The 139,691-nt window shown below is 59.7% G+C and overlaps 3 protein-coding genes across 5 annotated transcripts; 2 read left to right on the forward strand and 1 right to left on the reverse strand.

Moving 5' to 3' along the window:
* Positions 1 to 14,559: 14,559 nt before the first annotated feature.
* Positions 14,560 to 61,531, forward strand: LOC309835699 (maestro heat-like repeat family member 5; the record flags this gene model as incomplete). Its single annotated transcript, XM_082675310.1, is given in 23 exon segments — positions 14,560 to 14,617; positions 14,742 to 14,877; positions 28,762 to 28,943; positions 30,058 to 30,120; positions 30,123 to 30,170; positions 30,173 to 30,201; positions 31,378 to 31,645; positions 33,162 to 33,214; positions 37,448 to 37,483; positions 37,486 to 37,590; positions 38,209 to 38,331; positions 39,106 to 39,185; positions 54,062 to 54,143; positions 54,149 to 54,198; positions 54,668 to 54,782; positions 55,455 to 55,562; positions 55,566 to 55,598; positions 59,201 to 59,239; positions 59,241 to 59,378; positions 59,939 to 60,144; positions 60,623 to 60,999; positions 61,207 to 61,247; positions 61,400 to 61,531. Coding segments are annotated over 23 exon segments (2,502 nt in total).
* A 2,570-nt stretch (positions 61,532 to 64,101) lies between these two features.
* PTP4A3 (protein tyrosine phosphatase 4A3) lies at positions 64,102 to 98,771 on the reverse strand. Of its 3 annotated transcripts, none has more exons than XM_082675095.1 (6): positions 98,731 to 98,771; positions 70,611 to 71,544; positions 68,501 to 68,593; positions 67,155 to 67,285; positions 66,459 to 66,533; positions 64,102 to 64,747 (listed from the first exon to the last, which is right to left on the reverse strand). In XM_082675095.1, exons 2-6 carry the CDS (start codon positions 70,713 to 70,715, stop codon positions 64,630 to 64,632), a joined length of 522 nt encoding a protein of 173 aa, XP_082531221.1. In that variant the 5' UTR covers positions 70,716 to 71,544; positions 98,731 to 98,771; the 3' UTR covers positions 64,102 to 64,629. The 3 variants fall into 3 exon arrangements, with proteins under 3 accessions (XP_082531221.1, XP_082531220.1, XP_082531219.1); XM_082675094.1 differs by lacking the exon at positions 98,731 to 98,771 and adding an exon at positions 85,103 to 85,170; XM_082675093.1 differs by lacking the exon at positions 98,731 to 98,771 and adding an exon at positions 74,173 to 74,292.
* Positions 98,772 to 131,681: 32,910 nt separating this feature from the next.
* GPR20 (G protein-coupled receptor 20) lies at positions 131,682 to 132,764 on the forward strand (the record flags this gene model as incomplete). Its single annotated transcript, XM_082674694.1, has 1 exon — positions 131,682 to 132,764. One exon carries the CDS (start codon positions 131,682 to 131,684, stop codon positions 132,762 to 132,764), a length of 1,083 nt encoding a protein of 360 aa, XP_082530820.1.
* Between the last annotated feature and the right edge of the window lie 6,927 nt (positions 132,765 to 139,691).

The raw sequence follows: 139,691 nt of genomic DNA on the forward strand, positions 1-139,691 counted from the left end.
GCACCTGCACCTCACCTTTGAGCTTTTGTGGGCTTAGAGGTGCTCGCCCGGGAGCACAGACCCGGAGGTGGGAAGACCGACGCGGTGCTGGCACAGGGGGCGGAGGTGCGGGAGTGGTGCAGTAGCCACGAGAAGGCTTAAAGGGAGGACAAGGCCAGGCCCCACTGGGCAGGGTGGGGCTGGTGAGAGGGCAGAGACCAGCCAGGAGGGAAGGGAGAGGCGGAAGGAGGCAGGAGGGGCTGCAGAACGCTGTCCTGCCCCCCCACCCTCCAGCCCCTCCGAGCAGCGACTTCTGCGCCTTTGAGGGGGCCTTGTGGACACATGTCCCAGCTGGGCTGGTTCTCAGCTTGGGGGCCTCAGGAGAGTCCCTAAGCCCTCTCAGACTCAGTGTCCTCATCAGTAAAATGGGCCTAAAATCACAGAGCTCAGAGAGTTGGGGGGACGGAGCGGGGCGAGGGGGGCGGGGCTTCAGGAACTGTGAAGGCCTCTGTGTTATCTGTGAGCACAGACACACACACACATGCACACGCCTGCACACATACACAGATGCATGTGCACATGCATACACACGAGCACGCACACGGGCTCACATCTGCACACCCACCCACGTGCACAGACCCTCATGCACACTCGCGCTCGGGGCTCTGCACACCTGTTCTCACGCCCCAGTCTTCACAGGTGTGGCCTCAGGCAGGATGAACACACCAGACACATTCCAGTTAATAAACTGATTTCAGACCCGATAAAAAGGAAAACACAGAAACAACGTTCAACACTTGAAACGTGCAGAAAGCCCTCTGAGCGGCCTCTGGGTCCTGGGAGGTGAGCCCACCCCTTCCCTCCGACATCCCGCCCAGCTTGACCTCCCAGCAGCGAACCTGGGACAGACCCGTCCTGGTGTGCAAGGTTGGGGCTGGCCTGGGGGCTCGGCGAGCGGGGGCCCCCCTTGCTCCCTTCCCAAGCAAGGAGCGGCAGTTTTTAGAAAGTGTCAACTTATTCCCAGCTGTTGTTGCCAAAAAAGGAAAAAGAGAAAAAACTCTCCTCGGTTTCAAGGAAACCCACAACAACTTCAGAGAACCGCGTGAGCATGATGGAGGTGTTCATTTCCCTGAATATTCAGCAGAGGCCAGAGGCCCCACGTTTGTCACACGCAGTTTGGAGCCGTGGGGAGTGGGCCGGGCAGGCCAGGCTGGGGACCCCTTCAGGGTCTGGCATGGTTCCTCCCCTGGCAACAGGCAACGCCAGGCTTCCTGAAAGGCAGCCTCTTTTCTCTTTACTCCCAGGAATAATGGCTCTTGACATAAACGACTCCCGCTAGCAATCAGCTGTGATTAATGTAGAACCGGGCTGCAGAAGGGCAAGAAGTTTGCCTGGAGGGGGTGGGCGAAGATGGCATATTCACGCATGTGGAACAAACACGAATTGAACAAGAGGGAGGGAGCTCCTGGGGAATTTTCCCAGCACTCTCGGTCTGGGAACCGGCTGAGGCCAGTGTGGCCGGTGACTGATGGCAAGGTGGGGGTCAGAGGACTAAGGCCCACCCCAGGGACACTCGCCCGTCACAGACACAGGTGCCTGAGGCTCCAGGCCCAAGACCTCGATGGCTAGGGGAGATGCCGGCAGTCCTGCAGCTGGGGCCAGGCTGAGCGCGGACACCTCCCTCCTCTCCTCCAATTAGCACGACAGTTAACCCCGCAACGTGCACCCCTCGCTCTGTCCGGCAGATGAGGAGGTCAGGGATCGGAGAGGTCAGGGAGCTTGGCCAGGGCTCAGGGCCATCACAGGAAGCATGGACTTTGGAAGCAGAAACCTGCTGGTCACCCTGCCCGGCCATGGTTGCATACCTTAATCTCCCCCACTGGGAAAGTGGGGAACGATGGGACCAGCCTGGTCTGGGGCTGGGATGCTCTGGGGCCCACAGGAGCCCAGCAGATCCTTGAATGTCAGGATACCCTGTAAACCTCCAGCCCGCACCCTCCTGGGTGAAACCTGCCGTACCACACCCTCTCTCTGCCCCCCAGACCCCCCCCACCCCCGTCCCCAGGATTCCCAATAACCCTGTGGTGGTGGGAGAGAAGGGATGCCGGGGTGTCAGCTCCTCTTCTTAATTTAATTTCAGGGCTCGTTAGCATTCAGTAATTAAAGGCCATGGGAACACTCATCGCCCCGGCAACAGCCCAGAACTGGGGCCTCAAATGGGCCTCAGCAGCTCCTGCTGGTGACAGTCCCCACCCCACAGAAAACAACCAGCCTCGGGGGCGAGTGTCAGCGCTCCCATTTCACAGATGAGAAGCCTGAGGGCCTGCCAAGACGAGGGGCTCCAAGCGCACCGTTCCCAGGCTGTTCGAGCATCTCTGCCAGCGCCGGACAGGTCCTCCTTCCGTGCTGAGCCTGTGTCCCACGCGCCTATCTGCCTGCAGGCCTCCACCGTGCTGAGCCTGTCGCCTCCTCGGGGTCCCCCAGGCTCCCCAGATGGCCTCCTCCGCAGCCTCCCCATCCCAGGGGACGGAAACTCCAACCTTCCTCCTGCTCCAGCCCAAACCTTGGGCCTACCTGACTTCTCTCCCTCTCTCTGTTCACATTAACCTTCAGGAAACCCCACTGGCGCTACCCCCATTCCGCTCGGGAGATGCCTGGCTCAGCGGGAGTATTGCAACAGACCCTAGCTCTCCCCTCCTCCAGGGAGCCTGCCCCCGAACCTATTTCAACCCCTGGCAGCAAAGCGATCCTTCTAGACTGGTGTTTCTCAGCCTTTCTTTTGTTATCTCCCCCCAACACCTAAGGAGTCTTTTTAGACGTTTTCCTGATTTGCCCCCCATGAAATTTTCATGCCACAGATGAGCTGTGCACCTCTGCAGGTACTGTATGCATATGTGTGCTTCAAGCATAAAGAGTAAAATTTCTTCACTCCCCCCTCCACCCCATCAAGAACCAGGTTTTCCCCTTGGGGGCAAAATCACCAACCCCCCTTATGAGCGCATGTTTTAAAGTATTAATGAGATGGTGTCATTTCTCTGCTCCAAACCCACCCATGGGACAAGCCAAAGTCCCGTTAATCAGCTCCTGACCCCACAGGAGAAGCCAGCACCCTCCACTTCCGCCCACCTGGGCTCCCCTCCCCCAGTCTGCCTCCCCCCTCGCCTTCCCTGGGGCCTCTGATCAAATCTCCCTTCTCTGATGGCCTCCACCCCCGCCTGCCCGTCGATGCCCCTCGAGCCTCTCAGCACCCCTGGACGGCAGCATTCCCGTGGGCCTGCGCCGCCCACCCCGCAGGGCAGGGGCTCCTGGCCTCACTCCCTGCCAGGTCCCGGAGCAGAGAGCCCGTCAAGTGCTCGGTGACGCCATGGAAAGAGGTAGAAGGTGCCTCGGGGCAGGATGAGCATGGTTTAACGCTCTGCTGTCGCCCTCCTGCAATTTAACCAATTTTGAACAAGGGCACCCCCGCCCCCGACCCCGTCTCATTTTGCACTGAGCCTGCACGCTCTGCAGCTGCTCCTGCCTGGGTCAGTGGGAGAGGCTAGCTTACGCTGCCGGAGGAAACAGCCCCCCAAATCTCAGGGGCTGGGGCAACAATGGGTTATTTCTCACCCACGCTGCAGGTGCTTCCGGGACTCAGGGTGGTGGAGGAGGCACTGTCCCCAGCGCCACTGGTCACGTGGCAGAGGGAAAAAGGACTCCAGGGGGTCTCGCCCTGGCAGGAAGCGCTCTGGCCCAGAAGGGACAGATGGCATGGTTACCGCGACTCGCTGGCCAACACTGGTCAGCGACCCCACCCAACCGCAGGGGCCTGGCAGAGCAGCCGCCACCCGGGGAAGCGCCAGAGGCAGGACAGGAGGCATTTGGTGAAGTGCACTAGTGGCCGCAGGGAGCCGCTCTGGCCCTGGCCCCACAGCCCTACTCCTGAGCCAGAGCCGAGGGGGAGGGACACGAAGTGGTCCTCGCAGCAACTCAATTAATCCTCCATCGGAAATTCTAACACTATCAATTTGGGGAACCGGCCGACATCATAACACAGTAAAATTAGGAACAACTTTCAACTCCCGGCTTCCTTTGAAGATTGTAATTGCAATTAATTAAACATCCTCACTGCTTCTCAGAGTCTGTTCCCAGGAAACTGGAGCAGAGGCGAGGCGGGGGGGGCAGGGGGGCGGCGGTGCCTGACCCCTGTTCCCAGCAGCCCAGGGATCAAAGGGAGCCGCCTCCTTTGGATAGGAAGGCCGTGAAGCCTCCTGCCTCCCTGGGAACACCACGGTGGCTGGGAGGTAGAGGGAACCTACCCTCTACCCTGACTCCTGCCCTCCTCCTGGGGACCCCCAAGATGCCCAGCCCCTCTGCTCAGCAAGGTTATAGCCCCGGGTCACATTCGCACACTCAGAGCTCCCACTGCTGCCAAGCAGGTTCTAGGAGCAGAGGTCCCAAGTGAATGCTTACAGGTCACATCCCTGCCCCACGTGATGCTGCACCAGCGGTGATGCGAATGACCTGGCGAGGCTGCCAGTGCCCTGAGCAGGCGGGGTGGAGAGGAGGTGTGTTCTGGGCTCCAGGGTGGAGAAACAGGACCCTGGACAGAGGAGGGGCGGCCACCCTGGGTGAAGACAAGGGAACAAGTGCTAGCCGCTGGCAGAGTGGACGATCCCGGTGGAACCATCTGCCTCTCTGTGGGCTCTCACCGTGTGCCAGGCCGACCCAGGGGCCAGACCAACGGGATCGCCCGCCTCCACCCCCAGCAACCCGCCCGGAGCCACCGTATGCTCCTACCTACTGCTGAAGCCCCAGGCTGGTGGGTGGAGGACCCAGTATCCTAGCAGAGGTCCGTCGTCCCCCCGAGCCTGGACTGCAGCCGCTGCCCACCCCAGGGAGTAGCAGGGCCCAACATCACAGCAGTCGGCCCCTGACACAGCAGCCACAATCCTCAGTGCAGACCACCAGGCGTGGTTCCGAGAAGACAGCAGAACCGTCTGGCAAGTCAATGGGAGGACGGTGTGGATGAAAGGTTGCCACCCAGATCCAGGGTCTGCAACTTTCAAAAGAAAGTGTTTCCCTCCAAATCCGGGGTCTGCAACTTTCAAAAGAAAGTGTTTCCCTCCAATTTCCAAAAATAATTGGAAGCATCATTCTTAAAATTCTAACTCCTCAGCCTAAGACTTGAAAGCCAGCCCAGGATAAGACAGTGAAGCCAGAGGGAGAGGCACACTGCCTGGGAGATCATGCCTGAGGAAGGTTAGAGCAGCGGGGCACACATGTGGTTTGAGCATCCCCCCAGCCAGAGCAAAAAGGGCAAGGTGAGGGCTCCATGGCTCTCCCTGTGGTGGAGGGCAGCAAGAGACCCTGTGTCCCAGAAGGGACTGCCCAGACACGCGTCTAAGGGGCAACGAGCAGATGTCCTGATGTCTCCCAACCCCCAGCCCAGGGGCTTCTTGATGCAAGGAAGTCTTCCCTCTCCAAATGCTCTGCCCTAGCACTGGACCCGGCACTGAGTGGGTGGTCAGCAAACAAATTATATGATCAACGCTGGTTCACATGAAACAGCAGAGGACCTGCTGTGGCCATTTGTGACCAAGCTTCTCCCTGGGAACAGCATATTTAATTGGAAGAGGAAATGTGTGATTTGGCAGAAAAAGTCAGGCCTGGGGCCAGATCCCAGTGCTCACATCTCCTGGCTATGATGGACACGGCGGTCATCTCCCCACCATCCCTTCCGTCCACCTCAAGCTGGTCCACCGTAGTGTTCCTGGCCTTGTTCTTAGAATCCATTCAAGGTAATCCCACCCTCTGGTCACAGGGATTGGTTCAGGAAGCACATGCCTAGGCCAATCAATACAGGGTACTCTCTGGTTCAGAAGTGGGCACATGACCTTACTGGACCAACAGGCCATTCAGGGAGGCTTCTTGGGGCTTGAGGCAGGTTCATTCTTCCATGAGAGCTCTGGGAAATCAGTGGCCTCTCTCCTTCTCAGCGGCCAGGGAGACTGAAAAGGCAGGAGGTGCATCAGCCATGCTGCCACCATTGAGGCAGCTACTCTGAGGGCTAGATCAAACCTTGAGCCCCTGGATCAAACCTTACCTGAAGCTCAATTTATTTCTGGACCTTCCAGTTACATGAACCATTTTTGAATTTTTCGTGGTCTAAGCCTGTTGAAGCCAGGCCTTCTGTGGCTATCACGTGGAGTTCTAATAACAGCTGGTTTATAGTCTTGGGCACGTCCCTTCCCCTCTCTAGGCCCCAGGGTCCTCTTCCATCCACTGACCTCACGGAACTACAGGGAGGATGAAATGATGCAGTGAATGTGAAAGGGCTTTGGGATTCGAGAGCCTTGTGCCCCCGTAAGGGGGAGGCCGTTCACCGAATAGTGAGCCTCCCTCTTGCTCAGCGAGCTCTGGCCTCACAGCCCCGTCCAGTCCTGTGACCCTTGAAGCTTTTTTTAATTTTTTATTTATTTATTTATTTATTTTGCAGTACGCGGGCCTCTCACTGTTGTGGCCTCTCCCGATGCGGAGCACAGGGTCCGGACGCGCAGGCTCAGCGTCCATGGCTCACGGGCGCAGCCGCTCCGCGGCATGTGGGATCTTCCCGGACCGGGGCACGAACCCGTGTCCCCTGCATCGGCAGGCAGACTCTCAACCACTGCGCCACCAGGGACGCCCTGAAGTTTTTTTTATTGCCCAGCCTTTGCCCAGGCTGTCCCCTCTGCCTGGAGTGCCCTCCCCCAAAGTTCACATGACTGGCTCCTCACTCTTCCAACCTCAAGCGCCACCTCCTCCGAGAGGCCCTCATGACCAGCCTGTTTGAAATGGGGTTGTGTCCTTATTCATTTTCTTCATAGTACTTACGGCTGTTTTGCTTTTGTTTTAAAATCCCATTTGTTCCTTTACTAGGTTACTTACGTGGGGTCTTTCTCCCCTAGGTCAGTGCTTCTCAAACTAGTGGTGATAAAGGACCGTCCAATCTGTCACAGACCAATACTTTCATAAACTACATTTCTAGAAAAATTTCTACTTAAAGAATATACAAGGGCTTCCCTGGTGGCGCAGTGGTTGAGAGTCCACCTGCCGATGCAGGGGACACGGGTTCGTGCCCCGGTCCAGGAAGATCCCACATGCTGAAGAGCGGCTGGGCCCGTGAGCCATGGCCGCTGAGCCTGCGCGTCCGGAGCCTGTGCTCCGCAACGGGAGAGGCCACAGCAGTGAGAGGCCCACGTACCGCAACAAAAAATAAAAGAATATACTAAATATAAACCGCAAATTCTTATTATTACACTTTACAGTCATAAAACTACTCTGACAACTTGTTGTAAAAGTTTCTAAATGGTTACTCCCCATTTCTGCTGCTTTCAGGCGAGGTGCGTGCTTGGTCCCCACAGGACAAGGGAGGTGATTAAACACTGGCTTCCCGGGGCTTCCCTGGTGGCACCGTGGTTACGAATCCGCCTGCCAATGCAGGGGACACGGGCTCGAGCCCTGGTCCAGGAAGATCCCACATGCCGCGGAGCAACTAAGCCCGTGCGCCACAACTACTGAGCCTGGGCACCATAATTACTGAAGCCCACGCCTAGAGCCTATGCTCTGCAACGAGAAGCCACCGCAATGAGAAGCCCACGCACCACAACAAAGAGTAGCCCCCACTCGTCACAATTAGAAAAAGCCCACGCACAGCAACGAAGACCCAACGCAGCCAAAAATAAATTAAAAAAACAAACAAAAAAAAAAAACACTAGCTTCCCTGTCCCCGGGGTGGGATGGCAGTGAGGCATGCCCCACGCCGTCTCCCAGGGTCTCCAGAGGGACCTCCAGTCGCCCACAGGCCTAACCATCTGTACGTCACGCCCTTTATTGGCTTCTTTCCTTTCTCTGTCTCACTTCCTCCGTCCCCTACCTGTGTTTCCAGGTGTCACCTCCCAGATAAACCACTGCACTCAAATCTACGTTTCGGGACTGCTTCTGGGGCAACCCAAACAATTAATACACACCGTAGGATACATGATCCCTACTGTTGCTATTGCCGCTGCCCCATCAGGATTCGCACGCGTAAGGATTACAGCGTAACCGTCGCGCGTCTCTATAAAATTGGAGAGACGAGTCCACAGGAGGAAAGGAATCTGCAGCAGGGCTGGGGCTCTTATGGGGCCACCGGCAGAGGAGAGGGAAGCTGGGGACCCTCTCGGGCAGCCTGAGCCCCCCTCCTCCAGAGCTACACATCCCCTGCCACCGGTTCTCCTGCAAACCAAGCAAGACTTTGGAGAAACCGTCTCTGCCCACCGCCAGCAAGCTATAAATAACTCCTGGATCAGAAGAAAGGAAGAAAAGCTCTGATTCCATCCGCACTCCAGTGAGAATGCGTCCTCCCAGCCCGCCCCACCTCACCTGCACACCTGGAATCCAAACCCCCAACAAGAGGAAGCCCGGGCCTTTGGTCTACAGGTCAGAGGAGGAAGCCACTGGGGTCCCCCATGCGGCGGCTCTGCCTGGCCGCTGGCCTCCCGCAGCAGACAGGACCCTGCCAGGGCTTGTCACCTACAGAGGGAGATGCACCCAGGAGGGAAGCCAGGTCACTGAAGGCCGTTCTGGCCCAGCCAATTCTCTCAGCCCCACAAGGGGAGGCGGGGCAGGAGGCACGCCCTTCTCCACAGAGCCGGCATGGATGGCCAGCAGGAAAGCAGCAGTCTGGGGACTGTGCCTGTGGTGTTCCCACCCCGGCATCCCTTTCCCTGTCACATCCCCTCCCCCACCCACCCTGTGCGCCAACTCCTGGTGCCCCTTCCCCTCTGCTCTGCTACCCGTTGCCCTTCCCTCTGCCTCTCCACCTATCCCCCACCCCAGATCCCGATGCCCCTCTGTCATGGAAAACAGGAAGCCTGCTGAACTTGGAATCAGACACACGGGAACGAAATCCCAGCTGCATCCCGGAGGAGCCGGGACCTGGGGTCCTGACCTGCAGGATGGGAGCGCTAATGCCCACCACAGGGTAGTGGCCGGGCCCCAGAGGGCCACCACCCCCGCCATCCCGGGTCCTTTCCCTCCCACATCCAGGTGGCCGCCTTTCCCTCCCACATCCGGGTGGCCGCCCCCGCGGCCTTTCCCACTTACCCCCCTTCACTCATTATTCCCTTGGGACAAAGTGGACCTCCCGCACCACCGCTGACGCGTCTGGTCCCCCCGGGCGGCCCCGGGGGTCTAGCTGGCACCAGATGCCCGTCCAGGTGTGGCCGGCAAAGAGCCTCGGGGCGGGAGAAGCAGAGGCACTCTTTATTCATTTTCTCGGGGACCGTGCTAACCCAGCCTGGGGGCGCCCCCGCCGGGGGAGGCGGCCTTAGGCCCCACGGGCCCCGGCAAGGCGCTGCCGGCGGTGGGCGCGGGCAGGAGCGGCGCGAAGCCCGGCCGGGGGCCGCCACCCGCGCGCGCATAGCTCAGCGCCAGCTGCTCCAGGCGCCGCTTGCGCACCGCTGCCTGCGCCGTGTTGTGCAGGGGCCGCAGCAGCTCCGGGGGCGGCGCGTCGGGGCCCCCCAGCAGGAAGTCAAAGCCCGTGCGGTCGTGCGGGTCGTAGAAGAGCGGCCCGCGGGCCGGGTCGGGCCCCGGTGGCCAGGCGAAAGGAAAAGGCAGCGTGAAGTCCTCCGTGAGCACGCGGATGGCGAAGTCGTCCTCCTTGCCCAGCGCACAGTAGGCGCGCCCGATGCCGCGGAAGTGTGCCTCCCAGAGCTGTGCATCCCCGCAGTAGATGTCCGGGAACGGGGGCTCCGGGGTCGCGGCGGGACCTGCGGGAAGGGGTCACGGAGCGGCTGGGATACGCGACCACCTGAAACTGTCAGGGTGGCGAGGAAAGAGAAGAAGGGAGAACCCGCCACCTGGCTGAACCCGCCACCTGGCTGAACCATGAAGACCAAGAGAGGCCACGTGGAGGCTGAGAGGGGCAGGGGAGGCGCATCCCCAGGGACAGCACCAAGGAGCTAGGAGGGGCAGAAAGGCCGTAAGGGTGTAGAGTATGGCTACTAAATACTATTTGGGTGGAAAGTTCCGAAGGAGAGGAGTCCGGATAGTTTGGCGGGACCACACAGGGCCTGCTGTGGACATGGGTTCATCCCCAGACAGTGGACTGGGGCAGGGGTGACCTGGTGGCTCTTGGTTGAAAGTCGATCCTGGGCCCCTGCAGAGGATGGACCGTGGCGGCCCAGCTGGAGGTCGGGGCAGATCCAGGATGAACTAGGACAAGGACAGGATGAGCACTCAGCAGGGCGGACACTGCGGGGCCAATGCAGGGCCTTGTGCATGGAGGTGGGGAGGAGCCCTGCCTGGGTGCAGCGACCCTGGGACGCAGCGGGCAGAGCACCTTCACCCGGGAGAGGGGTCAGGTTGGAAGCTGGGCTGGTCTGTGCCTGCTGGACAGCACCCACCCCCACCCCAGGAGCACGTCCCAAGAGAAATGGGGACATCTCTGATCTCTGTGACTCACACAAAGATTCCCAGGCTGCGGGGGTCTGGTGAAATCTCGGGGTCCGCTCTCAGAGAATCACGTGTGTATAGACACAGCACTGTGCCCTGGTTTGGGGTCCCTGCACCCCTGAAGCCCATCCGTGGCCCCAGGCAGCAGCCCAGGCTGCTGTCCAACACCCACACCTTGTCTGGGCTGCTGAGCCAGCTCTGGGCCCCTCGTCCAGGAGACCTTTCCTTCCTTCCTTCCTCCCGTCAGCAAAGCCTTGGCTCTGGGTGTACTGAACTGAACGAAGCAGCCATGGGCCCTCTCTGGGTGTAGACAAGCCTCAGGGGACACAGGACAGACCGAGCAGCTCCCCAGGGACAGGCAGGACTGGGGGGCCTTGGAGGAGGCGATGAAAGAACCTCTGGCCATGAATTCTCAGGTCCTCCTCCCAGCACCCCAGCGAGGGGGTGACAGTACTCAGGCCGTTTTACTGGTGAGGATGCAGACCCAGAGGAGACACACACTGAACGGACTCGCAGCCCCGGAGCGTGACGTGACCACCCACCTGGCTCAGCAGCCTCTGGACAGCGATTCTCCTCCCTTCACACAAGTACCCTGGGACACCTACTGTGTGCCAGGCGCCACCGTAGCTGCGAACAACACACACTCAGCTTCTCCCGCGCCAGGGCCAGGAGCCGGCAGACCTGGGTCAGAGGTCCTACCTTCCACCTGGGAGAGCCTGGACTAGGTTTTTAACTTCCTTGAGCCTCAGTTTCCCCTTCTGAAAAATGGAAACAACAAGCCTGATCTGCCGCCCTCGCAGGTGAGGCCATGACGAACCTCTGTGTCACTGGAAAGTGCTTTCGTGGCTCAGTCCCACAGGCAACACCAAAGCAGCTGCTCCCAGAGCCGCAGACACAGGTGGGAGAGGTGGTGGACTGGCTCTGAGCAGGGTGTGAGGCCAGAGGGGCCGGCTTGGGGCCCATAGCACTCAGCACCTTGGACAGATCCAGGGCAGCCCTGCAGGAGCCTCAGATTCTGATGAGCAGAATGGCGGAGCCGCCATCCCAGGCAGCCTGCCCTGTGCACCAGGACACCTCCTCCCTGAAGACCTCCAGGGTGAGCAACTGGAGGCACAGCACTGCCCTGGTGCCCAAAGCGCTGGCCTGGCCGCACACTCAGTACCAGCAGGTGGGTGGACTGTCGGGAGGGGCTCTGGGGCGCTGCTGTGGGCTGGAGGTGAGAAAAGCTGTGAAGAAAAGGGGAACTGTGGGTGGGCCTCCAGGAGAGGAGAGGAGTGGGCCCCGGGCCACAGGAGAGGAGTGGCACCCTCTGACTTGCACTTAGCCAGGTGAGTCTGGTGGCTGTGGTGCAGACAGGTGAGGGGTAAGGGCAGCAGCACAGAGACCGTGAGGCAGCCAGGACAGTGATCCAGGGCAGAGGGGCTGGGGGCCCAGCCAGGGTGGCGGAGAGAAGTGATCAGATTCTGACCGTGTCTTGAAGGTGGAACCCACAGGATCTGCTGATGGAGGGGCTGGTGCTGGGCGGGGAGTGGAGGAAAGGGAAGACACCGAGGTTTCTGGCCTGAGCAACTGGAGGAGGGAAGCCCCATTTACTGAGAGGGGAGCAGCCTGGGGATGGGGTCAACAGGTGATACCTGCAGACAGGCTGGGGAAGAGGTGCAGAGGACAGTTAGCTAGAGTCTGGAGCTGAGGCAGGGTGGGGCTCCAGGCTGGAGATAGACAGACCCCGGGGAGATGGTATTGAAAGGCACAGGGAATTCCCTGGCGGTCCAGTGGTTAGGACTCTGCGCTCTCACTGCCAAGGGCCCGGGTTCAGTCCCTGGTCAGGGAACTAAGATCCCACAAGCTGCGCAAAAAAAAAAAAAAAAAAGCCACAGAATTGGATGAGATCGTGAGAAGAAAGAGAAGAGGCCTGAGAAGTCAGCCTGGGCCCTACCCTCACCAGGTCAGGGAGAAGAGGTAGAGCCGGCAGTGATGCTGGGAGCGCGAGGGGTTCTGGGAGCCAAGCGAGGAGGAGGGAAGGTCCTAAGCCATGCGCCGCCCATGCGTCACGTCCAGCGGAACCAGAGAACTGACCTCGGGTTCAGCAGTGTGGAGGTCATCCCTGACCCCAACCAGAGCTGCTGTAGCAAAGTGCTGGAGCTGAGGGACTGGGTCCAGTGGGTTCCAGAGCAAATGGGAGGGAAAGACTGGGAGACAGCGAGTATAAATAATCTTTTCCAGGAGTTTTGCTAAAAATGGGGAGCAGGGAAATAGGGCGGTAGCTAAAAGGGAAGTGGGGTCAGGAGACAGGATATATAACCGCATGATTTTATGTCGATGGGAAAGACCTCATGAAGAGAGAAAATGTCAGGATGCAGAAGAGGAGGGTGGAGAGTTGCCGGGGTCATGGCCGTGGACAGGAGGCAAGGCTGGGACGGGCGGAAAGCTGGCCTTGGCTGGGAGAGGGGTGGGTGGTGCAGGAAGCAGCCGAGGGCACAGGTGCGGTTGGGTGCGCCCGAGGTGCCGGGAACCTGTGGGAATCTTCTTTCTCTGTGAAAGAGTGAGAGCAAGGCCAGCAACTGAACGTGAGGAGGGAGAGAGGGATGGGGGCTGTGGAGGGAGGTGCAAGGTGGTTGCTAGGAGAGAGGAGGGATGGACGGGAGGAGGGAAGCAGTGGGACCCGCAGCTCTTCACGGAGGTCCCCCTGCAGCTTGCAGTCAGGAATTTAAAGCGAGCGTTAGCGTGGCTGAGTTCATCCGCAGCTCGGCGGCTCAGCTATACGGGTGCAGGCGAGGAGTAGGCGGAGAGCTGGGGGGCGGGGGGTGGGGCTGGGACCATCAAACGAGAGAGGGCCCAGGGGAGGAGGGTGTGTGTGAGGGTGTGATGATCACGGCAGAGCTGGGGGAGCAGGGGGGGGGGAGCAGGACAGGCGGGAGGAGGCGGGAAACAGGCTAGAAACAGTGGACTGCGGTTCCGCCCACAGAGCGCTGAGGTCCTGGTCCTGAGATCGGGGTCAGGACCCGGCTGCAGTCTGGATGCTGACAAGGCCAAGGACATGACTGGGGTGTAGGTGGCTGGGTGGGGGGACTGAAGGGCCAGGAGAAGGAGGAGACCACCAATGTGATGACAGCAGAGATGGAGAGAGGGTCAGTGGCCAGAGTCCAAGCTTCAAGGGGGGGAGGAGGATGACCCTCGGTGGGCGTGGATGGCTGCCCTCCCCAGCGCGTAGTGGGTGTGCGCCTCTGAGCACCTGGGACCATCACGGGGATTTTAGGGAGGGGGTGGAGGAGGGGGGCCAGAGAATGAACAGGAAGGGACCCTGAGGAGTGAGGAGGACCCTGGCCCACCTCCAGGCTCGGGGTCCAAGGGCTGCAGGACAGCAGGAAGAACCATCAGGGGATGAGGTCTCTGCCCCCACCCTGGCCCTGCCCTGGTCAGCGACCCTGGAGGAGCCGCCCCCCAGGAAGAGGGGGCGGAGCCACTGCCGCCTCTCCCACCTTCTCAGAGCCCCGGCTGCCGTTGGCACCCCCTTCTCCTCCATCCCTCCCCCCACCACGCGTCTCACCTGGAGTGGCTACAGGACGAGGGGGCAGACCTGCCAGGCTGGGGTCCCCGGAACCGGGGGAAGCCATGTCAGCAGCCTGGGCACCGGGGGAAGCCATGTCGGCAGCCTGGGGTCGGGCTTGTTTACCCGTGGCTGCCCGGGAGACTGGGGGCGGGCCGTCTGGGGAGGCAGAGAACCCCGCATTTAAAGGAGCCCCACCTGGAAGTGGGCTGGGTCTGGGAGGGGGAGGGTCAGCAGGCACAGGGCCCCCTCCCCCACACTCCCACAGCTTAGCCGACCCTGCTCAGGAGTCGGGACCCCACCCCGGCAGTCAGAGACCTCCGGCCCCACCCCACCGACCCGCCAAGGTTAATCGGCCCCAGGAATCCCTCCCTGCTTGTTCTGAACCTCAGAGCCCCAGAGGGACCGGACGATCTCCAGCTCTCCTCCGAAAGCCCTTGTGAGTACGTTCTACGTTCACTAACAAACCGACAGAGGCAGCACAGGGAATGAAGAGAATGCCCCTGTATGCCCCAAGCTGGCAAGAGAGGACGGCACAGTGCCCACCCGTTCACCCTCCTGTGTGGGCCCGCGGCACGATGGCCAGGGTGCTCCCCGGCATGAGCACGAGCCCCGAGGACCGGTTCTGGGTCCCACGTCCACCAGGGAGGCCCGGGTCCTGAGTGCCATTGGGGGTCCTGAGAAGCAACGACCCGGAGCCCCATCAGCCCCCATACAGGGCTGATACCCTGCCCGGCACTCGCTGCCGCCCACCCACCAGCACCTCCGGAGCCCCTGCCCAGCCAGGCCCTAGGCTGGGACTCAGAGCAGGCCCAGGAGGCTGAGGACCCGGCCCTCAAGGCGCTGGTGGGCGGGAGCACAGCCAGCCCTCGGGCCTCAAAGGCAGCCGTGGGCCAGTGATGCCTGTGTTTCACAGCACCGGCCGTGCTGTCCACGGTTCCGTGCTCCAGTGACGTGGGCCACCAAGCACCGGCCCTGGGGGCAAGCATCGTACCAGCTCAGCTCAGCCTGGTGAGCCCCTGGTGGTGGCTCGCTATCCATTCGGTGGGGCCGATGCAGGAGAAAAACCCGATACTGACATTCTCATCCTACACGTGGTCACTGAGCACCGTAGACAGGGCAGGCCTGTTAGTGCCGCTCAACCCCAGTGTAGCAGGGTGATCGCTCAGCTGTGCCAGCAAACAGCCCCCAGTACAGCAGCTTCAATGAGGTGGCGCCTTGGTCTCCCTCCTGCCCCTGTCCAGCCGCCCAGGTGTCCAGGCGTCCAGTCCGAGGCAGCCCTGCTCCCCAGGGCATCCAGGGCCCAGGCCCCTTCCAGCTGTGGCTCCGCCCCTCAAGGGTGTGGTCTTATCCACTGATGCCCCCATCGCATTCTCACCGGGGTGGGGTTGGGGGGTGGTGGGGGGCAGTCACAGGCCAGCAGTTTCCTTTAAGAATGTGAGGGGGGGCTTCCCTGGTAGCGCAGTGGTTGAGAGTCCGCCTGCCGATGCAGGGGACGCGGGTTCGTGCCCCGGTCCGGGAGGATCCCACATGCCGCGGAGCGGCTGGGCCCGTGAGCCATGGCCGCTGAGCCTGCGCGTCCAGCGCCTGTGCTCCACAAGGGGAGAGGCCACAGCAGTGAGAGGCCCGCGTACCGCAAAAAAAAAAAAAAAAACTGTGCCCTTCACTTCTCAAATCAAATGCCAGGGTGAGAATTAAGTCACGTGGTCGCTCTTGGCTGTAGGGAGGCTGGGGGATGTAGTCCACACCTAGGCGGCCAGGTGCTCAGCATACGGAGGGACAACTGCCAGCCTGTCACCGTAATTAAGACAGACCCAGTGCGCGTTAGTCTGGGCTCCCCCTGAAGCCCATGGTATTGTTTCCCAGGGCTGCTGTGACAATCACCGCGCCCCTGGTGGTTCAGAACAGTATCGCTGGGATGCAGGCAAGGGCCGTGCTCCCCCCAAGGCTCCCAGGAGAATCTGCTCTTCCCTCTCCTGGCTTCTGGTGGCTGCCAGCATCCCTCGGCATCCCCACCTCTGTGGTCACACGGCCCCCTCCTCTTCCGTCTGTGTCAAAACTCCCCCTTCCTCCCTCCCTAAGGATGCATGTGATTGCTTTAAGGGGCCACCCAGATAATCCAGATAATCTCCCCATCTGAAGATTCTTAACTTAATCACAGCCACAAAGCCCTTTTTTGCCATATAAGGTAACAATTACAGGTTCCAGGGATTGGAACATAGATCTCTTTGGTAGGTCATTATTCAGCCTAGCTCCAGGCCCTAAGGAATGATTTGAGGACAGGAGGTCATGTGGGAAGTGATCCCAGCGCACGTGGTAGGGACAGAAGGAGGCCAGTGATCAAGGGTGTTATCAACTAAGTGGTTACCTCTGGGAGCCACTGGGGCTCAGTCTCATTGGGCCGTCCTGTCTGAGGGGTGAGGGGCTTGTCACCCACCCACCCCATCAGTCATGAGTTAAGTGCTGCTCCCAGGAGAGTTGATTGCCTGGCATCTTCCCCCAGCAGCCAGAGAGCACTTCAGACAAAGAAACACAGGGGCTGGCCCTGAACTACAGAAATAGGAAGAGCCCAGGGGATGGGGGTGGGAGAGACCTATATCATTTGCTCCTCAGCCCCCACCCCAAGGGGCTCACAGCGGGAGAGAGAAGTAAGAGTCAAGTCAATAAATAAACCCCAATGATGATGAGGATGTGGGAGGAGACTGTCAGGGAACCGTGAGGTCGGCAGTGACGGGGGAACACGCATAGACCATCCTGTAGTCAAGGTCAGCCTCTCAGGAAAATGACATTGAAGCTGAGGGCAAAGATGGGATGTCGCATGAAGGGAGGGAAAGAGAGTTTGAGGACGTGCACGTGCAATGGCCCTGTGGCAGCAAGGAGCACAGTGCCCCAAGGAACGAGAAACAGCCCAGGAGGCCAGGTGGCTGCTGAGCAGTGCGCCAAGGGAGAGTGGGGGGGCCAGTGGGGACCTGGGGTCCCAGCCCAAGCATTCCTTCCTCCTCCACCTCGGTCACCTCCCTTCTCAGCAGCTCCCCCGCTGCGGTCTTCCCTCCCACCTCCCCCATCAGGAGAGGGAGGGGCAGAGTGGGAGGTCCAGGCTGAGGCGCACCCAGGAGGAGGGGCAGGCAGGCCCGCGCCATCCCCGCTCCCCACATAATCCCCTCCTGGCAATGCCACCGCCTCCTGGTTATTTTTAAAATCTCATTTTCAGAAAGTGGAGGAGAAAACCTCTTACTTTGGCCTTTTTCCCCCTCTTACTTTGGCGTGGAGGGAGGAGGGAGCCTGGAAGCTGAGCAGGCGCCCCCCCGGCAGTGCGCCTGCATGGGGGCCCAGGGGCCCTGCTGACTCTGTCCCCCCATTCCACGGGCCCCAGAGACACGAGGCAGGACCCCTCCCTGGGCAGCCTCTTCAAAGGGGCATGTCTGCTGCTTTCACCCAGCAGGCATTCTGTGCGTGCCTACTACATGCTAGAGCACGGCAGGGAGGGGCCTCCGGGTCTCCACCTTCGTGGGGCACAGGGTCTAGTGGGGAGAAAGGGACAACGGGGGATCCCCAAGACTGGGAGACTGGGGGAGGGGCAAAGGCTGCCTAGAGCAGGGCCAGGCAGGGTCAGGGAGGGTTCTGGCAGGTGAGGACGGCATGCATGGGCAGAACCAAGTGGGCCTGGGTGGACTGGCAGGACACGGACTGCCCCCGCGCCCCAGGGACCACGTGGGCCTGTGAGGCGGGGGCCCTGACCACCATCCCACAGGAGACGCAGCGGGGCAGGACCTCCCTGAGCCGGGAAGTCCTAGAGCCCAGGATTGGAATCCCAGCTCTGCTCCTTGAGGCTGGGCTGAGCGCGCTCCGTGGCCTTAAACATCGCGGGAGGATGCCAGGTGGTCTGATGGAGCCTTTGTGCTCCCGGGAACCATCCAGGAGGGAGAGTCTGTCTGCCTGGCCCCTCCTGTAGGTGCCCCAGCCTCCACCACCCTGTGTCCCAGAGCTCAGAGTTCACGTTGAACCAACCTCCGCAGCGACAGTAAATGCTATGGGAGCCCAGAGAAATCAGGGGTGGCGTCACAGAGGAGGTGACCTGAGCTGGGGTTCTCCAAGGGTGAATAGGAAAGGGCGAGGAGTTTCTTTAGGAAAGCAGGGGTGTGGGGGGGCGGGGCTGACACTGGTTGAAGATGGTATGGCAGACTTATTCAAGGGTGGTTATCACTACAGGTGCAGGGACCACAGTGATGGGGGTGTATGGGGGAGAGACCGGGCTCAGCTCTCAATACGGCAGGGGCAGTGGGGATTTACGGCCAAGGAGCAGGATGGGGTGTGGGCGGGGCGGGGGTGGGGCGGTCAATAGATGGAAAATTACTAAGAGGAAATATCAGGAGAAGGGGGATTCTAGCTAAATCGATGCACCAGGATTCTCCCTGAAGGCAGGCCAGGTGCTCACACCTCACCTGGGGGAGGGTGGAGGATGAGGAACCTGATCAGATGCAGGGGGGAGGGCAGGGGACGGGGGGGGGGCGGGGGGTTCTTGCTGGAACAGTATTTTATGAGGAAGTGCACAGATGGGCCCAGGAGAAGGTTCTGGAACCCAAGAATCTTTGTCAAGGGCATTCCAGGAGGAAGGCACTGCACAAGCCTCAGAGGGCCGACCTGGCCGCAGCTGGGAACTGAGTTGCGGTGGAGGGGAGAGGGGCAGAGAGTCAGGGGCTGGGTAGCCGGGCAGGGTCTGGTCTGCTGGACCCTGGGTCAGGCCCCCTCCTCTCTGGGGTTAGTAACTGCAGCCTCCCGTCAGGTTCCCGGCAGGAGCCGGAGCTGGAGGGAGCCCAGGAGGGGGAGGGGCCTGTGCAAAGGCTCGGAGGTGGGAGTGAGCCGACACTCTACCCATAGCTGCCGTCTCCCAGGGGGTAGCGGGGTCACACCCCCAGGTGTGCCAAGTGCCTGGGCGGTGGGATGCCAGGGCCCCCTCCCCACGACCTGCTGTCTGGGCTCGGGAGGGCTGCGGGGAGGGGGAGAGCCCATCACTGCAGGAACGTCTCTTCCGCCTCCCCTCGTGTCCCTCCGCCTCGGGTCCTGCCTGGGCCCGCAGCGCCATCTGCCGGCGGAACAGGGAGGCGCGGGCGAGAGCAGCCTCGAGGCCCCTGTGAGCTCTGCTCTGGGGAGGGCCTGGTACCCTGGGGAGGTGGGTGTGACATGGTCTGTGGGCACCATGCTCACCCTGAACTGAGGTTTGAGGGCCTGAATTTGAACCTGGCTCTACCACCGACCGCTGTGTGACCTCCAGTCAGTTCCCGACCCTCTCTTAGCATCATCCCAATCCCAGGGTGGTGAGCAATCTGGCTCCCAGGTTGCTGTGAAAAGTGGCCACCAGGCTGGGAGCCCACACCCAGCAGAGGTGGTTCCCCCAGTGCTGAAGGTGCTCCCCAATTCCTGAGAAGTTCGTGGGGAAAGCAGGCATGCGGCATGACCCAGCCAGGGACCTGCAACCCTGACAACTACCATTTTCAAACGTGGTGAGGGGTAGTGGGAGATGGACACGGGTCAGATCCCAGGTCTCAACAGGTGTCCCTCCCCGTGTCCCCTGGGGCTGATGTCTGTCCACAGAGGAGACTTATCCACTCCCACTCCCACCCGCACCCGCTATGTGATGCTCAAATCCCCCCACCCCCCAACATCCAGCGTCCCTGGAACCCTACAGGGATACGAGTATACTCCCTCTAAGGCAGCTCATTCATTACCCATCCAGGGCTTGCTGGAAAGTTCTCCTGTGGAAACGAGATTGCAGAAAACCTGCCTCACCGTAATCCAGGTACATTCCGAGAGCCCAGAAGGCCCAAGGGGAAGGTCTGGGGCCAGGACCCACGAAATCCCCTGAGCTCGTCCCTCGAGCTCATCCCCCTCAGGGCCCAGCCTCTCTCTGTACTCCACTTTCTCCTCCCTTCTGCCTGGAACCCTGAGGAGGGGGGGGCAGCCATAGAGGACCCCAACCTCAACGCCTCACTCTTGGCCCCAATTCCAAATTCCTAAGGGGGGGAACTGGTTGGCCCACCTTGCCCAGTCAGCCTTGTCGATGTCCAATAATGACTTGCCAAAAAGAAAAAAGAAAGAAGAAAGAAATCAAAGGCCCTGACTGGCAGTGCTGCCCATGGCCCTGGTGTAAATGCTCCCACCACGGCTGATCTCCCTCTGCCAATGTGATGGCACAGCACGTGGAGTCTGGCAGAGATGCACGGAACCTCACCATATATAGGCACAGACACAGCTAGAAGTTATCTCTAGGACATAGGTGACAGTGAAATATAGTCCAATAAGCAGGAAGTGATGAGTTTGGGGTACTTGCTACCTCTGTTTCTAACAGAGTCCATTGAATTGTAAGCTTCTACAGCAGTATTTAACAACCAGCTCTCAAAATCGCTGAGAATTTAAGCCCCAGTCACACAAGCCTGTTGGCCACCAGGCAGAGAGGCTGCGGGCGGCACACCCTGGAGGCGTGAGGGCACAGCTCTCAGAGAAGGGGCACCACCAAATGCCTGTTCTGGGCCCTGCAAGGGATCGGGCCTCCCAGGGACCCTCCTTCATGGGTGGATTTGTGGACCCAGTTTTCCACAGTCCCCTGCATGGTGCCGGATGGATGGGAGAGCGCAAACTGGGCTACGTGCAGGGACCACCCCACCCCCAGTTAGAGTGACCTGAGCAAACAGCTTGGAGAAAGTCCCAGCTCCCAGCTCCCGGGTGCGCGGTGAGGTGAAGACTCCAGGGGCCTTGGCGAGGCCTCCAGAAACCTGCCCTCCTGCTTACTTTGCCCTCGCCCCTCCCAGCCTCGGTCTCCTCCCCACCACGGTGCGAATCCACGATGCGCATCTCACGGAAGCTCGTGAAGTTCAGTCGCATTTAGACCTGGTGAGGCCGCCCACTCCGGCAGCTCTGCTGCACCGGGCGTCTGTCTCGTGCCAAGCACCTCTCAGGGAAAAGTGATTTAAGTCTCAGAACAAGCTGCGGAGGGAGCATTGCCAGCCCTGTTTCTTTCTTTTTTTTTTTTTTTTAATAAATTTATTTATTTCTTTTTGGCTGCGTTCGGTCTTCGTTGCTGCGCAAGGGCTGTCTCTAGTTGCAGCGAGCGGGCCCCACTCTTCATCGTGGTGCGCGGGCCTCTCACTGTCACGGCCTTTCTTTTGCGGAGCACAGGCTCCAGACACGCAGGCTCAGCAGTGTGGCTCACGGGCCTAGTTGCTCCACAGCATGTGGGATCTTCCCAGACCAGGGCTCAAACCTGTGTCTCCTGCAGCGGCAGGCGGATTCTCAACCACTGCGCCACCAGGGAAGCCCCAACCCCTGTTTCTAAAGGGGTCATGGCCTCCGAAAGGTCATCTGGCCAGCAGAACCACAACTGGGGTCTGAACCCTGGGCCAGCTCCAGAGCCCCCAAGGCCTCGGCGGTGGGCGGTGGCCACCCGTTTTCTCTGTGGTTTCCCCCATGGTGGCCCGGGTCCCCTCATGACTATCTCCAGGATGCAGGGGCTGCGGGCACAGCGTGGCTACAAGGACTCCTCGAGATCAGGGTTGGCTGGGCAGAGGGAGATGCCCATGGCCCCAGAGCAAGCTGGCCCAGCAGCAGGTCCAGGCACCAGCAGCCCACGGGCCCTGGGGCCTCCTCAATGGTAGGGCCTCCAATAGCCAAGTGTGGCGACAGAGGTCCATGCTGGGAGTCCCGGTCTGCCTCCTGGACCCAGCTTCCCCTGCAGCCATGGAACTGGACCAGGGGCCACAAGCGGGAACTCCGCTCCAGAACCGCCCAGAGACAGCTTCTGCTGGGAGGCCACACAGAGTCCCAGCTCTGCCGCTTCTTCCCTGGCACGGGGCACGCATTACTATGTATCGCTATGGAACAAATGACCCCAAACTTAGGGACTTCAGACCACACACATCTACTGCCTCACAATTGCTTGGGCTGGGAATCCAGGCAGGGATCAGCCGGGCTTCTGCCTTGGGGCGTCTCAAAGGTGCACCAAGGTGTCAGCTGGGGCCAGATCCACGGGTGTCCAGAAGGAGATAACTGAGAACCAGAGGTGGAGAGGCCGGGCCCGAGGCCACACTGGGGACATAGGTGTACACACACATGCACACACACACGCGCACATGCTGTGCCCAGAACACGGTGTTCGATTCCACAGCACTGTTCCTGCAAAGGTGTGCTGGGTGCTGGAACATTTGTGACCTCAGGGGTGAGGTCAGAGCTGGCTGGGGTGGCGGAGGGCGTGCCCAGAGATAGGACTGCTCTGCCGGGCACGAGGACAGAGCTGGCAGCACCTCCAACCGCACCCCAACAGGGACGGGCCGCGTTCAGAAAAGCCACACAGCCACACCATGGCCGACAGGACCTCTTTAGCCAGGTTCCAGAGCCCCAGGTCAGCCCAGCGCCAGGCAGGGGCACGTGGGAGCCCAGGAGGGGACCCCCATGTGGTCTTCCAGGAGAGCACCCCCTGCAGGGCAGCAGGGAGCTGACCCCCAGGCCCTGAGCCGAGAGAGGGGCCCGGCAGCTGACGTCCCCTTGACTTGGTGGAGAGGAGGCTGGGGGGTGATGTGGAAAGGGGTACTCGAATCCCAACACAGCCTTTGCCATCGCGCCACCTGTGGCTGCTGACTGCTTGTGGGAACCAAAGGTATGAGAACGAGTGGACGGATGGATAGACGACAGACAGACTGTCCACTGCTTCCCTGAACCTCGACTTCATCGAGAGGATACAGCAGCCCATGACCTAACAGACTCAAGGAACGTACACCAAGGAAGGCTCCTCTGGGGACTTTGGTCTCGTGTCCCCAGCGCCCCAGGCAGGCAAGAGGGCAGTTCCACCTCCCGTGTCCAGTCGCAGGTCGGAGTCTGGCCTGAAGGCTCCCTCCCCGGCCTCCTCGGCCCCCAGCCCAGGGTGCGCTCTGTGGGGACTCAGGCATGGCTCTCCAGGCCGTCCCTCGGGGTGGGGGTGGGGGATTCCAGGGCGGGATTCCCGCCTGTGTTCCCATCCCTGTGGCTGTCCCCAGGGCAGCAGTCCGTACCCGCCTCTGAACGCAGCTCCTCTGTTCTGCACTGTTGCTTCTGCCTGCGTCGTCAGGCCTGTCTCCCCCCTCACCCCGGCACATCCTGCATCACATCTATGGCGAGAAAACGCTCCCCCTGCAGCTGTTTGCTAACTGCGTTCCTACTGTTTTTCTGTCTTTAAAAATACATCCAGTCCTGGTCGCCGTGGGGCTGGGATGCGTGTTTGTGGTGAGACAGGGGTCTCGCTTGTGGCTGTGGCCATCACTGACCCGCCCGAGGCCCCTCCTGGGCGCAGAGGGAGACCAGGCTCTGCGTGAATGGCTGAGCCCACCAGGAGCGGCAGGGGAGTGAGTGCTTTTCTGAGAGGCCGTAGGAGGAAGGGCCTTCCAGCAGGGCTCGTGTACTGAGCCCCGGTGGCCACGTTCCCAGGATGCAGTCTTTAGAGCTGGGCAGATCTGAACGTGCACTGTCCTGCAGAGGTTGTGTGTCCTGGGACGGGTCACTGAACCTCTCTGTGTCTCAGCACCCCGCAGGGTTGGTGTGAGGACAGTGTGGACATGATCAAGTCCCCAACACATGGCCATCCTCGTTGGTGCCGGTGGAGGCGCTGGTGAGGTGGGTGGCGGGGCAGAGGTGACGGGAAGGGACGCGCCCATCCTTCCCGGGCAGGGGCGAGCTGCCCCGTTCCCAGAATGCCTTCATTCATTCACCACTGAATTATCCAGTCATCCAGCACCCACTCTGGGTGCCTACTTTACCAGCCAAGCCTCCCTGACCTGCTTAAAATAACCTCCACAGCTTACCCACTCCCTGGCCGGCTTGACCTTCGTCCTTCTCACTGTCCCCGGGACATAAGTGCCACGAGGGAAGGAGTTTCTGGGTGTTTCTGTCCCCTGAAGAACCCCCAGGTCCTGGAGTGGTGCCCGGCACACTGTCAGCATTTGCTAAATACTCGCTGAGTGAGTGGAGGCGGCAGGAAGGATGCCACTCAGGGCATTGTGCAGGCTCGGGGACTACAGAGCCCGTCAGCCACCCCCAAGCCAAGTGCCCCCCCGACCCAGTCTCTGTTCCCTGCACTTTATAAACGCTTTCATCCCAGCAAGTTCCCTGGTCAGGGCTGAGTCCTCTGTGTCACCAGCTCAGACATGCAGGAAAGCAACATCTCAGGCAACCCCGGGAGTGTCCCCTGCCTGGCCACAGGGTCACTGGTCCCCAAAGAGGCAGATGGCGGGGGGGGAGGGTCCTCAGGCTGGGCATGGCCAAGGGATGGGGAAGGGGCCCCCACTCCAAGCAGGGACACCACGTGGGAAGGGAGCTGAAGGAGGCAGGGCTGCTGATAGCAGCTCCAGGTGGACGGGAGGAGGACAGTCCCGCTGTTCAAGGAAGGTCCTCCCAGGAGCACGCTCTCAGCAGTATCCACTCATTCACTCGCTCAGTCAGCCTTTACTCAGGGCCTGCCCTGGGACACGTTGGGGACCCAGAGACAGCCAGCACATCCCCAGGGAAACTTGGGAAGGCAAAGGACCAGGGGTTAGTCAGTGGTGCCACCAGGTTTCCAAGGAGCTCAGGGAGAGCCAAGGAGGGCCATCAGTCAGCCAGGGAGCCAGGAGACACACCTTAGGATGCTCTTACCGAGGCAGGAAGGCTGAAGGCTGACTTCACATCAGCCTCACAAAGGGACAAGGAGGAAGGACACATGCTCTGGGCAGAGGGGAGAGCAAAGTCCCATGGTCAGCTGGAGAGGGCTCGGGCAGCTAATCCTGGTGTGGAGGCTGCAGGGGACAGACCACCAGGAAACGAGCGAGCTGGGAGGGCTGTCCCAGGGCTGTCCCCAGAAGATCCAGGCAGGGCTGATGGCTGCTTTGGACACATCGCTCTACCATGCGTTCCACAAACATTTGCTGAGCCCCTGCTAAGCATACCAGGCACTATTCCAGGCATTGGGGACACAGCTGGAAACAAGACATGAAGAGCCCTGCCCCTGGTTTACATTCCAGTGGGGGAGACAGCCAATAAACCAGACATGGTACAGTGAGTTATATGACGTTACAAGGTGAAAAGGGATATGGAAAGAAATTGACAAGTTTAGGGGGTAGAGAGTGCAGGGTGAGGGTCAGATTTTAAAGAAGTTCATCAAGAAAGAAACAATCGAGCAAAGTCTTGAAGGAGGTGTTAGACTGAGCCGAGCAGCTCTCTGAAGGAAGGACGTTCCCCAGGCCAAAGGAACAGCCAGTGCAAAGGTCCTGAGACAGAAGTGTGCCTGGTGGGTTGCAGAGCCTCAGGAGCTCACTGTACCTGGGGTGGACGGGGTTAGCAAGAAAGAGCAGAAGGAAGTGAGGTGGAGGGGATCCTTTCTGTTCTTATTTCTTTGGCTCTTGTTTTTTTTTTTTTTTTACTTACAGTATTTCTTTTTTATTTACATACATTCATTTCTTGCTATTGCTAAGTAGTATTTCTGTGAATGTAACACAGTTTGTTTATGCATTCACCGGTCGAAGGACACTGGGATTTTTTCTGTTTGGGGTTATTATAAAGCCACTCTAAACATTCGTGTACAGATTTTTGTGTGAAGTCGTCATTTCACTTGAGTCAACGCCTAGGAGTGGAATAGCTGATTTGGATGGTAAATGTAGGCATCACTTTCTGAGAGAGTACCAAACTGCTTTCCACACTGGCCGTACCATTTGGCATTTTCACTGGCGATGATGGAGACTCCAGTCACTCTGCATCCTCACCAGCACTTGGTATTTTCTGATTTTTCTTATTTTATCCATTCTAGTAGATGCGTATTGATATCCCACTGTGGTTTTGATTGGTTTCCCTCATGGGGAATGATGTTGAGCTGTTTTATGGGCTTATTTGCCATTTGCTTTTTTCCTTTAGTGGAATGTCTATTTGAATGTTTTGCCTGTATTTTCTAGGTTGTTTGTGTTTTGTTTTGTTTTGTTTTGTGAGTTATTTGTATATATCAGATATAGTCTTTTATCAGATATGTGACGTGCAAATACTTCCTCCAAGTCTGAAGCTTGTCATTTCATTTTTTTATAGCTGCCTTTTGAAAAGCAGACATTCTTAATTTTGATGAATTTATTTACCAATTTTTTATTTCATGGATAGTGCTTTTGGTGTCATATACAACATATCTTTGTCCAACTCAAGGTCACAAAGTTTTCCTCCTATATTTTCTTCTAGAAGTTTTAGAATGGTACGTTTTACTTTAAGGTCTATGATCCATTTTGAGTTAATTTATGTATGTAGTGAAGTATAAATTGGGATTTTTTTTTACATGTGTATATCCAATTATTGCAACACCATTTGTTGTATAGACTATCCTTTCTTAATAGAATTGCTTTTGTGCCTTTATCAAAATACGTGTGGCCTGCATACCAGAAAAAAAAAAATGTTTTCATCATTTCAAAGAATCAGCTTTTGGTTTCGTTGATTTTCTCTATTGTTTTCCTGTTTTCTATTTCATTAATATCTGTTCTACTTTTTATTTTCTTGTATTAGCTTTAATATGCCCTTCTATTCCTAGTTTTTAAGATGGAAGCTTAGGTCATTGATTTCAAACCTTTATTCCTTTCTAGTACTATAAATTTTAATGTTATAAATTTCCCTCTAAGCACTGCTTTAGCTGCACCCCATGCATTTTGATATGTTGTGTTTTTATTTTCCTTCAGTTCAAAATCCTTTTTACTTTCTCTTTTGATTTCTTCTTGGCCTGTGCCTTATTTTAAAATATGTTATTTAGTTTCCAAATGCTTGGGGATTTCCCACCTCTCTTTCTATTATTGGTTTCTATTTTACCAACTTGCAATTTGTTTTCTCTTTGTCCCATCTCTTCTTTGTTCTATTTTTCTTTTCTATTTTAAAATATTGCTCCACTGTCACTTGGTTTGCGCTGTTTCTGACAAGAACTAATTCTTAATCTTATGGCTCTCATTCTTTATACCTTTGTATAAAATGTATCTTGTTTTCCTCTGGCTGTTTTTAAGATTTCCTCTTTATTTCAATGTAACTTAGTGTAGTTTTCTTCATGTTTCTTTTCCTTGTGGTTCATTGAGTTTCCTGGATCTGTGGGTTTATGGTTTTCATTAACTTGAAAACTTCAGATATTATTTCTTCAAATATTTCTCTGTCCTCTTTTCTTCCCCTGTGAGGACTCATATAGGCCCTTTGTAGTTGTCCCACAACTCACTGATGCTCTGTTCCTTCTTTTTTTTTTTCCAATCTTTTTTCTATTAGTGTTACATTTTTGTATAGTTTCTGTTGTGTCTTCAAGTTCACTAATTTTTGCATCTATGGTGTCTAATCTGCTGTTAAACTCATTCTGTGTATTCTTAATCTTAAGCATTGTGTTTTTCAGCTTTTTTATATTTTCCATGTCTTTCCTTAGTGTGCTTATGTTTTAATCTACCATGTTGAAAATATGGAATATAATTATAATAATATTTCAAGTCCTTGCCTACTAATTCTCTCATTTGTGTCATTTATGTGTTGTTTTTGATCTGCTGATTTTTCTCCTCATAATGGGTCATATTTTCTTGCTGCTTCTGCATGCCTGGTAATGTTCCATTCAATGCTAGGCATTGTGAATTTTACCTTTTCGGGTACTGGATATTCCTGTACTTTATAAATATTCTTGAGCTTTGTTCTGGCATATAACTAAATTATTGAAAAACAATTTGGTCCTTTCGAGGCATTCCTTTAAGCTTTATAAGGGCAGGCCAAAGCATTCTTGTCTAGGGCTGAAATTTTTCCCCACTATTGAGATAATACCATTCATAGTACTCTGACCAATGCCCTATGAATTACAAGGTTTTCCACTCTGGCTGATGAAAACAGGAACTACTCTCAGACTATGTAAACTCCAAGAATTGTTTCCTCTGCTCCTTCGGGTGCTTTCTTTTCACACGTGTACTGATCAGCATGCAGAGAAAGACTTGGGGGGCAGGGGGTGCTCTGAAAATGTCCAGAGCTCACAGTCCCTCCCTAGGCAGCTCTCTGCTATTATTCTTCCCTGCAAACTCTGGCCACGTTGGCCTCCCCAAACTTCCACCTCTATTTCCTCAACTCAAGTAGACCACTAGGTTTTCTTGGGCTCCGCCCCCTGCACTGCAAATTAGAAGTTTTTCAGGCAGCAAAAGCTGCAGCAGTTTGGAGCCAGCCTCGCTGGTTTTCCATCCATCAGGAATCATTGTCCTGCCCTGCTTTCTGCCTAATATCTGTTATTCATGGTTTTGTATATTTTTTCCAGTTTTCCAGTTATGTAAGGCAGGAGGGTGAATTTTGTCCTTGTGACTCCATTTGGATGGAAGCACCAGTGTCATCTTCATCATTTTTAGGACTTTGGGTTTTTCTCTGAGTGCAGTGGGAAACCATGGGAGGATTCTGAGTGACTTTATCTGACACACATTTCATAGTTCAATATTAAGAGGGCTTGGCCCTCTTAATATTAGTATTAAGAGGGGTTGCCATATCCTGAGTCCTCTAATTCCTGCCAGCCATGTCTGTCCCACCAACACTTGCTGGGAAACAAGGCCCCCCCAGGCCCACTCAACCGTGTCCCTTGGGCCTCCAGACCCCTGCCCTCCTCCCAGGATTCAGTCAGTCTATTAAACAGAAGGGTGGGTGCATAGAAAACTGTTGCCAAGCCTGATCCAGACCAAGGTGGCTCTCAGCATCTACTGCACCTGCATCCATGAACACACACAAGGGCACCCAGGCGCACACACCCAGGAGCCCCTTTTCCATTTCAGAATCTCCTCCCACATCTCTGAATCCACGAAGAACCAGTCTTACGTAAATGTGCCTCAGGATTCTGCCCCCAGGGACAGATGGATGCCCCCCACCACCATCCTGCTCTGCAAGTCACAGAGCAGCCAGGCCGCCCTGGTGCCCAAGGAACACAAGACATTCATGGAGGAAGCCTACAGCGCAGGTGACCACTGGCCCCGGGGCTCAGGCAGGGCAGTCAGGTTCCAGCAGACCCCCTCAGTCCCTCCACCCAAAGAAGTCCTGGGGACGAGGGCCAGAGGAAGTCCACTCTCTGGGACCTTGGGGTGGCAAGAGGTGTGGACATAGTGCAGCTTTCAGCAGAGCCTCCTGCCCATCCTCCTTGGCCTTTTCATGTCTCCTGAGGCACCGTCCAAAACGCCTTCTCCCACCCGCCACCCCCCACTCTCCATCAGCACCTTGCACACCTTAGAACCTCAGCTTACCCCGGCTCTCTCACTGGAACGCTTTTCCCCTCATTCAAAGGATGACTTGCCCTCATCCTTCTAGGCCAACTTAAAGTGCCTCCTCCTCTGAGAAGACAGTCCCGACTCTCCACCTGAGTCAGGATTTATCACCCCTCCCCCTCTGTGTGCCCAGGGCCTTTTATACAACTCCCCAGTAATAACTCCCTGAAGTCCACCAATACTGGGTAGGGCTCCCTTGGACTGGAGGCTCCTTCAGAACAGAGCTGGGCCTTGACTCCCCTTTAAGCCGCACACACAGCCCTATGACCACACAGTGAATGAACATCATTGAATGTTGGGTGACTGGATGGAGGATGAAAGAATGAAGGAATGAATAGATGGAGGGACAGAGGGATGGGTGGATGGATGGATAAATGGATGGATGGGTAGATGAAATTTTAAATGGATGAAGAGTGGGTAGATGGATGAATAGATGAATTTATGAGTGGATGGGTAGGTAGATGGATACGTTTATTAATGGATGGATTGATGGATAGGTGGGTGATAGATGAATGGGTAAATGGATGCATGAAAAGGAGGATGAATCAGTGAATGGATGGAAATACGCATGGGTGGACAAGGATGCATTCCCTGCTTGCTTTCTTGCTTCTCATCTTACCTTGAACCCTGGAAGGACTGACAGAACAGTCAGGAGGCCCAGGATTTCCCAGTGTGTTCAGTTCCCAGCCCTCCCTTTCAGATCACTGTTTCCCATTCCCAGCCCTACCCCTTCGCTGCCCACCCAGCCCTGTTAGCACAACGTGACATTCCTACAGCACACCGATCCTCACACTTTCTTGCCATCTGCTTTAACCATCTGCTTCAAGACGCTCCGGGACCTGAATAGTTCAGACCCCCTCCACCTGAAGTACGTCATCGAAAAATCAAGAACGTGGCTCACGGGGACCCCAATCTGGTTCTGGAAACCATCATGACTACTTTGTAGACAACCTGGATGTGGGAACTGCTCAGGCCACTCAGGGCAGGCGTGGGGAGCAGAGGAAAGGCCTGGACCCCAAAGGGGGATCAAACCTTGGTTCCTCCAGACAGCAGCGCCATGATTTGGGGCAAGTCAATCTCATGTGTCCAATGAGCCAAGGGGGAAGGGAGGAAAGTGGACGGACATGTGTGCACCATCCTCTGAACAGTCTCTCGATAAGATTATTATGATCCCCAGAGATGAGGAAACTGAGGCTTAGGGAAGGGAAATGATTTGCCTAAAGTCACAGGGGATGGATGGTTGGGTAGATGATTGGGGGAAAGCTCTGTCTGGCTTTTTAATGAATGAGTGAATAAAAGAATGAATGGAGGGGCTTCCCTGGTGGCTCAGTGGTTAAGAATCCGCCTGCCATGCAGGAGACACGGGTTCAAGCCCTGGTCCGGGAAGATCCCACATGCCGCAGAGCAACTAAGCCCGTGAGCCATGGCCGCTGAGCCTGCGCGTCCAGAGCCTGTGCTCTGCAACGGGAGAGGCCACAACAGTGAGAAGCCCGCGTACCACAAAAAAAAAAAAGAATCCACCTGCCAATGCAGGGGACACAGGTTTGAGCCCTGGTCCGGGAAGATATTGCCGTGGAGCAACTAAGCCCTTGCTCCACAAGTACTGAGCCTGCGCTCTAGAGCCCGCGAGCCACAACTACTGCGCCCACGTGGCACAACTACTGAAGCCCGCGTACCCTAGAGCCCGTGCTCCACAACAAGAGGAGTCACCGCAATGAGAAGCCCGCGCACCACAACGAAGAGTAGCCCCCGCTCACCTCAACTAGAGAAAGCCCACGCGCAGCAACAAACACCCAACGCAGACAAAAATAAATAAATAAAACAAATAAATAAATTTAAAAAAATTTATAAATGATATAACAATTTCATGGGATGATCAAACAGCATCACAGGGACCAGCATCACGTGGGGAGAGACCAGAGACCCCCTCACTTTCAGATGCCACCAAATGCAGGGCTAGGGTTTGCATAGACAGGGCAAGTGGGAACCGTAAGGCAGGCAGGAGGTACAGCACGAGCAAAGGCTCAGAAGCAAGAAGAATGATGACAGGTCTTGGACCAGTCAGCGGACCGGGGATGCTGACAGGCACGTGCAGCTCTGAGCCTGAGATTGGACCCGATCTTCACCTGCCAGCTATGCATGTCGGCCTTCCTCGGTCTCAGTTTTCTATCGAAAAACCGGGTGGATGGTAGCCGTCCTGCCCACCAAACCAGACCACTCTTCCTTTCTGCCCGCACCCGGGAGCTGGAGGAGGGCTACCGGGACGCGGCCAGCAACGTGCTGGTGACCACCTGCAGGCACTGCTGGCGGCTGGTGGCCCAGCACCTGGAGACCGAGGTCCTGTCGGGCGTCCTCCCGCACCGCAGCCTCCTCTACGTGATGGGCGTCCTGACCTCTAACGGTATGTCCCGTGCTCAGGGCCTGGGCTGGGCCACCCTCTGTCCCCAGGCCAGCAGGGGGAGGGGGAGGTCATGAGGAGAGAGCAGGAGGGGGCGTGCAGGGCTGCTGATCCGCGGGACACACACAGGCTGTGCAACAGTGAAGCATCCCCGTGCCAGAGGGCCATGGGCTATGGCCCGAGCACTCCCGCAGCCCATCTCCCCTCGGCCAGCCTGGGCCACTTCGGGACTCCCAGGGTAGGGCACCAGCGGCTAGCCGAGCTGCCCATCCCCACTAGCCCGTGCTCCCGCTGTCAGCATTTCGACAACAGGCCTGGACAGAATCGGGACGGAGCGAGGAAGCCCAGGAGGCAGGCCTGCCCTGCCACGTGGTCCTCTCCCCGGATCACTGGCAGGCGGGGAGGCCAAGCTCACAGAGGCTGTGCGACGGGCCTAGGTCACCCAGCCTCACGTCCTGGGCCTGTGGGGTCCAGGTCTCTGTGTTTCCTCAGCAGCCGCTGCCTCTGAGCCACTGGAAGGACCGCCTGGATAGTGGGGGTCTCTGAGAACCCCCAGAGAGGACTTACAGGGAAGGGTCTTGCCAGCATGAGGCTCAGCTAATGCAAGACAGCAAACACTGAGCGCCTGTCACGTGCCCGGCTCTGCCCTCAGGAGCTCACAGCCTCCCAGGCAGGCACGCGCCAGCTCTCATCTCTCGCTCATTCATCCGTTCACAAGCATGAGCTGAGCTCCCTTCTGCCCAGCGGGGGAGGTACCGGGCGGCCCTGGTGGCCACAAGGGAGGGCTTCCCGGAGGAGGCAGCCAAGTCTGAGCCATGCCTTGAGGGATGAGTAGGAGTTTGAGGAGGGAATGGTGTGAGTACACCTCAGGGCCTTGGGGAGGAGCTGGTCAGCAGCCTCGGCGAGGGGCTGAGGTCAGGGGGAGGAAAGGGGCGTGGCAGGCCCTGCTCTCTACAAGGAAGCCTGGCGGGGAGGCCTCAGAGGCCGTGCTTGGGAGTGTGGACTCTTAGCTCAGCTTTGCACCCCGTGCCTGGGGCTGGCAGGCTGGGTGGAGGTCCCTCTTTGCCTTGGGTGACCTCCGAAACCCCCAGGGCCATCCCTGAAGCAGCCGCTCCCCCTGAGGTTGGGTTTCCAAAGTTCCGTAAAAGCTTGCAGCCTCCCAGTGTGCCCCTCTCTGAGCCTTGTTTCCCCACCCTTGAGGGGACCCAAGTACATCCCAAGCAACCATGCCCAGAGGGAACCCTCCATTTACCATTGGTGAGCCTGAGGTCCAGAGAGGGAACGTGACCTACCTGAGGTCACACAGCAAGTGTGGCAGGGCCACAACTCCAGACCAGCTTTCTGGACCCTGAGCCCAATTCTGGCTCGCCATCCTCTGAGCTCACCTCCCCAATGGAGCCAGAATAGGCAGAGGCAGGACATCAGTCGTCTCCAAGGGATGGGGGAGATGGAGCCCAAGACCCGGTCCTGGCCATGGACATCAGGTCTGGCCTCCAGGGACCCGTCCTCCGCCCCACAGAGGAGATCTTCAAGGAGAGAGAGAAGGCTTGCTGGGAAGAGCAGCTGGCCCAAGTAGGGAGGGAGCTCTGCCACAAGCCCTTCTGCCGGGATGATGGGGGATGGGAGGCACCCGCTCAGCCCTGGGAGGAGGGAGGAGATCAGGGAGGGAGGGGAGGGAGGGGACAGAGGGGGAGGCAGGGCGAGGCTGTTACAGATGAGTAACAGGTTTGGAGGGGAGGGGACTTGACCATAGTCATGGGACTGGTCTCTGTGGAGTTGGGATTTGAACCTTGGTCTCTAGGCACCTGGCACAGGGTAAGTGTCCTTCCCACCCACCCTGGGGGCTGGATCTGTGACTGAGGGGCCCAGAGAGGATGCAGAGGCCAGATCTGAGACCAAGGGAGGAAAGAAGAGGTCGGCGTGGACTGAAGTTGCCACAGCCGAGGATGGTGTCGTGCTGGTCCATCTCCGGCCACACACCACGTGAAGGTTTTGTGTGGTCGGGAAAAGGGACATGGCGCCCTGGCAGACCTGGGTTTAAGTCCAGATTCAACCAATCACAGCTGCGTGTCGGATGACCTACTTTGCCTCTCCGTACCTTAGTTTCCTCGTCTGTCAAATGGGGGTAAAAGTACCAACCTCAAATGTTCGTTGTGAGATGACAGGAAATAATCCACGTAGTGTTTGGCACTGTGCCTGACAGACAGGAAGCCCTCACTCCCTACATTAGTTATTATTATCATATAGTAGCAGCAGAATAGTAGTAATTAAATGGCATTTAGTGGAAATAACACCAGCAGCAGCAGCAATACAAGTAATTAATAGAAAAATGAGACAGAAAATCACAAGGACACAGAAGACTTGAACAACGTAATTAACCAAATTGATCTAATTGACGTTCCTTTCAAATGTAAATAGAACATTCACCAAGATAGATCATTTGCTGGGCCATATATCAAGTTCCAATAAATTTAAAAGGACTGAAATCAAACAGAGTACATTCTCTGCCCAGAACATCAATTACAGAACGATAGCAAACATACATCTGGAAAAATTCCAAATATTTGGAAGTTAGACAACACTCTTTTAAATACTCCATAGGTCAAAGAAGAAATCACAAAGGAAATTAGAAAATACTTTGAACTGAATGATAAGTAAAACACAATATGAAATTTTGAAAATCTGTGGGGTTCAACAAAAAACAATGCTTAGAAGAAATTTATATTTTTAATGCCTATATTAGAAAAGAAAAAAGTGTATAAAATCTATTTCCTAAACCTCCATTTTAAGAAACTATCCCCGAAAGTGCAAATTAAGTCCAAAGTAAGTAGAGGGAAGAAAATAATAAAAAGTAGAGTAAAAATCAAAGAAATTTTTTAAACGGACAAGCAGTAGAGAGTGAATAAAACCAAAAGCAGGTTATTCAAAAAGATTGATACAATGATAAGCTCCTTGATAGGCTGATCAAGAAAATAAAAAATATTCAATAACAGCAAAGAAAGAATATTACTGCACATCCTTTAATATGGAATGGTAATAAAATATGATTCCAATAAATTAGGCAATTTCGATTGAATAGACTAACTCCTTAGAAAACACAAATTACCAAACTGACGCGAGAAGAAACAGAAAGTCTGAGAAGTCCTGTATTAAAGAAACTGGAGTCATATTTTATAAACCTTCCCACAAAGAAAACTCCAGGCCCAGATACTTTGCTGGTTAATTTTCTATCACAAGTTAAGGCAGAAGTAATACCAATTCTATCCAAATTCTCTCAGAAAATAGAGGAAGAAGAAACACTTCCAAAACGTTTTCATAAGACCAGCACAACTCTGACACCAAAGCCAGACAAAGACATTACAACAAAACTACAGACCAATATCCTTCATGAAGATGGACTCAAAAGTCTTTAACAAAATATTAGCAAAATAAATCCGGCAATATACAAAAAAGTCCACACGCGGTTCAGCAGCATGGAATTTCTCAGATCCCAGTCCTTTGGGGCTTTTAACGGAGGCTTTGTTAATAGACACGATTAATGAAATCACTGGCCACTGGTGATTAAAGTCAATCTCTAGCCCCTCTCCCCTCTCTGAAAGTTGAGGAGTGAATGAAAGTTCCAACCCTCTAACCATGACTGGATTCCCTGACAACTTGCCCCCATCCTGTGGTTACCTAAGGGCTTTCCAAAAGCGGAACCGGGCTTGTTATGAACAACAAAAGACACCTTTACTGCTCCAATCACTTAGGAAAGGGTTTTAGAAGTTCTGTGCCAGATGAAAATAGAGATGAAGACCAAATATATATTTTTATTATAAATCACAACATCACAAAGAGAAAGGCTCTCAACAAAGTAGGAATAGGAGGAAATTGACATCTATGAAAACCCTACAACTAACATACCTAGTCACAAATAAATGAACACCTTCCCGCTAAGATCAGAATAAGGCAAAGATGTCCACCCTCTCCACTTCTGGTCAACATTGCACTGAAGTCCTAACCAGCGCAGTAAGGTAAGAGGAACGGGAACTCAGACACAGATTGCAATGGAAAATGTAAAGCCAGCTTTCTTTGCAGACAACATAATTGCATACACAGAAAATCTCACAAAAGTTTGTTTTTTAATGCTAGAACTATTAATTACTAATAATTGAATTTAGCTAGATCTCAGGATACAAAATCAGCATGCAAATGTCAATTGAATTTCTATATACTAACAACAAACAATTGGAAAGTAAGGTTTAAAAACACAATGACACAGCCACATGAAAAACATAAAAGACTCAGATAAATTTAACAAAATATGTTCAAGATCTTTACCAACATTGCAAAGAGAAATTAAAGAAAACCTAAATAAATGGAGCTATATGATCATGGATAACAGGAGTCAATAATGTTTAGATGTCAGTTCTCCCAAAATTGATTTATAGATTCAGTGCAATGCCAATCAAAATCCCAACTAACTTTATTATAGAATTAAACATAATCTATAAGTTAAAAGTTTATATGGAAATTTCAAAGGACCTAGAATAGCCAAAACAATCTTGAAAAAGAACAAAGTTAGAAGAATTACACTACCTGATTTCAAGATTTCCTATATAGCTATAGTCCACAAGACAGTGAGAACTGACAGAGATTAAACAAATAAATCGATGGAACAGAATAGAAACTCCAATATAAAACCACACTCATATGGTCGATTAATTTCTTTTACAATGGTACCAAAGCAATTCAATGGGGAGTCTTTTGAACAAGTGGTTCTACAACAATTGCGTATCTAGGGGGAAAAAAGAACTTAACGAAAACACTTCTAGAAGAAAACACAGGAGACAATCTCGCCAACCTTGGGGTAGGTAAATATTTCTTAGGACCCAGAAAGCACTTATCATAAAAAGAAAAAAAAATAGATTAATTAGATTTCATCTAAATTAAAGCTTCTGCTCATCAAACAATACTATGAGGAAAGTGAAAAAAGGGAAACCACAGACATGGAGAAAATATTCACAAGACATATATCTGACAAGGGACTGTATTCAGAATAAATGAAGAACTCTTACAAAATCAGGGAGAAAAAGACAAACAGACCAATTGCAAAAGTGAATCAAAGATTTAAATAGGTATGTCACAAAGGAAGGCATATGAATGACCAAAAGCCAAAGGAACAACAGTCAATATCTTGAATCCTCAGTGAAATGTCAATTAAAACCCGGGGAGCTGCCACTACCCACCCAGGACAGAGCTCAAAGGAAAGAGAAAGACTCGACCAGATGCTGGCGGGGAAACTCACACTGCTGGTGGGATGGTGAAACCTCCTTGGAAAATCGACATTGTCTTATACAGTTATGACTCACCAGTTCCACTTTTAGGTATTAACCCCAGAGGCATGAAACATTCATACACAAAATTACACATACAGGCATGTTCCCGGCAGCCTTACTCATAAGAGCCTCAAACTGGAAACAACCTGTACTAGGCAGACTCATTCCCTCCCAAAGATCCACCTGAGGAAACTAGAGAAAGAAGAGCGAGTTAAACCGAAACCAAGAGTGAGTTAAACTGAACTGGGAGATTGGGATTGACATATATACACATATGTATGAAATAGCTAACTAATAAGCACCTGCTGTATAAAAAATAAATTAATTAAATTAAATTTTTAAAAAAACTGAAACCAAGCAGCAGAAATGAAATAATAAAATTCAGAGCAGAAATAGAGAAGTGAACTTGAGAATGCATGCAAACATGTGGACGAGGACTTCCCTGGCGGCACAGTGGTTAAGAATCTGCCTGCTGTTCTGTGCCCAGAACTCGGAGGACATGCGGTGGAGGTGGGCGAGCATCACCTCCTGGCCTGTGGCCAGAGGGCGGACAAGGCCAAGACCCGCATCCTCCCGTGGGTGGACAACGTCTTGTCACGGATGGTTTTCTTCTTCCACTACAACCCCTGGGTGTGACCCCCCGCAGCCCCTGGAGCCCGCCAGAACCGGGGTCTGAGAATTCCAGAACTTCCAGGGCCTTGAAGCCCACCTCCCCACTCCCCCACCACCCTGGGCTCCTACTCCATCGTTCCCACCTAAGGCTTCATGGGCTTCCGTGAGGACTCCCTCCCTCCACCGCCCCCCTTAAAGAAAACCCTGGGCTCTCACTCGGGGGAATTGGAAGTCCGGGTGACTGCCCGTCACAGCCTGTGATGACGGTCCCCTGACTCTACACCCCGCACCAGGGGCTTCCACCCTGGTAACTGAGGGGCTATGCAGCCTGTGAGACCACCGCACACTTGAGGCCTTTGGGCCTGGGGTGGCCACACAGCACGAGAAGCTGAACACTGAGCTTCCTACAGGCACCTCCTGATGCTTAAGCCTCATCGACGTATTCGCATTGCTAAACAAAATCACCGGTTCCCGCGTCAAAAAAACACCCAGCTACGTGGCCCCAGAGCTGGAGGCCTCTGCTGAGCCCCCTTGAGCGGAGGCCCCGCTGCCACATGTGACTGCGGCTCTCCTGCCCCTCTGGTGTTCCCACTCCCTGACCCCGCCCCCTTGCCCCACCACCTGAGCCCTTGCCAGGACGAAACCCTGAAGCAGAGCTTCCTCATGGCCATCCTCATGCTGGTGGGGGCTGTCAGCCGCAACGAGGGCGCCCAAAGCTACACGCTCTCCCAGGTCTCTGAGCTCTTCGAGTGTCTGATGGTGAGTGCAAGGTCCTGGGGCAGAGGAAGGGCTTCCCGGGACAGAGGGGGCACCTCCCTCAGAGCAGCAACATTCATGAGAGGCACCCACTGGAAAAGGTTGGGCCGATTGGATTTCTAGAGCGTGTACAAGCCCCTTACAGGCTTTCACACCTGGAAGCACATCCATGGCCCCCACATGACTTGGTTCCTACAGGGACCCTGAGCTGGCCAGTTACATCCGCTGCACAGCTGATGTGGCTGAGACCCAGAAAGGCCAGCACCGTCCATTCTGCTAATACTGACCTAGCTCACACCACTAGTTACTAGAGATTCTGGCCTCACAGAACCCCTGGGGTAGTGGAGGAAACACACAGTGATGGACGATTATATAGTGATAATAAAAATAATAACGGCTCTCATTTACTGAGCCCCTGCTGGGACTCAGACACTCTGCTTCTCATTCCTAGCTTCACGTGTAACACAAGGGCAACAACATCATGTTTTCTGTGAATAAAAGAAGCTCAGAGCAGTTTGGAGACTTGCCCAAGGTCATGCAACTCGTATGGGGGTAGCCAGGATTCAGACATGACTTGTCTATTCTGAAGTCTATGCTCTAGTTGTCTAAGCGGGGGCCAGGCCACAGAGACCCGCCTGGGTAGGCGAGGGTCTAGAGCATAATCCTGTGGGTTACAGTGGTGCGGGGCACCAAGGTCTTTAGGCAGGGTTGAGACTTGGTGGCGGAAGTGACATAGGCCCAGGTGTGAGTGACTCAGCCTTCACCTGGGATATCCAGCTTCTGATGGAGAAGGAGCCCCAGGACACGCTGTGCGCGTCGACTCGCCACCAGGCCATCCACATCACCTCTAGCCTCTGGTAGGCTCCCCAACCCCACACGGGACCTTGCTCAGCATCAAACAGCACCTCACAGCTCAGGCTTGGTACCAGCAGGCCAGTGAGCGGGGAGAGATCAGACAGCAACACCCTACTGGGCAGGGCTAGGGACCTGAGCCAGTGCAGGCCACAGGAGGTGGGAGGTGGGCAGCTTATGGAGGCCAGAGCCACTGGGGCACAGCCACTCCCCAGAGTGAGCGGACCCACCCAGACACGCAAGGTCAGAGCAGTCATTCATGGTGAGACCCCAGATTCTATGGGCACTTGAAAAGGTGTTTTTTCCTGTTATCAGGTGTAGGACGTGCTATGTACCTGTAAGGTTTACTTTACTGATTGTGGTGTTTAGGTCTTCTGCCTCCTCGCTTAATTTGTGTCCATCTGATCCGCCTTGTCCTGAGAATGGTGTGTTAAAGTCTCCTATTGTTAATGTGTTTCTATCTATGTATCCTTCCATCTCCTGTAGTTTTTACTTCAAAAGGTTTTTACTTCATAAGGTTCATAATGTTATTTGGTGCCCATATTCATAAGTGTTATATCTTCTTTATGAATTGTGACTTTCAGCGTTAAAAAGTGCCCTGCCTTGTCACAGTTAATGCTTTGAGGGCTTGAATTTTCTTAGCAGCATCACTGCCTCTGCTCTCCTATTTTTTCCCGTTTGCCCAGTATGGATTTGCCCATGCTTTTATTTTAACCTTTCAGAATCCATTTGCTTTAGGTATCATCCTATATATAGCACAAAGTTTGGTCTTGATCTGTAATCCAAATTGAAACTCTTTTTATTTTAATAGGTGAGTTAAGTCCATTCACATTTATTGACATGACGGCTATGCTGAATCTCAACTCTGTCATCATATTTTGTAATTGCACGTGTTTTATTTGCTGTTTTTTTTTTCTATGAGATGTGTATTCTTTGAGCTTTAGTAGTCTTTTTAATTTAGGAAGGGTTGTATTTTTGTTCTAGTTGCTATGTTTGTACTCCTAACCTATTTTAATGCCCTTAGTCCCTTGTTTTCTTATTTAACCTTTTAATATCTGGTTTACCCATTTTTATTGATATCCTTAAACTCCCATCCACTGCCCATATAACAACCAGTGAGATTATTCGTCCCTTCTCCTTCTGTTTTCATTTGCACACTTCAAAATTCGCAGTGTAGTCATCCACCTTCCTCCTTCCATTTGTTTTGAGTGAGTACACACACTCACCCTAGGTCCCTTTGCCAACGATTTCTAGTCATCTCTTAGCTTGACAAAGCTCGTCCTCTGAGATTCCTCAAGAAGGTTCATGGATTCAGAACACCCTAGGTTCTTTTATGAAGGGCAGCTAGGCTGGATATAAAGTCCTTGGTTCACACTTTCTTTTATTAAGTTTTTTTATTGTTTGTCTTTTGTTTTGTTTTTGGCCATGCCATGCTCCGTGTGGGATCCTACTTCCCAGACCAGGGATTAAACCCGCGTCCCCTGCATTGGGAGCACAGAGTGTTAACCACTGGACTGCCAGGGAAGTCTCTAAGTATTTTTTTAATGCTGCTCAATTGTTGCCTTGCTTTGTTTTTGAAAAGTCTGATGAAAAAAAAAAATTTTTTTTTTTTGCCTTTGTAAGTTATTTGATCTTTTTGTCTGGAGACCTTGGAACTTTTATCTTTATCTTTGAAATATAACAATTTTACTAAGAAATGTCTCAGAATTGATCATTCTGTGTTAATTTTCCCAGGTACCCGGTGAGTCTTTTGAATATGTAGATTTAAGTCTTTTGTTGTTATTGTTTCTGGAAAGTTCTCTAGGTTGTAATTTTTTTCTTCCAGTTTTATTGAGACATAATTGGACACACAACACTGGATAAGTCTAAGGTGTACAGCATAATGATTTGACTTACATAGATCATGAAATGATGACCACAGTAAGTTCAGTGAGCATTCACCATGGCATTAGATACAAAAGAAAAGAAAAAGAAATTTTTTTCCTTGTGATGAGAACTCAGGATTCACTCTCTTAACAAGTTTCATATATAACACGCAGCAGTGTTCATTCTATTAATCATGGTGTACATTACATCCCTAGTACTTCTTTATCTTATGACTGAAAGTTTATACCTTTTGACCACCTCCATCTAATTCCCCCTCCCCCAACCCCTACCTCTGGTAGCCACAAATCTGGTCTCTCTTTCTATGAGTTTGTTTGTTTTGAAGTATAATTGACCTGCAACACTGTGTTAGTTCCTGGTACACAACATAATGATTCTATATTTCTATACATTTCAAAATGATCACCATGATAAGTCTAGTTACCATCTGTCGCCACACAAAAATATTACATTATTATTGACTATATTCCCAACACTGTATGTTTCATCCCTGTGATTTATTTATCTTGTAACTGGACGTTTGTATCTCTTTATCTCCCTCACCTATTTCTCTCTTGGTTATAGTTTTAAATAGTAGTTCTGTTCCATTGTTGTTTTTCTTCTTCAGAGACTCCAGTAATTCAAATGCTAGTCTTTCCTTGCCTGTCTTCCATTTCTCCTACTTTCTCTGTGACCCTTTTTACTTCTCTTAAATTCATCTTTATTCTCTTGGTGGTCTTTCTACTTTTCCTCAATGCCCCTTTCTAATTTTCATTTGAGTCTTCTCTCTCTTGAGCACCTTGAATTCTTTTTTTCACTTCTGAATTCAATCAACTCTCTTTTCCTTTCTTATTAGAGGCTTTTTTTTTTGGTCCTTTTTGAATTTATAATTCAAGGTGGTTTTTCACATCTTTAAAGGCTTGCTTGAGTATATTGGCCTGCATGTGGGGTGTTGTCTTACACTTTTATCTGAATCATGGTTGTTTTTCAGGGGAGGAATTTTCTCATTGGATGTGTGCCTTTTTTTGTGGTACGCGGCCCTCTCACTGTTGTGGCCTCTCCCGTTGTGGAGCACAGGCTCCAGACGCGCAGGCTCAGCGGCCATGGCTCACGGGCCCAGCAGCTCCATGGCATGTGGGATCTTCCCAGACTGGGGCATGAACCCGTGTCCACTGCATCGGCAGGCGGACTCTCAACCACTGAGCCATCAGGGAAGCCCTGGATGTGTGCTTTTGTTTTCCAGGGGTTTTTGCAGTAACTCTATGGGTCTATTAATTTTTCTCCTGTTTATATGCAACACTTAGACTGTTTTGTAGAATTTCAAGTTCAATGGCACCCTCTTCTGTCAGTATACCAAAGTCCAGGTAACTTAGCAGATTTTTAGTTTTGGTGGTAGGTGAAAGGATTATGTATCCTCCAGTATGGGGTGTCCTTTTTCTCTTGTAGGACCTTAAATTTTTCCTTTTTGTGCCATTACCTTTCACCAACCAATTTCAAAGGGTACTTCTTTCTTTTTTGCCCTTTTTTTCTCCCCAAAGCTGTGTGTGTTGAATGCCGCCCTTCAAATGAACATTCTTTTCAGTCCCTTTCTTGTGGTCAGTGCTCTGGTTTAGCTGGTGTCTTTCTTCTTTATTGTTTCATATTTTCAGACTTAAGATGGACTTTGTCTTCCTGAAGGTGATTTAGATCAATTCTGAGCCCTGTTGCCAGGTCCTGTCTCCTCCCCTCTCCATAGTTTCTCTCATCCTCCTTTTATCTGCCACAGAGCCTCATGGTGGAACAGGGGTGGGGTGGGAGTGTGAGAGACTGCAGGCCGGGGCTGGCAGAGCTCTCTTCTGCTTGTACTGTATTGAAGTCTGGGTGTTCTCTGAGGTCACATTGTGTGGTTTAATTTTCTCTTCTTCCTGCTGTGTTGTTTTTCAAGGAAATTTTGAGAGGTGGGGGGGGGGGGGGACCCAGGCAGCCACCGTTGTCCTCAGCTGCCCAGGTCTATAGTTCAGTTTTATCTGTATTGGAATTTATACCTTATTTCCTCAGTTCTAAGAAGCACATTTTTCACACATCAAGTGGGAGCACATTTTATATTGATGGTGCCTCACACCTGGAATGATGTAGGGTTCTCAGTCCCCTGGGGGCACTCTCATCCTGAGACCGTTTCAAGTTTAAAAGTCTCTGCTGGAGGGTGTTTGGTGGGGGGCACAAGGGTGGTGCGATTCAGACCCCAAAGTGGGTTTTGTGGTTTGTATTCTCAGGAGCGCCATCCTCCTCCCCCACAGTGTGCTCAGTGACACCGGTTTTCTCGCTGTTCTTTCTGCAAGCCAGGGGTTTTATTTCCTTTTGTTTTGCTTTATCACACTTACACTGTACACACAGCCCTTGGGGTCCAACCTTTTTGGTGGGGCCCCTATTAGACTCCCATCTTGGATACCTTTTCCTTCTTAGTAGTGCGTGAAATAATGGTGGCGTGTCCTAAAATATAAACAGAATTGTGCGATATGAGCCCTTCCAGTATTCCTTCATTATCTGGCTTTTTCCCTCAACATCTTGTGCTTAAGCCTCCTCCCGATATGCTCCATATAGCTGGAGTTCATTCATTTGGGTGGCTGTGTAGGATCCCGTCCTATGAACACCAGGTACCCTTCTTACTATGGATGGACATTTGGGTTTAGGTCTGTGGTTCACGCTGCTGTGAATTTGGTCATACATGTGCTCTGAGGCACATCTGCATTCAATTTCCATAGTGTAGGCGTGGCGCCAACACTAACATACGATGCAAAATGTTTCTAAAGTGCTTAAACCATCTCTCATTCCCACAGTATTTTTTGAAGAGTTCCTGTTGCTCTACCTCTTCACGAACACTTAACATCAACTTTCTAGTCAACCATCAAAATTTTAGCCAATCTTGTGGGTAGTATTAATCATATTTCCATGTTAATTTTCACTTTGCTGATTAAATAAGGAGGTTGTACATCTTTCCATGCCCTTTTTGGCCATTGGAACGGCGTCTTTGGTGATGCCTGTTCAGGTATCCTGCACATTTTTCTGTTGGGTCGTCCCTCTTTTTCTTATCGATTTCTAGGAATTCTTTATGTACAGTAATCTGGATACAAGGTCTCAGCTGATTCTATGTTAAATATCTTCTTCCACTTTGCAGCTTTCCTTTCGCTCCCTTACTAGGTCCTTTGATGAAAAGGAGTTCCAAGTTCCATCATTCATTCTCAGACATTACCTTATGAAAATCCTAGAGTTTGCCTATCTCATTCAGCCCTCCAACCACCCACATCATGGAGGTGCTAATTGGGCTCCAGTTTCTTCTAAACGTCCAGCATCCTTTCTCGAGTTCCCCACCCTGTTCCTGCAGCTCTGGGTGCTTGCTCCCTGCAGTCAAGTGTTGTGTGCTGAGGGACTTCCCTGGTGGCGCAGTGGTTAAGAAGTCGCCTGCCAATGCAGGAGACATGGGTTCGAGCCCTGGTCCAGGAAGATCCCACATGCTGCAGAGCAACTAAGCCCACATGCCACAACTACTGAGCCCACGAGCCACAACTAGAGAAAGCCCGCACGCAGCAACAAAGACCCAATGCAACCAGAGATAAATATAAAATGATAAATACATTTTTTTTAAAAAAAGAGCTGTGTGCTAGGGAGCTGCCTTTGGGCTCTCCCTGCTCGGCACTGCTCTGCTTGTCTGTGCTTAGGCCAACACCCAAGGTTCTCATTCCTACAACTTTATATTAATTCACCTCCCCTGATCCAGAAAGGCCTCCCCCTCCTCCTTCCGCAAGACTGTCTTGGCCATTCTTGGCCCTTTGCATTTCTACATAACTTTTAGAATCATTGCCCAGCTTCCTCGTTTTCTCTTTTTCCTCTTTCACCCTTGGGCAACTGCTTTTACTGCCCTGGCCCTCAAAGCTGGACTAGGAATAATCCTGGCTTTGTCACACTCGTCCATCACGGCTCTATGCATGGCCTGCTTTAATTTAGTTCTTTACTTAGAGCAAGGATTCTCCTCAGTAATTGAATGCACACTTGTGAAGCTGTCACCCGTACAAAAGCCAGGGCCCTAGTTATGAACTACATCTAAGGACAGGGCTGCCCACCGTCACTGCTTCCATCCCCCCGGCTCAGCCACTCTCATTTTTTTGCTTTCTTTTTATATAGTGAGATTGCATCTAAACATATTCTTAAAAACATTTTATTTGTAGTTTCAATAATTTTATATAAAGAGTATCATGCTGCCTGTAGTCTTTGGAGAACTTTTTCCACCACCCTGATATTAATGTAGATTTTTCCATCTTGATTGTCTATTCTAATCTAAATCTAGTAACACCCGTTTTCCTTCCTTTAGTATTGCATTGTATGTCTCTTTCCATTTTTTTAAATAGACTTTTCTTTTTTTGGAGCTGTTTTAGGTTTGCAGAAAAATTGAGCAGAAAGTGCAAAGTTCCACGTACTTCCCTCCCCTGCCAGGCTCCTTTCTTGGTAACATCTTGCCTTAGTGTGGTATGTTTGCTACAATTGATGAGCCAATATTGATATATTATTATTAACTAAAGTCTATAGTTTACATTACAGTTTGCTCTTGGGGGTGTACATGCTAGGGATTTGGACACATGTACAGTGAGTGACAAGCATTCACTATTACAGCATCATACAGGTTAGTTTCACTGCCCCCCAACCCCCTGTGTGCTGCCTATTCATCCCTCCCTCCCACTAAACCCCTGGCAACCACTGATCTTTTGACTGTCTACATGGTTTTCCCTTTTTCAGAATGTCACAGAGCTGGAATCATACCATACGTAGCCTTTTCAGGTTGGCTTCTGTCACTTTCTGACATGCTTTCAGGTTCCTCTGTGTCTTCATGGCAACCACTCTCACTCCTAGGAACTCTTTCTCTGTCTTATTTCTTTTTTGGGGGGAGGGGTGGTGGGGTGAAATGATCACCACAGTAAGTTTAGTTAACCATCATCATCATTCGTAGTTACAGATATTTTGTCCTTGTGGTGAGCTATTCTCTTAGCAAGTTGCAAATACACGATACAGCGTTAACAGCTACGGTCGCGGTGCGTACGTGGCGTCCCCGGGACTTAACTTATTTTATACCTGGAAGTCTGTGCCTTTTGGCCCTCTTCACCATTTCGCTTACCTCTGCCTGCTCACCTCTAGCAACCACCAGCATGTTCTCCGTAGATATGAGCTGAGTCTTTGTTTGTTTGCTTTGGGTTTTGTTTTCATTTTGGATTCCACATGTAAGCACGATCATGTGGTATTTATCTTCCTCTGTCTGACCTATTCCACTAAACCTAATGCCCTCAAGGTCCATCGATGTTGTCTCAAATGGCAGGATTTCCTTCTTTCTTATGGCTGGATAATATTTCATTATATATATATGCTACGTCTTCTTTATGCATTCATGTGCTGATGGGCAATGAGGTTGTTTCCATATCTTGGCAATTGTAAATAATGTTGCTATGAATGTGGGGGTGCATATATCTCCTCAAGTTAGTGTTTTCGCATTTTTCAGATAAATTCCCAGAAGAGGGATTGCTGGATCACGTGGTGGTTCACTTTTTAGTATTTTGATGAATCTTCATACCGTTCTCCATACTGGCTGCACCAATTTACATTCCCGCCAACAGTGTACAAGGGTTCCCTTTTCTCCACATCCTTCTCAACACTTGTTAGTTCTTGTCGTTTTGACAATAGGTGTGAGATGATGCCTCATTGTGGTTTTGACTTGCATTTTCCTCATGGTGAGTGATGTTGAGCATCTTTTCACGTACCTGTGTGTCTTCCTCAGAAAAATGTCTATTCAGATCCTCTGCCCATTTCTTAATCGGATTGTGTGGGGAGTTTTTGTTTGTTTGTTTTTGCTATTGAGTTGTGTGTGCTTCAAGTATTTTGAATATTAACCCGTTTTCATAAATATGATGTGCAAATCTTCTCTCCCATTCACTTGGTCGCCTTTTCATTTTGTAGATGGTTTCCTTTGCTGTGCAGAAGCGTTTTAGTTTGATGTTGTCTCGCTTTGTTGATTTTTGCTTTTGCTGCCTTTGCTTTCGGCGTCAGATCCAAAAGAATGATTGCCAAGACTGACGTCAAGGAGCTACCGCCTAGGTTTTCTTCTAGGAGTTTTATGGTTTCAGGTCTTATATTCAAGTCTTTAATCCATTTCGAGTTAATTTTTGTGTGTGCTGTAAGATAGAGGTCCAGTTGCATTCTTTCGTACGTGGCTGCCCAGTTTTCCCAGCACCATTTGTTGAAGAGACTGTCCTTTCCCCATTGCATGTTCTTGGCTCCTTTGTTGTAAATCAATTGACCAGGTCTGCGTGGGCTTATTCCTGGGCTGGGAACACTTTCCTGACTTGGCTCCCGGAGCCCACCCTCACCTGGCTCCTCCCCCACAAGCCCAGCCGCTCCTGCACAGCCTCCTGGCTGCTTCCTCCTGTGCCCCTGGCTTCTTAACGCAGGGGCCACAGGGCTGAGCCTCAGGCCCCATCTTCACTTACACTCCCTGCCCTGGTGGCCACTTCCAGCCCCCTGGTTTAAATATCACCTAAGCCCAGGCGCCTCCCGAATGTTCGCCCTGGCCGGATGCACGGGGATGTCTAATGGGCGTCCACTTGCCACGTCCAGGCCACCCCCTGACCCTGCCCTGCACCTGTTCGTCTTGCCAGCTCCTGTGTCAGACGTGGCGATTCATCCTCCAGCTTCAGGCCAAAGCTCTCAGTGTCGCCTTGGCTCTCTTCTCCACCCCTCAGCCCATCCCCTGGGAAGTCCTGCGGTCCACCTGCCTCCATCTCCCCCAGCCGCCGACACCACCACCCTAGTTAGGACATAACGAGCTCTCACTGCGCGTCCTGGCCCGTTTCCAGCCCCTCCGTCCCAGCAGCCAGAGTGGCCCTTTAAAACTAGGTCGGATCACGTCTCTTCTCCACTCCAAACATTCCAGTGGTCCCCATGTCAAAACCTTTACGGCACCCAACAAGTCGTGACGCTGCCCCACGACCTCACTGTCCTCGTGCCCTCCGCTGCTCAGGCCACGCCGCCCACACTGGCCCTGAACACACCACGCAGGCCACCATCTCAGAGCTGCAGCCTCTCCCATTGCTCTCAGGTCTCCGCAGGCACCCCCCTTCTTAGCGGAGGCCTCCCGACTGCCCTGCTTACAGTCGAGGACACCCAGATACATCCTCCTGCCGTTCCCCCTCCTGCCGTGCCCCCTCCCGCCCTGCTTTACGCACGTGGGGTAGTGTCTCACGCACCATTGTTTGCTGCCCAAGTCAAACCCTAGGGGGGTCACGCCCAGGATTCTTACTGGTTCTGTCTCTGCCCAGTACCCTGGGACGTTGCCTGACCGTGACGGTGCCCAGTACAGAGGTGCCAACTGAGTGACAGACACCCACAGGGAGTAGAATAGAAGCCTTGGCCCTCTGTGCACCCTCGCTCCTGGGGAGCCGTCTCACCTAAGCCCCTCGAGGCAGCTTTGCCCTCGAGAGGTGAAGTGACTTGGCCAAGGTCACCCAGCCAGCACGGGGCAGAGCAGGGATTTGAGTCCAGGCCCTTCTCACTGCAAAGATGCCACTTCTAGGTGGGTGGTGACCTCACTCTGGAATCTCCCAGAGTCCTCTGAGCCCACTCAGCCAGGGTCAGATGGGACTGGTGTGGCCTCCCCAATGCTCAAGGGCAGCCCCCCTGGGGTGTCTCTGAAAGCTGGGGGTTGCAGCTCATCAAACCCCCCAACTATGCCCTCCCCGCCCACACCCCATCATTCCAGGGTCCCTCCTGCCCCTCCAGCCCCTTCCACCCAGCACTCAGGCCCAAAGACACCTAGCAAAGAAAACAAGAGGGCCGTCATGGTCACTGACACTGGAGAGCCCCGGTGCCCCCTGCCTCCCCCAGTCTTGCAGGGCCATGCTTCCCCTCGACCAGGCTTAGGAGGAAGCAGCCACGGCAGGCTTCCAGGAGGAAGCGGCTGTAGGGCGAGCCCTAAAGGCTGAGCGGGAAAAGGCCAGGTGAGGAGGCCAGAGGCCGGAGAGGAGGCTTCCTCTGAGCCACACAGAATGTCTGTGCGTTGCTGAGCTAGAGCCCACAGAACGGCAGGGATGCCTGCCCAGCCACCACTCGGCCCCGCAGGCAGACGCCCTCCGGGTTCCCTTGCACAGGGCGCCGGACCCTGGCACGTTTTCGCTCTGATGCGCTGGACCGTTGCCAGCCTCCCCCCACCCTGCTCCTGACCGGTGTGGACTGGCCCCCTGTGGGAGGGTCATGGCCCGGGCCGGCGGGCTTGCCTTCCTCTGCACTGCGGCGTATCTGGAGAAATCCATTAAGCGAGCCTTTAAACGCCGCAGGGCGACCTCTTTTCATTTGTTGGTATTATGATGAGCTTCACACAAGCTGTCAGCTTTAACAGCTCTCCCCAAGACACTCACTGAAAAAAACTGTCACTTCTCTCATATTGCTTCTGAATTGGAATGTGCACCAAGTTCCTTTTTTATTCAAATCAACCATGCAAAATGCATGAATCTTCCCTAATAAGCTGTTAAAGAGTTCTCCTTCCAGAAACAGGAGGGTTAGGAGAAAGCTATGATGAACTGCCTGGTCCATCAGCTTCCCTCCCCCGCCCCATGAGGTCCAGCCTCCCCTTCTCCCCCTTACCACCCCCCCACTGCCCTCCACCCCTAAGTCAGGTCAGACCTCGCCTGTGCTCAGAACCCTCCCTGCTTCCTCCCCCTTTAACTTTGAGAAGGGCCCAACCCTTCCAGTGGCCCACTGGTCCTTCCTCATCTGGGTGCCTGTCTCCTCCAGGACCTCAGTTCCTGCCACAAGCCCCTACCATCCATGCACACCCTCTGCTCCAGCCTCAGCATCTTCCTGCCGTTTCTCAAACCCAGCACACTCCTGCCTCAGGACCTTTGCAGCTGCTGCGCCCTCTTCCTGGGGTGCTCTTCCCCCAGTAGCCTCACCTCCTGTGGTCTCTCAACCATCTTCTCTAAAACAGCAGCCCTCCTCCCTCCCTGCTGTGTTCTCCCCCAGCCCATCCCAGCTACAGCTGTCATCTGTGCCCCATATAATGGGGGCTCCGGGGAGCAGGGACATATGTCTGTCTCACACAGGGCTCCCCCAGAGAACAGGATGGCTGTCACCTCGCGGGGAGCACCAGGGGGCCTTCTGCTCAGGCTCAGCTGTGTCAAGATGCTCCAGCAGCCTCAGCCCTCCCCCCTCCCACCTCGCAGGTCCTGGCTTTTCTCTGGGCGGGTCCTCCCGGAAGAGAAGGGCGAGGCCCCAGCAACCACAGGACAGACTCCCATCCTGGGCATGTCTATTGGCTCTAATTGGCCCAGCTTAGTTCACAGGCCCACCCCTGAAACAACTGCCTTGGCCAGGGGCATGTGGGGCTCTGACTGACCAGGTCTGTCTCCCACACCTTCCCTGGAGCTGGGATGGGACTGGGCCCCTTGCCCAGAGGACAACGGCAATGCGGATACCACCCCAAGGGGCCCGAGAGCACAGCAGGCCAATCGGCAGTGATGTCCGCCAGCCATCAAGGACAGCGACGAGGTCAGCAGCCGCTCCCGGGCCTCAGAGGGCAGCACCGCCCAGGCGCGTCACTGTGGCCCCAGGTCTGACACTAGGTGGATGTGGTGGTACCGACAAGGGGGACGGGGGCCAAAGAGGAATCTGGGCACTCACTACCGAGAGGCCCACTGTCTTGTGGGTGCCCCCGGCAGCATGAGGGTGGCACGGGACACCTGTGGCAGCCACGCAAGTCTCAAGGCAGAGTCAGACCAGTCCTGGGCCTCTGAGGTTCCTGACGTCCTGCTAAGCTGTGCCGGCCCCTGGAAGCAACAGGTGAGGGTCTGGCAGGGCTTCCTGCCAGGCAAGGAGCAAGCGTGGACGGCCCTGCCTTGGGACTCTCCCTTTCCTTTGCATCTCTGATGAAAAAACCCCTTCTTTTAGAGACGTTTCCTGCTTTGGTTGGTTCTCAGCAAGGTCCTGCTCCAGGCAATGTCCACCCTGCCCCACAACGGACTTCTCATTCCTCTTGTTTCATCCATTATGGGCTGAATCTCTTTAACTCTAATGGGACATCTCATTTCTCTTCATTTCAAAGACACTCCCTTCATCCACTTATAGGTATAATCCAACATATTTTCCTTCTTGCCCTGGCTGCCAGGAAGCTCACATAAAATTAATGTTCAGTCATCTCTCACTGTGGCACGGGGGTGCTTCCTTTTGTTTCTCACTTCCTGATTAGTCCTCTTTTCGACTTAAAGCTTTAAGTTTAATTTAAAGCTCTTTTATTTAAAACACTGTTCGTAGTCCTGGGTTTTGGCAGTCGACAAGGAACAAATAAGCAGTTAATAATGATATGCTGTTTGGGGCCTGGATCTGAGATCTAAGATCTCCTCCTAACCCCACTGTGAGCACTCTGAGCTGGTCTCTCCATCTCATGGTCTTGGTTTCTTCTTCTGTGCGATGGGGTTGGTCCCTCCCCAGGTGTTGTGCGGGTCAGGCGCCGCAGAGGACTGGGTAGCCTCTATGCTAGGGTGACCCTATGCAAGTGACCAACACTTGGGGCCTCAGTTAAGGGTTAGATCATGACCCCAGCCCAAACGTCTTCTGTTCGATTTGCCCAGTTGGGGTGCCGTGGTCTCAGGCCCAAGGACCTCCTGATTCCTTGGACCCATGGGGGTTGTGACTTCCCAGGGGTTGAGCAGGGATTCCTGAGCAGGAAGGGACAGACGGGAAGGTTGGTGCTCTGCCCCGGTCTGGAGTCCCCACGGCCCTGCTCGGACCTGCCTCCTTCCCTGGCCCCTGGCCTCAGCCTCGGTCCCCCTCCCACTCTGTGCTCCCCACAGCTCTTGGTCGAAAAGAGGAGAGAAAGGACTAACGGCTTATGTATTATTTGGCCCACACTTGCTAAGCGTCCTGTGTGTCCTGCTCTCGTTATTTAATGAATACGGATGGCGTTTGCCATGTCACAGACCGTGCTCAGTCACCAGAGAGCCATGCCTGCACTCAGGAGCTCAGCCCCATGGAAATGCAGGTGGGGTCAAGTGACAGCCCCGTGATGCATGACACACCCTGGAGAGTGCCCTGAAGGAGAGGCACAGCCTCTGCAAAGGATGACTTTGGGGGGCGCCCCCTGCATGTGGCTCCCTGAGGACCCAGCCTCTGAGGACAGACCTGAATGATGGTTAGAGCTCGCTGGGTGGGGAAAGGAGGGCAGAGAGCCTTCCAGGCAGGGGTACCCCAAAGAGGAAGGGACAGGAAGGAGGTGACCCCACGGCTCAGCCCCAGAGCAGTGGGGAGCCACAGGGGGCTCCGTGCTGCAGAAATGACAGTATCCGGTCGGCACTGGGGCGACGTACAAAGATGAGAAGACAGAGCCGCCTCCTGCAGCTCACGTCAGATGGGGGGACACCAGGAGGGAAGGAAAGGGCCACGCTCCATCTCCTCATCCCCCCGGGACAACAGCGGTCCGTGTCCCGTGGCACTGGTGCACAGGAAGTCCTAGCCCTGTGTGAACCCCGCAGGCTCCCTGCACCCCTGCAGCCCGCCCTCCCTCACCTTCAGAGTCGCTCTGCGCCAGGCATCCCTGGGGCGAGGCTGAAGGAGAGCACGACTTCACCCCAGGAGGAAGGGAGGGGAGTCCTGCATGGCCGGGCTCGGACCCGAGCGCCTCCGTCTTCTGTCGGTCAAGGAGCTGCATGGATTTCAGGCAACAAGAGTCCCTGTGCATTGCCCGGGGTCCTGGGCTGGGGATGGCCTTAGGCTTTAGGGCCCCACAAGTGATGCTATTCACCCCGAGAGTCAGCAAGGGAGTCCCAAGAATGCCCAAATCAGCCAAACGCCATCTTTCCAGAAGCCCTGCTGTGGTGCAGGGACACAGCGACCGTGAGAGGAGATGCCCAACGTGCCCCAGGACCAGAAGCTTCCGAGAGTCATCACAGAGCAGACGAAATGCCAGTGTGCCCGGAGTCGCCTTCTCCTGCAACCGGCATCACTCTGGATGAGGCCAGTGACCCGGAAAATGCAGCCTCTTTTTAGCGGCACGGCTTGGGGGCAAGATGACAGGCCAGTTGACATTTGAGTCGGCCCCACTGGGGACTTTCACGGAGGGCATTTCATCCCTTCACATCTGGATTTGCAAATCTGATCAGAGCTGTGCCTGGTCCAAGCTGACAGCCTCGCTCTGGGGGCACTTACACGTCCAGGTGACACCACCAGGCGCGGGGTGGCTAGGCAGGGAGACGGGCCACCGAGCTATTCCCGGGCCCTCCGCCCGTGCACTGCCTGCAGGGCCCGGGGCAGCCCAGAGCCCATGGCTCGACACCACTGTGCAGGTCTGGAGCCCGCGGCCCCTGGCCAGGCTGTGCGACCCAGACGGGGCACGGGCAGCACAGTCCCTGACCCGCACCCCGTCCCGCCGTGCTCCGGGTCCAGCTCTTTCTTGAGTCCACGCAAGCATGCGGCCAGTGGACCTGGTTTCCCCGCATCCTCGGGAGCTGCAGGTGGACCCTCCTCCGGGCCCCCGTGACACACCCCCCCACTGTCCTCCTCCCGTGCCGGGACCCCTCTGCATTCTCAGCTCCACTTTTAAACGGCAGTGTCCATCGAGGCTCTGCTGGGGCCCCCTCCACCCTGCAACTGGGGAAACCACCTGTCCCCGGTGTCCCCTAGCTCTCTCTCTGCAGCCCTGTCCCCTCAGCCCCAGCCCTGGAAAGCCAGCTGTGGGCACCTCACACTGACCATGTGCCAAACCTGTCTCGAGCTTCCCCCTGGACCCGCCCCTCCCAGGAGGCCCCCTCCAGTCTCCGGCTCCACCACCGGGCGCACACCATCCCATGCCCCGACATCTCTGTTGAAGGAGGCCGGGAACGAGCTGCCCCCGGGAGGCCCCAGTGCTGCCGGGCCCTGAGTGCAGACGGGAACCACAAGGCACCTTTCCACCTGCGACGGCTGGGCACCCTCCCCAAGGGCGAGGCTGGCTGGGGACCCCTCTGCGCTGCCGCAGCACGTCGCTGGAGGCGCTGAAGAGCCTGCTGCCCGCCACCGGGCACTGGCAGGACTTCGCCCACCTGGAGCTGCAGGGAGCCTGGGACTCTTCGCCACCACCCACACCGACCCGCAGGGCATGGGCCTCCTCTCCAGGTAGGGGCGGGGTGGGGCCAGGGGAAGGGGAGTGCCCGGGTCACCCCTGCCCAGAAGGCTAGGCTGTGGACTTCCGTACCTCCAGGGCCTGCCTGCGAGCACAGCCCCACGGACTCACGCGTGCGCACGCAGGGCACGGAAAGCACGGGCGCCCCGCCCCCGTCTCACGCGCACACGCTGGAAACCTAGGATGCAGGCGTCTTCCCCCAGCCCCTTCCGCGGCCTGAGGCCTCCTAGGGGACAAGGGCCAAATCTGCTCCCCTGTCCATCCCATGCTCAGCCCAGGCCTGGCAGCCAGTGGGCGGCCAGTGGGTGCAAAGGGAGCAGGAAACGGTCGAAGAGAGATGTGCCCACCCACGCTCAGCAACACCTCTGGCCGCCTGGCCCCTGGGTTGGGGTGTGTGGGGAGGGGGACACGGGGCTGTGTCCGCAAGCCCAAGCCCTGCCCCTGCCCTTCGCCTGTGCCCAGGGCCATGGTGCAGAGCCGCTGCAAGCAAGTCGCGGCGCTGATCACCCAGCTGCTACCCAGCCTGCAGAGCCAGGAGCAGCGGGGGAGGAAGGCAGCCATCGTCCTCCTCACGGGGACCTGCGTGCGGCGAGGGGAGCCCCTCAGAGACAGCCTGAGCCCCTTGTCCGGCTGCCTCAGCCGCCGCCAGAACCACACCAGGACCTCACCTACCCGACAAACCCCTCACACCCCTCCTTCCCGCTTCCAGCTCCTTGGGGCCCGCGGTCGGGGGCTTCTGGCTGGGTCCGCACCTCCCAGCGCCCCCTCAGCCTGCAGCCTGGGGGGACTGTCTTTCCACGCACCCTGCTCCCTGACGACTCGAGGTCCCACCCCTGGGACCGTGAAGCCAAAAGGGCAGTGAAAGAGCAGAAGGAGACCCCAATCAAAGCCTGTGCTTCTCCCACCCCACCCCGCTCGAGGAAGGTCTGGGCCTCCCTCCACGGGGCTTTGTCCCCAAGGGCCCCACGAGCCAGGCTGCTGATGTACGCTGCTCCCAGCCTCACTGTGTGACCTCAGACAAGGACCTTTCCCCCTCTGGGCTTCAGTCTCCCCAGCTATACATTGAAGAATCGAACCAGCTTCGAGGTGGGTTTCAAATACCCATTAACCAAGATACCCGGAAGGAGCAGGTCAGCGCCCCTCTCGAAACCGCCTGCCAGGCCCTGGTCCTACAGCCCTGCTCCCAGACACAGATGAGGCCCCTAGGAGAGGGTGCCAGGACTGACCCGCCTGCCCCGGGGCCACCCAGCTCCTCTACAGCCCTGCCCTGCTGGAGGTGCTCCCCAAACAGGCCGCCCTGACCATGCTGGCCCAAAGCCTCAGGGACCCCAGCCCTGAGGTCTGCGTGCGGAGCCTGTAGGTCCTGGGAAACATCCTCTTCCACCCAGAGAAGGTAAGAGGGTGAGGGGAGCCGTGGCTGGAGCAACCCCCAGAGCGGCCAGGTGTGCGGGGTGCAGACAAGGTCCCCTGGGTTGGAATCCCGGCTCTAGGGACACAAAATCACCTTTCTGGGGCTCGGTTTCCTCACTTGCAGAATGGCGCTGGTGACGGCCTCTTGGCGGGGCCGCGGGAGGGGTGCAGCGTCTACTCCCGAAGGACGCTGCCTCCACCACACCCGTGAATAGGCGGACACTCCTGCAGACCTCCAAGCACCTAGGAGGAGCCCCCCAGGTGGCACCCCAAGGCTGGCCCGCAGACAGGAGCCTCCCCTGAGAATCGTATGGGCGGGTACCCTCGGTCATTGCAGACTCAGCCTCACTCCCTCCCGATTGCCCCCATCACCGTGCAACCCACATCCCATAATGAATGAACAGCTGGAACATCGCCGAAGAGGCGGAAGGGAAGGCCCGCAATGCTGCCTTAGGGGGTCTGGCCGTTCCACCTACAGCCCCCCAGCTCATCCACCTACCTACCCACTCATCCATTCATAAAGTCAGCCATTCATCCCTCCATCCCTCCATCCATCCATCCATCCACCCACTCATCCATCCACCCATCCACTTGTTCCTTGGGTCCTTCGTTTATGAGTCATTCTTTTATTATTTCTTTCATTCATTCATTTCACTCAATCAGTTATTCACCTTTGCTTTGTCACTCATTCATTCATTCTGTCAGTGGTCAGCCATCCAGACACCTGTCCCCAGGTGTTCTCCCAGACAGGCAATCAGTAGGAAGTGTCCATGTGCTTCCTCTCTACCCCGCACTGAGTGTGGACCTGCAGGAACAGAGAAGACAGAGCAGAGGGGGCTACCAGACCAGGACGGCCAGGGCTAGGGAGGGCGGATGGTTCCAGAGGGGGCGTGCAGCCACAGCAGGGCTGGGGGAGACAACACACCCTGAGCCCCTCGGCCAAGGAGACCTGCTTCTGTGGGGACACGTTGAACGGGGCAGGGATGGAGTGGGCCCCAGGGCTGAGGGAGGGGCTGCAGTCGCTGCCCTAGACGCCAGAGAGGCCCCCTCCGCTGGGGCCCATGAGAACAAATGGCCCCGCAGGACTGTCCACTTCTGTCTACCGTCAAACACAAATCGCACTAACTGGGTGCCGGTGTGTGCACTGGGAGACCGGAGAGTAGCTACACGCAAAAGACACAAACCGGCCGCTTACACACGGTAGAAGTGCATTTCTCTCCCGCCGCTGTGGCTGTCCTGCTCTGCACTCCCCAGGGGAGCAGGCTCCTCGTTTGCTGTGCTCCATTCTGGGTGCTGCCCTCCTCTGCAGGGCCTGGGCGGCCACCACCATGCCCACTCCAGCCAGCAGGCACACCCTGCCCCTTGAGGCGCGACCTGCAAGTTGATCACTCACTCCTGCTCCAGTGGTCACGCGAGGAGGCCAGGGAAGTCCACCCCTGCCACAAAGGGGTCCTCTTACCAGGGAACAAGGGGCCAGCTCGGCAGGCGGAAGGAGGGCCCCCTCCACCAATCCCACTGCTCCCCTCGGGGGAGGGGATCCAGACAACTAGGTTAAAAACTACTCGACAGTCACAGGACAATCACATGGAAAATCTGCGTGCTGCTTTCAGGACCGGCGCCCAGCCATGTTCGTCCTTGTTAGAAATTCTATTTTGCTTTTAGAAGATGCTACCAATGTCATGCCTACATATTAATGAAATAATTCAACTGAAAACGCTGCAAATGTGGCCATCGAAGGAAGGCAGACACGCTCCAGTTAGCATGCCTCCCACCCACAGCCGACCTGAAACCATTCCCGTTCAGGTCACCTGTGACCTCCCCACAGTGGACCCGTCAGCACACGTGACTGGGTGACCTTCCGTCCGCTTGGCCCCAGGACCCCTCCCTCACTTGGTTTTCCTCCCACGTCGAAGGTGGTGTCTTGTCATCTTCACCGGTTCTTCCTCCTGTTCTTGGACCCCTTCCCGCCGTTCTCCTTGGTCTACAATTGCTCCCTTGGTGGTATCCTCCAATCTTTATGTACCGCCTATAGGCCAATTGCTCCCAAACCTGTATCCCAAACGCGGACCTGAACTCCAGCCTCGACCCTCAAACTGCTTGGATTCTAGCAGCATCTCAAACTCAACCTGTGCACAACGGACCCCTCACCCTAAACAGGCTCCTCCTGCAGCCCCCATCTCAGGTGATGGGGGCTCCACCCGTCCAGTTGCTCCAGCCCCAAACAGTAAGGTCGTTCAGCCAATCAACAAACCCCACAAACACCCAGGCGTGCTCCTGCCTCAGGGCCTTTGCACTTGCTGCTCCTTCTGCTGGAAAGCTCTTCCAGCACCTCTTTGTAAGAATTTGCTCAGCTGTCACCTTCTCAGTAACAAATGCTCTGATCCTACTTAAAATTAAAACTTTAGGGACTTCCCTGGTGGTCCATTGGTTAAGAATCCGCTTTTCAATACGATCTCTGGTCGGGGATCTAAGATCCCACATGCTGTGCAGCACAGCCAAAAAATAAACAAACAAACAAACAAATACATAATTAATTAAATAATTTTTTAAAAATCTTCATAACCACCACCTCTGCTGGTACCTCCACCCCAGTCGGTCCCACCCCTGCCCTACTGTATCATACCACTCGTCATTGACTGACACACGCCATGTTGTGTGTTTAACTTTGGGTCCTTCCCGTTAGAATCCATTCTGCCCGTCCAGTCCACTGCCAGACCTGGGTCCCAGCACCCTGGCTGCACCCAGTTGGTGCTCAGAAAGTGTTTGTCACTGAAATGAATTTAATACTGTAAAACTAAACACAGCTGAGGAAGCCAATGAAGTTGCCTAAAACTTGCTTAAAGGTGGTAAAATCAGCCTAGTTTGCACAAGTCATCGATAAGGGGCTTGATGGCGGGAAACATCCATTTGCTGACATGTCCCTTTCTGACATGTCCATCCAGACAATTCATGAGCACCCTGCACACAAGAGGAGCAGAAAGAATTGGCTGAAAATGAACTTAGCTTTTTCTTTTGAAGTAACGTAAACATGGGAAATGGTCATTGCAACATAGAAGCCACCACTGGTGCACCCAGCTCCCCAGGATGTGAGTCGCCAGCGACCTCAGTGTGTGCCCACCTGACCAAATTTGTCTCCTCCAGCCCCCCAGGCCCTCTCTGACCCATGGGGAGACCAGGAATGGGGGTAAAGGCAGGGTGGGACGGAGGAAGGGAAGGGTGGTCTCCAGGACTTGGTGGGGGCCCTCTGGCCAGCACGGGGCCAGACAGGAAGGACCTGGGAGCCAACTAGCCCGGGGCTAATGCTCCCCTAACCCCAGGAGGACCCCCAGTGGCTCAGAGAGGAGAAGCCTGTCCGCAGTCTGTCCACAGCTCCCAGAGGACAGACCAGGGCTCGGAGCTCATTTCCCTCATGGGCAGAGCCAGGGCGGGATCCAGCAGGGTGCAGGGAACTGCAGGTGCCCAGGCCTGGATGGGGGTCTGGGAAGGGCAGAGTCTGTGTTGGCTCTGGGTCTACCCGGCAGGGCTGGGGTGCGGGGTGTGTGCAGAGGCAGGGGTCCCACTGCCCACTGTCCCCACCTCCCCGAGGGACGCCTGCTCCGTGGACTGCTGCCGCCCTTCCTCGACGGGCTTCTTCCACAGCAGCGAGCCGGTGGTGGTGCGCGTCATGGGCACCGTGACGGACGTGCTGCACCGCCTGGGCGCACACAGCACAAAGGCCCAGAGCCTCGGCATCGCCATCAACGCCCACTCCTTCTCCAACGACGTGAGTGTGCCCAGGGAGGGGCGAGTGCCCCCATCTCATGCCCTTCCTGTGCCTCCCCCGCTCCCTTCCTCGAAGGCGGGGAGGACCCCAGGCCACGGTCCAGCTGGGGCAGGGAGGTGGAGGTCCAGGGCAGCTCCCTGGGTGTGCACCGGCGCAGGTGGACCAGCCGGGAAGCCACCAGGTGGCGCTCGCCCCTCTCCATGGGGCTGAACTAGCACCGACATCCAGTCTCTCCAACCCCACCTGTCTTCACCTTCCTGACCTGTCAGCACGTTTGCAATGGCAGATTTTCCTTCACTGGGAAATTAGAGGGATAAGCCCCGCCCCCCCAGCTGCATTCATGACACTCGGGTTGTCAGGATGTGATTGTGAGCGTGAGAGAGAAACGATTTCAGGTCCCTGAGGATGGCCTGTGACCCTCCCCAGGAGCCCTGTCCCTGAGAGCCCTGAGCCCAGGTGAAAGGGTCCCACTGAGGGGACTGAGCCCCGTCCCCACCACGGAGCGGAGGGTCAGGAGCCCCAGGCAGGTCTGGCTCTGGCCCTGAGCCTCTGCCTTGCAGGAGCGGGATGGAGTCCAGGCAGCGGCCATGGCACTGTTCGGGGAGCTGGTGGCGTCAATGACAGGCAGAAAGCTAAGGGGCCTGAGAACCCAGGTGCACCAGAGCATGGTGGCCCTGCTCCTGCACCTGAAGGACAGCTGCCGGGCCGTCGTCACAGTCAGTGCCTCCCGATGGGCCTTCGCCTTGGCGGGGCTGGGGACCCACGGGTAGCAGGGGGCAGGGGACTGGGGGTCTGTAGATGGCAGGGGGTGCTCCCTGGGACAACAGGTTTGGCCCCCTCCTTGGTTTCCCTGCCCCTCCCCATGTGCACACACGTGCACTCACACACACGTGCAAACACGTGGCCGTGCCGTCTGTGGTCAGGACGCTGTCTGTCCTGCTCACTGCTGTGTCCCCAGCGCCTGGCCTGCAGTCGGGGCTCAGGTTGTTCGTTGAACTTGCTGAGATATGGGCTGAGCCCTACTGTGTGCCAGCCCGTGCCCCACGCCAGGCCACTAAGACGCAGCTTGGCCTTCCTGGAGCTCCCAGAGGCCAGGGAGATGGACAATAGCGGCCAGTGTCCCAGCCAATAGGGGCTGAGCGGGGCCTGGTGCCACGGCCAGGGAGGTGGGCGGGCTGAGCGCAGCCTCACAGGCAGCGGGAAGGAGCCCAGGAGGGGCCGCGCCCACGCTGCGGCTTCCTCAGACCCTACCCCAGCCCGGGCCCTCCCCTGCGGTCCCCCCAGCAGGCCAAGCTCGCCTTCCAAAGCGGTGCGGCTGCGGCACGCCCTCTCCTGCATGCTGGCCTGGGGGGCGAGCCTCGGCGCCAGCCACTTCCTCTGGAGCTGCCTGGTTCAGGGCCGCAGCGGGGGATGGGAGGGGAGGGGGGCCAGGAGCCGGGCTCCCCGGGGCTGGGGCTCCGGTCCATGCTCTGCGGGCCCAGCCCTCTGGCCCCAGCGAGTGGCAGGCGTGCTCCCCAGATGAGCCACAGCCAGGAGGGGCTCAGCACCCCCTTGGCACAGGCCCTCGGCTGCCTGCACAGCCACCGTCGGCACATCGAGACCTGGGCAGCGCTCTTTGTGGGTGAGCGGGGCCGGGCTCGCGGACCCCCGGGCCTGCCCCGCCTGAGCGCCCTGAGCTCACCCGCCCGCCCGGCGCCTGCCTCGCCACTGCAGCTGGAGCTCGAGGGCCACTGGCAAGAGGAAAGGCGGCGAGGGGGCGAGGCCTCAGAGGGTCAGGAGCGGGTCCGAGCCCCTTCCACCGGCCAGCGTGCTCCTGGCTGTCACACAGGTTATACCATCTGCCACCACCCCCAGGCCGTGTCCCAGATGGTCACGCGGGGCTGAGAGGGGGTGGGGAAGGGGAGCACCCAGGCCCGGAAGGCCCAGGAGGTGGGGTCTGGGTGCCAACCTGCCCCCCGCACCCCAGGTGGGAACGAGGGCGCTGCCCTGTCAGGGCGGGGCTGTGGGCAGACGGACCGCAGGGGGCACCTCTGACTTCTCCCTCCTCTCCTGGAGCTTTTGAGGATCTTAAGAATGACCCAGAGCCCAGCATCCAAGAACCTGCCACCAGGCAGTCCTCCTTCCTTCAGCAGGTGGCAGCCGGAGCGCGCTGACGTCCAGCCGTCCTCCCTCACCTTCCTGCTCACCCACCCCCAGCCCCGGGCCCACCGTGTCAGGCAGCCCTGCTCTGTCCACACAGCGCTTGGCTGCATAACATTTTTCCATTTGAAAGAAAGATCTAGATTCAACAAAGATGTGTCACACCTGTACGCTGCCTGCCCACCATTCCGTGGGTCCCCAGGGGAACCAGGCAAGCCCCAGGGGACACTGGCAGGCCTGGGTGAGGCCGGGGAGACCGTGTCCCCCAGAGACAAACTGGGAAGTCTGTGCAGCGCCCTGCAAATGACAACCCCTCCCCTCATGGAGATCAGGTGGGCTCCCCTTGGCCAGAGCCCAAGCCATGGCCTGCCAGTGTCCTGGGCGCTGGGAGGGCACTCCCAGGGCGGCCTTGGCCCTCGGGGCTCACTGCTGAGTGCAGCCATTCACCGAGGCACTCCAACGGCATTCAGCTTGTCTCTGGTTTAGAGCTCCGTAGTCACGGGCAGTGCTGACGGTGGGCAAGAGGCCCCGTGGCTGGTCTCCCTCAGCTCCTGCGACTCAAGGTCTCTCTCCACCCCCATCTCTAGCCTCCTGAATCCAGTCAGGGCTGGCACCCGGGGTTGGCAGCGGAACCAGCCTGGCCCAGAGGCAGACCTTCCTGGTGGGCCTGGCCCATCCTGGATGAGCTGTATGGCCTTAGGCGAGGGTCTCAGCTCTCTGAGTCTCAGCTGTCCCATCTGTAAAATGGGTAGTAAGACCTTCCTCCAAGACCCCTTGGAGGGCCGAGTCTAGAAAGGGTCCCCCGACTCCCAGGGAGCCCCTGGAGACCCACCTGTCCTTCCCCTCCCAGTCTTGGTCTTTCCACTTGTGCAATGGGCAGGTGGGCCCTTTCCCTGCCTGTGAGACCCTCCCTCGCCAGAGTCCTCCCTAGGGCCTCCCCCCAGGGTGTCTCTCTCGGGACCCCAGCCGGCCGCCCTCCAACAGGAGGTCCAGCCCAGCCCAGCCTGCCCCCTGCTTTCCCCCACCACCACCCCCCGTGCCCTTCCTGACCCTCCCCACTCCGCCCAGACAGAGCTTCCACCTGGAGCGCCTTGGCCACATCCCCAGCCTCGACACCTCCACAAGCCCCATCCCTCGAGGGCCTGCCAAACAAGGCCCCCTGCCCCTCGTCAGCCCCTCCTGAGGCCGGGCACCCCCCTAGCCGGCTCACCACCCCCCTTAGACTGTGAGCCCCTCGGGGCAGGGATGGGGCTGCACACGGCTGGCACCCAGGAGACCCCAAAACCTGGATGGTGGGTTGAAAAAATACAGCAACTTCATGGACACGCCCCAGATTCACTTGTGTTCTTGGGTGCGTTTGGGGAAAGGAGGAAATAACTCTTGGTAGAGCTGGCGGCCCCTCTCCACCTGGAAGCCCCGTCTCCCCGTCTGTGCATCTCTGAACAGGGCACCTGAGGAGGAGCTCTGGGTGGGTTTGCCTTTTCACGACTCTCCATCTTGTCCACGGACCTCCGCGGGTGCCCCCCCATCTCTCCTCCGCTGCAACCCCCTGCCTGGGGGGGAGGGGTGCACTCCTTCAGGACCAAGAGGCCTGAGGGGGAGGGTCCCCTCGGTCCAGCTGGTGGGTAGGAGTGCCATCTCTCCTGAAACGGGGGGACTTCCCTGGTTTCACCCAGCACTTGCCCCCTGGCCACCTCCGGGCAGTGGGCAGGCAGGCCTCCCGCACATCCCTCCACCCGGCCACAGTTCACCCTCCCTCTGGGAAGTCTGGTTTAGTAAAAGCTTAGAGCTGGGTGGGCCTGGACCCAACAGGTTCCTGGAGCCAATGGTGACCGGGCAAGCCCCCAGGGGAACTGAGACAGGAGAAGTCTGAAGTGGTGGGAGCCCAGTCCTGGCCAGCAGGGCGGGGGGCTCTAGACCCGGGCTCACGGGAGGTGCCCCATTAACCGTACCAGCAGCAACAGTTCACCGTCAGGCTGGCCAAGGCAGACCAGGGGCGGGGAGACAGGGCCTGTGACCTGGTGGGTGGGCCACCCTCCCACCTGGGGAAGGTGCAGCCCACCCGACCCAGGGAGGGGCCGGCCCCCAGCCCTGCGAGAGCTGAGAGCTGCACATGGGGAGGCTGGGAGCAGGGCAACCCATGCCCCCAGGCAGACCCTGCCCCTCCCACACACACTCTGACCTATCACGGCAGGCCCAGTCGGCCACCATCACCCGCTCCCTGCTCTGGGCCTCTAAGGACACCTGGTGGGGGCAGCGCAGCCATCCCACTGGACACAAGCCCTGAGGAATTACCAAATGACCCACCCTGTCCTGCACAGGAGCAATGCCGGTGACCCGGCCTTGAAACAGCACCATGGCAACTGGGCAGAGCCCGCTCAGGCCACAGCCCTTGCTCTGGTCTATCTGGGATGGCCCCTGCCCCTAAGCCAGGGAGCGCAAGGACCCGGCGTGGACGCCAGGGGGCGCCCCAGCACAGCCGGCCAGAGGGGCTGCCGGCCCCGTCCTGTTCAGGGGCCTTCCCGGGGCCCCGCCTGCCCACTCGAGGCCGCCTGGCCCCCACCAAACACACACAGCCACAGGGTCCGGTTTTATTGCCTTATTGCCTTCGAGTGTCCAGAACATCTGACCGCCCCAGACCAAATAATTTAAGGTGCCTCACCTCAGGGTGAGGGGCTGCAGAGGAGGAGCCGGGCCCAGTGGGTAAAAACTACACCAGCCCCCAAACCAACGGGCCAAAGAGGAGAGCCGCCCAGGGGCAGGGGCAGGGCACTGGCAGGAGAGCCAGGGACACAGGGTGAGGGGGAGATTAGGGGGAATTAAGCCTCAGAGGAACAGAAGGAGCCGAGGGCGCAGACAGAGACACACGGGGCACGGAGGACGAGACAGACGCGGACATGTAGACAAAAGGAAGGATGGGCCAGACAGTGGTGCGAGCACACACACACACACCTGCACGCGCGTGTGGACAGAAGCGCAGGGGGACGGTGACAGGAGACAGCAAAGGGCGCGTGGGGCGGGCCGGACCGTTGGTGGCGGGTGTGCTGAGGCATCTGGAGAGGAGGGAGACGGAGCCCCGCTGAGCCCGAGGCCAGGGCGCCAGGGTCCTGAGCTACATGACACAGCACTTGGTCTTGTGCGCGTGCGGGTCCTTGAACCGCAGTCTCTGCTTGGGCCGGTATTTTTCCAGGTAGGTGAGCTGTTTGCTGTTGATCGCTCCACGCCGCTTCCTGGGCAGACGGAACAGGGAGGATCAGGCGGGACCCGGGCTCGGCCACCTGCCCTGCCCCAGGGCCTCGAGGCACCAGAGTCCAGTGGGGCTGGAGCGGGTCCTCGTAGCCAGCAGAGCCCGTCCCGCCTCTAGGCCTTTCCCCGGGCTGCTCCTGCGGCCAGAATCACCCTTCCCCCATCACCTGCAGTCACCGCTGCGGGCCTTCGACTCACCTGGCTATCACCTCCTCCAGGCTGGCTCCCTGACCCCACCCACGAGGTCCCCGTGTCTACCTGGGTACCACCTCACCCCCAGGCCCTGGGACCCCAGAGGCCGCAGGGGTGGAGCCTGAGCATTCCGGCTGGCCGGGGCGGGGGGAGTACAGGAGGGGGGAGGTGGACCTCAGGTGCCCAGGTGTGAGGGCACCTAGGGCTGCCCACCGGACGCTTCTGGAGGCCATCTGTCCCCACCCGCCCGTGACCTCAGACGTGGCCACAGACTTGCTCTGGCCAAGGAAACGTGAGCGGGGGAGGTGCAAGCCTGTGCTTCTGAGTCACCGGGTTGGGCCCAGCCCCCAATCACGGGCCTCGGGCCTCAAGCTGGGGAACCACCAACGAGGTGGGTGCAGGAAGGGCTCCGGTGAAGGCCCGGCCCTCGCCCTGGTGCCCCTTGGATCTGCAGAGCTGCACACAGGCTCACGGAGAGAAACAGCGTGTGCCTGTGTGTGCGCGCGTGTGTGAAGGAGTGCCGGGCTCCCGAGGAGGCCTGAGCTCCCACGGGTGCACGCAGGCCTGGCTGTCTGGCTGGTAAACAAGCCTGCCTCTGGGAGAAAGGTGGCTGTGCCCTGGGAGCCGCCACTGGGGGAGCAGCACAAGAACACACACAGGCACAGAGCGTGCGTGTCTCTCACACACACACACGCACGCACGCACACGGCGGCTGGGCTGGGGGCGGGGGCAGGCCCAGTGCAGGCCCAGGTCCTCTGCCATCCGCCCCACTGTCCCTGCTGACACCCCAAGACCCTGCACCACCAGGGCTCTTTTCCCGGGAGCAGTGGTAGAGACAGGAGCCCCCCACCCGAGGAGGGGGAGGGGGGAGACCCCTGTGGGGGCTGAGAAGCTGGGGCAGAGGCCCCAGGGGCCAGGGCTTCGGAAGGGCAGCTCTGAAAGACCGCCGTGCGTCAGTCGTCCCTGGGGTGTTGGGGAAGGTGGGCAGGTGCCACAGGAGGTTCCTTTCACAGAGGGGCTGGGCTGGATGGCTTCTGGGGGTCCTTCCTCTCCCAGGTAAGGAGAATGACACCCCTCATCAGGAGTGCTGGAGGCTTAAAGAGCTGTTTGCCGCAACTCCCTACGCGGGCCTGCTCGTTACTCAGCGCAGCCCAGCCTGTCTGGACTGCCCCGCGCCCCAGGCTGAGGGAGCCGCAGGCCACGGAGGTGGGACCAGCCAGGCCCTCACTGGAGCCTCTCCTCACTCATACCTCCCAGCCAGGGGAGAAGGCCACACTCAGACACCAGTCCTCAGTCAGGGCCAGGCGGCCTGAGCGGTACGTTGGTACCACAAAAGGAGGCTGCACTGGACCGGGGGATGCCTCAGAGGACACCCCGGGGCCAGGGGTCAGGAGTGTCCACTGGCAGGGCACTGGGCCCTGCGGGGCGGGGAGCACAGGATAAGGGCCCCCTCAACCCGGACCCCTGAGCGCTCACCACCGCCCTCCCCCACCGGCCACTCACTGTCGGATGAACTGGATGGCGTCCTCGTACTTCATCCCACTCTCGATGAGGGCCAGAGCCACGAGGACCGGAGCCCTAGAGCGGACGGCAGAACGAAATCACATCCGAGCCTCTACTCCCAAGCCCTCCCCTGACAGGCCACCTACTGAAGACACAGAGCAATGCCTTCCCCCTTGGGGCCTGAGGGCTGCTCAGACTCCCCCAGTGCCCTGCCCTGCCCTGTGGAGGGCACAGGCTCCTCCCGACCCTGCTGTGTGACCTCAGGTGAGCCAGGCAACCTCTCTGTGCCTCAGACTCCTTGTGTGTAAATATGTTGGCGGGAAGGTTGAAGGAGGGAGAGTAAAGCGCTGGGCTTAGGTCTGGCTGTGGATAAGAGATTGACTCTTGGCTATCAACCCCACTCAGCCAGTCCCTCTGCAAACGGGGATTCCACCGCCTGGGTCCGTCAGTGAAACCCAGGCTTTCTGCTGGGGGCCGGGCCTTTGTGCCTGGAGAGGGGCGGGGCTGGCAGCTCCTTCCTGCTCAAGTGCACAGTGCCAACCACAGCAGGAGGGAGCAGGGTCAGACTCTGGGAAGGACTTCCTCCCCGCCCAGGTCTGGGAACTTCCAAGAAAGGAGGTCAGCACCCACATCCGAGAGGGAGCCAGGCCACAGGGTCCCCAGGTTCAAGCCGGCTGCCCCGCCCCGCCAGCTCACCGTCCCAGGCCGGCCACGCAGTGCACAGCCACGCAGCTGCCGGGGTCGTCACAGAACTTGGTCTTCAGCAGGCTCAGCCAGTCCTCCACCACTCTGCCGGGCGGAGGCGCCCCGTCGTCAAACGGCCAGTCCTGCGGAAGGAAGCAGCCCGTGAGGGCCCTCCACACCTGAAGGTGGGCTGAGGGGCACAGGCTGGCCTGCCCACGGGCTCTCGGGAAGCACAGAGGATGTCGGGAGCCCACGAGGTGAGGGCCAGGGCACAGGGCCAGGGAGCTCCCCACTGCGAGGCTCCTCTTCATCCTCTCCGCTCCCTCAGCTGCCCTCTCCTCCAGGAAGCCTCCCCGGAACACCCTGCTCTTTTCTTCAAGGAGCCCCGGGAGCCCTACCCCCCTCCCCATCAGCCCACACTGCGATTCTGGGGTCAAAGCCTGACCCTCACCCAGCCTGAGAGGTTCTGGGTCAGGAGGCCCAAGGGGTCTGGCCCACAAACATGGTGACATGTGCCTGTCTGTGTCCCCAGCCCCCAGCACAGCTGTACAGAGCAGGCCGGGCCCAGTGAGGATGGAAGCACTTAAGTCCCAGTGGAGCAGACTTAGTGCCGTTGAGTGCATCCACATGTGCCCACCAAGGCTAGGCCCCGGGTCACCTAATCCTGTTGCCGGACTCCAGATTCAGCAACCCCTGGAGGAAACCGGTCTGCCTGGCGGCTGTAAGTCTAACTCAGATCCTTCCTGCTGCAGTGAGAGGGGTGTGAAAGGCTGCGGGCTCCCTGTGCCACGGGTCGCTTTACCACGTTCACCTGGTGCCTTTCAAGCACCCACGCTCTACAGGTGAGGAAACTGGGGTCACTCAGCGGGGAAGGGGCAGAGGCGGGACTCAGGCAGGCCCGTCGGACCCTGAGGCTCCGACCCTGCCACCACTCTCACCACGGTCGCCTGGCTCGGCGTCCTCCCCAGAGGGCTGGCCCCAGGGCTCTGGTCGAGGCACCGGGAAACCCGTGGCCCATCCCACAGGGCCTGCCGCCTAGACGCAGGTCCCCAGCACCGGGGACCAAGGAAACAGCCCCCAGGGTCCCTCCCCACCGCCTCGGTAGAGCTTCCCCAGGGGCCCGCCAGGTGCCCCCAGCCCACCCTCCCGGAGGCACCCACTGCCTGGCGACAGGGCCCCGAACGCCAGGCAGGGAGACAGAGGTGCGCCCCTGAGGCAGCCCAGACCCTTAGAGGTGAGGCCCGGGCACGAACACGGCGAGGGGGGCGCAGCAGGGTGCACGCGGAGAGGCCACGCGTGCCTGCTTCCTGGTGCGGCGCCCCAGCCCCCTGCAGCCCCGCCCCACGCGGCAGCCTCACCACGACGGTGATGCCGTCCTTCTCCAGCGGGGCCTTGTCGTAGGTCACTTCGCACACACGCACCACGGTGGTGGCCCCATACTTCTTCAGGTCCTGGCAGGGGAAGGAAGGCAGGGCTGAGCCGGGACTGCGGGGCTCAGGGCTGGGGACCCCCTGATTGGGCAGAAAGGTGACACCCAGCGTGAATCACCAGTGGCTCACTGACTTTCAGGCTCAGTGACTTGCCGAGGGTGGGACAGTCTTTCCTGATGCTCCTGGGGCAACTGTCCCTGGGCCCACCCAGCAGCAGGGAGGGTGTCCCCACCGACCCTCCTTGCCATCGTGGCTACCCAGCCAGGAGCCAGCTTCCTAGCACTACCTCCCTCCTCTCGGGTGCTCAGGGCCCCAGATCACATCAGCAATTTCCAGGCAAAGATCCTGGGTCCCCAGGCAGGGACAGGACACCACCAGCCCACACACGAGCCCCTGCACGGTGCCTGCGCTGGGCAGCCCTCCCAGCCAGGGTTGCAGGGACAAGTCCAGTCAAGGGGCACAGCCAGACCCCGAACCGGGGCTTTCAGAGTCTCGGCGGGGCAGGCCTCGGGGCGGGGAGGGCAGGCGCCTGCCCAGATGGCAGCCAGGAGGGAGCCAGGCCCTGCACACCAGCGGGAAAGCCCCGGGCTGCCAGGGAGAAGGTCACAGCCAGGCGTAGGGATATTTATACGCTGGGGCGGAGGGCTCCACTCCACGGGGTCCACGTGCCGGGGCTGCACCCACCCCGACCTGCTCCCAGCAGCTATTTTAGGAGCAGTGAGGAACCAGCTGCTGGACCTTGCTCATCATGCGACGGGGACACTGGACCCAGTGAGGACAGCACAGAGCTATTCTGAGAATGCGGGGAGCAGGGGGCGGTGGTGCAGGGCTCTGAGGCCAAAGGGGTACCTCAGATCCCTCTGTGCCTGCAGCCGAGGGTGCTTCCACCCAGCCCAGGGCTGGGCCCTGACCCTCATCACAGACTGAGCGCTGCCCCCGGTCACACACTGAGCCCTGCCTCTAGTGACAGACTGAGCTCTGACCCTGCTCCCACACTGAGTCCTGACCCTCCAACACACACTGAGCCCTAATCCTGGTCACACCCAGCCCTGACCCTAATCACAGGCTATACGGGGGGCAGCCCTCCCCTACAGGGTCCCACCTCAACATCCAGGGTCCAGGTCCCCCAGTGGCAGGGTGCCCACTGCCTCTCTCTACGGAGTTGCTGAAGTCCCCTCGTGCCCAGGCCCCTGTTCAACCATGACAAGAGCTCAAGGGAGCTTATCTCATGTTGCAGAGGGGATGGCTGGAGGTCTGAGGCCACAAAGGCCCTGCACACAGCCACAGGCTCTGCAAACAGGAAGGGGCACTACAGAGGCCAGTCTCCCGCAGGGGCCACGTGGAGAGCCGCAGGCTCTGCAGACACACCTGGCCCCATCTGCTGCGGCCACGAGCAGCGCACACCTCAACCTGCTGGCTCCCAGGGTCCGGCGGTCACTCTCTCCCGGGGCCACCTCAGACTCCCGCCCAGCCCCTCCTCACACAGATATCTGTGGCCTGAAGCCCGCAGCCGGCCTGTTCCAACCCAAGGACTCCCCCACCGCCACTCCCCACCCACCACTCCCCCACAGGTGGGCTTCCTGTGGCCTGGGCTGGCCGTGCAGCTGGCCTTCGCGCCCTGCGACCACCTGTGTCCAGGCTGTTGAAGCAGCCAGTCCTCACGTGGGGGACCTTCCCTCCTCCTTCGCTCAGCCTCCGCACAGAGGCCAAACAGCCAGCAAAGGCTCGGGACTGCGCCGGCCACAGGTGACGTCCCGAGGAGGCGAGGCCCGTTTCTCCTCCTGCCTCAGAACCTGCCTCTGTTCGTGCAGCGTGCACTCCCGCTGCCCACCCTGCAGGCCCCATTGGGCCCAGCGGATACCCCCGCAGTCCTCACACCAGCTCTGCGGGAAGGACACCCTCGGGTGCCCCCCGGGGACCCTGTAACCAGGCTGGCAGCTCCACTCCCAAGGGCAGTCCCTGGGCCGACAGCTTTGCGTCTCACCCTGCGGCCCTCGGGAGGCCCCCGGCCGCGCGGCCGGGCGTGCTGGACACTCACCGCGATGAAGCTGCTGAGGGTGGCGTTGGTGGGGTTGTGCGTGATGAGGAAGCGCATGTTCTTGTAGCTGACCTCCACGGGGGCCGGCCGGTTCATCCGCGCCATGGCTGCACCCCGAAGGCGGGGCGGCGCCCGGGACGGGGCTGCAGGCAGGGTCGGGGACGCGGGTGGGAGAAGGCCCCAGCAGCCCCCCAGAACCCAAGGAGAACGAGATCCCTGTGCTTGTCCAAGAGAGAGAAAATGCTTCTTTAAAAACCTGCCCCCCAACACCGCGCACAAATATTGTGCAAATACTTGGGAGGGGGGAGGATGCTGCCCGGATTAACGGGTGGATAATTAAAAAAGAAAACCCAAATCTTTAAAAAACGAAAGGAACGAAAGAGCCCCCCGGAAGTAAAACGAACCAGTCCAAGCTCCTGTCTCTCGGAGCTGGATAATTACAAGGGGGCAAAAGCAAAAATAACGACAACCAAAAACAGTCAGCAAAGAAATCTTTAAGAAGCCCAAAGTGAGTCCGGCCGCTGCGGCCGTGGCCAGCGCTGTCCTGTCGCTGGGGACGCCCCGTCTGCATCCGTGGACAGGTCGACGGCCGCCTTCACTCAAAGGCCCCAAACCCCCAAGGACCAAAGGAAGAATGAACTCGAACTGAACCAACGGGGCGGCCTTGGGGTGGGAGCAGGCGGCTGTGACACGGGGCCTCCGTCACGTTACCCCATCGGGGTACGGCGAGTCCTGGAAGGGGGCAGGGGGCTCAGGCGGCAGAGCCGGCCCCGGGCCGGGCGGCGGGGGCCATGGGCGGGCGAGGGCAATGGTGAGGGCCGGAGGCGTGGGGTCTCAGCAGCAGGCGCGGCAGCAATGCTGGCCGCAGCGGCGCTCAGAGTGGCCCTCTGAGGCTCTCTCCATAAATCCCGGGCTGGTCAGCAGCAGGCAGCGTCTGGGGAGGAGGGGAGAAGAAGAAATGAAAAGGGAAGGGGTCCCCGGGCGCCCCACCTCCCAGGAGGGGTCCCGGCCAGTGCTTCTCCCGGGCCCTGCTACAAGGCCGCGCCGAGCGAGCCACCCTCCCTGGGCCTTGGTTTCCCCATCTGGGAGCACAAGGAAGGACGGCTCCTGCTAGGGCTGACCCAGGGCCCTGAGGTGACAGGACAGCCACCAGGACAGGGCAGAGAGGGACAGAGGGAGGGACACACCCCTCCCCCGGGAGCGTGCTGAACCCCGACCCACGGATTTCAGGGCAGTCTGTGGTAACAGAGGCCCAGCCCCCATCCCCTGAGCCCGGGCACCCCAGGATGTCCACCCCCGCCCCGGGACAGTCACCCCCTCCTCTGCAGAACGCCGGCCTCTGTGGCATTTCCAAGCCCACACTGCTCTGGGCCAGCCGGTCCTCCGGGAAAGGGGCTCAGGTGCAGAGGCCCAGGCGCCAGAGCACAGTGGGCTGAGGGTGTGGCAGCCTCACTCACAGCCACGCACCACCTTACGCATCTCTCAAGGGCTCCCCAGGGAAACCTCCGGCTCTGGTCAGCCTCTGCCCTGGGCCACCGTCCACCACTCGCCCACAGGGCTGGCCACGCACCAGAGGTAAACAAGCGGCTCTGCCCTCCAGCAGCTCGGAGAAGCGGGGACAGACCACAGGGGCCAAATGGCCAGGATCGGCCACCGTGCTTGCCAAGATGGTAACAGTGCAGGTGGCCAGGAGTGGGGTCCCGCTGTGACAGGGCCTCAAGGAGGGATGCTGCTGGGCCACAGAGACGGCCATCAAGCACCTCATGCCTGTCTCTCACTCTCTAGGCCCCAAAGGGCCAGGGCCAGGGGCCTCAGCAGGAGCACCCAGCCAGCCTCACTCCCACCCGCACAGACGGGCTGGGAGGACTTGGGCACATCACTGGCCTCAGTTTCCCCATCTGTACAGTGAGGGGCCAAACGAGATGCTGTCAAGGTCCCTCCGGCACAACCCAGTGGTCAGCAGACGCCCCTGGCCACGGGGCTTGGCCCAATCCCACCTGCTCACCCGGCAGGTCCTCCATCCCCCGCGGCAGACAACTCTTACCTCTGCCCCGCCCAGCACCCCGTTCCCCAGCTGCCCACCAGGCCGGCTGGGCCCCTGGAACCTCAACCTGGGTGCAGACAGGGCCCGCAGCTGGGACCCAGACGCGGTGGAGGGCCTCCAGCGCCGCTCCCAGGCTCACACTCTGCTCCGTGCCTTGTCTAGGAGGGTTATGCAGGCATCCCCGGGGAGGGGGCAAAAGACAGGGAGAAGGGATCCCGCACCCCCCCAGAGCAAGCTTCGCTCCCAGTACAGGCAAGGAAGGAGCCAGCCGCGGGCGCCCTGAGCAGCACACAAACACCTGCCCCTCCTGGGCTGCGGGCTGTTCCTGTGTGCGTGCGTGTTTACCAGGAAGCCACAGGACTACAGGCCTCTCCAAGGGCCTGACCCGCCACCTCACCGCGCATAGCTGCTGGACACCTGGGGAGACCCCGGGGGCAAGGGCACATGGCCTGGCTCTTCTGCCAGTGTCCCTGGACGGCCCTCAGAGCTGAGGGCCCAGAGCCACACCACACTGCTGCCCACGTGAGCCTCAAGGGTCACCCGTCGGCAGGGGTCAGGGGGCCCGGCCCTAGCTAGAATGGGGTCAGGGTCTGGGCCAAGGTTGAACCAAGATCACTGCCCAGGCCGGGTCGGGCTCTAGCCACACACCCCACTTGTCTCCTCCATGTCTAGGGCCCACACCCCCAGGTGAGAGCAAAGCAGTGAAAGCCCCCTTTCCTGCCCCAGGCAGCCAGGCCTGCGGCTCAACCAGGCCTGTGGCCTCCCCCCAGGGAGGGGCCCTCCCTCCTAACCACACCCCTCGGTGAGGTCACTGAGCAGGCCCCCAGGCAGGGCTGACCCAAGTCCACCAGCCACTGCTCCTGGCCGCCACCCCCCATGATGCGGGAGCCCTTCTGGGAGCCCAAGGCCCCTCCCTCTGGCCTTCCTACCACCGGCCCCACGTCACTGCTGGGCTGGGGCCCCAGCGGCCTCCACCCGGGCCGGCTCTGAGCCCTCTGCTATTTCCAGGCCCGTTAGGGGAGGCCCCATCCTGGCCCCTGTTTGCAGATGAACAAACCAGCCAGGGAGAGCTGGAGGGCCTTCTCTGGGCCCCGGGAAGTGCTCCCCGCGGGCGTTCTCAATCTCAAGTCCAGGAGGCTCATTCCCGGTGGCACAGCTGGTTGAGAAGCTGGAGTTTGCAGAGGGCTTCAGAGAGCGCCAGCCTCTCTGCACCCCGGACCCTGTATGATACTGGGGGGAGGCTGGGGGACCACGGCTCAGTGGGGCCCCAGGAGAGCTAAGGAGAGGGGGGGTTATGGGAGCACCGTGGGCGGGGCTGGGACCAGTGGGCTGGCGCCGTGGGCGCAGGCATCCTGTCCCGCGGTGTTCGAGCAGCAGGGCGAGGGGGCGGGGGGGAGACGGGCGGGGAGGGGGGGGAAGACGGGCGGGGGAGGCTGGTTCCGAGGGATACGGCCCCCTCCCCGGGGCGGGGCTGGGGTCCTCCCGGCAGGGCCCCCGCCCTAGCGCGCCCCGGCTCACCGGCGCGCAGGCGTCCCGCCTCCACCGCCTCCATTCGCGCGAGGCCGGGCAGGGCCAGGACGCGGTGGGTGAGACCCAGTGCGCGGGGCGCGCCGGCCTCCCCACGGATGCTCCGCGGCCAGGCTGCCGGGGGGCTATTTATAGCGCCCAGGCATCACGTGGGCGGCGTGGCCGGTGACCGGCGAGCGACCCGGCTTGTAGTGGCTCCCACACCTGCCGCCTAAATATAACCACTACCCGGCCCCGCGCAGGGGCAAACAAAGGGGCGGCGGAGGGCCGAGCCGGGAGAGGAAACGCCGCGGAGGAAAGGGAAACGCAAGGGCGGGGGCGCTGCTCGCGCACCCCGCCTTCCTCCCGCCGGGCTCGGCGCCCTCCTGAACCCTCTGGGGCTCCCCATGGCCTTCCTTCTCCAAGGAAGGATTCGCTCTGCGGAGAGGGGGCGGCGCCAGGTCGTGAGGAGCTCAGCATGGAGCCAGGCTCCTGGCGGGACCGCAGCAGAGGCCAAGGCCCAGAGGGCGAGCTCCCTACGTTGCAAATGGGAAGGAGGGTGCCTGTGGCCCAGGTGGGTTCCCGAGGGTGACACCCACAGGATGGTGGCCCACCACCTGGTCTGGCCCTGAAGCCCTCCTGCTCCAGCCTCAGACCCGGGGGCCCCTCCACTGTGTGCCCCCTTCGTGGCCCTGGCAGCTCCTGCCAGACGCTGCTGTCCCTCACTGAATCCTCACCACACCCCTGAGCGGGCGCTGGCACCCCGCCCCCCCCCGCCCCCCCCCGCGTAGGCAGGTGAGGAAACCGAAGCACCCGGACACACAGGGAGCGGTCTCCACATCCCGGCTCATCCTCCAATGCTCAGTGCAGACGCCCCCTCCCCAGAAGGCCCTCTGTGATGGGAAGCCCTCCCTGGGTCTGGGCCTGCCCCGCCCAGCAGGGTCCTGGCTTCACCTCCTGGAAGCACCATGTCAGGAACACGAATGCTCCCCAGCCTGTGAGCCCCGAGAGTGCAGCCTGGCGCCGCAGTCAACCCTGTACCTGCCCCGGCCCCGGCGGAGGCCCTCGGAAGGGGGTGGAGCAGGGTGGGGAGAGCCCCCAGCACACAGGGTCCCCAGAGGCCTTGCCTCGCTGGGAACCCGGCTCTGAGCCCAGCTCCCAGACAGCCAGCCTGGCCCCTGCAATCATCGGTCAGCACCGCAGGGGCGGGGTGGGAGGAACTGGCCAGGGGCCCAGCCCAGGGCACGGCCCCCTCCCAGGCTCTCCCCACACACATACCCACAGAGTGTCAGCCATGCCGGGACCCGCACTCTTCCCACCCTCAGCCGGGCAAGCAGGCAGAGGAGGTGAGGATAGGACAGCTGTGTACGGGGCAGGAAGGCCCGCCGGAGCCCCTCCCAGCCTAGCCAGGTGGCCTGCCCACCGGCTCACAGCAAGGGCTCCTCCACCCGGAACCAAGGTGGGCTCGGGCCAGAACTCCCAGTCCAGTGCTCTTAGGTCCCCACTTCCAGCAGCCTCTTCCTAAAGGCCAGCTGTGGGAGCTCAGGGCCCCACCACTCTCCCACCTGGACCACTTTCTGAGAGTCTGTCCCCTCAGACACCATGCTGGACACTGCGTCCCATGAACAAGACACGTCGGCCACACTGTATTAATAAAACAGCAGCTCAGAGGGTTCGAGGGGCTTTGCCCAAGGAAACAGAAGAACCAAAGCTGGACCGTTTTGCTGGGCCCCAGAGACCCTGCTCATCCTGACCCTGGCCCTCTGGGAGAGAGGAGCCCTGGGCAAGCTGCTTCTGCCGCCCCACACTGCATCCTCGTCCGTGCAAGGTGAGAGGTCCCACCAAGCTCTGTGCCACTGCACCCAGGACCCAGAGCCCACCGTGCTGCCGAGGCTGCAAACCTGTCCACCCTCGCCTGGGGCACCTGCTGCAGCTGGCACAGTCCCAAGCCCTTCAGAGAAATCTATTTTTATCAAGGCAGGAGCCGTTCCTGGAACCCTCCCAGATGAGCCCAAGTCCACACGCTGCTCGGGGGCCAGGAGGGGAGACCCCACAGGCCGAGTCCATGCTGATCCCCCAAGAAACCTTCCCAGAACCCTCCTGCCTCTGGACCCGTGGCACCAAGGGTCCAGCCCTATCGCTGACCAAGCTCCACCGCCTCCTCTCCCACCCACCCCACCTCCCTGCAGCCACACACCCTTCGGAGCAGAGAGTCCTGGCCCCAGGGTAGGTGTGTCCTGAAGGAGGAGGGGTTCAGAGGCTGTCCACTCCACCCACCTCCAGCACAAGGCCTGGCACCAGGAGGGCTCCGTACTTGTTGTGGAAGGAACAAGTGACCCAACGTTCTGGGCAGAGGTCCAGATCCGGGAGCCATCCAGAACCCATCACAGGATCCGAGCCCCTGAAGTCCAGAGGAAACTCAAAGGTCACTACGCCATCTGATCGCCAGCCTGCACACCTCCGGTGACAGGGTGCTCACTGCTCCTGGGCAGCACCTTCCACCCTCGGGCAGCTCCCCGAGTTATGAATCCCTCCCTCCAGGGCCTCCTCAGTGCCCCCTGCTGGGATGGGGACCAGCGGCAGGAAAGTTTTGGGGCCGAATAAGCCAGCACAGCAGGCACTGTGAAGGGCAGAACTGGAGGATCAGGTGGTCAGGGAAGGCTTCCTGGAGGAGCTGGCCGGCGAGGGGAACAGGCATGCTCCTCGTGTCTGGAACCTCATCATCAGGGCTTGACCAGCTGCCCTGACTCCCTATGTAACCCGGGGCCAATGCTTGCTCTCTCTGGGGCTTGAGGCCTCCTGTATAAATGGTGACACTGCCAGGAAGCGAAGACACTTTCCGATGGGGCCCGCTCCAAGCCGGTCATGGGGCGCCCAGGCTGTGACCTGGAAGCAGAGCTGTTGGGAGCAGGCTTGAGTTTCCACCCGGGGAAGGCACCTGTTCTACCCTCCGGGATCTGGAGATGGGGAAGAGGGCTGCGAACACACTCCCTGGAGCTCCACCACTGCCCCCGGGCGCTGCATGGGCCGCCCTCACCACACCGTGGCTTTGATGGTGCCTCGTGGGGCGTGGTACCCACTTGCCAACCCAAGTGGCCCCCCCGCACGTGCCATCAGCCGCCAGCACTGACCGGGCCGGCCGCAGCTCCATTGCAGACCCAGGAGCCAGAACTGCCACCTCCGTGGTCAGTCGTGAGTGTGGCCAAGGCCGCTGTGCTCCACCCTGGCTGCCATCAGGCACCCTGGGTCTCCTGAACCCCATGGGCACGCCAAGCCCGCCAGGCCCACGCTAAGCATCCCTGGCCTCGATGGTACCCACCTGGCCAGCACCCACGTGGTGAAGGCTGCCTGCTACCACTCTGCAGGCTGCCCTTGCCCCAGTCCTGGCGAGGGCTTGGGCCTCCCAGCCTTGGCCTCAGCTGGCCTGGCCACACCCTGCTGGGCCTGGACACTCCCCTGAAGGGACCTGGCACGAGAGGAAAGGAGTAGGGCCAGAGGAGCGGGGCTGAGCAGAGGAGTGACAGGAGGGCAAGGGCCGATCTGCCTGCAGAGCTCTGGGCTCGTGGCTCTGGGCTCGTGGGTCTGGGGTTGAACCCAAAGCTGTCTGTGACCACCTGCCCCTCGGAGCCCCGGCTCCTCACCAAAAGGTATGACAAGCCTTGCCTTGCTGGGGTGTCGAGGGGACAAAGGGACAGGCACTGATGGCTGGAAAACGGGGCCTCTGTGGCCACCATGCAGCCGCTCAGACGAGGAAACTGAGGTGCAACAGGGAAAGCAGGACTGCCAGGTGCCCTGCAGGTGCCCCTTCCTCCACCCCGCTAGGGGGAGGTCCCCCGCCTGGGTGTCAGAGACAGCACCCCTCCCTCCCAGACCCAGCTTCCTGCCGGGGGCTTACAGCTGGGGGCACAGATGGCTTGGAAGGTGTGGCTACTGCTGGCCAGGCCGCCTGTGACATCACACAGGGACACACTGGCCGCAGCTCACGCAGGTGTCCAGGTACGTGGGGGACTGCACCCCTGGGGCTGCCTGCCTCTGCTTGAAGCTCCACTGTCCACCCATCACTGCCCAAGACGCCCCACTCCCACACTCCCCCCTACCCAGGCCTCAGCACTGGCTCTGAGCCCATTCTGCCACCGGGGTCCTCCCTGCGGCCTCCCCTGCTCCCCGCCCAGAGCTCAGGACTCCCTCCAAGGGGGACAGAGGAGCCAGCGTCCGTTCGTTCATTCATTCATTCATCCAACTTACGAATGTTCATTGAGCATCTTCCAGTGCCGGGTGCTGGGCTAAGCTTGGGGGACACAGGGGAAGAAGTCACCGGAACAGGCATAACGCCGGCCCACCCCCAAACGGGACTGCTGACCGCCCTCCACCCACCCCCACCCTGAGAAGCCACCTCCCACGGGCATGCGAGGGCCGGCTAATTACAACACTGCGGCTGCCCCAGGAGGGGGTGGAGGTGCCCCCCATGCAGGCAGCATTACTGAGCCAGGGGTCACCTCGCCCCTGGAGCCAAGCCCCTTGGGTTCCTCGCAGAGACCTCCCTCCACCCTGTGCCTCAGCTTCCCGCGCTGTCACTCACAGGGTTAGAACGGAGCATTTTCGCAGCGCCACCTGTCGCTGGGCTACCCAGGTCCCACCTGGGCCACACCTGCCAGCGGCCCAGCCTCCCCTCCCCTGGCTCCTGCAGGGGGAGCATCACCCCCATGGAATTCCAGGCACTTCACCGCAAGCCTCTTTCCCTGGGACCACGCCGGGTTCCCCTGCAGCACCCCTCCGCCAGCTCCAGATCAAACACCATCTCCTCCAAGAATCTTTACTGACCAGGTGACCTCCGCGGTTACTCTCTGTTTCTCAGTTTCCTCATCTGCAAAGACGGAAACGACCGCAACTGCCTGACAAGGGCTGGCACGGAGCACCACCACAGCCCGGCCGTCAGCACTGCCTGTGGTACCCTCACCCCGGAGCGCAGACGCCGCCCCCTCCTCCAGTCTCAGCATGGCCACCCGCCTCCGCCTCCTCCAAGGCTGGACGCAGAGCCCTTGACCCCGTCCCCCATGTCAGGGCCTTGCCTCCCCGGGTCCCTCCCCCGTGCTGCTATGCCCCTTCCACCCCAGCACCCCCAGGCAGCTCAGGACCCCACCTGAGACCCAAACTCGGGACACAGAGCTGTCCTCAAAGGAGGCCCGCCCACCCTGCCCCCCATCAGGGGAGGGGAATCGCAGGGACCTCCAGCCCCCCACCCCTCCCTTCTCTCTCTTCCACCTCCATCCAACCAGCTGGCCCACCCTCCCCACCAGGGTGGGTAGCCAGAGACACGTGTGTTCTTATCTCAGAGGGAGGCTCAACACAGGTTTGATGAGGTCTCCAGCCCCAGACTAGACCCGGGATCAAGGCCCCATGTCATTCCCCCACCCCCACCCCCACCCCCAGTGAGTGGTCGCCACAGCGAGGCCTGGCCTGGGGCTGGAGATGGTATGGTGGCGCCACCCTGCTGCTGCCCACACAGCATCCACGGCTCCCTATAGCCTAGGAAACTAAGTTCTGAATTTTCAGCCCTGCCCCTCTACCCTCAGTAGGAGGAGGGAAGGAGGGGGCTATAGGATTCATGCCTCCAATCTCCCTTTTCTTTCTGGGACCCAAAATGCCCCCAGACACTCCTCACCCACAAGACCGGGTGAAGGTGCCCTCCTCCTCCAGGAAGCCCTCGGTGCCCTCCAGGCCTGGGTTTTCATTCCTATGTGTACCTACCCAGCATCCGTGTGGGCACTGGGGGTCAGGGGTAAGTGAACCCTCACGACCCTACCCTCAGGGCAGGGTGGGGGTCGGTGGGGGGACACAGAACGAGGCGGTGGATTGAGGTCGACAGAAAGGACATTGACTGGGGGGTAAGGGGGTAGACGTGGAGGCCTCTCTGAGGAGGGGGCTTCTGGGCAGAGACTCAGGACCCACACCCACGGCAGGGGCCCCCGAGCGGGGACACATCAGACTCCCCGTGAGCTCCGCGAGAACAGCGTGCCCCGTCCAGCACTGCTCGCCAGCGCAGGACCCCTTCCACCTCCGCTGTCTCCGTCACCCTCACTGCTACACACACCCCCATCAGAGGCCAAAGACTTATGAGCCCCGTTCCACATGGAAGCCAGACAGAGAGGCGGAGCAGAGCCACCGAAACCCGGTTTTCCGGTTCGAAGCCCAGGGTTCCTTCTCTTCCCCCCAATGAATCAATGCAAACGTCATCCATTCAGAGCCCGGGCCCGGGGGAGTGTTAATACAGACCAGGCCTTCAGAGCAGCGGGAACGGATGCCAGGAGGCCCAGCCACAAGCATCCGCCACCAGGCTCCCGGCCCTCAGCTCAGAGCCCAGCGCCTCTTGCTTCGACCTAGAAAGCGGGATACTTCCAACCCCCTCAGGGGGTTATTAAAACCCAAGACAACAATGGATGACAATCTAAGCTACCACTTACTAACAATAAATATTAATGGCGGCAGTTACCACCTGCGAGAACCTGCTTTCTGACACAGCCTAAAGACTGTTAGGGTCAAACAGATGGTGAGTCCTCTGTTCATCGGCCGGGCTTCTGCGTCCCTGGAAGCTCCACGGATTCATTTTGTACGACAGGTTGCTGTGAGGCTCAAACTCCGAATCTGCTTTGATGGCCACACGAACCACAGACTGCCTGGGGGCTGGGCCCTCTCCAGCCCCCGCAGCACCTCCAAGGGCACCTGCTGGCCAGGTGGCCCCGGCTCCCTTCACGCCAGCTGGCGAGGAGTGGTTATTCACAGCACCTCCTCCTTTCACTCCCCAACGTGATGATACGTGATCACCCGTGTGGTCACTGCATCATGACCCTCGTTTAACACGAGGACACGGGTGCAGAGGAGGCTTGGTCACTACCCAAGGGGCAGAAGAACCAGGCTGGACCCCGGCGGGGCCTGAGTCCCTTCTCTGCACTGTGACCCCGTCCCACCTCTGACCGTGTGACCAGGACCGCTGGTCACCCTCCCCCTGTACCCCGAGGCACAGGGCACCAGAACCCGGAGGCCCGGGCTGCACAACGTCACAGAGCCTGGGAGGAGGGTGTACATTCCCACGTGGGCCAGTCTGGGCTCTGGAAGGAAAAGGACCCCTCGCCCCATTTGACGGAGGAAACCACTGAGGCTCCCAGCTGAGCTGCGAGCATGAACAGGAAGGCCTGGGGACCCCCGGGCCCCGCCCTCTCTTGGGGTCTGCCCACTTCCCGGTCCCCACCCCACCCGAGCCTGCCACGAGCCCACGGACACTCACCCTCCGTCCTCAGTCCTGGAGTCCGCAGAGGCCGGCCCCCAGCCCAGCTTTATCCCCGGCCTGGCCTCCCTCCCAGCCTCCGGGCCTCCCGCCCTCCCCACGTCAAAGGCCCTGGAACCACCCGCCTGCCCGGGAGGCGGGGGCTCAGGCAGGGGCAGCCCCGGAAGGATCCCGTCTCCCAGGGCAGCCCCGGCAGCTGAGCAGGGGGGCTGGGGCACAAGTCTGTGGTCACGGCGGGCACCCTGGTCCCGGGAAGAGGGCAGGAGAGCCCCCCTCCCCTGCTGGGCCGGGCTCTGGGGCCCGCAGGGGGCAGGACAGTCCCCAGGGCCCTGTAACTGCTGGCAGCCAGAGCTGACGGGGGCAGCAGGGGCAGGCGGGGCCAGCTCAGAGATAGCGGGGAGGGGTCAGAGGCACCAGAGCCCAGGCCCTGCAGCTGGGAGGGTGGGGGACCGGAGCGACAGCCTGGAGGCTTCCCGGGTCTCTGGCGCGTCTCCGCACTGCCTGCTGTGGGCTGGAAAGGGGGTCCAGGGCCCTTCCCTCGCGGGGATGGGGAGCCCACCGCACCCCCATCCACCCCCAGAGAAACAGCCCAGCCCTCTGCAGCCCGCCCTCAACCTAAGCAGCCCCCTGGTGCCCTCCCCAGCCTGCTCAGGGGGGCAGCCAGGTTTGCCCAGAGCCCCACTGAGCCCGGCGCTCAATTCCTCCTGTTTCCTCCGCAAGGAAGCCAGCGAAGAAGCGAGTTAGCCCACCCGGCCCAGGCCTGGGATCCTCGGCCCTACAAAAGCACTGAGGAAGTGGGAACCCCACCATGGGGGAGGGGCTGTTCCTGCTTCCCAGATCAGGGTCACTTGCCCCTCCCCCACCAGGATGCTGCCCCAGTCACGGTGACATCAGGAGGGGTGGAGCCCATGGGGGGGGGGTATCTCAGGCCCACTCAGCCCCCAGGGCTGTACTTCTAGGGGGCAGAGGGAGGCCACCAAGAAGTCCACGCTATGCCTGCTCCCTGCCAGGTGAGCAATGGGGGCATTTCCTAGCTGTAGGAGGGGCCTCTACCCCATGCCACCCAGACGGCTACCCCATAACCTCCCCACGTCCTGCCACATCCACAGGTCCCCACTGGTTCCCACCGGCTGCCACCCCCAGACAGAGGCCCCTCCTAAGGGCCCATCACCCAGGCTCAGCCCGTCATGGCTACCCGGTGCCTCGGCCAGTCCCCAAAGCCCTCCCCAGCCACCCAGCCCTCCAGCCTCACAATACCAGGGACCTCAACACAGAGACGGGTTGCCCACCTTTCTGAGGCCCAGGCCTCACCACCGCCTTCGGGGCCCCGGCATCTGTATTCACACGCGCAGCTGGGCTGACCCGGGCAGTTGGGAGCAGTGTTCTGTAGGCCCTGCCGCGCCCCCGGCTCCCTGCTTGTAGAGCCCCCAGTCCCAGGGGTCTGGTTGTCTGAGAGGCAGAGCCCATCACTCTGCAGTGTGGGGCGCTGGGTTGGGATTCTAGCCAGGGGGAGCAGAGCTCTGACCTGCCCCGCCCTCGGACTTGGACCGGCGCCCACAGTCCCCGGCGCGTTCCTCCTGGGCCCCGTGGGGCTGGTACCAACTCCTGGCCCCATGCCGCCCCGTCTCCGAGGCCCCTAAAGGCCGGTGTCCAGAACGGGCGTGGCGTCCCAGCAGGGCATGGAGTTTCACGGATCCACTTGAAGCTAATGGCCCCTGTGAGGCGCTCGCACCCCCCAGGCCCCCCTGCTCAAGTGAAGGCCCCCAGGAGGCCCAGAGGAGGCCCCCGATCCTGGCCTCCCCGAGAGCTAAGTGCTCCCCAGGCAGAGCCCCAACCCCTCTTGTTCCATGAGCGCATACACGGGACCCTCAACAGGCAGAGGGAACCCCGGGCTTAAACTGGGCTCCCGGGCTGGGGCCTCAGAGAACAGGGGGCGGTGGGTGCCGGGGCCCTCACAGAGGGTCCGTGTGGCCTAACAGGCCTTCTCACTGGCCGGGAGGAGGCTGCCCACCAAATCCTCACCCACCAGGATCAGCTGGAGACCCCAGAGGATGCTCAGCTGGCAAGGGGACAAGGCCCGCAAGGAGCACTGGGATGCCCACGGCGGCTGAGAAAGTCCTCCCCGGCTGCTGTGTGCCCTGGGCCCATCGCCTCACCTCTCTGGGCCTTCTGAGTCACCAGCACAAAGCAGGAGTAACAGGCCCGTTGAAAGATAAGAAAACAGAACTGTACCCCGTAGGGGCCCACGGAGTTTTCACGTGGCCTGCAGGGCAGCAGGTGGGGTGCACACGCAGGTTCCAGTGAAGCCCACCTGCAGAATGAAGCCTGATCAAACTGGGCCACGGCCCCAAAGCCCTCTTCACGGAGGAGTGGCTATGGCTAACTCCTTGGGACCCCTGGCCGGTGCGGGGGCGGCTCCCCGAGGGCGGGGAGGGACAGAGGAGGAGAAGGGCTGTGAGCCGCAGCCAGCACCCCGCAAGTGATGCGGCCCCTGCCCGCCGCTCCTGGGCACCCCAATCCCAACGGGGAGCAGGGTCGGCTCCCACCCCAGCACCCTCGGCGGGGAGGTTCTGCCCCCAGACAGGGCAGCCAGTCCCCTGTGCCCACCCAAACACTCTGCACCCACCAGGGAGGTGGGAAGCAGAACTGGCCTGTCCTCCACGGCTGGACCCTGTTAGCACAGTGCCCGGGGAGCTTGTGGGCCCCAGGGGCGAGTGGACCTTGCAGCATCAGGATGTGGTGGCCACTTTTGCTCACCACCATGCCCAGGAGCCTGGCCAGAGCGGGAGAGAAGCACAGTCTGCCCAGGTCACAAGAGAGGAGGCTGCAGCCCAGCTGAAGCCAGGCCCACGGGCCACCCAGCAGCCTCAGGACACACGCAGCCACCGCCCAGCTCAGCCCTCCTCTTACCTCCCATGTAGGTCCCGTCCCTGGGCCCAGCGTCCAGCCCCCTGAAGTGGGAGAAGGCCCAAGGACCCCTCCGTGCAATGGCTCCGTGCCGTGCCCTCGTCACAGGCCGCTCCCCACATCCATCCCCAAAGCCGCACTGGAAGACACCCACCGCCCCATTCTACGGATGAGGAAACCAAGGCTCAGACCACGCAATCAGTGACTTGCCTGAGGCCCCAAGCCAGGATTCCCAGCCAGCCCAGGGGGGGCACTTTCTGTGTACATTCTCCTTCAAACAGTCCCTGGAGGGAAACTGAGGCCCAGCCTCCCACAGATGTCAGGGCTCCAGGAGGCGGCCCTATCACCCGGCGCCTGCCCCAGTCCCCGGGGCCCCCCTCCCCTGCTGCGCCCAGAGCACAGGGCCACTGATGGTCAGGCGGGCAGGAAGGGGGCACGAGATCACAGAGGTGGCCGGGGCCGCTGGCCAAGGCCCTGGTGGATGCACGTCAGAGGGGCCTGCAGGAGCCGCGGGAAAGAGCTCTGACCTGGCCTCGGCAGGCCACGTCCAAAATAACCAGCCCCACCGCCCTGCAAGGACTCAGCCGGGCGCACGTAGGCCTCTCGGCCCCAGACGCTGCCAAGCTGGGCGCGGAAGGTCACAGCTATTTCTGGGCCAGCCTGGCAGCAAGACGCAGCCCCCCAGCGCCCCAAAGAGCCGGCGCAAGAGGGGCGGTCGAGGCAGGCCCCAGCCCCAGGACGCGGGGTCTCTACCTGTGGCCGAGGGTCTGCTGGGGGACCCCACGCTGCTGCCTGTTCTCTCTGAGCTGGCTCCCTTCCAAAAACCCCATTGGGGGCTTCCCTGGTGGCGCAGTGGTTGAGAGTCCGCCTGCCAGTGCAGGGGACGCGGGTTCGTGCTCCGGTCCGGGAAGATCCCACATGCCGCGGAGCGGCTGGGCCCGTGAGTCATGGCCGCTGAGCCTGCGTGTCCAGAGCCTGTGCTCCGCGACGGGAGAGGCCACAGCAGTGAGAGGCCCGCGTACCGGGAAAAAAAAAAAAAAAAAAGCCCATCGGCACCATTAGTGTGTCAGGGTCACGTGGGTCCCACTGGCAGTTAAGGGCCTTCTCGGCCACCAAGCTCTGTGCTGGGCCCTTGGCCGGACAGAGAACCACATCCGACCCCTGAAACAAGCAGGGGCTCTGCTCTCCGCTCTCCACTGGCTCCGACCCTAAGAGCACAGGGCCGCAGGAGGCTTTGACCGTGGCAGGGACCCCCCGTGCCCACACGGGCACCCCCTGCCCTGCCGGGCCACACCCCCAGAGATGCCAGCACTGCACCCTACCACACACAGCCTCCAGCCTGGGGCTCCTCCTGCCCCATGTGGGTCACCACCACCCCCATAACTTTGTGGGCACCAATGACCATGTGGCCCATGGGAACCTCTGGCCTCTGGGCCAATGAGGCCTAGAGACAGCAGAAGACCCTGAGGTGCAGCCCCACTCACACCGCCGGGCCAGGCAGGTTCTCTGGGGGCCGAGGGGGAGGGGACAGTCCCCTCTTGTCACCCCAGGCCCAGGCTTCTGCCCCACAGCCTCGTTCAAATGTCCCTGCCCACAGTCTGCCCTTCCCAGCAGATCACGAGCTCGGGAGCCTGGCCTGGCTCCCATCCTGGCTCCCCCCTGCCAGCCATGTGACGCCGGGCACACCCCTCAACTTCCCTGTGCCTCAGTTTGCTCATCGGTAAAACAGGTTCGCTGGAAGCTCATCCTTCGCGGAGCTGCCGTTGGCTCTTCTCCCGGGTCTAGAAGGACCCTCCCCTCCCAAGCGGCCTTGCCTGCGTCCCCCAAATGTTCCCACCGTGCCGGACACCCATGGGGGCTCTGACAGGACTCTGGGACCCCCAGGAGGGTCCGCGTTCAGGTTCATGATTGTCCCAGTGGGTTCCTTGGGACACTCAAGGGGACCTCTTGCCCGCAGGCTGTCCCTACAGACACGGGGACCTGAAGATCTGAAGGGCAGCCGGCGGCACGTTTCCAGAATGCGGGGGGTTTTTTGGGCTGCACCACACAGCATTTGGGATCTTAGTTCCCTGACCAGGGATCGAACCCATGCCCTCTGCAGTGGAAGCGCGGAGCCCTAACCACTGGACCGCCAGGGAAGTCCCTCCAGAATGTTTTTGAAGCCAGGCCCTAGCAATGAGGCACCTCACAGAACCCTACTTGGGCAACGCCAGGCTAGGGCACCCTGGGCCCCAGTCTCCCAGCTGTGAGGGTCGGAGAGCCTCCTGGCCTGGCCCCCCAACTCCTGCTCGCCTGTGTGTCTGGGACCATCTCTCTGAGCCTGGGCGCCATCTGTGAAGAAGGACCATGAAGGCTCCCGGCTGTGAGGAGTGTTGCAGGCGGGCCATGCTGGTGGTCACTGTGTGAACGTCACAGCAGGGGTGGGGGCAGACCACACCCCTCCCTGCTTCCCCTGTGTCCCCACCTTGGCCATGCCGTGGCGACAATGACCTGAGGGTGGCAGGATTAGCTCCTGGATGCAGGCATCCCCTGCCCTGAGAACGGCCGAGGCTGGATGCCCAGCCCAAGCGGGCAGTGGGAAGGGCCCAGCCACAGGGAGCCCAGTGCCCGCCAAGCGCCCAGCCATGCCACCCTCCCCACGGCCCCTGCCGCCCCCTCAGCAGCCCCGCCAATGCCAGCAGAGCTGCCTTCCCAGACAGAAGGCAGCAGAGGGCCGGGCACAGCGCATCCTGGGGAGCTGGGCATCAGGACCCGGGCTGCCTACACCACCCGCCTTAAGCACCTGCCCAGCTCCCAGGGGAGGAAGCAGGGAACCAACAGACTGGATGAGCCGAGGGAAACCCCTCCTCTCCCGGGCCTGAGCTTTGTGAGGGGCTGAGGTGCCTTCCAGCCTGGGGTCTGCACTGGCCCTGGCTCCCTGGGAGGCTCTGGGCATTGCTGCGGGCCAGAGGGCAGACCTGCGCCAGCCCCTCCACCCCTCCCTGACCGGGGGCCAACTTCAGCGCCTCTCCCTGGGCTGCACAGCACAGCACGACAGCCTCCCGGGAGGGGCTGCGGGCTGAGGGCTGGATGAGCTGGCCTGAGGGTGGCCCCCAGGGCACAGGAAAGGCTCCACCTGGCAGCATCACGCGGGCCATTCCCACGGTCAGGACACAGCAGCTCGCAGGCCTCCTCCAGCAGAGCTGGGCCAGGACTCCGGGGGGCAGGCGCGGGTCAGCCCCTCGGGGACCAGGAGGCCCCTGGCTGCACCTTCAGACTGGGCAGAAACGCCCAGAGCCGAACAACAAGGTCCTGCTGCAGAGCACAGGGAACTGCTGTCAACATCCTGTGATAAGCCGCAATGGAAAAGAACATGAAAAGCAATGTCTGCGTGTATATACACACGCACGTATACACACATGAATCACTTTGCTGCACAGCAGAAATTAACACCGTAAATCAATTATACTTCAATTGAAAAAAAAAAAATGCCCATAGCCAGGTGGGTGCACAGGCCCGGCAGCCCTACTCGCCAGGCCCAGCAAGGCCAACATAAAAAGAAACGTATGCAGGGACAGAACGGGTTGCGGGGCACACTTCAGAGGCGACCAAGCGGGCGCCCTCTTGGCTTCATCTGACCCCTCGGTGATTCTGTGAGCTCCGCACGGGGCACGGACCTGGGGTGCAGAGCAGGGCAGGGGCTGCTCTGTGCCCGCACCCCCAGGTGCACCCTGCTGCCCGGGCTCAGGGGATTGAAGCAGGGGAGAGACCGGAGACAGATCCCAGACAAAGAAGAACACAGGCCCCACGCATAAGGGTGATGAGGGTCACGGGGCAGGGGAGGGCGGGGACTTTGCACACAGACGTCTACCTGCCCCTAAGCCTCACTCCTCCATTCACTCAGCAAAACTCAGGCCAGGGAAGAAGGATGGCCCACCTGTCCTCCCACACCCGCGGAGCACCCCACGTCCCAAGCAGCGAACAGGGGCTGCTTCACTTTCTCTTGCAAGCGAACCAGGCCCCTGCCTGCTCGAACCCTGGGACAGAGCTGGGTTACACCCTATTTTGCAGACTGACTGTGAGCCTGCTCAAGCCAGGCTGTGTGGGGCAGGGCGGCCGTTGACATTTCTTTTTACTGGAGATAGAATTCACCTAACGTGACGTTCGCCATTTTGCTATTTCAAAGTGTGCACTTCAGTGTTTTTTTAGTACATTCACAGTGTCGTGTAATCGTCACCACCACCAATTCCAGAACACTTCCATCGCCCCCTAAAGAAACCCACAACTGTTAGCAGTCACTCCCCAACCCCCAGCCCAGCCCCTGGCCACCGGGAACCTGCTCTCTGTCTCTGTGGATTTGCCTGTCCTGGACACTTTCCACAAATGGAGTCACCACTGTGTGGTCTTTGCGTCCGGCGCCCTTCATGCAGGATAATCCTTCCCAGCGTCACCCGTGCTGCAGGGTAGATCAGGACGCTGACCACTAGTCCGCTGTGTGGAGAGACCGCACTTGCGTTACCTGCTCTTCAGCGGACGGACGTTTGGGTCGTTTCCAGGTCTGTTTTTATTTCACCCACAGGGACTGAGCTGCAGCACGTACCAGGGGAGCGATGCTGGACAGGGGGATCCAGGTGACACAGGGTGGGGTGGGCAGAGAGGATCCAGGTCCACACCTGGGGGCACCTGGTCAGCCCCTTCCCAGCCCGTCAGGGCTGCACCAGGCTGCCGAGGGCACTGGGCATGTCTGGAAGGGACAGAGGCCCCAGCAGCCAGACGGAGGGGGAGGGGCCCTCCAGGGTTCCAGGCGGGACACTGCTGGCCTTCAAGGATGGGAAAGGTTTGTCAAAGGCTTTTTAGAAGTTAAAAACACAACTATCACACGTAAAGTGAGCACGAGTCTGAGGTCTAGTCAATCATCTGTGATGGAGCTGGCGGGGGGCAACGCTGGCTCAGAGAATTCACGGCACTGAGTGCTTTCAGCCCGCGGATTCTGAGCACTAAAATGCGAGAGGGGAGAAGAGACCAGCGGTGTTCGATGGGGCCCCAGGGAGGCAACCTCCTCCACCAGACGAAACCGCACATTCATGCGACCCCCCCGAATCCAGGCCCCACTCAATCAGAAGCAGGTACGGACATCCCCTCGAGAGCTGCATTGCCCAGGCGGCCTGCTGGACGGCACCCAGTAGTCACAGAAGGACACGCCGCCCCCCTTTTGCCTTAAAAGATCCAACTGGGTGAATGGGGTAGGTGTCTGGGTGGAGGGCACGGCCTGAGCAAAGGCCACAAGGCAGGAAAGGGCAGGGAGCAGAAAGGTGACCCAGCCTTCAGGGGAACCACAGGGAGCTGGTCCCCAGGGCAGGCAGGCTTGTGGGGCACCGGTCCTCAGAGTTCCAAATCCAGGCGTGTCACAGAATCAAGCTCAAGGTAGGGAAGTGGGAACTTCCCACAATCCTCAGCGGGGGGCAAGACGGCTGCCATGGGTGGTGAGACAGCAACACCTGGGCCCAGGAGCCTGGAGCCACCTGGGGTGACCAGGAACCTGAGGAGCATCGGCCCAGAACCAGGCCCCCGCTGGCATCGCAGGTCCCCCCAACCCTGCCCCCCACTCCCTACGTGGTGACAGCTGAGTCCATCCTGTCCTCCTCGGCTGAAACCCTCCCATGGCACCCACATGGCAAAGAAGGAAAGCCTGTGCTTGTCCTTAGGCCTGAAAGAAGGCCCTGCCCCCCTGACCTCCTCCCCCCACTCCCTTCCTCGGCTCCAGCCTCACCTGCCGTCCTGCTGTTCCTGAAACTTGCCTCTGGGATCCTGCCTCCGGTCCTTTGCACGTACTGTGCCCTCCGCCAGCTCTCTGCCCTGCACCATCCCACACAGCCACCAGGCCTTTGCCTATGGGCACCACCTACCCAGGACTCCCTCCTGGCTCTCCTGTGCCTGTCCAGACCCCACCTCCTTGGAGGCCGGCTCGCCAGACCACAAACACTTACTGAGCACCTCCTGAATGCCCTGGCTATGCTCTAGGTCCAAAGGAGCTCTCCGGAAGAAAAGCTCAGTTCCTAGCAAGACGGCCAATCTGACCATGGCAGCCAGGTGGTGACCCTGAGGGCCAGGTGCCCCCAGACCACGGCCCCAGCAGCAGCAAGAGAAGAAGAGAGGCCCTGGGCTGCCGAGGAGCCCCTGCCCCGGCTGGACTCCCGACGCACTGAGAAGCTCCCATCTCAACCGACTTTCCACCCAGACGCCCTGGCAGAAGGGGAGGGGCGTGGAGAGCACTGTCTTGTCACGTACCATCAACGGAGCACGCAGCGCCCAGGAAGAAATGGTCTGAGGGCTGAGGCTAGCCACCATCCCTCGGCCAGTCTCCTCCCCAGCCTCCCCAGATTCTGGGCTCTCGGCGCAGGGCTCCCCTAACACCCCCCAAGGCTTCTCCCATTTCAGCAGCATCCCAGCAAGCGCCAGGGAGCCCAGCCTCAGCCTCCTGCTGCCTCCCCCACTCCCGCTCACGCACACAGCCAGCGTCTCCTAAGAGAGCACCCTTCCCTCTGCTTCCACGTTTCGCTGGACTTAGCATTTCATTACAAGGCAGCAGAGCGAGGCCGACACTTCTCAGACCTGGGGTCAGCTGCCCTCTACCACCAGGAGGTAGCCAATCCTCCACAAGTGGGGAACCCACAACCCACGGCGGGTGAGGCTGGGTCAGTGCAAGCAGCACAAGCAGCAGGCTTGGGAAGGGTCACTGACCCTCCTGGGACAGGCTCACGGGTGTCTGTCCTCGGCCCATGGATGCCCCTGGACCATCCAGTCTCACCCAGGACTGGCCGGTGGACACGCCTCCCGGCAGCATGCTCCTGAATCCCGGATCCGCCCGAAGCCCTGGTTCTCACACTCACTTCCCCGGGGTGGGGTACCGTAAACTCACCCTGGCCCCAAAACCCCAGCTCACTCTCTGGGAGGCTTTGCCCATAAGAACCTGAGCCAGAGCCTTCCAAAGCGGGGGGGAGGAGGGGGGAGGGGGAGGGAGGGGAGGGGGGAGGGGAGGGAGGGGAGGGGAGGGGGAGGGAGGGGAGGGAGGAGGGGGAGGGAGGGGAGGGAGGAGGGGGAGGGGAGGAGGGAAGGGGAGGAGGGGGAGGGAGGGGAGGGGGGAGGGGGAGGGGGAGGAGGGGAGGGAAGGGGAGGAGGGGAGGGGAGGGGGAGGAGGGGAGGAGATGAGGGGGAGGGGAGGAGGGGGAGGGGAGGGGAGGGGGAGGGGAGGGGAGGAGGAGGAGGGGGAAGGGGAAGGAGGAGGAGGGGGGAGGGGAGGGGAGGGAGGGGAGGGAGGGGAGGAGGGGGAGGGAGGGGAGGAGGGGGAGGGAGGGGAGGAGGGGGAGGGGGAGGGGAGGGGAGGGGGGGAGGGAGGGGAGGAGGGGGAGGGAGGGGAGGAGGGGGAGGGAGGGGAGGAGGGGGAGGGGGACGGAGGGGAGGAGGGGGAGGGGGACGGAGGGGAGGAAACCAAGGTGGGGCGCTCCTTGGCCTCCCCAGGGCTGGCTGGGCAGGGCTGTCTGACCCCTGAGCCCACCAGGCTCCTTCTGAAGACAGGAGGCCCAGGCAGGCACAAGGCAGCCAAGTAGACAGGACGTGAGGCCCTGAGGGGTCAGCGTCCCTCCTAGCGCTGGGCAGGCCCAGCTGGCAGTGTCTGTGGGAACAGTCCCCAGGCCTGGCCAGCCACACTCAGGCCAGTCAGTGGGCATCGGGGCTACAGCAAATGCCGGGGCAGCTGGGCACGTCCCGAGGGGCGGAAGCCCAGGCCCTGACCCTGCTCCAACCACGCCGAGACCTGCAGGCTGATCTGGGGGTCTCGTGGGGGTCCTGGAGGAGGGGCGGGAGGGCTGAGGGAGGGGAGGAGAGAAAGAGGTCTGTGGGGCATGATGACCCCTACCGTCACCATCCACGCCCCCAGACCCCGCCCACCTCCAACGCCCCAGAGGCTGCCCCCTTCCACCTGCAGCGCTCTCCCCCCAGCCCTTCCCCTAGACGCCTCCTCCTTGACCCTCAGCTTCCTCTGACCCCTCCCCGGGGGCTGGGGCTCCTCCCCCGGCTCCCTGGACCCCACACCTCCCCTGATGTCACACAGTCCACCCAGGGCCGAGGCTGCGGTGGCCTCACTGCTGTCTGCAGACCGTGACTTCGTGGGCTGTGGCCATGCTGGGCCTCATCGGGGGCCTGTGGGGGGCAGGGGCAGCTGACGAGGTGGACGGACAGACGGACACCCTTGATGAATGGTTCAATCTACACTCCAGCCCACACGCCCAGCGGGCTCTGCCTGGCCCTGTCCTCCACGTTCCCTGCCCCCTACGCTCCACCCCGGGACCCCCAGCCTCTGGCTGTCCTCACAGGCCTGGGGGCCCCTCGGGACGGCCCTTCCGGTGACTTCCTGCCAGGGAAGCTGGGAGGAGGGGTAAACAAGGCCTCCAGATGGCTTCCTGCGGCTGCCCGGCGACCGTGGGAACGGCCCAGCCCTCGAGGCCACGGAGGATGGAACAGGAGCAGGGAAGGGCTGCACCCTCAGCAGACCACCTTCTGCTCACCGCGCGGTGCCCCCTTTTACACCTCCCAACATGCCCACGAAAGGAGTGCACACCTCCATTTACAGAGGGGGAAACCGAGGCACGGACCGGCACGTTAACGCCAGGCCAGAAGCAGGGCCTCCCGCTCACCAGGTGCCCCCTCCTTATCAGACTGCCACCCACCGTGCAGGCAGGTCCTCCCAGCCCCGTGTGAGAAACAGGGAAAGCTGAGGCCAGAGAGGGGAGGGTCTCCCGGGCCAGATGAGCCGGTGGCTGTACTGGGGTGAGATCCACTCCACCCCGGTCCCACACACACCTGAAGGCCCCTCATCTGTAAACGAGGGGACGACAGTCTGGCTCCAGGCCGTTCTACAAGGACCGCACAGCCCCGACTCAAGGGGCACCAGCCAGACACGCCTGCCACCCTGGGCAGGGTACGTGGCCTGGGAGACGGGGCAGTGACAGCCACTGCCGCACAGCTGGCCGTGAGGATGAATGCCGTGCCCTGGACCAGCTCCACTCCGGCCTAGAGTGAGACCACGCCAGCGCCCCTGAGGGGTGCTCTTAACTCAGGCCCCGAGCTCCCCGGAGCTGCCTCCGCCCAGCTCTCCCTTCCTGGAGCCCCTCCCGCCAGCTCCTGTGATGCCCACATCCTTCAAGCCCCAGCCAGACACCACCTCCTCTCAGAAGGCTACCTTGACTTCCTGCTCCAACACGACCGCAAAATCTTGGGGACACACGCTCCAGGAAGGTGACAGTCGTCTCCTGCAGGTCCTGTTCACCCACGATCCCTCCCGGGGTCAGGACCACCTTCCTCCGCCCTCTCCCATCCCCCGCAGGGGCCAGTGCAGGCCTGGCGGCCCCTCAAGAGGCACAGGAAGGCAGGAGCCAGGCCAAGCCAGTAGGCTGCCTCCCCAGCCCCGCTACACAGCGGCCAAGCTGGTGGTGATGGGGGCGAGAGGGAGGCAGGGCCCTGTTTAGGAGGCAGGGCCCTGTCACGAGGGTACTGATTCATAAACAGGGTCCATCCAGACCCGGGCCCCGGGCCCCCAAGCGCCATTAGGAGAGAGGCCCACAGTCAGCGGTGAGGGAAATTTCAAGTGAGATACATCACGCTGCACGTGGGCAGCCTGTCCCCGTGAGATCCAGCATGTGCCCCGCAGCCCAGAGCCCAGAGCAGCTGTGAATTTCCGGGGCTGTCTGACTGTCATCACTGAATCTGTACTGAGCAACACGGAGCACTGTTTGGATGGTCCCCGGCCCCAACGTGAGTTCCTGCGCCCAGGAGGTACCGTCACAGCAGGGCCCCAGGCCCTCTCTGCCCACTCCCTGCACAGGGTCTGGCCCAAGAGCACAACTTGACAGACAGGGGAACTGAGACACCCACGGACGGCCCTTCCCGAGGTTGCAGGCTTCAGAGACTGTAAACGGCAAGTCTGCCGGGCCGGTCACAATGGGCAGACGCAGGGCTGCAAGCAGGTCGCCTGGCCCAGGTGGCTTGGGCTTAACCGCCAAGACTACCAGCTTTGTCCTGACCCCCCACCCAGTCTGCTGTGGGGCCCAAGGTCTGCTCCAAGCTCTCCATTCTCTAGACGAGAAAACTGAGGCCCAGTAAGAGCAGGGGCCAGCCCAGGGTCACCCAGAGAGGCCTGGCAGAGCTGGGGCCACGGCTCTGGGCTCCCTAGGGCTATGCGGAGGGGACTGCGAGGTCACCATGGGGAGCCCCGGGCACCCCCGGGCACCCCCTGAGCTCCGCATGGCAATTCCCAGCAGATGGGCCGCTGGGCAGCCAGCCAGAGAGGAGTGAAGGCCAGGAGAGGGCCCAGCGCTGAGTCCATGGGGAGATGAAAGGGGAGGAAATGTTTGGCTTGGCAGGGCCTGGTCCAGGCAAAGGAGGAGGAGGGGCCTGTCCCAGCACCAACAGACGATGCCCGGAGGGTGCCAGCGGAAGTAGCAGGAAGGGGCGCCCGCTGGGGGCAGGCACAGAGCAGACAGCACGTGGAGCCCACCATAGGTAGCAGTGGGGCGGTGACGGGACACACAGGCGGTCGCTGCGGGAACTCTGGGTGGGGTGGCGGGGAATCCTCGTCGCTCTCCCGCGCCTCTTCCAGGAAGCCTGAGTCACAAGGGGGGCCCCGGGGCCAGGAGAGGGGCCGGGAGCACCACTCCCATGGGAAGGGGACAGGGCAGGGCTGCCTGCCCGCCCGCCTCCTCCAGCTGGGCCAGCCCTTGCTTCGGGGTCTTTGTGGCGAGTGAGGCCATGGGAACAGGCTCCTGCAGCTCCCAGGAGGGACTGGGGGGAAGGAGGAGCTGGTGACAGCAGGTCAGAGCCCCCCCTCTGCAGAAGGGGAAACTGAGACCCCAGAGGAGAAAAGCTGGCCCAAAGGCAGACGGCTAATGGCCTTTCATTGCCTAAGGGGGCTCTGGGCAGCCAGGCCGGGATCTGGGGAGACCCACAGCGGCACCCACGGACGTCCTGGCTGAGTCCTCTTCCAGCACATCAGCCCCCAGCCACGCACCAGAGACCACCCCTCCACCCTGCTCTAGAACACTCCATGGCTCCTGCCGCCCCTTCCCTCAGAATCTGAGTCAGGAAACAGAACCGCGGCACGACAGTCTGCGGCTCCCAACCTTCCATCTGCCCACATCAGCCATGGGTGCTTCCTTCCCGGGGTCATCAGAATCTCCTGGGGGACGTGTGGGCGCACCTCAGAAAGCACCAAGCATCTGGGAGCACCTCCCCCATTGACAACCTTGGGTCTGATCCAGCCCCTCATTTGCTGGTGCAGAGTGGAGACCCAGGGTGGTGACACCCACCCCTGGACCCATCCAGGACTCAGCCAGGCTCTGGCCAGGCACACAGTAGGTGCACAATAAAGGTGGCGGCCGGGAATGTCCAGGATAGAGGGCATTCGTGGCACAGAGGCCTGAGAAGCTGGGGCAGCGGGAGGAGCCGCGCGGGGCTCAGGTCTCATTGCCGGACCAGTTTCTCCTCAACTCCCTTCTGGCAGTGATGGCCGAGGACAGCGGAACCCCACTCCAGCCATCCTGGGGGATCGTCACCTTCTAGAGATGAGAACACTGGTCTCCACAAGGCTCAAGCCACCACCTTGCCCTCTGAGACCCTCGGGCACTGAGGCTTAGGTCCTCACATCCAAATGTACACACCAGGGACTTCACGGGTGGTCCAGCAGTTAAGACTCCACGCTCCCAATGCAGGGGGCCCGGGTTCAATCGCTGGTGGGGGAACTAGATCCCGCATGCCGCAACTAAGAGCCTGCATGCCGCAACTAAAAGATCCTGGACGCAGCAACGAAGATCCTGCATGCCACAGCTAAGACCCAGCACAGCCAAATAAATAAACAAACATTAAAAAAAACCAAAAAACAAAAAACCATCTGCCTTGCGACGGCTCGCAGAGGACACACACTCCCAACTGAGGCCTGGGCGGAGGAGGGGACAGACCCCAGGCAGCAGAACGGTCACTGTGGCGGGAACTGGGCCTGGCTGGGGCTTCCACACACCCCTGACCTGGGCGGCCTTCCAGAGTCCCAACAGGAACAATTCCCAGCCCGCCCGGGGGACTCGGGGCACTGGGCCAGAGGCGGGGTGGGACAGAGGGGCCTCCTCCCTGAGCCGTCACTGCCCAGAGCCCCCGTGACCTCGGGAAGTGAGGAGCCTCACTGAACTTTGGCCTCTCGCTGCAGGACAGGTAGACAATGACCCCAGTTGCTGGGGGACAGACCAGGATGGGGGAGGGTCCCGGCACCCAGCAGGCACCCAGCACACCTGGTGGCTACCTTCTCTGAGCCTCGGCTTCCCCACCTGGAAGGGAAGCCACCACCCCTCTCCCAGAGCCCCAGCGGCAGGAGACGCTGTGACCCTGGGGACGTGGACAGAGCCCTGCTCCACACGAACGGACCTGCCCTCGTTCCCTCCAGCCTGCAGAGTCCCTCCAGGCCCGGCTTCCTGGCCAGGAAAACGGCAGGGTGCATTGGCCAAGCCCTGGGCCCTCCGGCCAGCCCGGCAGCCCACCTCCCCACCCGCCAGAACCCCCAGCACTGAAGGCAGGGTCCAGGAGAGCAGGGTCACACCTGTTCTGTTCCCTGGTCCTCAGTGCCCGGAGCCCCACCTGGCAGAGTGGACCCTGGCCACATGCATCAGTGGGCACACACAGCCCCACCCGTCACGCGGCGTCACCGTCCCAAGTGAGAGAAGGGTGTTGTGAGGTTCGGCGGGGACACGCCCAAGACGGCACAGCCACCTGTGTGTGTGGACGCCTCCACCTGACTGCCATCTCCCAGGGCCAGGGCCCAGGTCAGCCTCGATAACAGCTTATCAGGGCCTGGCACACAGTAGGTGCTCAAGTTTTGGTGACTCAGTGAGAAAGGAATGCCTGACGGGCTGCTCAGAGCCAGACTGCTCAGGGAGGACCGCCACCCGGACGACAAAGACTCGAGGAGGCATAGCGCCACGGCCTGAGGCGGGACCTGCCATCGTCCACCCCTCAGTCCAGCACCGGGCCTGGCACACAGTGCGTGGCAAGCACTATGGGGGTGTTGTGGGGTGGCCAGCTCCCCAGGGGGACATCTGGGGGGCAGCCTCTTCTCTTGAATACCTGCAGCAAGGGAGGCCTGGGTGGCCGTGGGGAGACCCCCCCATGCCTGCCTCAGGGCCCATTTACTCCTCACAGCAGCCTGCCAGGAAGGTCAACCAGCACCCACTTCACAGGTGGGAAAACCAAGGCTCTGGTGAGGTCTGCAGGCTGAGGGGCTGGACATGACTCCACCTCTCTGGGCCTCAGTCTCCTCATCTGAGAAGTGGGGTTAAGAACTTCATGGGAGGATTTGAGGTCAGTGAGGCAAGGCGCCTGCACAGAGCTGCAAAGGGGTCTCCATTTGGGCAAGGCCATAGGCACCCTGTGTCCGCTGACCCTCTCTGGTCCACAGCCCCACACTGCTCCGGCCTAGGAGCAGGCCCCCCGGAGTCCACACACCTCTGGTGCCCAGCTCCCAGGCACCCACCATCACATGCAGGGCTGGCCAGCCAGGAGAGGAGGCACACCGCATGCCCACCTGCCAGGGCCGGAGTGCCCGGCACACTGTGACCAGCTGGCCTGGACTCTACCCATCCTCAGACCCACTGTCAGGGTCCGGCCTGTGGGGTCACCATGCTCCACCCAGGAAGGCCAGACCAGGGCGACAGCTGCTCTACTGGCCTGGAGCTGACACGCCACCCACCCCAACTCAACCGGCCACCAGCTAGCTAGCCGGGAGAACACAGGAGCGCATCACGAGCCGCCTGGGACAAGGCTGGGACCTGCTCTAAGCTGGGGGACTGCTTGGACAAATGAGGCACCGCCGGGCTACCAGCCCCAGAGTGGTCTGAAAGCCGGGGCGCGGACCTGTACCGGGACTTGGAGCTCAACCTCGTTGACGTTCGCCGGCACCCCCCGCCATCACGACGCAGGGAATCCGGTGGGGTTGTGGCGGGCAGGAGCGCTAGGGACCAACTCCCCCCAAACTGTGCGGAGGAGGAAACTGAGCCAGGGGATGGGAGGCAGCACCCGACACCCTACCGGCCCTTGGGGAAGAGGTATTCGGGGGCGGGGGGAGGGGGTCACGCCTCCCAGCCCGGGCGTCCCGTCGCCGCAGGGGGAAGCGGCGGGCGGAGTCCCGAGCCGGCCCCCCGGGCTGAGAGTTGCACGTGGCAGCCTCCAGGCCCGCGCTCGCGCCGCAGCGGCCGCCAGGAGCAGGGTCCCTGGACTTGGGTAGTCGGCCCGCCCTCGGCCCGCGCGCGCCCCGCCACGCGCCCGCACCACGCGCGCGCCCCCGCCCGAGCGGGCACGAGGAAACTGACCTGGCGGTCCGGACGCCGGCTCCACAGGCGGAGGGCTCGGGGCGCATGCGCGTGCACGCGGGCCCGGGGCGCGTGCGCGGCCCCGCTCCGGGCGCGCGGGCAGGGCCCGCCGCGTCACGTGGACGGCGCGGCCCAATGGGAGCGCTCTCCACACCGGAGAGACGCGGGCGCGCGCGCGCGCACCGGAGCCCCGCCCAGGTGGGAAGGGGCGTGTCCGTGGGCTCTGACTGTGGTCCAGTATCCCTCGCAAGGCGGCTGCTGCGGGAAGCCGGGGCGGTTGGGGGGCGGCTTGACCCCGAATGCGGGTGAAGAGGGCAGGGTGCGCCGAGGCTGAGGGATGGTGTCCGGGGTCCAGGGATTTCAGGAAACTTTTGGAGTCCTGGACTTCATCTTGTGTCGACTGGGGCTGAGCCCCACGCGCACGGCGCGTTGCCGTGAGGATGGGTTACGGAAAGCAGACACCTGTCCCGGTGCTTGGGGTCAGACCGGGCCTCGAGGCCCCCAGGCCGCCCATGATACATGGGGCGGAAGGTGGCTTTCGGGGAGCGGATGCTGGGGCCCTGGGAGATCTTAAGGTGCCCCCTTGGGGACTGGTGAGGAGGGCCCCTTATGGATCAGCCCATCCTAGGGAGCTCATGGCTCGGCCAGTGGTGACATATGGAGGAAACCCAGGACAGAGGGCGCATGGAGCCTGGCCAGGGTGTCCCGGGCGCCTCACTCACCCTACCCTGTCCCCCACACCAGTCCGTGGACCCCCAGCCCAGCCAAGTGCCCAGCCTCTCCTTCCAGACTCTGGACCTGCCTCCATTTCTCGGAGAGGATGCCCTCCGACCACCCACCCACCTGGACCCCTGGAAGGCAAGAGTGAGCCCATCCTCCTCTGTGCGGAATCCTGCAGGGCCCCACCTCACTGTCCCCAGGCCACCTGAGCAGGCCCAGGCTCACTCCTCCAGGTGCCCTCCACCTGCCACCTCACTGCCACTGTCTCATGCACCTGCGTGCAGTTCCTCCAATAGTCAGGGTCCATCCCACCTAAGGGCCTTTGCACTTACTGTTCCTTCTGCCTAGAAAGTCTTGCCCCAGACTATCCCTGTGGTGCCGTCCTTCACGTGTGGTCCCTCTCAGTTGTTGTCTCCTCTGAGAACTCAATCTCCGCTAACCATCCCCTCACTCAGCCCCAGAGCTGTGCACCAAGTTCTGCCAGAAAGTCACAGGCAGTGACACATAACACTGATCGTGGTCTGGGTGAGGACCTCACCCGTATCCCCATCTGTGTCTCCAGCGCACAGACCTACATCTGGCACACCAAAAGTACACTCAGTCATGGATGGGGGGGTGGGGGTGGTCGGATGGTCCCCAGAGACCCCCGCTTCCTCCCTAAGAGGCATCAGGGGCTCAGAGGGCAGAGCCTTGCCGATCTGGGTTCAAATCTCAGTTCGCCAGCTCATTTAATGCCCGCACAGCCCCATGAGGTAAGGACAATTGTTCTCTCTATCTTGTAGGTGAAGACACAGAGAGATTAAGCAACTTCCAAAGACCACACTTCAAGTCGGGAGTAGAGCTGGTCCAGGCCTCCCGCGCTGAACCACAAAGCTGGGCTTCCCTGTCCTCCGTGCCTTCAAGCAGGGAAGAGTGGGAAGGCTGTGCTGTTGGAAGAGGCAACATCTGGCACGCATTCCAGCTTTGAGGGCCTAGGACGCCGCCACTGAAATGGGAGCTGGGCACCCACTGAGGCAGCCCATTTCCAGGTCCTTTTTTTTTTAAACTTTTTTTTTATATATATACATGTATTTATTTTTCGCCATGTTGGGTCTTTGTTACTGCGTGCAGGCTTTCTCTAGTTGCGGTGCGCGGGCTTCTCTTTGCAGTGGCTTCTCTTGTCGCGCAGCATGGGCTGTAGGTGCGCGGGCTTCAATAGTTGTGGCTCGTGGGCTCTAGAGCGCAGGCTCGGTAGTTGTGGCTCACGGGCTTAGTTGCTCTGCCGCATGTGCAGTCTTCCTGGACCAGGGCTCGAACCAGTGTTCCCTGCACTGGCAGGTGGATTCTTAACCACCGTACCACCAGGGAAGTCCCGGGTCCATTTTAATTACCGATCTTTATTTTTTCAATGTTGAGCTTGACCTCGAAGAACAGCACCTGCCTCCCTAATTTTCATACTCTTCCTCCTCGCCTGCCCCAAATCTTGGAGAGGTTTCCCCCATGGATGTGGCCTTCCTCATGGGCTGCGGTCCCTTTCACCTCCACATTCTTGGCATCAGTATGGGGACCCGAGGAGGAGGGTCCAAGAGTTCCACTCCCTAAACATTCACTGAACTCCAGCCTCGTACCAGACACTTACACCCACTGTCCCACCAAGTCTGCACTGTGCCCTGCAGAGGAGGGGCCACCACCCCCATTTTGCAGATAAGGAAGCTGAGGCTCAGTTAAGGCAGAGCTGGGATTCGAACCGAGGTCTGGGGAGGCCAGAGCTGGCACCCCTGCTGTGAGTGGAATGGGCGGGGCAAGAAGGGGTGAGCTGAGTGGTGATCTCATAGCAGGAAAGGTTGGCTCAGAACTTATCTCCTTTACCCGGGAAACGGGGCCACAGAGCTGATGGCTGAGTGAGGGAAGGACAGTCAGGATCCAGACCTGAATTCCAGATGCCCAGATCCTCCCTGGGGTTGAGGGCCCCACCCAATCTACCCCCAGTCACTGGACCTGCCCACCACCCCCCAGCATGGCTGAGAGGAGGCCCCCAGCTGGGGAAGAGGGCCTGCAGGGGGAGGTGGGTTAGGAGGACCGGACTGGGGAGCGCCCGCCGGTGTGACAGGATTAGCAGATTAGCTCCAAGGAGGACAAAGGCGAGGTCAGTGCTAAGTGGATTTCCAGACAGCGGCCTGGGCCAGCGGCGGCAGGACCACAGGTGGGGGCCAGAGCCGGCCGCGGCCAGCGGGCAGCTGCACGCCTTCACCTCTCCCTGCCTCAGTCTCGTCATCCATAACGGGGTCAGGGTGACAGCTCCAGCCTTGGGAGATGAGACTTGACACCGGCTTTGTTCCACCTGTCGCTGAACAGGTGCCCAGTAGACGTTCTTAGGACTTTCCTTCCAGAATCATCCTCAGGTCCCAGCATCATACATGAGCAAAGGGAAAAAGAACTTCTGGTTGTCTTTTGGGGGTTTTTTTGGCTGTGTCGCGCGGCATGTGGGATCTTAGTTCCCTGACCAGGGGTCAAACCCATGCCCCCTGCAGTGGAAGTTCAGAGTCCCAACCACTGGACCACCAGTGAATTCCCAAAGAGCTTCTGGTTGAACGTTAAGTCAGGTAAACGCAAAAGCTGGGTGCGAGGTATAGGACGAGAAGAGGAACCTCGGGGACTGACTCCTGGTGGCCACGTCACACCCATCTCAGCTGCAGAAGCAAAGGTCCGTCCTGAGCCCGGTGGGACCCTCCTCCCCCCGACAGTGCCCCACCCCCAGGGTGCACCGGGCCCCGAATGTGTGAACCAGGACAGCCCTCACCTGTGTACCCACCCAGCCTCCCTCCTGCAGACAGAGGGTGTCTGGAACACCTCCAGAGGCCCTGGAAGCATCGAGAGATCTCCACAATGCCCCCGTGTGTTGGCTTTCCCACCCTCACCTGGGATCACCTGAGTAAACCCCCTGCACCCAAGTCCCGATCTCAGGCTCTGCTATCGGGGAGCCGAACACACAACTGTGTTCCAAATATGAAGAGGAAACTGGACTTGGAGAACAAGGCCTTGGGGGTTCATCACTCTCATTCCCAAATTTCCAATAACACAGTCAAGTTGCTTAAACGATGATTTTATGTGCGCTCGCTATGCTGCGAAACAGTCACCTCAAACTTAGTACCTTGAAACAGCAATGACCATCTGTCCTCTCCGGGCACCTGTGGGGCAGGAGTTCCGACGCTTAGCTGGGCAGTTCTGGCTCAGGCTCTCGTGGCAGCTGCAGTGGTGGCCTGGCTGCATCATTTGAAGGCCCACCTGGGGCGGGAGGACCCGCTCCAAGCTGGCTCACCGCCCCAGCTGGTCAGTTGTGCAGGCTGTTGGCCGAGGCCCATCCCTCCTCTTGAGAGCAGGTCTCCCGGGGGGACGTCCTCACCAGACAGCGACTGGCGTCCCCCAAGTCAGCGACCGCAGAGAGAAGCTGCCATGCATTTGTAACCCAGCCTCAGGGGTCGCTCGTGCCCCTCCCCACCATTGTCCATCCAACACAGGCCAGCCGTGCAGTCAGTGTGGGAAGGACAGGGCCCGTTCATGGGCCTGCAATCTGTTCAGGAGGCAAAGGCAGCAACAGAATGAGCTCTGGTCCCCGCAGGGGAGGCGGGGGTCCTCCCTCCCAGTGCCAGCATGGAGGAGGGGCGGTTCTTTTTATTTATTTATTTACTTACTTATTTTATTTATATATTTGGCTGCATTGGGTCTTCGTTGCTGCGCGCAGGCTTTCTCTAGTTGCGGCGAGCAGGGGCTACTCTTCGTTGCGGTGAGCAGGCTTCTCATTGCATTGGCTTCTCTCAGCCTTCAGTAGTTGTGGCACACGGGCTTAGTTGCTCTGTGGCATGTGGGATCTTTCCGGACCAGGGCTTGAACCCGTGTCCTCTGCATCGACAGGCAGATTCTTAACCACTGCACCGCCAGGGAAGTCCGGAGGGGCAGTTCTTAAGCCCAGACTTCTGAGACTGCCAATGGGGTGGGTGTGGGAGCCCTGGGGGCCATTGGAGCTGGAGAACCAGTGGAGCGGAGGGTCCCCAGCTAAGCCTGGAAGTTCCAGCCCTTTCACCGATTGCTGGCTCTGACAACCACGTGTTGAGTGCTGTGCCAGGCTGTCCTGGGGATGCTGCAGACTGGCGTGGGAGAGCCCACCCAGGCAGCTCCCCAGTTACAGTGGTCAGGAGCACGTGGGGAGGCTGCTGGGCCTGGGAATTGAGAGGGTGCGTTCCAGGCATCAGCACATGCGGCGGGCCTGCAGGCCAGGCAGCCATTAGACAAGCAGCTCAGGAAGAGTGCTCCAGTGTGTGCCAAGGCCTCCCTGAGGACAGCCATGGCCGGCTGTGTCTCCCACCCAGCCCTGCTGACCCCTGGGTCCATCTACACCCAGTGCTGCTCTTGGCGAGCTCCAGCTCCATCCCTGGAGCCCCCAGGGCGTCAGATCAAGCCCACCTCCTGGCCTTTGCACAAGCGGTGCCGTCCACCCGGAATGCTGCAGCAGAGAACTAGCAGCCAGAGGACCCACCAGTGAGGAGGCCTGGACACCGACGCAGCCTGCATTCCCAACACCTCCTGGGATGGTTAGGACCAGAAGGCTTGAGGTGGACACCTCCAGGCGCCAGCCCGGAACAGGCATCGGGCACGCTTCGCGAGCGCCGCCTCGTGGTGACTGTGAGAAGGGCCAGCTGCTCGGGAGTGAGACCTGGGCGGTCACAGGCCTGAGGTCAGCCACGGGCGCGATGCTCTAGTGTCCCCATCGGGCAGCGCTTATGAAACAAGCGGCCCACAGTTTGGCTTCACACTGGGCCCAGGAATTACGTAGCCGGTCCTGCCTGGCCCTCCACCCAGCCCCAGTGACCTGGGTTGCCAGGGAGATGGCAACAGGGAAGTGTGGGAGTTGGAGCCCCAACACTCAGTTCAGAATAAGGCGCAGGGGGGCGAGCCACACATCCAGGGGATGGCCCGTAACCCCTCCAGGGACCCCCCGGGGAAGGGAGAAAGGAAGGGACTGCGACGGGAAGAGCAGGGCGTGCCACCGCCGCCAGAGCCCGCTGGCAGCCCCACTGCGCTTCTGCACAGCCCTGGCGTAGGTCTCTTATCTCAGCCCTCTGGGGTCCCCAGTATATCTGAGTCTGTCCCCACCTCCTGGGCCCATGGAGGACAGGGTCCCTCCTGCTCGGTCTCCTCGGTATAGGCACTGGGGACAGGGGCCAAAACTGTGCCCCAGGAGCAGGGTCTTGGTGCTCCAGGGCCGGGGTTGCCCAAAAGGGGCAGCAGGAGGCTCAGGTTCTCACGGAACCACCTGCAGCCACCCTGGTACTTCCACCCACCGAGACTGTGGTCCTGCACGAGGCCTCTGAGTGTCAGAACCCCTGCCCCACAAAGCCCCAGAAGAGGGTCTGTCCTTTCACCCCGACACCACGAGGAGAGCTTGTTTCAGTGCATTGCCCCCCTCAGCAACCGAGGCCCAGAGCAGATAAAGCTGGGAGCCCTCCCGGGTGCAGTCCACGGTCAGGGGGCCTCGGCGGGCACCGAAAGGGTCATTGCACCCCTCACCGAAGTTTGCACCCAGGAGACGGGGGTACGGTACTTGCGGAAGGCCGGAGGGCAGTCTCTCCTGGGACTAGGCCAGGAGGCTTCCTGGGGAAGGAAACATCGCCACTGGGCCCTGCAGTGGGAGCGGGGTTAGGGTTTGTCCCAATCGGGATGGGGGATTCAAAGGCCCAGGGGAAGGAGGGACAGCAGGACACCAGCAAGACGGGAGTGACAGGTGAGGGTCCTGCAGCAGGACCACCAGCCGTGTCTCAGCAAGCTCACCCCCAGTGTAGGTCCCCCCCAGTCCCCTGCCCTCAGCACGGGGCTCAAAGGTGGGAGCTGCTGACGGTCTGCGGAACAGCAGGGCTGACTGCTGGGGAGGGTGGGATGGTACAGAGAGGGTCCAAGGAGACCCCAGTAGACCCAGCAGACGGCAGGGGCAGCTGGCTGGCCATCCAGGCATCCAGGATTGGGTAAGAGCTGTGTGGTGGCCCCAGGGCAGTGGGGGCTGTCCAGCCAGGTCTCCCCAAGTCTGGCATGTTCTGACCCTGCATAGTGAGTCCCCTCTTGGGGAGCCTGTAGGGGACAGAGGGCAGCCTCGGAACAGGTGACCCATGCCAAGGTCATGGGGCCCCCAACAGTGACACTTCCCAGGAGATAGCGGGTCCAGGCCAAGCAAACCTAATGGGTCTGAGCGTCCCTAACCCTCCCATCCGCAGGACAAGGCCCACATGGATCCAGGGACGGTGGGAGGCTACCGTCAGGCCTCCCCGAGCCTGAAGATGCCACGTCCTCCACATTTATGTATGTGTCTGTCTTCTCCAGGGGTCTGTGATCCACTTGCTGCCTTGTCCCCTGCCTCCTTAGTGGCGGGCACTCAAGGACAGGAGCCCTGTGGACAGGAGAGCTTCGGCCCCTGTGAACCGCAGCCACCAGGGGGCAGCACAACTCTCTGTAGCCTGAGCTGCCTGCCGGAGAGCCCCAGGAGGTGGTGGGAGAGAGACCCCACGACTCATCACACACACCATCTCGGGCTGCTGACCGCCGCACGGGAGACTTTGTGGGGAGACTGAGCCCTCGTTCCCAGGAAGCTGCCAGTGCTGAAAATATGGCCTAACAATGTAGTGAGCTCCCTATCACAGGAGTGTCCGGATATAGACCACGTGCTGAACCTCTACAATGCTCTGAGCTAGAGGGTGCAAACTGCAGAGTACATTGGAGCTGCCCATGGCTCAAGAGTCTGCACCCCACAGAAAGACAAATATCATACAATATCTCTTATATGTGGAATCTTAAAAAAAGCGTACAAATGAACTTATTTACAAAACACAAATAGAGTCACGGATGTAGAAAACAAATTTATAGTTACCAGGAGGGAAAGGGGGAGGGATAAATTAGGAGATCGGGATTGACATATACACACTACTATATATAAAATAGATAACTAACAAGAACCTACCGTATAGCCCAGGGAACTCTACTCAACACTCTGTAATGGGCTATATGCAAAAAGAATCTAGAAAAGAGTGGTTTATGTATATGTATAACTAATGTACTTTGCTGTACACCTGAAACTAACAACACTGTAAAGCAACGATACTCCAATAAAAAATTTTTAAAAAGGGACTTCCCTGGTGGCACAGTGGTTAAGAATCCGCCTGCCAATGCAGGGGACACGGGTTTGAGCCCTGGTCCAGGAAGACCCCACATTCTGCGGAGCAGCTAAGCCCGTGTGCCACAACTGCTGAGCCCGCGCACCTAGACCCCGTGCTCCACAACAAGAGAAGCCACCGCAATGAGAAGCCCACGCATCGCAATGAAGAGTAGCCCCCGCTCGACGCAGCTAGAGAAAGCCCACGCGCAGCAATGAAGACCCAACGCAGCCAAAAATTAATTAACTAATTAATTTAAAAAAGAAAAAGAGTTTGCACCCGGTACCATCACTTACCAGGGTACTGGCTACGGGTCCCTGGGCTGAAGGAGTGGCCGCCCTCGGCTGGGGCCCCAGTCTGTACCCCCGCCCCACCATCTGCAGGTTCTGCGGGTGATGCCATAGGCCCTGCCCTCCAGGGGCAGCAGACAGACGTTCACGGTCTGGGTGACATTAGGAGGATGCTGCAGGCCCCCGGGGTGGGCGGGGCAGCACAGGCAGAGGAATGGCACACGCAAAGGCACAGAGGTGCAGAAGCACGTGGCAGGTTGGCAGCACGAAGGCAGCTGGCAGCACCAGGACTGGGGCACACGGTCAGGTGCGCCCAGACGGCAGAGGGTCTCAGATGCCACGCGACATGCCTGGGCTTTGCTCTGCGGAGCAGGACGTCCTTCCTGGGCTCGGCCGGGGCTCAGTAGGCATGGTTAGGGCTGCAGCTGGCATCTAGCGAGTACTCTTCATGTGCCAGGCCCTGGCCAAGCACGTTTCCTGCTGCATCTGCTTCTCCCCATTTAACAGAGGAGAAAACCAAGCCTCAGAGAACAGCAGGAGTGCGTGCAGCAGTGGAGGAGGCAAGGCAACCCAGACCCCCACTGCCGATGCTCTCAGCCACCCACCTGCTGAAGACACACTTGGGTGTTGAAGACAAACTGGGGGGGGGGGGCACCCTGTGAGAGATGGGGGAGAGAGCTAGGGCAATGGCCCAAGGCAGTGAGGAACAGAATGGGTTCATAACAGGATGCTGGGCTGGGGAGACTCACACGTTCCTCTAGGACTTAGACAAGAACAGTCAAAAGTGGACCCCACGCTTGGCGAGGCACTGAGGTGACCCACTGGAGGCTCCTCCGGCAGCAGATGGGGGAGGAGACGCCCCCAGTTGGGAGGGAGACCAGCCTGCTGTCCCGGGCACAGCAGCATCTGAAACTCCTTTTGGGGAATTTTCTTCAGAGCAATTTATGAGGCACAGGAGGGACCAGGCGCCACCCAGCCCCACCTCGCCTGTGCCCAAACACGGCGTTTGGCAGTGGGCGCCCTCACTTGGCTCTTGGCCCAGGAGGCGGGGCTGCCCGCCAGTAGATGGACCCCACCCCCAGCCCGGGTGCTGGGGGCGTCTGGGCGGCGATGGCAGAGGAAACAGACCAGTACAGTGTGGGGCTCATCACTTCCTCAGCAGCGGATTTCTTTTTGCAAACAAAACTCCCCAGGAAGCCCAAGTTATCGTTCTGAATTTATTCGTGATTCAACGAGCTTCAGTAGAACACCTGCTGCGTGCCAGGCCTGTGCCAGGAGGAGACAGCGACAGGAGAATGCCAGGCAGCTCGGTGGGCACGAGCGAGGGCGGTCCCCCCACGCAAAAAGCAAAACGCGTCTCGGCTCGGACACGCCCTGGGGAGGTGGGGATTGTGACCATCCCAAGGTCTCAGACAGGAAGTGACCACAGAGAAGAATCAGTGTGATGAAGGAACTCTGGAGTGACGCCCAGGTACGTGCCCCAAAGACCGAGCGCAGGGGCTCAGACCAAACCTGCTCGAGACTGTGCTGCGAGTCCGCTCAGGAAGCCAAAGGTGGAAGCCGCCCAGATGTTCATCATCTGGTCACAGGATGAGCACAGCTCGGTCCACCCTGCAGTGGAGTATTCTCCAGCCATAGGAAGGAGTGAGACCTGACACAGGCTACAATGGGCATGAACCTTGAAAACATCACGCTCAGTGAGAGAAGTCGGATACGAAGGACTACGTGCTCTGCGAGTCCTTTTACCTACCGTCTCCAGAACACTCAAAGCCACAGAGACAGACAGTACATGAGTGGTTGCCAGGGGCTGGGGCAGAGGAAGGGGAACATGAGTGGTTGCCAGGGGCTGGGGGGAGGAAGGGGAGTGACTGTTTAACAGGTTCAGGCCTTCCATGTGTAAACCTTTTGGTGGTGGAAACGTTCTGGAACTAGATAAAGGTGATGGTTGCACGACACTGTGAGTGTACCAAATACCACTGAACGGAATTGTACACTTTAACAGGGTTAATTTTATGTTATGTGAATTTTTCCTGAATAAACGCAGAGTGACAGGGTCTCTTGGGGAGACCAAGTGGCCTGGGAGCCCCGAGGCAGAGGTCACTGCTGTGCGTCTCCTCCCTCCCACGCTCGGGGGGTCACTGTCCCACCCCCTGATGTGAGGCGTGGCCATGCCACCGACGTCAGCCCTTGGGAACAGGAGCAAAGCCACAGGGGCACTTCCAGGCCAAAGCATCTAAGAGCCTCCAATGGCGGTGGGTCCTGAAGCCTCATGCTGGGACCGCAGAGGCTTTGTGTGATGGTGGAGTCTCTGTCACTAGGGTCCCCAGGCCACCAGGGAGCAGGAGCCCCACCCCCACTCCCCTGACCTGCAATGGACACGTGGTGTGAGTGAGAAACATATCTTCACTGTCTGGGCCCCTGGGAGTCAGGGCTGTGTGTTGCTATACTGACCTCTCACCCACTCTGGACAGGTGACATCTGAGCAGGGCCCTCAATGAGGCTATAGGGGTGAGACAGTGCGGGGAACCTGAGGGAACAACCATAGCAAAGGCCCTGAGGCAGATGGGTGCCCAGTGTGGTCAAGGACAGTCATGGGTGGAGCCCAGAGGCCACAGTGGGAGGCCAGAGCCCGTGGGGCGTGGGGCCTTTGGGGCCTCCAGGAAGCATAGGCTGTCACTGTAAAGGGACGGGAGCCCCCAAGCCATTTTAAGCAGGGAATTACAAGGTTGGATTTAAGCTCTAGGAAGGTGCTCTGGGCCCTGTGGAAATGGGCACTTTGAGCAACAAGTAATGGAAACCAGGACCACATGGCCTTCCCCAGGAAGGAAAGTTATCTCACATAACAGGAACCACAAAGGGAATGTGGGCTCTAGACACAGATCCGTCAGGCTCTGGCTGTGCTGCTCTGAGATTCTCCCCCACCTTCATTCTCGGGCGGGCTCCGTTCACGGTCACAGAAAGGCTGCCTGTTTATCCAGGGACAGAAGAAAGCACGGAACCCACGAGGCCGCTCCTGGTCACCTTTCACTGGCCTAAATCAGCCTAGACTTGCCCAGCCCAGAACCAATCCCTGGCTAGGAGGGAGGGCAGATGATCTGTGATTGGTCAGAGGGTTGCACTGTAAAACCCTCAACCCAGCCACACAGAAAAGCCCTGGGAGCTCAGATCCACGCACTGTCTGGAAGCCTGGCCAGAGCCTCGAGAATCCATGCAGCTCTGGCACTGCCCAGCCACCTGCCACGGCTCCCCACCGCCTGCAGGGCAGAGCCCAAGCTCATGAGCGTGGCTCCCGCCCGTGTTCCTAGATTATTGCTTCCCTGCAATGACTCTGCAAAGTCCATGCAACTATTCCCTTCCCTCCAGAGGTGAAGAAACTGAGGCACAGAGAGGTTAGGTAATGTACCCAAGGCCACAGAGCAGGTAAGTGACTGGTGGAGGCAGGATTCACACCCAGGCAGCTGGCCCGGAGCTTCCCACCCTTCCCACACTGCCTGCTTTCTGGCCACGCCTCCCTTGGACGGCCACAGCCCAGCCTCCTGTCTCTGCTACTGCTGCCTTCCCCTCCACCGCCTACCAGTGTGCCCCTCCTCAGTTTTCCCAGACAACCAATTCAGATGTCACCTCCTCCGAAAGCCTTCCTGGGCTCTCCTTCTGAGAGAGTAGGGACCTGGTAGCCTGGGGCCAGGACTCAGGTGTGACTCGGGCCTGCTGGGTGAGTCTCTGAGGACTCACCTGTGAAGTGGGGATGGTGACAGAGCTAGGTCACTGTGTGGAGGGTGCCCTGAAGCCCCCTGCGGCCCCCGCCCTGTCTCCGACCAGAATAAGCTTGCGGCCTCCCTCCTGCACCTGGAGTTTCCGCTGACAGCCCCAGCGTAAACACAGGGAGGCCCGGGAGAAGAAGTGTCAGCCGGCCTTAAACAAACCTGCTCGGCAGACCGGAGACGAGGAGCAGGCCAGCCGGCGGCGGGGCCTTGATTTATAACAGGATCTGATTTATAAAAAGGAAAAAATAATTATCCACAAGGCCTCAGACACAGTCTGTTCCTGAATGGATGGACGGATGCAGGGATGGAGGGGGGGGTGGGCGGGTGGATGGATGGATGGAAAGAGATCATACCTACCTGAGACTAACCTCAGGTAGTAACCATCAGGCAGCGTCTAGGCTGAAAACTGGGAGCTGAGAGGGCCGGCAGCCCAGCGTCCACTCTGACCAACATCTCAGTGTGCTGGCAGGAGCCAAGCTTGGCCCAGTGATAGTCACCCCTGGCTGCACACCAGAATCACTGGGGGAGCCTTTTCAAATACTGATGCCCAGGCTCCCACCCAGACCACTGAGGCCAGCCTCCCCAGGGCCTGGCCTGGGCCTCTGTATCGGATCCAAACCCCCAGGTGACTCTCAGCCCACACACTCAACCCTGCACGACCATGAGACGGACCCCAAAGCACATCTGTTATCTCATCTGCTGCTCTCACTCTAGTGCCAAACGCTGCTGTCCTCCTCGTGCAGATGGGGAAACTGAGGCACGGGCAGGCTCAGTGACTCAGGTAGGAGGCAGCAGGGCTAGGATGACAGCCTAAACGTGTCATCACAAAATGTCCCCATCACCTCAGCTGAGGACACATCCCAGTCTCTCCAACCTCCTGGGGAGAGAAATGAGCCCCAGAACGGGGTCCAGAGCGTCGGGGCAGAGGCCCCTCCCCAGCAGCTCCCCCAGCCTGTCCTGGCTCTGACCCTCCAACTCTCAGTGTGACCGCGGGGGCCGCCTCCCCCACTGCAGAGAGGGGCCGGACCACACCCCGGCTCCAACCCGTGCCCAACAAACTCCAGCTGCTGCCGCTCGGTCACCACCTTAACGGTCATCTTAATGCCGTTGCCATCATCACCATCACCATCGTGTCCATCTGTGTCTGTGGCTCTGATGACCAGTGTCCCTGCCAGACGCAGTGCTCTCCCACCTCCCCACAGAGGAGAGCCTGAGGTGCAGGGCCTGGGACAAGTGCCCAGTATGGACACTGGGCTCATGGCCTGAGAGCAGGTGAGGGAGGGGCCCGAGCCCAGAGTCCCCCTCGTTGGAGGGAAAGCAGGCTGGGGCCCAAACATTCAGCCCCACCCTCATTCCCTCCACTGACTTGCCCAAGGTCACCCAGCTGGAGATGGGAACCAGATTCTCAGCCACCAGAAAACGCCCTTGACCATGGGCAGCCATCCTGACAGCCTGAAAACAGGCCTTGGCCCCCGCCCTGGCTCCCTCACTCCTACCCCAAATTTAACCCACGCCCAACCCCTCCCACCCATCTAAACACCTTCTAGGTCTGGCCTCTGTCCTCCTGACATGACTTGTAAGCAGGAAGTAGCCAGCAGGCCCTCCCAGGCGGATCCCAGACACCACCAGCTCCATCGGAAGAAAGAGGAAGGCTTGGGAAGGGCCTCCCATAGGACCCAGCAAGCGCCCCGATTCCCCATCAAAAGAGAGACCTCCCTGGGGCAGGGACAGGGCAGGGCACGGAGGCCACAGGGTCATTTGTAATGCATGAAGACCTTTCTTTAGAGATGCCAGGGTCAGATGGTGGGATGGCATGTACCCAGGCTGGGTGCCCTACTACTGACCCCAGCCAGCAGATGAGCCCTGCTCCCACACTGAGCCCCGCCCCTGGTCCCACGCTGAGCCCCGACCCCTCGGCTGTGAGCTGGGAGGCGGAGGGCTCACTGGTCCTTGCTGCAGGTGAGCACACTGAGGCTCGAGCCGTGAAGCCCCAGCCTTGGCTCCCGCAGCTGGACCCGAGCCCGGGCCTTGGACTCTGAGTCTGGCACTGTCACCTCCCACCAAATAAAGCTCCTGAGGACATGACCAGGTCCCTGGGAGGGTCACATGCACTTCTCCTGGGCAAGTGCCCTGAGGCCAGGGGCAGAGCAGGTCTGTGCCCAGCCCAGCGCTGACAGAGGGCAAGACCCGGTGGGGCTGGGGGCCAAGCTCCCCCGGAGGCCTCTGAGAAGACAGCACAGGACAGAAGAGTCCGATCTGGGGGGAAGGTGCTTCCTTAGTGGGAGATGACCTCACACCGCACCCCATCAGCAAAGCCAGGGGTCAGCTCTGGCAGGGAGCAGACGTCCCAGCCCCAGCATAGACCCCACCCACCCGGGGTCAGCTCTCTGTAAAATGGAGGAGGCTGGCAGACACACAGCTGCCCCTGTGAACCTTCCGGGGCTGCATGCGTTTCTGGTTCCAACTTGAGAAAGACACTAAACGTATACACTGTCTATTACACGTCGCCCCAGTGGGGTCCGGGGCTGCCCCTTCCACCAAACACCGATCGTTCTGCAGCGGGAAGTATCAAGTTCACTCTGAGCGGAACCCATAAGATCCCAATACCCTCTGGCTGGTTACGGCCGAGGGGGTTTGAGGCCCTTCAGCTGTACCTCACCTGCTGCTTTCCCATCTCAGAGCAGTTTGGTCTTCAGGACTTTGAGTGGGGACTCTGGGGACTATGCAGCCTGCACCTCTGTGTGGCTTTCCGTTGGCCGGTGCCTGCCCACTCCCTGGTGCCCCACCCCAGTGCCCTCCCTACCCACCAACCCAGAGAACTGGCACCAGCTTTCCAGAAAGCCACTGTCCTAGCCAAAAGAAACAGCAGCCTTCCTCCCGTTCCCACCAGCTGCCCGCTCCTCAGGGCAGTGGGCAGGGGGTGGGGCTCCATGGACAGGGACCCGGACATCCTCCCAGCACCCTGATCTGGGCTTTGCCCCTGCTGCCCAGATGGACAGACCAAGTCAGGGAGGAGACAGGCTGGGACATGTCCAGGGCACCCTCGGGAGGCAGGGGCCAACCCAGGCTCCCGCCACCCACCGCACCCCATCAGCTGGAGAAACGTGGGGATCACATTCCCAAGTGCCTGTTTCAAATCCTCCCTCCACTGCCCGTTAGCTGGGTGGCCTCGGGCCCCTGCCCTCTCTGAGTCTGTTTCCTTGCCTGTAAGAGGGAGGGATAGTACTGATGGTGCATGCCACCCACCCCGTCCCCTTCACCAACAAGAGGTGGCTGCCTGGCCCCCGGAGGAGAGGGCAGGGTGAGCAGCCCTACAACTCAGCAAGCATGAGAGGAAGCTGCAGCAGGAGCAGAGGAGGTCGGCCACCAGGAAGAGCGACCTGTTTGTGAGAGGGGTAGGAAGCACGCTGGGGAAACCTGGAAAGGCAGGAAAGGGGTCCGAGTGCCTGCGACGGGGCCATGCCAGGCTGCCTGCCCACTTTAAAAATGACTGGGCAAGGACTTCCCTGGTGGTCCAGGGGCGAAGACTCCGCGCTCCCAATGCAGGGGCCCGGTTCGCTCCCTGGTCGGGGAACTAGATCCTGCATGCATGCCTCAACTAAGAGTTCACATGCCGCAACTAGAAGACCCCGCATGCCACCATGAAGACCTGGCGCAGCCAGAACAAATAATTTTTTTTAATGATGGGTTTGGGCATTCCCTAGTGGCCTAGCGGCGAGGACTCACGCTTTCACGGCCGTGGCCCGGGTTCAACGCCTGGTCGGGGAACTGAGATCCCGCAAGCTGTGCAGCGCGGCCAAAAAAATATGAGACGGCGTTTGCATTCATTGAGCTCCTACCGTACACCCTCACATACACTGAGCATCAGAGAGAGAGAAACAAGTAAAATTCTGGCCCTGTCTGGGGGGACCTAAACATCCAGTTAGAGACAGAGTTGGCCTGGGAGATCCAGACAAGTGACCAGGGCCCAAACTGCCCTCAGAATCCGGGGCTTAGAGAAGTCAATCAAGGCAGGCCTCATGGAAGAGGTGGCCTCAAAGCTAGGGTGGATTTGGATCTGGAGAGAAGTGGCGAGAACAGTGGGGGCAAAGGTGTGGTTATGGCAAGGAACTCAGCCTCCCCCAGAGACGGTGGGGAGAGGCCTCAGGGTGGCATCTCTGTCTCCGGCGGGGGGGGGGGGGTTGGAGCCTGGGGAGAGCCTGTCCCGGAAGCTTTAACCCCAGACTCTTAGAAGTGACAACATCTTAGCAGTTTGGAATCGCAGAATCCCAGAATCAGTGATGTTTAGAGTCTGGGGTCTCTGCGTCCCACTCCTCAGAGGTCATCAGTCTTCCTGGCCGCCCAATGCTGATACCCACTCAGCAGCTCTGGAATGTGCCCATCCGGGCTCTATTTTGGCCACTTACAGTGACGGGGAGCTCACCGTCTTCTGGGAGGGAAGGTAGACAGGGCTGTGTAGAGAACAGCGGCTGCTGTGACAGTGTCCCTGCGTGGCCGCTGCCCCCTTGCCGGTCCCACTCTCACTCCAGGGTCAGCAAATAGAGCCCAGGCGTCTGGAGCCACCCGCCAAGTCCTGCTGAGCAGACAGAGACAGACAGAGCTATTCCGGTCCCATGGTGCCTTGCAGAGGCCAGGAAAGGCTAAAATAGAAAGCAGGTCCCCAGGAAGGCCCTGCAGGGGATGCGGCAGCCCGTGACCTGAGTGGGGCAGTCTGGCGCTGCCAAGGCAGTCACAGCCCAGGCCAGGCTGGGGCAGCTCTTGGCGGCCGGCCTGGGCCTCCAGGGCTTGGGCACAAGGCTGCCTGCGGACAGGGCCCTCGACCTGGGAGAGGCCTGGAACCAGCACTCTCCGCCCTGGGTGCGGGGCTTCCAGGATGTGGGGAGCTCTCCACCGTGCCTGGCGGATGGGTTCCTGAAATTTCCTCAGAGGAAGCAGACCCGCTCAGCAGGGCAGTTTCAGTGCTCTGCAGGCCCCGCGCTGCTGCCTGGGTTCAACCCCCAACTCCGCCCCTTCCCAGCTGCGTGACCTCTGGCCTTGCTTCCCCTCCATCAGACCACGATGGTTACAAGGGTGCCCCCATAGAGGGCGGTGTGGAGAACACCGAAGTGCACCCCTGCCCGACCTGGCCAGTCACAGGGGAGCCGGACCTTGGGGAGGTCAGAGGGGGCTGAGCAGCAGCTGAGTTTGGAGAGCCGAGCCCCACTCCTGGCCTCAGTTCGCTTACCTGTAAGAGGTCGGGCCACCTGGGCAGGTGGGCTCCACAGCCAAGCTGGGCAGAGCCGGTGCGAATCCCGGGAGGGCCGGTGGGAGCGGTGACAGGCTCCTGTCCCTCAGCCAGGCCAGGCTGGGATGTCTGACACAGGGAAGACGGTGCCACCAAGCGAGCTCTTCCTGTTTGGAAATTCCTCCTCCGGCCGCCACAGCCCAGCCGGGATACATGCGAGGGGGTTGCACACACGCCTCCCAAGAGGACTTGACGCTAACCAGGAAGCTGGGGAGAGGCGTGTGTCATGCGTGTGCGTGCACGTCCGTGTGTGTGCGGGAGTGTACGTGAGTGTGCATCTTGTGCCCGTGTGTATACATGCAGGTATGTGTGTGTGTGCATCGCAGTGTGCAGGGGTGTGTGTGTTGGTCTGTGTGCATGCATCTGTGTGTGTCATGCATGCATACGTGTGCATACACACAAGTGCATATAAAAGCATGTAAGGGCCGGAGCAGGGCTGGCCTCAGGGTCTGTGTGTGCCGTAGGGATGGGATGAAAGCGGACACTTGTATTTCAGGGCTGGGATGTGCAGAAAACGTGCTGTGGGGTTGAGAGGTCAGCCAGCTCCTCTCCGGCTGGGGACTTGGTCAGTGGCCTAGCTCTGGGCGGCAATCCCCACATCTGTAAAGTGGGATCATAACTGCACCTGCCTTTCAGGGCTGTTGTGAAAATGAGGTGATGCACACGGAAGCCCTGAAACAGCCCCTGGCGGGGGGTAGAGCAAGAGCTCAGGGTGAGACCCTGCTGGGGCCACAGTTCCCTCTGTGAATGATTCTCTGACTTTCTTTCCCTGAGACCTGCTGCCTGGAACCATGGCTCCTCCAGGCCTGCAAAGGCTGCTGACAAGGCCTCCTCCTCCTGCAAGCCCTCCTGGGTTGGACCCACCCTTCAAAGACCTAGGGCTTCCCTCGACTTCCTCAGGGATGAGCCCAGCCCCGCCCCCGTACCTCCCTGCCATTCCCACAGGGGCCCCTCCCCTCACTCCATGGGGCCTCGGGACCTCTGCCAAGTCCCCAGGCCCCCCTTCAGCAGCACCAAAAGCCCCCCTCCATCTCACCCTGGGCTCACCCAGGGTCAGGTCCACAGTCTCAGCAGACCCATGAGGACGGCTGCTCTCACAGTCCCAGACTCTGCGTTGAACGAATGATTAAACAACCCTGCTCCGGTCACTCAGGCAGCCCAAAAGTTAGGAAGCCCAGGCCTGGTTCCCGCCAGCCTCTGCAGCGATCCATTTGCTGTGTGGCTTTAAGCAGGTCTCTGTCCGTCTCTGGGCCTCAAATTCTCCGCCTGTAAAAGTTGAAGGTGGCACAAGATGAGCTCTGAGGGGCTTCTGGGTAACAAATGAGACCTGGAAGAGTGGCTCAGGGAACTGAGGAGACAAAGCCCAGGGGTGGTGGTCCCGCGAGCTTCAGAGCAAGCTCCCACCATAACTGTGCTCCAGGCCCATCCTCAGTGCCCTGGGCATTTCCCCACAATGCACGTTTCAGCTCTAGCTGGCCCGCCCAAACGAGCTCCGTGCATTTAAGGACACAGGGGTGGGGGAAGGGTGGGCATCTGTGCCCCACCTCAGCCTCATTCACCCTCCAGAGAGCCGGCCCAGTTTCTCCAGCTCTCCCACCGGCGGCTGTGCACCTAGGGTGAGTCCCCACCTGCGGCCCGTTTCCCCACATCTGCTGGGGATGAGCGTTCCTGTGAAACGTCCCACGTGCAGTGGCAGGACTCGGTGCTTCCTGAGAGGAGAGGGACTTGGCCTGGGGCCTTTCACCGGCCACGCTGTCCCCACTTTATGGGGAGACGCTGAGGGTCAGAGCACACGAGCGAGGGGTCCAACCGGGCTCGAACACAGGGCTGCCCAAGGGCCCCCCAATCCAGACACACAACACACTCACATGGTACCCCGACAGCCTACCCGGGCCTCCCCTGTGGCTGCCGGGCCCTTCCAGGGAGTCCAGAGCACAGGAGGAGGTGCATGGCCATTGAGCCACCCACCCAGCCCCGCTACCACCTGTCTTGCCGGGATCACCCCTTCTGGGGGCGAGTCTTCCCCCACCACCCAGCTGGCCTGCGTCCCCTCCCCCGCAGCGCCCCTCGCCCCGCCTCACCCGGGGCAGACTGTGTGGCCTGGGTCCCAGCGCTGTTTACATCCCCCGGCAGCACCGGGATGAGGGAGGATGGATGAGGTCTGGCGCTGCAGGCACCAGGGTGGTGAGAGCAGCGGCCTGGCTGTTGCCGCGTGTCCCCCGCCTGCCCTCGGCCCCCCGGGCTGCTCTGCGGCTTCTGTGGCTTAGTCCCTCAGGGTGGCGGGCCGCAGGGGAGGGGCGTCCCGAGACACGACTGTGGAGCCTCACAGCCCAGCCGTGAGCGTGGGGGGCTTCTGCAGCTCAGCGGGCTCTCTGCCAGGCTGGCTCCAGGAGGGGCAGCCCCACCCCAAACTGCTCGCGTCAGACCAACCAGAAGGGGTCTGACCCCTGAGCCAGCCAACATCTGACCCCTGACCCCAGACACAGACAGCCCGGCCCGACCCAGCCTGTGGACGTGACAAGGCTGAGACTGTCCCGGTGCCCCTGTCTCCGCTGTTGGGGTTGGTCACCCCGAGCCTTGTGGGCTCCGGCACCCACCCCAGACCCCCTCGGTCCTACAGAGAAGAGCGCCCTAGAGTGAGAGGTGCTCCCCGGCAGTACACGGCATCTGCTGCGTTCCAGAGAACCTCCCCGAGGTTTCTTTGGGAACCAGCCTTCCTGTGCCAGCCCAGAGCCCCGCGGCCCTCAGAGAGAGTACGAGGCCTGGCAGGCCCTGCCAGTGACTCAGCGGCCGCGGGCTGCCTCCAGCTCATAAAACCTGACCCTCAGACGGCTCAGCCCTCCGGCACCTCCCACGTCTTGGCTGCCTCCAGTCTGCCCCTACCCCTGCCCCGCACACAAACAACGCTGGATCCACACTCCCCCAGCAAGACCCTGGCTGCCCCTGCCTTGCCAGACAGGAGCCAGTGCCAGCCCGGGTCAGGGACCTGGATGGGCCAGGGGCTCCTGCACCACTCTGGGCCTCAGTTTCCCCTTCTGGGACAGATACGACAGCGTTCTAAGGAGACAACGGCAGCCTGTGGGCTCAGCCCTGCATTAGTAGGGAGCCTGTTGAGGGGGGCAGCGAGGTTGCTGCAAGGACCACCCTCCCCCAGAATCTTCAATGGCTCCCCACTGCCCTCGGGTCAAGTGTCCCATTCTGGTCCCCACAGGGGCAGCTATAACTCCGTGTGGAAGTGCCCTGCTCATTCCTGCCTTCCACTCACGGGGACCCTGGCATGCAGTTCCCGCTGCCCGAGGACCTCCCCTCCCTCAGCCCACCAAGGCTGCCTACCTCCTGTCACCCCTGCCTCTGCCCGGCTGTGCTGCCCTCCTGGCCAGCGCCCTGCGGCACCCCGCTCCCTCTCGCTGGTGCACTGAAGCCGTGTCCCCCACCAGACTCAGAGCGTGGCGGCCAGGGGCCTGTCTCTGGCCTGTGTCCTCAGTGCCCAGCCCCAGGCCAGTAGGTGCTTCGTCGAGGGGTCTAGGGTGGTTCAACCGCATGAGTGGGCAGGAGCACAGAGACAGGAGAGCAGAGGTGGCACTCAGGCGCAGGAAGCGGCATGTCACAGACTTGGCCCTGAGCCCTGCCTGACCTCGACCCCAAAACCCTGACCCCCCAGCCTGGCCACAAGCCACCACCCTGGTCAGGGTGTCTGTCTGGGGAGGGATGTCCCTCTCAGCCGCTACGTGTTCCCACAGAGCCACCAGCACTCACAGAGGTTATGCTGGGTCACACGTGGCGCCAGGCCGGTGCACGGCGTCAGGCATGCGTGTGCCCCTGTGAGGCCACATCTGCCCCAGGGACACACACGAGTGGACGCAGAGACCCAGACAACACACGTTCGAGACCTTGGTCACGGGCACAGACACCCCAGGGCCAGAACAGGCAAACGGAACTGGAGAGCAGCGCGGCAACCCAGACCTGCATGGGGCAGCCAGGATGGCCAGAGGCAGCCCGGGATGCCTTTGTCCCCTCGCAGGCAGAAAACCGATCTGCGTGTGTCCCCAGCTCCTAGAGCACACGTGAGTGCCAGCTGAGCTCTCCAGGCCCAGGGAGCCTTCCCAGAGAGGACACTGTGGGGGACAGAGAGCCAGGCTGGAGCCGCTGTACCCCTTCCCCTTCCCGGGTGGTGCAGCTTCGGCTCTGCCCTCCGTGCCTCAGTTTCCTCCTCTGCCTGGCCGGGCCTGTGGACTCCGCTGCCCCAGGCTCCCTCCCCCAGGGCCCTGAACCACGCTCCTCAGGGGGCCGGCGGGGGCGGGGAAGACGCCCGCCCCGCCCCACCCCGCCCCCGCCCCGCTGCCTTTGCCCAAAAGGAGCCCCGAGCGCGGGCCTGACGTCAGCCCCCAGGAAGGCGAGGTCCGTAGGGAAGCTGCAGTAAGTGGCCCACAGAGCCACAGCCGCGGCCGTCTCCTCTCCACGCGGGCGAAGGTGAGGTGAGTCCCCCTCGGGCCGGCCGGGCCTCCCCTCTCTGAGATGAGATGGTGGGTGCCGGGGTCCTCACGCCCCGTGCAGGCAGGCAGGCAGGCAGGCAGGGGGCAGGGGCAGAGAAAGACCCGGGCTGGAGAGAACTCAGAGCCCAAATGTGGCTTTGCGGTCCCACCCTGCAGGGAGCCATTGTACAGATGGGAAAACTGAGGGCGAGGATGAGGGCAGCTACAGCTGACCAGGCCAAGTGAGGGATAGGGGAGGGAGAGCTCCCCAGGGCTCGCGGGGACATCCCTGCTGTGCCCAGCCCCACCTGTGCTGCAGGGCTCCCAAGCCCCCTCCTCTGGACTTCCTTCCTTCCTTCATTCATTCAGCACTCTCACTGGTCATCTGCTGGGTGCCTCGATTTCCCCGTCTGGGCGGCCCCAGAGGTCAGGGAAAGGGTTGCGGTACCCGAGAGGCCTTGAGCTCTGGGACCTTGGCCACCACCATCCCCCAGGCTGGGGCAGGGCCAGGGGGTGAGGGATTTGTGGGGACAGGCTCCGACCAGGGCACGCCTCCTGACATCCCACAGCTCAGGTCCTAGGCCCCAGCCCGGCCCTTCCCCACCCTTGTAGGGTCGGAGAAACTGAGGCCCAGGGCCCACCCAGCCCCCTACATAGACCTCGCGGCTGGCACTGCCCCCGCCTGGCTCTCTGGTGGTGCCGGCCCTGAGAAGGCAGCAGGAACAGGGTCCCGAGGGGGGGACGGCCAGTTGGGAACTGGCCTGTGGCCAGGGTGCTGGGCAGGGCAGACGAGGAGCAGCTGTGCGTCCTGGGGCAGGACTGGGAACGGAAGGGACTGGAGGCATGGTGGCAGCAGCTCACAGCCCTCGGACAGGCGGCTGGCCCTACCAGTGGCCCCCATATTCTTCTGCCAACCTATGGTCGCTCCGAGCCAGAGGGTTACCAGGGCACCACCTCCCCTCATGGCTGTGTGGCCATGGACAAGTTGCTGCGTGTCTCTGAGCCTCAGAAAAAGCAAAGTCTGCTGCTTCTCCAGCCCTGGCGTGTGGGGGAGGGGATTGGACGTTTCCTGGGCACCTCCTGGGAGCCTGCGGGCTGGTCTCCTTTTGTCCTGCGGCAACCTGATGTGATGAGGTGGGTCTCAGCACACCCACTTTATAGGTGAGGAAACTAAGGCTTGAAGAGGCCAGAGGGGGCTCTCCAAATCATTCATTTGTTCATTTAGCCACAGCCCAGGCCTTGGCCCTCACGGCACTGCCAGTCCAGTGGGGGAAAAACAAGAAACAAATAAATACGAAGCTGTCAGGTGGTGGGAGGGCTGCAAGGCAAAACAAGCAGGTGGAGGGGAAGGTGTGCGGGGAGCTGGTGATCCGGGAGGGCCTCCCAGAGGAGGCAGCCCTCGGGCCTGAAGAGCACTGGTGGACCCCAACCCTGCTCTGCCCTGCTGGCTATCACCACACCCAGGCTGCCCCTCAGACCCCTCACGGTGCTCTGAACACAGAAGCCAGTTCCCAGCTCAGGACCTTTGCACTTGCTGTGCTCGTCCCACTGCCTGGAGCACTGTTCCCCCAGGTCCTCCTGAGGCCCCTCCTGCTCCTGAGCGGCCAAAGTGGTCCCCCCAGCCACTTTCTAGCCCACTCCCCCCACCCTGCCCCTGACTGCGAGCTCCACAAGCTAGAGCCAGATCTGCCTGAGACCCTCTGTGCCCCCAGCACCGGCCTCAAGGCCAGGTCTGCTGCCGCCAAAGCATATGGGGTCCTCATTGTTCCTCTGACCTTGCCACTGGGCTGCATGCCCTGGACCTCTGAGTCCTCCCCTGTACGGTGGGACGTGGTAAACTTTCACTGGCATGGTACAGGCAGGAGGGTCCACAGAGCAGGGTTCAAATCCCAGCTCCTCCGCCCCCAGCTGGGTGACCCCAGACAGGCCACTTAACCTCTCTGTACCTCAGTTTCCTCACAGGCAGCACCAATGTGGGGCATCTTGGGAGGGGTCATGAGACCCTGGGAGGGGTCATCTCGGATGCAAGCTATGAAGTGTGGGATTAGGGCTCTGCCCCAGTGGAGGGGTGTCCAGGCGCCCAGGGAGGACTGTGGGCGTGGGCACTGTTGGTGCTGGGGGCCTTCAGCAGGTCATGCAGGCAGAAGTGACATGCCGGGCCGAGGGAACGGGCAGAGACCTGGCAGGGGCAGCCGCAGATCCATGACCTGTGCCCCTGGGGAGGCTGAGTCAGGGAAACGGTCAGGTGCTGCAGCAGCTGCAACCATCAGGACGAGGTGAGGGATGAGCCAGGGTGGCAGGGAGGGCTGTCTGACCCCCGGCAGGACCCCCAGGTGCAGCGACGCCTGAGGCGGCCCCTCCCAGAGGAGCCTGCATTTCCATCAGAGCCCAGATCTCAGCAAGGGCTCTCAGACGGTGGAAGGGGAGCCCAGGTGCCCGGCACTCCACCCACACCCACGAGTGACCCCTCTCCCTGAGCTGGGTGGAGGGTGCCCTGGCCAGGATGGGGAGCTTGATGCCAGCTGGCGCCACCTGGGACCTGCTGGGTGACCACGGGCCAGACCGGCCCCCTTGGGGGCCTCAGTAAGGGCCCAGCTGTCCCTGGATGGAACAAGCAGAGACTCAGACTAGCCAAAAACAGCAGGCGATGTTCTAAAGCAGATGCCATGGAACCACGAATAATCAGGAAAATAATCAGGCAGATGGTCCCCCGATAATGGCTATTTTGGCCTTGGAAGGCTGTGAGGGTCACCCCAACAGGGGCACAGGCACATGCAGGTACGCTGTGTACCCAGAATCTGATTGCCCACAAACCCCAGGGCCAGAGATGCTCACCCCTCCCTGGTCCCACCCCTGCCTGGGCCAGGAGCCAGTGGACCTAGGTTTGAGTCCCGGCTCCGTCAATTTCACGCTGTGTGTCCTAGGGCCTGTCACTCCCCCTTCTGGACCTCCACTTCCTTGTCTATAAAACCCACGACTGCCGTGTGGACGCAGAGTGTCTGGCATGGCGGCTGGTTCACAGCAGACGCTCCAGGCACCTTGGTCAGGAAAAAGGCTGGGCCTGTCCTCCATGCCTGTCCCTCCCGGCTCCCGATGCAAGCAGAACATGGGATCTCGGGCCACACTTCCAGGCAGGTACCTGTTGCCCGGGGCTGAGGCCAGGCCCCCTGGCTGCCCCGGTCCTGTACACGGCAGGACAGGAGGCAGCCAGGCTGCGGGCTTGGGGTCTGCTAGGCAGCTGGGCGGACACAGAGGACACACAGGGATAGCAAGGTGGTTTCAAGAGAAGCCAAGGAGAGGTCAGGATGCACCCCCCACCTGCCGAGGAGGGGAGGTCAGTGTGGCCCGGGTCCCCCTCGCAGCCTGTGGGCAGGTGCTGGCACCCTGAGCCTCTGGGTCTTGGCCTGTGTCTCTGGGCACACAAGGACCCGAAAGCTGTAGGTGGAGGCAGCGGGGCATGATCCCCCATCGGTGTTCAGTGGGGAGCTGGTGCGGCCCTCAGGCTGGATGGAGAGGGAGCCCAGGAGGGGACAGGGTCAAGTGACTTGGGGAAAGATGCTCATTCCCCGGGTTTGAGAGCTTCACAAAGGCTCTGAGAAGTCCTGCACTGAGCACCCGGTGTGACCCGGGCCTCTCCCCAAAATGGGCAGGCGGGCCCAGGCAGGCCTCCGTTCAGGTGGGAAAACAGGGGTCTCTAGCACTGCTGCTGTTGTCATTATACACCTTCTTTGGGGGGGCACCTGCGGCCGTTTGGCCACCCAATACCCCCAACTGTCCTGCCGATTTCACTTGTTGGTTTGCTCACTTGTCCATTCAACAAATAGCAATCGCAGCATCACAGGTGAAGGAACTGAGGCTCTGAGACTTGAACCAAACACCTCTGCTGAGCACCAAGGGGAGGGGGAGGGGGAGGACAATGGGGACCGAGGGACCCCCGACGATGGTCAGGGTGACCGGGTGGGTTTCCTGGAGGAGGTGTTAAACCTGCTCAGCTGGAAAGACCGGTGGGTAGTGAGGGTGGAGCCGAGGGCGGGGGCCCTGGGACACTGGGTGGGCTGTAGAGGGGCTGGGCCAGGCGGGGAGGGCACCGGATGCCTGGGTGAGAAACGGGCCTCGCCCTGCAGGCCCTGCTGGGCTCGCTCAGCGGTTCACTCAGCCAAAGAGAAAGATGGGTGCTGCTCTGCGCCCGGCTGTTCTGGGTGTGCTGGAGGAGCAGACAGGAGCACTGCCGCAGCCCCGAAGCCGCCAGGCCCACCCCGAGGTGCTCACGGTCCAACGGGGAGGCACCGTGGGACGGTGCTGGGCTGGACGGTGCTGGGGCAGGAGCATCCGGGAGAGGTACTGGGCCAGCCATGGTGGAAAGACAAGGCTTCCTGAGGAGCTGAGGTCAAGAGGAAGCCCTGAAAGCGGGCAGGAATACTGCAGTGCGGGACGAGAAGCAGCTTGGGCAAAGGCACGGAGGTTGGAGGGTGCCTGGGGCGTCGTCATTCAGTTGGGGCGCGAGGAGACTGGGGAGGGGGCTCCCCTAGCCTTGCTCAGAACCTGAGGCTTTTCCCGGGGAGGACCCCTGCCCAGCAATCCCAGCTCCGAAGCCTGGTTGTGACCAGATGCCTGTGAGGAGAGCATATTGGGGGGGGGAAGACATCCTTCACCCCCCATATGCCTCCCCTAGAGGGTCTTGGAGCTCCAGGTCTGCAGATCTGGGGGGGCAAGGGGAGACGTGCCCCCCTTACCAGGCACCAGGTGGCAGCAGTGCACTCTCCGGCACCTCTCCACACCTGCACCAGGTGCTCTGAATCAGCTGAGGCCCGCAGCATCCCGGAGGAGCAGTATAATACAGCTGTGCCAGCCCCACTCCACACAAGTGGAGACTGAGGCTCAGCGAGAACCCCTGCAGGGTCAGAACCCTCACTCCAAGGTCAGGTGGGGCAATGGGAGGGAGGCCCACAAGGTTACCTATGGCCAGAAGCCCCAGGGCCCAGCTGGGGGACCCCAGGCTAGTTGCTGAAGCTCCCTGTCTCTGCATCCTGCATCCTCGTTGATAAAACATGGATTGTGCCCCCTCCACGATGATAGGAGGAATCCAGATGTCTCTCGCCAGGGCCCCATGGGTAGGGGGCAGAGAAAGCAGACGTATTTCTAGGGAGGCCAGGGGCTGTAGGCTTGGGTCAGAGAAAGTTAATTTATGCTACAATATAGAAAGACCTTTCTTATTTTCAGAGAGTTTTGCATTACAGTGGGCTAACCTGGTAGGTAGTGAGTTCCCCGTCCTCGGAGGCGTGCAAGCTGAGCTTTTTTTTTTTTTTTTCGCTGTGTTGGGTCTTTGTTGCTGTGCACGGGCTTTCTCTAGTTGTGGCGAGCGGGGGCTACTCTTCGTTGCGGTGCACAGGCTTCCCACTGGGGTGGCTTCTCTTGTTGTGGAGCACGGGCTCTAGGCACACGGGCTTCAGTAGTTGTGGCACGTGGGCTCAGTATTTGTGGCTCGCAGGCTCTAGAGCGCAGGCTCAGTAGTTGTGGCACACGGGTTTATTTGCTCCACAGCATGTGGGATCTTCCCGGGCCAGGGCTCGAACCCGTGTCCCCTGCATTGGCAGGCGGATTCTTAACCGCTGCGCCGCCGGGGATGCCCCACAAGCTGAGCTTTTGCACGTTCATTCACTCACCCACTTGACATATACGGAATGTGAATGCGCAGGCCACTCCTCCAAAAATTCACAGGCTGGTGGGGAAACTGGACACGTGGCCAGGCAACGACAGAGCCTCGGGTACAGTGAGGGCCCAGAAGGGGCAGCAGATCTACCGGAAGCAATCAGGGGGGGCTCTCTGAAGGAAGCGGCATCCGAACTGAAGAAAGCTGACAGGTGAATAAGAGGGTATCGTCAGAATTATTTTAGTCACAAGTGACAGAAACTCCAAAGTAACTTAAGCCGAAGAGGGAGATAACCAAGTCCCAGACGCCTGGCTTCAGGAAGGGCTGGATCCAGGCGCTTGAACCATCCTGTCAGGACTTAGTCTCTCCTCCTGGTGGGTTTCCTCTAGAGGAATACGGCCATCAGCAGCTTGAGTCTCATAACCAGCTAGAGTGGCAACCCCAGGGAAGAGAGCTGCCAGCAAAAGTCCCAGGGCCGGTAGCGACTGGCTGGGCTGGGGTCATGAGGCCACCTGTGACCAAGCACTGTAGCCTGGGGTTCCGTGTTACAGGAGCCCATGTCTAAGGCTAGGAGCTGAGCAGCGCCAAGCCACTGAAGGACTTTATCCCACACATGGTGGAGGGAGGCTGAGACTTCCTGCCCATGGGTCCCAAGGGCTCCTCCTAACCTGGGAAGCACTGGGCCTGCATCTCGCCCCAGTCCCCAAGCCGCCGGGATCCCACGACCATCCCTCTGCCCTGCTCCCTGAAAGAGCCCTCCAGAGCAGTCTTGCAGCCAAGACGTTCCCAAAGGTGCAGGCATGTTCAAGCCTTGAAGTGCTTCCGAGCTGGAAGTACCCTCAGAGCCACCTGCCCATTGCGTAGATGGGGAGACTGAGACCTGGGCAGCCTGGGCAGTGGAGGAATTCCTGACCCTTCCTCCCAAGACCCTAGTTTCCTCTGAGATGGGCGGGAGGGGAAAAAGGAAGGAAGAGAGGTGCAGGAGGAGGGAGGCCCCCAGGGGCCTGAAGCCCTGGGCCCCACCCGCACAGCTGCACTCCAGCTGTTCAGTCCACCCAGGACCAGCACTCGCCCTTGGGGCCTGGGGCTGTGCAGCGTCCACTCTGCAAGGCCTGCCTGCCCGCCCTGCCGTCCTCCTGCTGCCGTTCTCCACAGGGCACCTCCCTTCCCTAACCCTCACCTTTGTTTATACTCGGCCCATCTCCCATCCCCTCACCAGCTGAAATCCTCTCAGGACCCTTCCAGGGCCACGTGTTGACAATGTGTCGGTACAGCCTCAGAGAGGGATCCCAATTCTGCCCACTTTACAGATGAGGAAACTGAGGCTCAGAGACTTTAAGGTCACAAGCCGGTTCTGAGATGGAGCCAGGCTTTGGGTGGGGCATCCAGGCCAGAGTCGAGACTCTTAGTGGCTATGCTCCAGTCCCCCCAACCCACTGTGTGTCTCTTCCTCTGACCCTGAGCCCCCAGAGAGCAGGTCCGCGTGCCCTCCGCTCTGCCCAGGGAAGGGCCTGAGCATGGGTGGGCGGAGCAGGCCAGGGTAGTGGCTGGTAGATGTGTGAAGGCTCCCAGCCTGGGTCAGTTGCCCTGAGGCAGTTTCCAGACCTTGAGCCCGGCACGGTGCTAGGCACTACGAGGACGTGGCCCCTGCCCACTGGGATCCAGCCAGCTGACCCCAGCTGCAGGCTTCGCTGCACCTCAGCCAGGACTAGGGCACCTGCCAGGAACGAGGAGGGGACAGGGCCATGCCTCCACCCTCAGACTGGCTTCCTCAGGCTGTGGAAAGCACTAGTGACCCCATCTAGCAGATGAGGAGAAGAAGGCTCACTGACTGGCCAAGGTCCAGGGTCGAGGGAGCGGCAGGGCTGGGCTCGAGCCCAGATGTCTGGGACGCTTCTGCTTGCTCACCACCTGGGGCCCATCCAAGGGCCAGGTCTGTGCCTCCCCACTCAGCCTGGGTGTGAGGGCCAGCGTCAGGCTATCCCCACAGAAGAGCAGAGGCTTCTCTCCTTTCCCCTCATTCCAGGCTACATTTAGAGTGGAGCAGGGTGGAAGGCAGGTGGGCAGTGGGTGCCCACCGTGCACCTGCTAGAGGAGGGGACCGTTGCCTGGGTGCCCGCCCTCCCTCAGGCCCAAGGACCCAGCTGTGGGCTCGCACTAGGCAGACCCAGGTTTGAGCCCTGGCCTGTCCCTTCCAGAGCCTCAGTTTCCTCTGAGTGAGTGGAGGAGGCCAGGAGCCAGGTGGGTAAGGAGTTACCATCACCAGTGCCTGGATCTGCAAGGGAACCGATGCCATGAACCCGCTCAGAAACTGCAGAAAGAAGGTGCTGTTGTTACGTCACTTTGCAGGCAGGGACGCTGAGGCTCAGAGAGGTTAGTCAACACCTGGGTGACCCCTCATGAGCGGGGGCCAGCCCCCAGCGCGCACCTCCACTGGTTACTCTTACTGGTCAAGTGCTCCCCGCAATGCCCACCACCCCCAGCCATCACCAGCTGTGACATCCCACACCACACTGAGCCCCATCTTCCCACGGGAGTGTGGACAGGCCCAGCCCGGGCCGGCAGATGGGGGTATGGGGTCCTGGGTGTGGACAGAGGGAGAAGCGGACATGGTGGACGCGAGGGCGAGTCAGCCCCAGACCGGAGGACCGGCGGGACCACGGAGGGCAGGGCTAGTGCTGAGAGCATGGAAGGGGGGCGCTCTGCTCAGGGCTCGGGGGGGCCCGCGGCAGCCCTCGCGCTTGACCAAAGCAGATTCAGGGGGTGGAGCGGTCCATCCCGTGGAGCCTCAAGGAGGACCAAGAGCTGAGGCGGTGGAGACCACGGGGGAAACCGAGGCCCAGTGAAGGAGTGTCTGCCCTGAGGCCATGTGGGGTGGAGGCAGCTCAGTCCAGACACTCCCAGCCCAGTGCCTCCCCGGCCCCAGAGAGCCGAGCGCCCTGGACTGTGGATCCCCGAGGCCATCAGCAAGCCCACCTCCACAGGGCCCAGGGTCTCACGGTTTGAGCTCCTCATCTTGCGAAACAAAAGGGATCGTGAGTAGATGCCCCCAGAGAGCGGCCAGTGACAATCAGGTCAGTGTGTTATCACCGTGAGAGGTGAGGGTGTGCTGGGGCCGGCATAAGCAGGTTGGGGTGGCGGGGGTCTTATCATACAGACAGAGACAGCCAGACTCAGCAGAGAGCAAAGGGGAAGAGATGGTGGTGTAGAAAGCGGGGGGATGGGAGGGCCCGGGCTGTGGCCGCGATCTGAGCTCGGCCGGCGTGACAGATGCCAAGGTTCGTCGTGTTCCGGGACTGACCTCAGTGTGTGAGCGGCGGCGCCCAGGGCGGGGACCAGATCAGGCTCAGACTCTCGGAGCTGAGAATCATGGTGCGCTTGGCTGACGTCCTCCGTCCTCACCTGCCCGGCCTCTGGGGTGTCCCGCGCTTACCCCTGCTCTGGAGCTCCAGGCGTGCAGCCCTGGCCCACACCGCCGGCCCCTTCAGCGAGGTGCTGGCCAGCGTGTGAGGCTGTCCCTGGGATGGGACTCAATGCCAGAGGAAACCTTCTGTGGTGTTTATTATTTGTCTCTGACTGTCACATGGATGCAGACCTCATGCAGACACATTGGAAAACCAAAAGGCGCGCGAAAGGAAACTCGAAACCCTGTTTGCGTGTGTCTGGGGCCAGCTCCTGTCTCCCGGGCCCTTCCTCCTGGGGGTTTGCCGAGGCGTCGTGTTTTCCACAGTAGAGCAGGGACGCATTGGGAGGCATCCCTCTCCTTCCTGGGGGACTGCAGGGGTCCACGCTGCCCGAGGACGAAGCCCACAGCCCTGAGGCACCAAGATGCCAGCCCCACAGCCTAGCCTCATCACCTCCCCTCGCTGCTCCCCAGGCCCTCACGCCCACAGGTCTCTCCCCACCCCGGACATCACTCTCGCACGCTGTCTCCCTGAGCTGCCGTTGGACAAACACATCCAAAGACCCTGTGTGTTAGGGGCTGGGGACACCGGGCAGAGGACAGCCCTCCCAGAGGACCCCGTGAGCTGAGGCCCGGGCCCACTTGCGCTGGAGGTGGCCAGAGGGGCCGGACACAGTCTTGGGCAGCATCCGACTCCTCCCGGCAGCCTTGAGAGTTAGCAGACGCTCAGGGCCGGCGTCCCGGAGACAGAGGCTCAGCCGATGCCGCCCTCTCTGAGCTGGAGGATGGGGGCGGCTGCCTGCCCTGCCAGGGGCTCCCTCCCGGCCAGGTTGGGACCTGAGCCTCAGCTAGCAAGAGGTCCCCTGCTGTGCCCACCCCTTCCAGGCTGGCATTCGGTCCCCAGTCCCCCAGCGGGCACGACTTCCGCTGGGTGGAAACTGCCAGAAGGAGCCTGTTGCTCGAGGATGTGCAGTAGCCGTCCGGGGGAGTGGGCAGCGTGAGGCCCTTCACAGCAGACGCCTCACTTCCCTTGGTCGCCAGGAAGGGGGAGGGGTCTTCCCTCCCCTCGCGGGTGGGGGAGGGCACACTATGCCTGGGGTGTCCCATGTGCCCTCACCTCCTCCCTGCTTCTCCCCAAAGCCTTCTCCTTTCTCCTGAAAAAGACAGAAATGTCCTTATTTGGAGGATCAGCCTGGCCCAGGGCGGGGATGGGAGCCTGTTAACCCTTCGTTTATAAACAAAGGGATAAGCCTCAGCAAGTTAAACAGCTCAGCAGGAACAGAAACAGGGTGGGCGGCCCCACCCCAGCCTGCCCCCACCGCAGTGTCTGGGCCACCAGGCCTGGACCAGGCAGGGAGCACAGTGTTTATTTAACTCACATCTGCTGTGCTGCCGCTGCTGGGACCTGGCTCCAGGCTCGAGCCCCAGTGAGCCACCCAACGTGGGCCTCCAAGACAGCAAAGGTGGCCACCTCTCAGGGCCGGGGAGAAACTGGGGTGGCCAGGGGGCTGGCTCCCAGCTGGCTCCCAGCTCCCCAGTCCCAGCCTCCCTTATGAGGACCTTCACCCAGGGCATTGACCTGGTGCCAGCCTTGCAGGAGGTGAGAACAGATGGGTGGCCTGGAGGACAGGGGCTGTGTCGCATGGGTGCGGGAGCTGTGGGCTGGGGTGACCGAGGGCACGGATCTGTCCTAGCAGAACTGTGGTGTATTTGGCACCAGCTAATGGTGCGCTGAGCACTGCTGTGCTCAGTTAATCCTCCCAGCAGCTCTGTAGTCCCAATGATCTAGATTAGGACGTGAGGCACAGAGAGGTTAAGCGACTTGCCTGAGGTTGCACAGCGAGCGAGGAAGCAACTGGAATTGGAGCCCAGGCTCAAACACCACACACTTGGCCCGTCATCTTACCTGTGCCACACCAGTCGCCTTTGTCATCTTTCAGTCCCGGTGACAGTCTTGCGAGGCTTTTCGCCTCCCATTACAGCAAGCAGCAGGTGCACAGCACTGGCATTCTGCTGGAGCTGCACGCTGGCAAGTGCCAGGGCCAGGCCAGGCAGAGGCACAAAGGTGGGAATGTTGGGGTGCTGGGTGGGCAGACGAGCCAGGTGAGGTCCAGCCTCGGGGCAGGGCTCCAATATCCCCAGGGTAACCCGGTCTCCTTCCTTCCAGGCCCCGGGCGTGCGCTGGCTGCTGTCATGCCCTCCGCGTCTTCCGCAGGGCCCTCGGCCGTGGCTGCCCCCAATGCCACAGCGGCAGCGGCAGCGTGGACCAATGTCAGCATGCCGGAGATGCCCCTGTTCCACCTGTTCGCTGTGCTGGACGGGGAGCTGCACGCCGCCTTCCCAGGCCTGTGGCTGGCGCTGATGGCCGTGCATGGCGTCATCTTCCTGGTGGGCCTGGTGCTCAACGGGCTGGCGCTGTACGTCTTCGGCTGCCGCACCCAGGCCAGGACGCCGTCGGTCATCTACACCATCAACCTGGTGGTGACTGACCTGCTGGTGGGCCTGTCCCTGCCCACGCGCTTTGCTGTCTTCTACGGCACCCGCGGCTGCCTGCGCTGCGCCCTCCCGCACGTCTTTGGCTACTTCCTCAACATGCACTGCTCCATCCTCTTCCTCACCTGCATCTGCGTGGACCGCTACCTGGCCATCGTGCAGCCCGATGGTGGCCGCCGCTGGCGCCAGCCTGCCTGCGCCAGAGCCGTGTGCGCCTTCGTGTGGCTGGCCGCCGGCGCTGTGACCCTGTCCGTGCTGGGCGTGACGGCCACCGGCGGGCCCTGCTGCCGCATCTTTGCACTGACCGTCCTGGAGTTCCTGCTGCCACTGCTGGTCATTAGCATATTCACCGGCCGCATCATGTGTGCGCTGTCACGGCCGGGCCTGCTGCGCCAGGGCCGCCAGCGCCGCATGCGGGCCATGCAGCTGCTGCTCACCGTGCTCGTCATCTTCCTCGTCTGCTTCACGCCCTTCCATGCCCGCCAGGTGGCTGTGGCGCTGTGGCCCGACGTGCCGCACCACACCAGCCTCGTGGTCTATCATGTGGCAGTGACCCTCAGCAGCCTCAACAGCTGCATGGACCCCATCGTCTACTGCTTCGTCACCAGCAGCTTCCAGACCACCGTCCGTGGCCTCTTCCACCAGCATGGAGCGGGGTGCGAGCCCAACAGCTGCAACGTGGTCAGCACGCGCAAGAGCTCCAAGAATTCGGCTCACCGTCACATCCTCGGCGCCAGACCTCGAGCCCTCACGCAGGCCCTGGCTAACGGGCCTGAGGCTTAGTTGGTAGGACTTTGCAAGGGGGCCAAAGGTCAGGGCTGGACTGGACACGCCAGGTCGGGGACAGCACAGATATCTGCTCTACTCGGATGGCAAATTGGGTTCACCTGATCAATTGGTGATGGCTGCCCAGTGCACTGCGTGGAGGAAGTGTCTAAGGCCACGGTGCTGTGATTGATTAGCAATGTCTGCCATGGGCTCTAGCTAGGATGTGGTGATCTGAATGCTGATAATTTGCCATCCCTAAGGTAAATATTGTGTCCATTGAAAACTCAGAGGGGTAGCCAGGAGCTGCTTCTCACTTGGACCATTCAACCTCTAGAAGGGGTCCCTGAGAAACATGGACAAAGATGTTTTAGATACTGGGAATTTCAAAGAGGGTTAAAAAGATAACCTGAAGGGGTTCCCTCCCCACCCCTCCCCCTTTTTCTCCCTCCCCCACAAAGAGAGAAGAACAGGAACAGAAAGGAAGTGTTAGAGGACACAAATGTTATGTGAGCGGACGTGAAGGGTTCACGTCTGCAGGGCCTCCATTTGAGGCATCCATAAATCACACAGGAAGACAGCCTGACACCGTGGGGTGCTTTGCTGTGAGTACTGTGCTACCTGGGCTGACACTCAAACCAGACACTACCCTACAAAGGGGAGACTGTTTTCCACCCACCAGCCATGCGGGGGAGGCTGAGTGGCACATACAGGTGCCATGAGTGGGAGATGGCCAAACACAGCTCAGCCCCACCTCCTCCAACATCCCCTTGCCTGCCCCATGGAGCCCACTCAAATCTTCCCAAAGCCCTCCACTATAGGAACCATCTTGAAAGACCCTGCCCGCTGGCCCAGGAGGGCAGTAGGCTCACAGCCCATCCTATGGATGAGAAACCAAGGGCAAAGACACAGAGACTGGAACCCAGGCCTGCTGGCCTAAGGCCACCGTCTCCCCACACTCAGAACCCTTCATTCTCCCTCTCACCTGGCTCATCATGCTTCCCTGCCTTTCCTGGGGAGGGATCATTTCTCTGGCTTGGGCCTCTGGTTGCCTCCTCTGAGCTGGACTCCAGGATAGCCTCTGCATGCCTTCTAGTCGAATGTTCAAGCTCCCATGAGCCCTCTCTAGACTGCTGTATGGGGGGAGGGCGCCTGTTGTGAGAGAGGAGCTCTGGGCGTCCCAGGCACCTCTAGCCACCAGGCTCCACCCTCTCACGTGGCCACCACCACTGAAACTGGTGAGATGGAATCTGGGCCCCATGTTTGCCCTTTGTCTGCAAAGAAGTGTCCTACATGGGACTTCCCTGGTGGTCCAGTGGTTAAGACTCCGCAGGGGACATGAGCTCGATCCCTGGTCAGGAAACTAAGATCCCACATGCCACACGGTACAGCCAAAGAAAATAATAGTCCTACATGCTCGGTGGCTCCAGGCAGAGTATCCTGGCCGCGAGTTCAGGGCCCTAGTGCAAGGCCTGGATGGGAGGCAGAAAGGCCATTTATATCCCCATATTACAGACGAGGAAACTGAGGCTCAAAGAGGGAAAGGAGCTTGCCAGGGTCATAGAGTACCCAGGTACTGCAAGACCAGTACTGTCTGCTGGAGCCCAGTGGGGGTGGCTCCTTTGGCCCTAGGACCTTGTGGGGTGGCCAAGGTGGGAGATGCTGGAGCCCGGGGGAGTCCAAGCCCTGCTCAGTGAAGTGGTGGGGGAGCTGGACCCAGGGTTGCCTCCTGGGCCCGGTGCTCAAGAAGCAAGGGGCGTGGTTGTCAGCATCAGGACCACCATCCTTGGCCTTGACTGGGTGCCGGGCACAGTATGCAGCCTCCCCCCACCTCCCAGCTCAGAGAGGGGCCCAGAGCTCCATGGAACAGAGGAGGGGCCTGGCTCTCGGGAAAGGAGGGTGCGGGAGTGGGTTGTCTGTGCCAAGAAGCCCACGGTGACAGCGATGCTGACCCCAGGGAGTGGCACTTATGGTGGGTTTTCAGGCGGGGAGGCTCTGACAGAGCTTTGTCTCTCCCCGGCCTGCAAGCCGGCACCTGGGCCGTCACACAGCAGAGGAGGGAAAGTTAGTGTGAGGTGTTTGTCCCAGCCCAGCACCACCTGTGGGCTTTCCTCCAGGGTCAGCAGCCCTGATTCTATCCCAGGTTCTCACTCTAATTTATACTAAAGAGCGAGTGGCTGGCTTGAGCTGACTGCTGTGCTTGGGGGTGGAGGGGTTGCAATGCTTCTGGAACAATCCCTTCCTCAAGGAGGAGGCCGGTCTCAGGTAGGTGGGCCAGCGTGGGTCTCGGCACACACTGACTGGGCGCCTGCTGGGTCCCAGGTCTGTCTGGCCCTGCTTCACACCCAGTGTCTCGTTAGTCCCCACCATTCATGGAAGTAAGAGCCCAGCGCAGAACTGGGATCCAGATCCAGGGTGGCCAAGCCCCCTCCCCTCATCCCACATGTGAAATCCCACCATCCAGCCTGGGTTCCTCAGGGACTGGAAGAGCCGTGGGGATAAAGGGTGCCAGGGCCCAAGGGAGCCTTCCATCACCCCCCAGAGCTGTCTGATGGCCCCCTTGCAGAGCCCTCGCTAAGTGGGCCTCAGTTTTCCCCACTCTCTACTCCTCTCCCTCCTCTCTGTAGCCTGGCAGCCGGTGGACAGGGGGCTGAGGGCAAGAGATTCACCGCACGTGACCCCACAACTTCCTCAGGCACTTGCTTCCTCCTCCTGACGGCTGGCTCCTCCCCACTCCCTCCATGGGGACACAGGCCCAGGAGCCTCCAGAGGCCAGACTGGGACAGTCCTTTTTCCCACAGGGGCCAGAGTGCGAAGTTTCTGCAGTCCCCTCCACATGGCCTCCCTTCCCAGATTTTTGAAAAGCCCAAGTGACGTGAGGTGGCTTGTGTATTTATATCTGATGTAAACATTCTCCTTAACGAGGAATCCTCGTCCTGAATTAAAACTGTTTATTCCCTTCGTGCCCTTGACTCAGCGCCCTGGCTGGCGGGCAGGGGTCGCCGTGGGGCACTGAGCCAGGTGGGGGCCCCCTCGTCCACCCAACTTCGCTCACTATCCTGTGGTTGGGGACAGTGGACTCCACGGGAAAGTCTGTGGTGGTGGGGTCATGGTTTTGCCATCACTGCTGGGGGCAGGCACAGGGGCTTCTGAAGGGCGAGGGTTGGAGGGGATGCAGGTGGTAAGGTGTGGGCCGTGGGTGGGCACAGTAGCTGGTTAGGGGCACAGACCGGCAGAGTGACAGGTCGTCGCCCCAGCCTGGTCCCAACTCCGCCTGCCCAGGGAGAGAACATAGACGTGGGCAGGGCAGCCAGCCTGCCCGCAGCATCCAGTCAGATCACCCACAGGTATGATCCGGAGGGAGGGGCTACGGCTCCGCTACAGGCAAGAGCTGCTGAGCTGTCCGCCTTCTGAACTTCCCCGTAAGCCTGGGCTGTCACCCCATTGCCCAGACAGGGAAACAGGCTCTGGGCATCCGGCAGGGGCCTCAAACCTGAGCCCCCAGGCCCCCAGTTCCTGCCTCACACACGGCCCGGGAAGCACGGGGTAAGAAGGGCATTGCCCGGGTGGGGCTCGTCACTCTCGCTGTACGGCACCCTCAGAGGCCGGAGGCGCCTAGAGGTAAATATTAGGGCCTGTTTAGATTAAGCTCCATTAATAGCAGGAAATGTCCCTGGGCGCCCGCCCCGGCTTCCTGGAGGCCTCTGATGCCTGAGCAGAGGTGGCGGCCCTGTGAGATGGCTGTCCCACACTCAGGTCCTGGTTTACACCCCACACTTTTGCCCACCCCCTGCCTCTTCACACTCCTCCCTCTGCCCTCACCGCCTCCCATTCTTCAGCCCCTCGGGAGGCTCTCAGTGCCCCCACCCCCTGATGCAGCCCTCCCCTAGCCCCGGACAGGGGAGCTCAGGAGGCAGGTGTGAGGGGGACCCTTGAATGAGGTGAAGACCCCCATGGGACCAGTCACCCCTCGCATCCTCCCACACACTGGGGCCGACCCCATGCCCGAGGGGTCTCTGTTCCCAATTCACAGAGGAGAAAACTGAGGCTGAGCGATGCAATGGGACCAATCCAAGGCTACCCCATGCCACCTTAAAAACGGAGCTGGAATGTCCCACCCGGACCTGCCTGACCCCAGGGCCAAGGCCACCCCCAACCCCTGACCCCTGGACAGCAGCCAGGACAGCTGTGGGCCAGGGAGATCAGGGACCAGTCAGCTGAGTGTCAGCAAACAGAAGGGCGCCCCCAGGTGCAGGAAGGGGGCACGGTGGGGGGACTGGGGAAATGGCCCCCGCCTTCCCCTGCTACCGGGCCTGGGCCCCTGCTGTCTCCCTGGCTTACCCACCACCCTAGCCCCGCCGTTTGCACTTGACCACCTGCCCCTCGGGGCCTCCCCAGCCTCCACTGACGGGAGGAAGGCACAGAGCTTCCCGACAACCGCACCGGGGGTGTCCTGTTCTCTTCTGTGTCTTGGTCTCAGCAGGTCCACTGCCCGGCCAGTCTGCCCAGGACCAGCCCTGACTGTCCTCCTTGCGGGTCCCTCCCTCTCTGCCCAGCTGTCCCGGGGCCAGCACCTACCCAACTGCAGGACAGACCACATGGCTCAGCTGTGCCCTCCGGACTGGATGCCTGCCCCACCGGTGCCCTTGGCCCCTCGCTGATCCCTCAGGGACTCCCCACCCACCCACCTACCCACCCCCATCGTCCTGGTTCTTCAGATGATGTTGACGCTCTGTGCTTTGCACTGAAGCATCTTCTCTGCAGGCCCTGGGGAGTCTGCAGCCTGGGGGCACAGCTGGGCAGGTGGGAGATCAGAGCCCCACACCACACCATGTGGGACCAGCCACGTAGGGGCATCCAGGAGGACTTCCCGGAGGAGGAGACATTCACTGCTCTTCCCTCCTGGTCCTCACCTTATCCACCTGGGTTCCAGACCCCTCGGGCTGGGCCTCTCCTGAGGCTGTGGTGCTGGGAGCTTTTCAAGCATCCAGTGCCCGACGGGATGGCAGGGCCAGGGTGTTTCACCCCCATTTTACAGATGAAGAAACTGAGGTCCAGTGGGTGCGTGGACACAAGCCCACGCACTGGGACCATGCACACCGGTCCCACACCAGCTCATCTGCTGATCTGCTGACTCTGGGACCCTTCCGAGCATTGGCTCTGCCACCTGTAAGTAGGAGTCTGCTGCCCAGACCGCAGGTGCCCCCCAAACTGAGACAGCACCCATCCAGCTAGAGGCGCAGCCTAGGAGTCCCTCCAAATCCCCATGAGACCCCCGCCACACCCCTCCCCCTCTCTGGGCTCCAGTTTTCTCATCCGTAATCCGGAGCTCAGAATGGCTCCCTGCGGTGTTAGACCCTCAGTACCCAGGTCAGCAACGACTGAAATGTGGGACGCTCTGTGTGTGTTTATGAACCAACCTGGGGCTCTGTTCCCCCTACCCTGCAGCCCCTCGGCTTCTCGGGCCCCGGTTCTGGGCAGGGAGGTGTCCTCACAAGGCGTGGGGTCCCCAGTCACACCACAGGGAGGCCTTCCCGGGGCACCTCTGGCAGAGTGGGGGCTCCTGACGGGGGTCTCAGATGGAAGTAGGGATGAGGTGTGTACCCCAGGGGTCCAGGCTGTACCAGTGGCCTGGGGAACCGCTTCATGAAGGAGTCCTGGGACCTCTGAGGGTCTTCTTGCCCCACCCACCCCCATGGGTACCCCTCCGAGTGTCCTGCCGGGGACTGAAGGTCAAGTTCTACTCCACAGGGGTGACATCCAGGACGCTGAACTCTACTCCACCCTTCCTCTCCAGAGCAAAGCCACGGGAGGCAGCTCCTGGGACCCCAACTGCCAGAGGCTCGTGGAGTGGGTGCCGCAGTCCAGCCCAGGGCAGGGTAACAGGGCGTCTGGCCCATGCCAGGCCCCTTGGCCACACCAGCTTCTCCAGCCTTGAGCAACTCACACGCTGTCCCCGAGACTCCGTTTCCTTCCTCTGTGTCGTGGAGGATAATTACACCCTCTGCCTTCAGGTGCGATCGTGAGGAGTAAACAGTTGTGTGTGTGCGTATGTGTGCATGTTATGTGTGCATGTATTGGGACGTGTGTGTATTTGTTGTGTGCATGCATGTATGTGGTTGTGTGTTGAAGTGTATGCATATATTTGAATGTGTGTGCACATGCATATATTATACATACATGCATTGCGTGTGTTGTGTGCACGTGTATGTATGTAGGTACATGCACATATACATGTGCATATTTGTGTGTGTTGTATATGTGCGCGTGTTGTGTGCATGTGTGTACGTGTATGTTGTATATACGTTTGTTGTGTTGTGCACATATGTGTGTGCATGTGTTGTGTGTACATTTGTATGTGCATTGTGTTCTGTATGTATGTATTTGTGTACACGTGTGTTGTGTGTGCATACGTTTTGTGTATGTGTGTGCGTGCATTGCGTGTATGTAATACGTGTGGGGGGGGGGGGCTTCCCACGGTGCTCAGCTGTCAATAAGTAATGATTAAAGTGAGCTAATGAGGGCAATAGGGCTTCCCCAAGGAAGGTCCCAGCATGTTCATTCATTTTCCTTCATTCCTTCAACAGCGTCCTTTACCTTCCTGTGCCAAGTATGACCTGAGGGTCTCCCTCCCAAAAGGACGCCTGCCCTCCCCTCCTGGGCGCACACGCACACACTGGTCACAGTGACTGAGACGCCTCCATCCTCACTCATCCCTCTGGGTGAAGCCCTGTCTTTGAGCTTCCCCCTGATGCCTGCACCCATGGTGTGTGGGGGGGCACATTCTGGTCTCAGGCGGGCAGGATGCCTGCGTTCTCTCTCGGAGCTGCCAGTGATCTTGGGCCGGCGCCTCCCCGGCTGGCCCAGCCCCCCCCGGCTGATCCCCTGGCACCACCGGCTGGATGGAGGCGTCCGGGGGGCCTGCGGCCACCAGGTGGCGCTGCT

This window comes from Grampus griseus (genome assembly GCF_964374135.1).
Source record: "Grampus griseus genome assembly, chromosome: 17".
In the NCBI taxonomy this organism is placed as follows: Eukaryota; Metazoa; Chordata; class Mammalia; order Artiodactyla; family Delphinidae; genus Grampus; species Grampus griseus.

Bases quoted from the DNA above. Each gene is read 5' to 3' on its own strand.
- PTP4A3 (XM_082675095.1), bottom strand. From the start codon at position 70,715: ATGGCGCGGATGAACCGGCCGGCCCCCGTGGAGGTCAGCTACAAGAAC. The intron at 67,286-68,500 runs GTGAGGCTGCCG...TTCCTTCCGCAG, and splicing joins AGGACGGCATCACCGTCGTG to GACTGGCCGTTTGACGACGG. The intron at 66,534-67,154 runs GTGAGCTGGCGG...CGTCCGCTCTAG, and splicing joins TGCGTGGCCGGCCTGGGACG to GGCTCCGGTCCTCGTGGCTC.